At 44.1% G+C, this 144,179-nt stretch overlaps 2 protein-coding genes and 2 long non-coding RNA genes across 11 annotated transcripts; 1 reads left to right on the top strand and 3 right to left on the bottom strand.

Annotated features, from left to right (window-relative positions):
* Positions 1–19,604: 19,604 nt before the first annotated feature.
* Positions 19,605–20,072, bottom strand: LOC128753318 (uncharacterized). Its single transcript, XR_008413839.1, has 3 exons — positions 19,944–20,072; positions 19,746–19,823; positions 19,605–19,668 (listed from the first exon to the last, which is right to left on the bottom strand). It is a non-coding gene; the product is annotated as an uncharacterized LOC128753318 (long non-coding RNA).
* Positions 20,073–35,717: 15,645 nt separating this feature from the next.
* On the top strand, positions 35,718–41,587 carry LOC128755018 (uncharacterized). 8 transcript variants are annotated; one of them, XR_008414007.1, is made up of 12 exons: positions 35,718–35,907; positions 36,618–36,756; positions 37,745–38,280; positions 38,424–38,519; positions 38,589–39,194; positions 39,263–39,952; positions 40,031–40,145; positions 40,219–40,311; positions 40,396–40,557; positions 40,632–40,794; positions 40,877–41,056; positions 41,128–41,587. XR_008414007.1 is itself a non-coding variant. In XM_053858146.1 (10 exons), the coding sequence occupies exons 4-10, from the start codon at positions 39,755–39,757 to the stop codon at positions 41,271–41,273; spliced, it is 801 nt and encodes a 266-aa protein (XP_053714121.1). In that variant the 5' UTR covers positions 37,642–38,280; positions 38,424–38,519; positions 38,589–39,194; positions 39,263–39,754; the 3' UTR covers positions 41,274–41,587. The 8 variants fall into 8 exon arrangements, 3 of the variants coding, with proteins under 3 accessions (XP_053714121.1, XP_053714122.1, XP_053714123.1); XR_008414009.1 differs by having other exon boundaries at positions 38,589–39,031; positions 39,107–39,194; positions 40,632–41,056; XR_008414008.1 differs by having other exon boundaries at positions 38,589–38,783; positions 38,850–39,194; positions 40,632–41,056.
* A 15,138-nt stretch (positions 41,588–56,725) lies between these two features.
* LOC128755015 (uncharacterized) lies at positions 56,726–58,560 on the bottom strand. The gene is made up of 7 exons (XM_053858143.1): positions 58,548–58,560; positions 58,361–58,452; positions 58,168–58,282; positions 58,002–58,094; positions 57,756–57,917; positions 57,257–57,436; positions 56,726–57,185 (listed from the first exon to the last, which is right to left on the bottom strand). The coding sequence occupies exons 1-7, from the start codon at positions 58,558–58,560 to the stop codon at positions 57,040–57,042; spliced, it is 801 nt and encodes a 266-aa protein (XP_053714118.1). The 3' UTR covers positions 56,726–57,039.
* Positions 58,561–59,461: 901 nt separating this feature from the next.
* LOC128754541 (uncharacterized) lies at positions 59,462–60,385 on the bottom strand. The gene is made up of 3 exons (XR_008413931.1): positions 60,069–60,385; positions 59,836–59,931; positions 59,462–59,766 (listed from the first exon to the last, which is right to left on the bottom strand). It is a non-coding gene; the product is annotated as an uncharacterized LOC128754541 (long non-coding RNA).
* Positions 60,386–144,179: the final 83,794 nt, after the last annotated feature.

Here is a 144,179-nt window from a genome sequence, read left to right on the forward strand (position 1 = left end):
ATTTGAATCTATTTTATGGTGTCATCACTGTAAATTAACTTTTGGATTTTCTTTTGTTGTACAACTGAATTATTTGACATTCAGAGTTGTTTGAAACTGACAGACTGTAGAATGTAACAAGTTAATTGAAATTTTGCACATCTTCTGGCCTGCTTAGGTCAGGTTTTTTTGGAGTTCGGATCAAAGGATTCCTGATACGTCGGGTTGGATCGACATCCTACCATCCTACCACAGAGACAGCAGTGTGTCAAGACTGCACCACGTGAGGAATTCCCAGTGTGCACTGGGTGGCGAGCCACAGGAACCAGAGGAAAAGAAGATTCATCCACAAGATTGGAGTCGACGACCACATTCCCACTTGGCAAGTGGTGGGATAGGACCAAGCACATTTGTTCATATATGGGCCCCAATGTTACAAACTTTGGGGAGGGAAACAAGGGTTTTTTTTTCTTTTTTTTGGCGCCTTTTGTTTTGGTAATTTTCCATATATTTTTCCTTATACAATTATGTTCTATTGCTATGTTGAATTCACCAAAGCTCTGTGAAAGTTTGTTTTCTTTCTGATTTGTTCACTAAAAGATTGACAAACATTGTTGTTGTTTTTTATTGAGGTGTACCACTGGCTATAACAAGCTGAGGTTTTCTTATCTGGTCCATTATCATTATTATGCAAGAGTTTAACTGTTTCCCACTTCAAAAAGGGTAAGAAGGGTTACAACCCCATCTGAACCCAGTTAAGATTGAAATTGGAATTTGCCCCTGCAGCCAAAAAAATAATTCAAACTAAAAATCTACCTGAGGAAAGAAAATTCTGTTGATCAACACCCGCGATAGGACTGTAAGCCACGGAGGAGGCTTTCATGTTTCATGAGGAGGAGCCCAGTCACATAGGGACTGTAATGTAAAGGGAATAATATATGACAGAACCTAAGCCTAGAATTCTGTCACTCATCAGGCCTGCTCATGTGTTTTGAGCGGCTCCCCTGCTGCAGCAGGGAAAAATGTCTCACATGGTTAGCAGAGGTGTTCACTGCCAAGACACACGGAACAGTGGAGAGTGTGTGTTTAAGGTGGAGCTCTCGTGGAGGTGTGTCGCTCTTTCCAAAATCCCTCAGGGCGGAATGTGACACAACTGTACTTGCTAACTGAAGAGAAACACAAACTCGACGGTGAAGAAAGGGATCCGCCGTGCTCAGCGACACATTCCAGGAAGAAACATTAGGGAGTTCCACTACCTGGAGCCGTTTTAAAGGAGATAACTACTGTGTTTAACAGACACACGTTCAGGTGTTTTGACGGGGTGGCTGCCTTATACTTTACTTTACGATATTTGCCATATTTGACGAGAAACCTGGTCTTATAACCACAGTTAGGATCAGTCCTCAATCCTCATCTGCCCTGCTTTACTCTCAAATAAAGCTTTGATGGCACCAACTTGACAACTCTTCAGTCCTAAACTGAAGTCACAGAGAGCAGAGAAGTATGGTAAGGTAAGGTAACTTTATTGTCAAATATGCTACAGTACGAGACATATAGCATGGATGAAATATCTGTTCTCACAGACCTGGACACGACATACAATCACAGACGAACATAAAGATCACAGACACCACATAAAGATCACAGACAGCAGGATACATGCAACAAAATCGTCACATCAGTCCATCAACCACCGGGAGGAGCACCTAGCTCATGGCAGCATGGCAACATCCTCTGCCCCTGTGGATGGAGCCAAAAGTGCCTGGTGCAGACCCGGGGGCAGAGTAGGAAGGGAGTTCAGCATCATGACAGCCTGGTGGATGAAGCTGTCTCTCAGTCTGCTAGTTCGTGCCCGGTGACTCTGGAACCTTCCCCCTGATGGTAGCAGCGTGAAGAGGCGGTGCGACGGGTGGGTGGGGTCTCCTGCGATCCTCAGGGCTCTCCGAGTGAGGCGAGCCTTGTAGATGTCCAGGAGGGATGGAAGAGGGACCCCGATGATCTTCTCAGCAGTCTTCACCACGCGCGGCAGGGTCTTGCGGCAGGCGATGGTACAAGAGACGAACCACACTGTGATGCAGCTGGTCAGAACACTCTCAATCGTGCCTCTGTAGAAGGTGCACATGATGGGGGACGGAACTCCGGCTCTCTTCAGCTTCCGCAGGAAGTACAGGCGCTGCTGGGCTTTCTTGGCCAGTGCCGTGGTGTTGGTGTTCCAGGTCAGGTCCTGGGAAATGTGAACACCCAGGAACTTGGTGCTGGTGACCTGCTCCACTGCAGCACCAGCGATGAGAAGCGGGGGATGCAGGACAGGTCGTCTCCTGAAGTCCACCACCATCTCCTTGGTCTTCTCCACGTTCAGGCGAAGGTTGTTGTCATCGCACCACTGGACCAGGCGGCACACCTCGCTCCGGTAGTTGGATTCGTCGTCGTTCCTGATGAGGCCCACCACGGTTGTGTCATCAGCAAACTTAATGAAGAGGATTGAGTCAGACACAGGTGCACAATCATGCGTTAGCAGAGTGAATAAGAGAGGACCCGGAGGTATTCCTGCCAACTCGAAGAAAGATGAAACTAGAGATGAAACTAAAGATGAACTAGAAAGATGTCTTTATATTGATCAAGGGTAAAAAAAAATGACGAAATAATATGGAGTTTAAAACTAACACAAATAAAGTGTGACGAAAGAAGCTGTACAGTATGTTTCCAAATAAACATGTTTGACAGTAAACTCACTTCCAAACAATCACATTCCTAGCAGCAATGAATGAGTGAAAGACAAATACCAGCTGAAGTCTTCTTCCATTTCTTAAGGTGCACATCAAAGAATAACATCCCTGAAAATGAGTGAACTGACCTGAGACACTTCTACGAACCACACAGCAGAACTAGCTCTTCCTACCTGGCCTTCAGCTCCTTGTGCTCCTCCCTCAGCTTGCTGAGATCCAGCTGCAGGCGGGCCCGCTCACTGCGGGCATTGGCCAGCTCAGTCTCGTAGGCGGACTTGATCCCGCTCAGGTCGCGGCTGACCAGAGACTCGGACTCTGTGATGCGCAGTCGTAGCCCGGGGTTCTCTGCCTCCCGGGAGCGCACCTTATCAATATCGATGGCCAGCCGGTCGTTGAGGTTGCCAAGGTTCTCCTTCTCCTGCTGTCTGGTGATGCAAGTAGGGGAAGTGGCACCGCGTTTTTTTTGGCCCGGCGTTTCCACTTTTTTCCACTTTTAGAGAGGGTGACTCACTGTCTGCGGGAAAAGAATGAAAAGGGGTCAGGGTTGGCACTGGACAGTATTGAAATCTTCACAACCGTATTGCTAACTAAACACCCGTACAAGCTAACGTGAGACACAATTTGTTTTTAGTCTCTGTCCTCCGGATGTTTTAACAGCTCAGCATGTTGTCCAGCAGGTCTCAGGTGGCTTTCTCCAAAAACTACAGCCTACATATACATGTACATTGTCTGGCCCATTATCACTCTGGAAAATACGAAATATTTTGCTGTGTCATCTCAGGTCGATGCTATGCTAACTACTCACTAGCTAATGTTCACCAACAGTATTGACTCAGTGATACTGCATCAATATCGTACAGTTCTGTTGTAGTAGATCAAGTACGTGTTTAAGTCGCTTAGCAACTGTCAACAATCACACGCTGAGCTATACTTGAATAACTGCACCTGAATATAAAGTCTATGATCAGCCACTCCTCTCGTAACAGCCAGGTTGTTGCTTGAATAGCTTCAGCTCACTGGCATCACGCTTGCCCGCGATCTACAAATACCCATCTCGCCAGCCTACATCAAAAAAAGTCTGCGCATCTATTTCTGCCGTTACGGTAGCGACTTCGTAAGCTCCAGCAAATTGTAGTTGTGTGTTAAGGAGATGATAAATATTATTAAATATTATATAAATTATATTTTATAAATAAATATTATTAAGAATACATATTACAAAAACCACAAGAGCTTAGTGAAATCTTCCACTGGATTCCTGTTCAGGGAGCTCTGCTCTACTATCCCTGTGAGTTTGCAGTGTTTTTGCTGTAGAATTGTAAAATAAATTGACTTTATGTACTGTAATAACATGTGTATTATAAAATTATATATATATATATATATATATATATATATATATATATATATATATATATATATATATATATATATATATATATATATATATATAAACTGAAAGAGGTTAGTGAAAACTTCCACTGGATTCCTGTTCAGGGAGCTCTCCTATCCCTGTGAGTTTGGAGTGTTTTTACAGTAGAATTATGAAATAAATTGACTTTATGTACTGTAATAACATGTGTATTATAAAAAATATATATATTAGAAAAAAAACTAAAAGAGGATAGTGAAATCTTTCACTGGAATCCTGTTCAGGGAGCTCTGCTCTACTATCCCTGTGAGTCTGAAGAGTTTTTACTGTAGAATTGTAAAATAAATTGACTTTATGTATTGTAATAACATGTATATTATTTAAAAAATATGGAAAAAAAAAACAACAAAGGTTAGTGAAATCTTTCATTGGATTCCTGTTCAAGGTGCTCTTGGCTACCATCCCTGTGAGTTTGGAGTGTTTTTCCTGTAGTATTATAAAATAAATTGACTTTATGTACTGACTGTAAGACTGTTGAATTTGTGATCAGCCTTTGTTGTTTATTTTATTTTATTTTATTGACAGCACTTTAATCCAAAGCACTTTCCTAGTTGGTGGGATCCCCACACTGACCATGGCAATAAATTTGATTCTGATTCTGAAAACAACCTTAATAAAGTTATTTTTCATTGGAAGTTGATCTATATTACTTTCTATTTTTCTTGTCTTTATTGTTAACAAGGATACAATGTTATGCAGAACTGTACTTATAATAATTTTATAGACAAATGACACCATTTACAGTGGCGGCGGAGAGTTGGGGGATCGCAAAACATTTTCTTCATTTACTTTAGTTATTTACTTTTCCCTACACATATCAGCTAAAAACCTAAATATTTCCTATTTAAGTTATTATATCTCTGGCAATATTGTGTTTACTTCTTTATACTTCATCACATTTTCGTACAACATGATAAAATAGCATTCATTGTGGCAGATTTTATGATTGTTCCTGCTCCTTTGCCTATATGACACAATCAGTTTAAGTTTTTTGCATCTATAGTTCTGACCGTATCCAGAATGAGGCTTTGTCATACATTTCAGTACGTCTCATTTTATATGTCTATAGAGAGATGAAGGAGACCACTATATGTCAAATCTGTATGATTGATGGTCCCCCGGGAGTAATAAAACCCTCCCCTTCCGGAAGTAATAAACCCCACCCCTTTTTATATCAAAAAGAAATTAAAATAATTACCCTCCCCATTTTCATATCAACAGGAAATTAAAATAATAACCCTCCCCCCTTGTTTTTGACAGGAAGGAAAATAATTAACGCTACCAGGGGGTGGAGGGTCGGACAGCTGTATAAACATCACCCCTGTGTGTGTGTGTGTGCGTGTGTGTGTATATATATGTACCCTTCAGACTGTTGCCGGGAACAAGGCCCCGTCGAGCACAACCAACAAGCAATGGCTGTCCCTACATCGATGCGCGGATCACCGGTGATCAGCGAGACGGCTGTGACTGTTATTGAGGACCCATGGATGGGTGCAGGGGCTCCCCGTAAATCCGTAATGTACCTACGGCGTACGCAGGCACCACCCGGGGAATCTTTGCAGGACGAGTGGTCTCTAGAGCCTTACGGACGTCGTGGAAGATGGGGGTACGTGTTTAAGTGCGAAACAGCTGAATTGTGCATTTACCAGCTGGAGGATGGCGAAACCTTGAGTGCCTGTACGGAGACGGCTGTGTTATCATCTAACGACTGGGGCGTGCTGAGAGAGGTGAAGCCGGAAAATCTTCCCAGGGTTGAAGAAGAAGAACAGCGTCAGAAGGCTGGAGCCGTGTCCAACAAACCTGATAGAACGGAGAGGAAGCCGGCCATCATGGCTATTTGGCTGGCTAAAATGTCAGGATCAGGACGTTGGTCCTTCAGGGCCATCCATAAAGTATCAACAGGAGTCACGGGTGAAGAAGAAGAAGATTTCGTCCTGGAATATTTTAATTCTGATTGTGGTGTATTTCGTACTCTGTTAACCATACCGATGGATGCTTGGAGTGAGAAAATCCAGGAGATTTCTCCAAAAATCGACGGTCTCTTCTACCATAGCCGCTTATGGGATGATGTCATTGTGTTGAAAAAAGCACTGACCTTTTAGACCCACCCCACTTTGGACCACCTACTTGTTAACGGTTGCTATAAAGAGGGCTTTTTCCAGAGCAACACCCTGCAGACGTGCCCGTCGGGACAAGAGAGAGACAACGATGAGGCCAGAAGGTGTTCCCAGACGTATTGGCACTATCTTCCTCGGAGCTGCTACAGGCGGTATCGGGTACGGAATGAACAACTCATCGTCGCTCCCTCTACTACCTGTGGCAGAACACGGGGTGGGTGACGGTCATAAGTACGACGGTTCTAACAACGACACGCCAGACAGAGAATGTCCTTCATCGGCCATCAAAGACGACGCAAATGACTCTGATGCAGCTGAAATGGAAGATGTGGATGGTGACGAGGAACCTGTAGGGAGAGCAACAACCTCCTACACCGAGAACATCCGCCTGCTTCATCCTCAGCTTCTCAAGACCAAGAACCAGCAGCTAATGATGAAACGGATGGATGGATAAGCGGTTTCTTCCTGAAAGCTGTAAAGACAGTTGTATTTCATCTACTAGGTAAAACCATGCGCATGTACTGGAGGGAGATCTGCTACGGTTGCCAAGTAGACCATCCCAGCCAACTACAACACAGCTGTCTTGAAGAGATGGAGGATGATTTCTACAGCCTTAACTTCCATCCGTTGATGAAGAGACTCTGTAACAAGAACTTTCTGCCTGCTGTACAACACTACTTGACCATGAATGACGTACAACCGGAGAAAATGAGAATCAAGGCTACGGCTGAGGCAGTCTTGCTTGAAATGAGGTCTCCGAAATCAACTGTCTGGAATGAATACATCAAACTGCCTGAGGATCTTTTAATTGAACGTCTGGAATCAGCAAGTAGAATCTGGAATAGAACGCCGGTCCTGGGTGATGCCACAAACACGAGATTCCCTCGTATGTGATTTACTTTTTTTCTTTACTCTCTTTGTATAACATTACACTCGAATCCTGACATAAGCTGTTTAATAAAAAACATTAAGAAGCATATTCTGATCTCAGCTCATTCATTTCTCGTTTAGCATGTCGGTGAAACACATCATTAAAAGAGTTTATTACAATCCTCTTCACCCTGGGAGCTATGGAGGTGTGGATCGCCTTCGCCGAGGGGTGCAGGTTGAGACTGGAAAACCAGTCAGTTCTAAATCTATTAAAGATTTTTTTTATCAAAACAAGATGCTTACGCCCTGCATAAACCAGCCAGAGTAAACTTTCCGAGAAACAGAGTATTTGTTCACAGGCCTCTTCAACAATTCCAGGCCGACCTATGCGACATGCAGGCACTGGCTAGATATAACGACGATCAAAATTACTTGTTGACTGTTATAGATGTATTTTCAAAGAAGGCCTATGTACGCGTTTTAAAAAGAAAGACTGCGATTGAGACAACGAAGGCGTTTGAATCAGTGCTGGAGGAGAGCGGGACGCCTGCAAAGCTACAGACGGACGACGGGAAAGAATTTTTTAACAAGAGTTTCCGGGCTTTGATGGAAAGGAAGGGTGTTAATCATTTTTCAACAGCGAGTGACGTTAAGGCCTCTGTGGTTGAGAGATTTAACCGCACTCTTAAAAATCGGATGTGGAGATATTTTACAGCTAAAAACACTCTGCGTTACATCGAGGTTTTACAGGATCTAGTAAAGAGTTATAATCACAGCTATCACAGTAGTATAAAAATGACACCGATGGAAGTAACTAAAGAAAATACTCTGCAAGTGTTTGACAATCTTTACATTAGACCGTCGAAAGGTCTCCAGAAGCCGAAATTTAAGGAGGGCGATCATGTTCGGATATCAAAACTGCGAGGTGTATTTGACAAAAAGTATGAGCAGAGTTTTACAGACGAGATATTTACGATAACTGAATGTATTCACCGCAACCCGCCTGTGTATAAATTGAAAGATTTCGACGGTGAGCCCATCCAGGGGTCATTTTATGATCAAGAATTACAAAAAGTACAACTCGTAAAGGATAAAGTATTTCACGTGGAAAAGATTCTCAAGGAACGCCGCGTTAAAGGAGAGAGACAAGTCTTTGTCCAGTGGAAAAACTGGCCTGAAAAATTCAACAGCTGGGTAAAAGCTTCAGATATAAAAAATATATAAGACGATCCTCCTTTACACAGGGAATCATATCATCATGTGCAGCTCAAACAACGCAGGCTTCTATGTGACTTTACCATCAAACGCCAGTGCAAAAGTTTTACAAGACAACTCGATTGGTACTTTCCGCGTTGATTTAGCACAACATATCGATTTAAACAGAAAATGGGAGGTTGCTTTGACGGAGATTACATACCCTCACACGTGGCATAATATTCCGGAGGATGCGGCGTCATTTTACTGGAAACCGAACCCTAGAGGACCTGATTCCAGCGCAAACACGGCTCCCTCGAGAGGATCAGATACAGATGCTAACACGCCGCGACGGCATAAAGATGAATTTCATAGAGCCTTGGCGAGACTTAGGGCTCCGGATCCTGACGCTGGCTCCTCAACTCAGAGGAAAAAAGACGAACCGCGAGGGGTTGATCGACATTTCAAAACCGCGGGGACAGATATTTCCAAACTGAAGTTCAAGGGTGGATATTACAACTCTATTAATCAGATTACCACTGAGTTGGCGCAAACCTTTAAAAAAACCAATAACGATATACGCTTCCTGTTTGACAGTGCACGGCAAAAAATTGATCTTCAAGGAGACGGTCAGAGCCTAGTGCTTTTTAACTCGCCTTTGGCTTACATGTTAGGTGTAGAGCCTGGTAATTGGATCAATTTTTGCGACTACAGAGCGCCCCATCCAGTTGATTTAAAAGCAGGGTTTTACCATCTCTACTGTTACAGCGACGTTGTAAGATCGCAGCTTGTAGGGCATGCATATGCACCGCTTTTAAGAACGGTGGAAATCAAGGGTAGTTACTCAGATATAATCACACAGCATTTTAACCCTGCTTACTATTTACCGGTTGCCAAGAACCATATTGAAAATATTCAGATCCAAATTAAATCAGATCTTAACAAACCAGTCAATTTTACCTTTGGAAAGGTGGTGGTGACTCTACACTTTAGACCTGTTACTTGAGAGGATATTATATAGCCCTTGCATCATCGTCTGGAAATTCATTCATCACCACAACACCAGAGAGATAACCAGCCTTTGCAGACCGAGGCATAAACAAGCACAATGGTTCACGCGGGCTTAAGAGACGACCCGCACAGATTTGTACAATATTATGAAAAACAGGTGGGTGGAGATCTACCTGGTTTCTACGGTGCCCCGGTTATGTACGGACGAGGCATCGGTTCCCTCTTCTCAAAAATGTTTCGGTTTGTATCACCTCTGTTGAAAAGAGGTATTGCCATAGCGAAACCCCATCTCAAATCAGCGGTGGGTAACATAGCCGCGGATATGTTCACCCGTACCGTGAGAGGAATGAGCGATCAACAGAGACAGGAAGGGTCTGGCGGTATAGCCGTCTTATCACGAAGGACAAAGAGACGCCCTCCAGGTCGCCGTGTAACACAGAGCTCTAATAAACGCGCAAACAAAAAAAGAAAGAAGTCAGTTGACAGAAGCAAACGGGCCAAGAGGAAGTCCAGAGGGAGCTCTGATATATTTTAAAAAACCTTATATACAGTAACATGGCGCTCCTACATCAGAAATCTGCAGAATGCACATTGGCAGAACTGGATTTATTCACGCCGCCGATGACGCAGCTTTCCATCGAGGACAAAATTTACACTGAAATTGCTCCAGTAGCCACTATCAGGGAAGGAGGCCCGATTGAGTTTTTTATACCGGGAGATGGCGAAAAGTATCTAGACCTAAACGACACCCTTCTACACGTGCGTGCAAGAATTACTAACGCCGATGGCACCCCGCTGGCTAACGACGCCGCTGTCGGTCTCATCAATTATCCTCTAAACACAATCTTTGATCAGTGCGATGTGGTTCTGGGGGATCGGATGATTTCGCAGTCCAGTTCCACACACCCGTACAGAGCTATGATCGAAACACTTCTCAACTTTTCAGGCGACACTCTTAAAACACAGTTTAGCGCCGGTCTTTTTTACCGAGACACACCTGGGTCAGTTGACTCGATCGTCACTGTAAACGGTCCTAACGCAGGCCTTAACAAAAGGGCCGAGTTCACGAGCAGATCCAGAGAAGTACATCTTCTCGGTCCTCTCCACAGCGACATATTTTTCTGCGAGAGACTGTTATTAAACTCGGTCGATTTAAAAATTAAACTCACCAGGGCGAATGACGCCTTCTGCCTGACCGGACCCCGCGACTCCACCTTTCGTCTGAAAATCCTCGGTGCCTCTCTGTTTGTGAAGAAAGTCACTGTTTCGCCAGCTGTGAGAATAGGTCATGCAGCGGGTTTGTTAAAAGGAAATGCTCTCTACCCACTCTCACGAGTCAATGTAAAAACATACTCCATTCCAGAAAACTCAAGAATATGTACCCAGGAGAATTTATTTCTGGGTTCAATACCTAAATACGTGGTTTTAGGGTTGGTACATCATGAGGCATTTACCGGTAGGAGAGATCTCTCCCCGTTCAATTTTCATCATTACAACACCGAATATCTCGCCCTCTGTCAGGATGGTCGACAGATCCCCGCTAAAGCTTTTCAACCTCAGTTTAATAACGGTATGGCGGTCAGAGAGTTTTATAACATGATTCTAGCTACAGGAAGACATTTGAAGGACCTACCTCTAAGCATTGACCGCGAAGGTTTTAACAGCGGTTATTCGTTGTTTGCATTTAATCTCAATCCAGCCGACGACAACGACGCTCTCTCCCCTGTCTCAAATGGGAATTTAAGACTGGAGATGAGATTCAGAGTACCCTTACCAAACACCGTAACACTGATTGTGTACGCTTGTTATGATTCCATTCTGGAGATTGATGCGAAAAGACAAGTGCTGGTGGACTATTATTAAAAAGTTATGGATAGTCTCCAGTTACAGAGGCTGCTGAGAGGTCTCTTGGGCGACACATTTTACGGTGTATGGCCGTCGGATAAGTTGCCTCAATTGACACAACCCCTCAGACCGCCTGCATATTTCATCGTCAACACACATCCAGCACATAAACCAGGAGAGCACTGGTTGGCTTTAACTCTCGAAGAAGACGGTAGAACAACTTTCTTTGACTCATTTGGAATGGGGCCCTACTTTACACATTACCCCGAAAATATTTTAAAGTTTCTCAAGAAACATTCAGGCAACATCGAGTACAACAATGGCCAACTACAGAACCCTCTATCGTTTGTATGCGGACATCATTGCGTCTTCTACCTCTGTCATCGCGCTAGAGGGTTGTCTATGGGAGAAGTATTAAGTCTATACAGTGACGATACCTTAAAAAACAACCTCATGGTATACAACTTTGTGAAAGGACATCAGCAATGTCTAAAAAGATGTGCACACTGTCCGTGGAAACAACAAAACTGTTCTCTTCTGTATTTTAAAGACTATTGTAACGCGTGACTAATCTTATTTTGTTTGTGCGTGTGTTTTAAAAAAAATCTGTAATCTCATAGTAATTCAATAAAACATTTTATTGATGAAAAGACAATAATTGTGTACAAGACAATTATTCAGGAAACCCATCGAGGCGTTAGAGACAATTTCTTCCCTTTGGTCACTACATGCGTCAAGCGTCGTCGAGGTGTCACTTTAGGGTCCTTTGGGTCGGGAGACCAGCTCTCAGCTATACTTTTCTTTCGCGAGATAGAATTCGATTTAAGTCTCTGATATTGAGCCCGTGCTTCAGGATTGGACAGCAGGGTGAGAGGGATGTTTAGCTTTAATAATGTGACGAGAAACTCGGACCATCCCTCAGGTAATGAAGAACTTGTTTTCTTATACGGTAGAGAAAGGTACTTGAATATATCGATCACATGAGAGCCTTTTACAGCATTTCCTTCATACATAAATTCGCCGTTCGTATTCCAACCGTCGACGTTTTTGGATATCCTCCGGATAATGTATTCAGCATTTCTTCGAGCTTTTGACAGAAGGCTATTTAGAATATCCTTACCCAGGTCATCTGTTACAGAGGGTGTTTTTAGAACACTTTCGACACGTCTGTCAGAGTCGAGGGGATGATCGCTGACCCCGTCTCGTTGTAAAGTCAGAGTTACTCTCTTTTGGTCTCTCTGATCCTGTTTAGTAAAGGTTAAATATCTCTGCAATAGAGCATCATACTTTTTAATCTTCTCATACGAGTTTAACTGAGAATCATTTAGAATGGTCCTCATCTTCTCATTCAATTCATCTTCGGCAGTTTCACGGATGTCAGAGGTTGGACGTGATAACTGGTTAATTTGCCGAGGAGAGACGAGATACATTTTCTGGACAGTCTTCATAGCGTTTTACTTCTTTAAAAGCCCCCCTATTAGATTTCCAATGATTGGAACGGCAGCCGCTAGCAACGGCAACAGGAATCCACCCGATTGCTTTTTAAGAATCCTTCGTTTACGCTTCAAGCACGCTTTTTTATTAGCCAAGAGTCTGATGTTTTTCTTCTGTTTTTTCAGTTTTTTGAACTGAGCCTGCGAGAATGGTACATTCCCCTTCAAAACATTCAGGGCGATCTCACCGAGAGCTTGAATAAAGTCCCGGGAACTACGTGTCAAAATGTCTTTACGTTTCTTTGACGGAGCTTGGTATAGTTCCTTAAGTAAACCAGCGTTTCTTTTTATACGCGCTGACATAACTCAAGCAGACGTTTTTGGTATGTACACAGTGTGACGCTGATGAGGTAGTATCCCAGTCCTTAGTCTGTAGCGTTCTGGACAGGAGGGTGTTAGATCAACGATTAAGTACCCGTGAACGCCAGCTGTAGCATCTTCAAAGCTTTCTAGAAAGAAAGCTCTTTGAGACGGGTAAACCTGTTGAGCAAGAACTTTTATCTGCATTTTATCACGAGGATTCTTAAACAATACAAAGTAATTGCTGTTCAGACTAATAGTACGACTATATTTACCGCGATGAAATAAGTTTTGCGTCAGCATTATAACACTCATATTTTTATGATGCCTGTACTGCGTAAAAATGCGAACAACCTCTGGGTTTTCAGAAGCTTCAAAAATAACGTCGTCAAGAATAATCAAATGTTTTCTATCAGAAGGAAATACATCTTCATTTTCAAAAGATTCAGGTAAACCTTCAATGAATTTGATATTTTTATTCATCTTTTGCAATTCACTGTACATAGGTTGAAAAGAAGTATAAATCCATACAATATTTACATTGACATCATCCATAACATGTTCACAATTTTCAAGTATACATTTTACAAAATGGGTCTTTCCCGACCCCGACGGTCCCACCACTAGACATGAAAATGGTGTTTTCAAACGCGGATCGAAATTAATTCCTTCCATAGTGACCCCTCATCCACTCAAAACTCAGAACCCGAAAGGTTTGGTTGTGCCGTCCGAAAACAAGCGCCTCTTATCGTACACGACCCGGAGTTTTTTCGTAACTGATCTGTTTTTTAAAGTGATGTTCTTTTTATCCCTGACAATGTTGCGTTGCTGGGTCTCAAGCACCCCATCAGGTGAATTCTGCAAATAGCCCTCTACAAGATCTCTGACGGAGTCAAAGTTTATCCGCTGACAAGATTCTTTTGTTTGCGTGATACCTTTAACTTTCATCACAACCTTCTTCTGTCCTTTGGTCCTATAAGCATACGTCTTAGGACCCGCCGAAACAAAGTCCTCGATGCTATCCCCATCGAGTTCATCAGTCAGATCACCGAGATAGTTACCTAATTTTAAAGGTGTCTCGCCGTCTTTCACCACATATATCAAGCTGTCTGTGTCAACATCGAGAACACTCTCCTGCAATTTCTCCATGTAACTGTACAACTTCAGACGAGCATAAGCAGTGGTGAAAGCTCCGATAAAAACATTGCTGCTTTTCCAGGAGGGTAGAGACCCTTGTAACGCCACTGGATCACAACTTTTTTCTCATCCAACACGTTAAAGTAGCTGACCTCGTATTTCCCTGAAAACAAGAAACTGAAAAACTCGTTGGGGTCTGACACTACAGAAACCTGAGACATGTTCTCCCTCTGACAGAACTTGCCCCACAGGCTGTTAAGACAAGCCTTAGCCACCTGTCTCTTTGCTGGGTTGTGACAAACCTTATCAGCACAAAGCAAAATCCCCTGATGGGCTTGATAATCCCGAATGTATTTGTCGCGGCTTTCCTGATCAACGGCCTCGGCAGGGTAACCAGAAGCCTCCTGCTTGCCCTTCAGGAATGTACGGATGTAACCTGCGAAAATACAATCGCTAGATCTATCAAAATGCCATACTTCAATAATCTTGGCCACCTTGTATCCCTTGACCAGAGCCTTGTTGAACTCAACCGAGACCCAGACCCCCATCAAAGCACGCTCGTCATCGCTATGCGTACAGTCACTGTCTTGAGCATTACGACTTGAACAGATACTGCATAACGTGAAGTGTAATTTACCCCCTGGTCCTCTATAGGGTAAAACAGGTACATATAAACCTCTAGGAGGATAGACAACCGCCTTGATCAGACCAAAGTACTGTCTGGGATCGCCAAAGTCCTTGTGGATTATGCGGGGATGACCTAGGGGGTACGAACACGTGCTGTTGACGTAAGGATACACAGAGGTGACATCGGCGTAAAAAACTTTTTCACCAGGCTTTGTCGTGTAACGCAACTTTAAAGCACTGGTTCTACCTCCGTAGAGGGCATTACGAGGGTTGAGAGGCTCAGGGGTGTCAAAATCTAAGAGAAAATCTCTGAGATCATCACACGATTGTCGAAGAGAACGCCATTCGTGTTCCCAGATGGTAATAAGACGCACCTCGTGATTAGACTTTAACGTCTGCGCTCTCTCCATTATAGCAGAGTAGAATTCGCCATATGGTCTACCTCTTAATGGGCAGACGGCTTGAGGGTCAACACATGAAGGACAGCCGTGGAAGAAACAGCCGTAAAACTCCCAGACCTGCTTAACACCGTCAACTTCAGCATAACCGTCAACAAAACACTGGCCAAACGCCATCTCCCCATGGTTCAAGGCATGTTGTATGAAAATGCCCTGTCTGTGTGATTCCCATTGCAACCACTGGATGGAAGCATCTGAGAACCTCTTGTTACCGCTTGTTACATAATTGTTGGGACAGGGTATGGCTAATGTGTCTGGTTTTAAAAAGTTGGTCCTGAAAACAGCCATACACGCAGAGGCGATTGTTACGGATGAGAGCGCATCAACACCTGTTTCTTTAAAAAACTCCTCTCTAAATATCATGCATCCTCTGGCTAGAATGTCAACATCGTTTTTGCAATAGTGAATAGCTTCACTCCTGAAATTGAAAGAATTCCTACACACAGATTCATACCAGCTGTAAAAATCTCTCTGTTCAGGGTCTGACATGTCCTCAACGCCGTAGTCTGACGGAGGAGGATAGGCCCCAATGTAATGCAGATGATCTTTTGAGCTAAACTTGTGTGGAAAAAAACCCTTGCATTGGTCGGTGAAACCGAGAGCTTTAGGCATGGAGCTGAGTCGCATGGTTAGGAATGAGAGAGAGTCGATGAATTTTAGCTTGTAGTGAGGATCCTCAAGACAAAGTATCTTACTACCAGTCATGATTATTCTCTTAGGTATTAACCCTTCATCAAGCATACCTCTCAAGACAATGACGCTGTCAAAACCCCTGGCGTTATGCGCAACAAAAACACAGCCTCTAAACCGGTTCTTTCTGAAATATAAAAGAAACGCTCTAACACAGTCGAGACCATAAAACACCCGTTCTTCACCTCTCTGCGTCTTTACACACACTAAAAAAGGGACATGTCTACCTTGGTCGTCTGTAAACGTTTCAAAATCATAAAAAACCAGATCAGGATGCTCAGTCTTCCTGGCGACGGTTTGAATGTAGCACTGATGGACCTCGTTAGTCGACGATAATTTTACACCGCAGATGTTACATTTAAGCACAACGCAACAATGGTTGGGTTTACCCCTTTTTAACGGCATATACCGACACCTTCCGCATTTTTCACATTTTTTGTATCTCTGGCAGAGACTTGACCCATTAGCGCCAATCTCTTTGTGTCTCGCAACGCAGGAAGGTGTTCTACAAACCCTGCGACAGTCGTCACAAGTTACAGGGTCTGGGACCTCTGTAGGGCAAACAGGATCGTGACAAACGCTACAGTGACCTTTGCATATGTGTTTTGATTTATCTTCATACCCTTTATGACAGCTGACACAAAAGTAATGTGTTCCTAAAAAACCTTTTGGGTTCTTCACCCCATAATAGTGTCCCTGAAGTAGAAACAAGTATAAGGGCTCCGAACCATCAGCAAAACCGGTGGCATAATGCGCTAATGGCTGGTTTGCTGTCGTTTTATGAAACACAACAACTTTACGCCTCACTATCCGTTCAAACAGTGGTATATCTGTGAATGTGATAGGTGTTTGAGAATCTAAACCAGCTTTGTTTTGTAATTTCCTCCCCAACTCAACACAATCTTGATACGCACGGTTAGGATTAAGGAGACAAGAAAGGCTGATTGCGAAGCAAAGCTGCTCGGTTCCGTCACCACCAACTACATAGAGATGTCGTCTTTTTTTACCAATAATTTCGGCATCCAGCATCTTCTCGAGCTTGCGTTTAGCGCCTCCTCGAGGGTTATGTACAATTTGGACCGTTAATTCAATTCTCTTACCCATAGCGATGACTCTGTCAGATTGCACTGTGTTGCTAAGGAGGTCCTCAAAAGCAGGGAAGATATTCCCGCCGTCGCCTTCAACCACAACATTAACGTGTTCTTGAACATCTTCGCCTACCACTTCAAGCTGAACCACATCCTCTCGATCTGCCAGTCTCTGCGCTTCATCAGCCAACTCCCTGACCTGTTGCATCAAACCTCTGTAGAAAGTAGCTAAATCAGGAGTGTCCGGTACAACAGGTCGTTTTAGCACCCTTCTTATCCTATCGGTGTTAAAAGGCTCTATGACTTCGGATTCAATACCGGTACCTCCAACACAACTTCCTTCCTGAACCGAATCACCGCCATCATCAACATTGTCATCGCTACAGTTAGAGTCAGACACATCTACCAGCGGGTCAAGAGCAGGTGTCCCTGAATCAGTCGTCTGCAGATTATCAACAAACCTTTCTAACCAATCCTCGTTGTCTAAAGAGGTATCGGCCCTACCCTTGCGGGATGATGCAGGAACCATATTTAAAATTCGGTTACCCTCTCTCTCACCGAAAAAAATTGACTCCATGTTTTCGTTTATACACGGATCATAGACCTGCACTACATCCTCCTCAGACATGTCGTCAAACAAGTCAGACAGAAACATACGTGTTGACGAGGCACTCTGGTCAATGAGGTGTGGTGTAGTGTGCTGGTTATAAAATATTTAATAAACAAAACAACAGTCTCAAAACACAAACCCCGTGGTGTAACAACAATCTCAAAACACAATCACCCACGGTGTAACAGCAACCTCAAAACACAAACCCCGTGGTGTAACAACAATCTCAAAACACAATCACCCGCGGTGCAACAGCAACCTCAAACCCCAATCACCCAGCACTGCTTTTAAATAATGAGGCTCCAAATGGACCTTACTGTGGTTGAACTTCAGTCAGATCAGTCCACGACGTCTGTTACCACCAGGTCCTTGACGTTTTAGGAGCCTCAGAACTTCAGACACCAGAGCTTTATTTGTGACGTCCTTAACGATGAGTTCTGTAACAACGGTAATAATATATAAGACATATGCACCCCAGCTGATTACTCATTGAAATAGTTGTTAATCTTACCTTCACGTAGATTTCTCACCAAATGACGGTATCTACGTGCTTGACGTGCTTGCCGGGCTAGACGACGACACTGTATTTCACTTTGATGAAGACGTCGTTCAAGCGTACGTACTCTGCATTCGAGCTGTTGTTTTACAGCCGTTGCATCATAGAACGCTAATAGGGTCGGCGACGCTGGAGAGCGGGGTCTGTCTTGGGTAGCTGCGACAGAGCGGTCGGGGTCTGGGGGTAGAGGCGGGGTTTGGTCAGGGGGTGATGCGGGGCAAGTCGACGTTGGTATCCGGGGCGATGTCCGCGGCTTGTCTGTGGTTGCTGGCGGTGCTGATGGTGTCGGCGACGGTGGCTGTGGAGGTGCGGATAGCCCAGATGCCGACGTCGAGTCTTCAGCAGGGAACAGTCCGGATAGTAGATCCAGAGGTACTGAGGAAACCGACGTTGATGTCTCCCACAAAGGCCAAGAACCAGAGGGGAGAGCTGAAACAGAATACCGACAACAATACAAATGTAAATACAATCTAGAAGCAAGACCTCGGATAGCAGTTAATATGATATTAATATAAACAGAGTAGTATGAAAATAACCCTAGTACAATATGAAAAAATACGACCTGCGGAAAAACAAAATTACGTAATCATATAACCGGTGTAGAGCCGTGTTGTTTTCTAGCGATGGCTATAATAAGACAACAACACGTGTAGCATCCATATCGATACTCATGGGCAGAACCATCATCACAACAGAAGCAAATAGTGAAGAGCAGTAAAAAAAAAAAAAAAAAAAAAAAAAAAAAAAAATTAAAAAAAAAATCAAAAAATAGTAAATAAATAAATAATAATAATAAAATAAAATAATAAATAAATTAATTAATAAATGTAGGGATCTACTAAGATCAACATTTAAAGCGTAAAAACAAATAGTAAATCACTAGTGTATACTGTCATTAAACCACATTACAATTCGTAAAATCACGACCTCTAGTGGACGCCGTCGTTAAACCACATTACAGTTAGTAAAATCACGACCTCTAGTGGCCGCCGTCGTTAAAGCACATTACAATTAGTAAAATCACGACCTCTAGCGGCCGCCGTCGTTAAACCACATTACAGTTAGTAAAATCACGACCTCTAGTGGCCGCCGTCGTTAAAGCATAGTGTGAAATAGTAATCACGACCTCACGTGCCCGCCGTCGTTAAAGCATAGTGTGAAATAGTAATCGCGACCTCTAGTGTCCGTCGTCGTTAAAGCATAGTAGTAAAATCACAATGACGCTTAGCAGCAACAGTTACTCAAACACCTTCAATAGTAAAATGACACCGTCTAAAAGCACATAGCCGGAACATAGACAAACCGCATTACAGATAAAACACACACACACGGACACACACACGCACGCACGCACGCACGCACGTACGCACACACACACACACACACACACAATAGCGAACATACAACCATTCAACTGATACTGAACGGTAGAGATGTGTTGAAAAAAATTGAGATTCGTATCTTACCAAACGTTGGTGTTGGTGTTGGTGTTGAAGCGACAGGTAGAAGGTGTGGCGTGCTCGTTGTCTTTGTATCTGTTTTCATGTGAAAAAATAAATAAATAAATACAGCAGTGAAACGTAAACTATCACTCCAAAATGTTTTTTCCCACCTCCTATCAGCTGAGGTGTCTGGTGAGTTAAAGAATCAACGAGCGGGTGCCCTACTCCTTCGACCTCTGACTGATCGTCTGTTTTCATACGCACAGGCGTTGAATAAAACAAAAAACATAGGTAGTTAAATATAAAATACATCGACAGACTGTGGTTAAAATACTTTTTTTTTATTGAACTGAATGTTTTGCTCTCACCGTTGAACAGTTGGAGCGACCCGTTCAATGAATGATCAGCATCCACAGGGTCCGGATGACTTCCCGGTCGTGTCTGATTTCCGGGTTCCGGGTGATCTTTTCATGCACACACACACACACACACACAAGGATTTCTTTCTTTTTGTTTTGGTATCCGGGGCGATGTCCGCGGCTTGTCTGTGGTTGCTGGCTGTGCTGATGGTGTCGGCGACGGTGGCTGTGGAGGTGCGGATAGCCCAGATGCCGACGTCGAGTCTTCAGCAGGGAACGGTCCGAATAGTAGATCCAGAGGTACTGAGGAAACCGGCGTCGATGTCTCCCACAAAGGCCAAGACCCAGAGGGGAGAGCTGAAACAGAATACCGACAACAATACAAATGTAAATACAATCTAGAAGCAAGACCTCAGATAGCAGTTAATATGATATTATTATATAAACAGAGTGTAAATGTAGGGATCTACTAAGGATCAACATTTAAAGCGTGAAAACAAATAGTAAATCACTGGTGTATAATGTCATTAAACCACATTACAATTAGTAAAATCACGACCTCTAGTGGACGCCGTCGTTTAACCACATTACAGTTAGTAAAATCACGACCTCTAGTGGCCGCCGTCGTTAAAGCACATTACAATTAGTAAAATCACGACCTCTAGCGGCCGCCGTCGTTAAACCACATAACAGTTAGTAAAATCACGACCTCTAGTGGCCGCCGTCGTTAAAGCACATTACAATTAGTAAAATCACGACCTCTAGCGGCCGCCGTCGTTAAAGCACATAACAGTTAGTAAAATCACGACCTCTAGCGGCCGCCGTCGTTAAAGCACATTACAATTAGTAAAATCACGACCTCTAGCGGCCGCCGTCGTTAAAGCACATTACAGTTAGTAAAATCACGACCTCTAGCGGCCGCCGTCGTTAAAGCACATTACAGTTAGTAAAATCACGACCTCTAGCGGCCGCCGTCGTTAAAGCACATTACAGTTAGTAAAATCACGACCTCTAGTGGCCGCCGTCGTTAAAGCACATTACAGTTAGTAAAATCACGACCTCTAGTGGCCGCCGTCGTTAAAGCACAATAGAGTTTGCAAAATCCCGACCTCTAGTGGCCGCCGTCGTTAAACCACATTACAGTTTGTAAAATCACGACCTCTAGTGGCCGTCGTCGTTAAAGCACATTACAGTTAGTAAAATCACGTCCTCTAGTGGCCGCCGTCGTTAAAGCACATTACAATTAGTAAAATCACGACCACTAGCGGCCGCCGTCGTTAAAGCACATTACAGTTAGTAAAATCACGACCTCTAGTGGCCGCCGTCGTTAAAGCACATTACAGTTAGTAAAATCACGACCTCTAGTGGCCGCCGTCGTTAAAGCCCATTACAGTTAGTAAAATCACGACCTCTAGTGGTCACCGTCGTTAAACCACATTACATTTAGTAAAATCACGACCTCTAGTGGCCGCCGTCGTTAAAGCACATTACAGTTAGTAAAATCATGACCTCTAGTGGCCGCCGTCGTTAAAGCACATTAGAGTTTGTAAAATCACGACCTCTAGTGGCCGCCGTCGTTAAACCACATTACAGTTTGTAAAGTCACGACCTCTAGTGGCCGCCGTCGTTAAAGCACATTACAGTTTGTAAAATCACGACCTCTAGTGGCCGCCGTCGTTAAAGCACATTACAGTTAGTAAAATCACGACCTCTAGTGGCCGCCGTCGTTAAAGCACATTACAATGAGTAAAATCACGACCTCTAGCGGCCGTCGTCGTTAAAGCATAGTAGTAAAATCACAATGACGCTTAGCAGCAACAGTTACTCAAACACCTTCAATAGTAAAATGACACCGTCTAAAAGCACATAGCCGGAACATAGACAAACCGCATTACAGATAAAACACACACACACGTACACACACACGCACGCACGCACGCATGTACGCACGCACGCACACACACACACACACACACACACACAGAGACACACACACACACACACAATAGCGAACATACAACCATTCCACTGATACTGAACGGTAGAGATGTGTTGAAAAAAATTGAGATTCGTATCTTACCAAACGTTGGTGTTGGTGTTGGTGTTGAAGCGACAGGTAGAAGGTGTGGCGTGCTCGTTGTCTTTGTATCTGTTTTCATGTGACAAAATAAATAAATAAATACAGCAGTGAAACGTAAACTATCACTCCAAAATGTTTTTTCCCACCTCCTATCAGCTGAGGCGTCTGGTGAGTTAAAGAATCAACGAGCGGGTGCCCTACTCCTTCGACCTCTGACTGATCGTCTGTTTTCATACGCACAGGCGTTGAATAAAACAAAAAACATAGGTAGTTAAATATAAAATACATCGACAGACTGTGGTTAAAATACTTTTTATTTATTGAACTGAATGTTTTGCTCTCACCGTTGAACAGTTGGAGCGACCCGTTCAATGAATGATCAGCATCCACAGGGTCCGGATGACTTCCCGGTCGTGTCTGATTTCCGGGTTCCGGGTGATCTTTTCATGCACACACACACACAAGTATTTCTTTCTTTTTGTTTTGGTATCCGGGGCGATGTCCGCGGCTTGTCTGTGGTTGCTGGCTGTGCTGATGGTGTCGGCGACGGTGGCTGTGGAGGTGCGGATAGCCCAGATGCCGACGTCGAGTCTTCAGCAGGGAACGGTCCGAATAGTAGATCCAGAGGTACTGAGGAAACCGGCGTCGATGTCTCCCACAAAGGCCAAGACCCAGAGGGGAGAGCTGAAACAGAATACCGACAACAATACAAATGTAAATACAATCTAGAAGCAAGACCTCGGATAGCAGTTAATATGATATTAATATAAACAGAGTGTACATGTAGGGATCTACTAAGGATCAACATTTAAAGCGTAAAAACAAATAGTAAATCACTGGTGTATACTGTCATTAAACCACATTACAATTAGTAAAATCACGACCTCTAGTGGACGCCGTCGTTTAACCACATTACAGTTAGTAAAATCACGGCCTCTAGTGGCCGCCGTCGTTAAACCACATTACAATTAGTAAAATCACGACCTCTATTGGCCGCCGTCGTTAAAGCACATTACACTTAGTAAAATCACGACCTCTAGTGGCCGCCGTCGTGAAAGCACATTACAATTAGTAAAATCACGCCCTCTAGCGGCCGCCGTCGTTAAAGCACATTACAGTTAGTAAAATCACGTCCTCTAGTGGCCGCCGTCGTTAAAGCACATTACAGTTAGTAAAATCACGACCTCTAGTGGCCGCCGTCGTTAAAGCACATTACAGTTAGTAAAATCACGACCTCTAGTGGCCGCCGTCGTTAAAGCACATTACAGTTAGTAAAATCACGACCTCTAGTGGTCGCCGTCGTTAAACCACATTACAGTTAGTAAAATCCCGACCTCTAGTGGTCGCCGTCGCTAAAGCACATTACAGTTAGTAAAATCACGACCTCTAGTGGCCGCCGTCGTTAAAGCACATTACAGTTAGTAAAATCACGACCTCTAGTGGCCGCCGTCGTTAAAGCACATTAGAGTTTGTAAAATCACGACCTCTAGTGGCCGCCGTCGTTAAACCACATTACAGTTTGTAAAATCACGACCTCTAGTGGTCGCCGTCGTTTAAGCACATTACAGTTAGTAAAATCACGACCTCTAGTGGCCGCCGTCGTTAAAGCACATTACAGTTAGTAAAATCACGACCTCTAGTGGTCGCCGTCGTTAAACCACATTAAAGTTAGTAAAATCACGACCTCTAGTGGCCGCCGTCGTTAAAGCACATTAGAGTTTGTAAAATCACGACCTCTAGTGGCCGCCGTCGTTAAACCACATTACAGTTTGTAAAATCACGACCTCTAGTGGCCGCCGTCGTTAAAGCACATTACAATTAGTAAAATCACGACCTCTAGCGGCCGCCGTCGTTAAAGCACATTACAGTTAGTAAAATCACGACCTCTAGTGGCCGCCGTCGTTAAAGCATAGTGTAAAATAGTAATCACGACCTCTAGTGGTCGCCGTCGTTAAAGCATAGTGTGAAATAGTAATCGCGACCTCTAGTGTCCGTCGTCGTTAAGCATAGTAGTAAAATCACAATGACGCTTAGCAGCAACAGTTACTCAAACACCTTCAATAGTAAAATGACACCGTCTAAAAGCACATAGCCGGAACATAGACAAACCGCATTACAGATAAAACACACACACACGCACACACACACGCACGCACGCATGTACGCACGCACGCACACACACACACACACACACACACACACACACACAATAGCGAACATACAACCATTCAACTGATACTGAACGGTAGAGATGTGTTGAAAAAAATTGAGATTCGTATCTTACCAAACGTTGGTGTTGGTGTTGAAGCGACAGGTAGAAGGTGTGGCGTGCTCGTTGTCTTTGTATCTGTTTTCATGTGAAAAAATAAATAAATAAATACAGCAGTGAAACGTAAACTATCACTCCAAAATGTTTTTTCCCACCACCTATCAGCTGAGGCGTCTGGTGAGTTAAAGAATCAACGAGCGGGTGCCCTACTCCTTCGACCTCTGACTGATCGTCTGTTTTCATACGCACAGGCGTTGAATAAAACAAAAAACATAGGTAGTTAAATATAAAATACATCGACAGACTGTGGTTAAAATACTTTTTTTTTATTGAACTGAATGTTTTGCTCTCACCATTGAACAGTTGGAGCGACCCGTTCAATGAATGATCAGCATCCACAGGGTCCGGATGACTTCCCGGTCGTGTCTGATTTCCGGGTTCCGGGTGATCTTTTCATGCACACACACACACACACACACAAGTATTTCTTTCTTTTTGTTTTGGTATCCGGGGCGATGTCCGCGGCTTGTCTGTGGTTGCTGGCTGTGCTGATGGTGTCGGCGACGGTGGCTGTGGAGGTGCGGATAGCCCAGATGCCGACGTCGAGTCTTCAGCAGGGAACGGTCCGAATAGTAGATCCAGAGGTACTGAGGAAACCGGCGTCGATGTCTCCCACAAAGGCCAAGACCCAGAGGGGAGAGCTGAAACAGAATACCGACAACAATACAAATGTAAATAAAATCTAGATGCAAGACCTCGGATAGCAGTTAATATGATATTAATATAAACAGAGTGTAAATGTAGGGATCTACTAAGGATCAACATTTAAAGCGTGAAAACAAATAGTAAATCACTGGTGTATACTGTCATTAAACCACATTACAGTTAGTAAAATCACGACCTCTAGTGGCCGCCGTCGTTAAAGCACATTACAGTTAGTAAAATCACGACCTCTAGTGGCCGCCGTCGTTAAAGCACATTACAGTTAGTAAAATCACGACCTCTAGTGGCCGCCGTCGTTAAACCACATTACAATTAGTAAAATCACGACCTCTAGTGGCCGCCGTCGTTAAAGCACATTACAGTTAGTAAAATCACGACCTCTAGTGGCCGCCGTCGTTAAAGCACATTACAGTTAGTAAAATCACGACCTCTAGTGGCCGCCGTCGTTAAAGCACATTACAGTTAGTAAAATCACGACCTCTAGTGGTCGCCGTCGTTAAAGCACATTACAGTTAGTAAAATCACGACCTCTAGTGGCCGCCGTCGTTAAAGCACATTACAGTCAGTAAAATCACGACCTCTAGTGGCCGCCGTCGTTAAAGTATAGTGTAAAATAGTAATCACGACCTCTAGTGGTCGCAGTCGTTAAAGCATAGTGTGAAATAGTAATCGCGACCTCTAGTGTCCGTCGTCGTTAAAGCATAGTAGTAAAATCACAATGACGCTTAGCAGCAACAGTTACTCAAACACCTTCAATAGTAAAATGACACCGTCTAAAAGCACATAGCCGGAACATAGACAAACCGCATTACAGATAAAACACACACACACGCACAAACACACACACGCACGCACGCATGTACGCACGCACGCACACACACACACACACACACACACACACACACACACACACACACAATAGCGAACATACAACCATTCAACTGATACTGAACGGTAGAGATGTGTTGAAAAAAATTGAGATTCATATCTTACCAAACGTTGGTGTTGGTGTTGGTGTTGAAGCGACAGGTAGAAGGTGTGGCGTGCTCGTTGTCTTTGTATCTGTTTTCATGTGAAAAAATAAATAAATACAGCAGTGAAACGTAAACTATCACTCCAAAATGTTTTTTCCCACCTCCTATCAGCTGAGGCGTCTGGTGAGTTAAAGAATCAACGAGCGGGTGCCCTACTCCTTCGACCTCTGACTGATCGTCTGTTTTCATACGCACAGGCGTTGAATAAAACAAAAAACATAGGTAGTTAAATATAAAATACATCGACAGACTGTGGTTAAAATACTTTTTTTTTTATTGAACTGAATGTTTTGCTCTCACCGTTGAACAGTTGGAGCGACCCGTTCAATGAATGATCAGCATCCACAGGGTCCGGATGACTTCCCGGTCGTGTCTGATTTCCGGGTTCCGGGTGATCTTTTCATGCACACACACACACAAGTATTTCTTTCTTTTTGTTTTGGTATCCGGGACGATGTCCGCGGCTTGTCTGTGGTTGCTGGCTGTGCTGATGGTGTCGGCGACGGTGGCTGTGGAGGTGCGGATAGCCCAGATGCCGACGTCGAGTCTTCAGCAGGGAACGGTCCGAATAGTAGATCCAGAGGTACTGAGGAAACCGGCGTCGATGTCTCCCACAAAGGCCAAGACCCAGAGGGGAGAGCTGAAACAGAATACCGACAACAATACAAATGTAAATACAATCTAGAAGCAAGACCTCGGATAGCAGTTAATATGATATTAATATAAACAGAGTGTACATGTAGGGATCTACTAAGGATCAACATTTAAAGCGTAAAAACAAATAGTAAATCACTGGTGTATACTGTCATTAAACCACATTACAATTAGTAAAATCACGACCTCTAGTGGACGCCGTCGTTTAACCACATTACAGTTAGTAAAATCACGCCCTCTAGTGGCCGCCGTCGTTAAACCACATTACAATTAGTAAAATCACGACCTCTCGTGGCCGCCGTCGTTAAAGCACAATTACAATTAGTACAATTACGACCTCTAGCGGCCGCCGTCGTTAAACCACATAACTGTTAGTAAAATCACGACCTCTAGTGGCCGCCGTCGTTAAAGCACATTACAGTTAGTAAAATCACGACCTCTAGTGGCCGCCGTCGTTAAACCACATTACAATTAGTAAAATCACGACCTCTAGTGGCCGCCGTCGTTAAAGCACATTACACTTAGTAAAATCACGACCTCTAGTGGCCGCCGTCGTTAAAGCACATTACACTTAGTAAAATCACGACCTCTAGCGGCCGCCGTCGTTAAAGCACATTACAGTTAGTAAAATCCCGACCTCTAGCGGCCGCCGTCGTTAAAGCACATTACAGTTAGTAAAATCACGCCCTCTAGTGGCCGCCGTCGTTAAAGCACATTACAGTTAGTAAAATCACGACCTCTAGTGGCCGCCGTCGTTAAAGCACATTACAGTTAGTAAAATCACGACCTCCAGTGGTCGCCGTCGTTAAACCACATTACAGTTAGTAAAATCACGACCTCTAGTGGCCGCCGTCGTTAAAGCACATTACAGTCAGTAAAATCACGACCTCTAGTGGCCGCCGTCGTTAAAGCACATTACACTTAGTAAAATCACGACCTCTAGTGGCCGCCGTCGTTAAAGCACATTAGAGTTTGTAAAATCACGACCTCTAGTGGCCGCCGTCGTTAAACCACATTACAGTTTGTAAAATCACGACCTCTAGTGGCCGCCGTCGTTAAACCACATTACAGTTAGTAAAATCACGACCTCTAGTGGCCACCGTCGTTAAAGCACATTAGAGTTTGTAAAATCACGACCTCTAGTGGCCGCCGTCGTTAAACCACATTACAGTTTGTAAAATCACGACCTCTAGTGGCCGCCGTCGTTAAAGCACATTACAGTTAGTAAAATCACGACCTCTAGTGGCCGCCGTCGTTAAAGCACATTACAGTTAGTAAAATCACGACCTCTAGCGGCCGCCGTCGTTAAACCACATTACAATTAGTAAAATCACGACCTCTAGTGGACGCCGTCGTTAAAGCACATTACACTTAGTAAAATCACGACCTCTAGTGGCCGCCGTCGTGAAAGCACATTACAGTTAGTAAAATCACGACCTCTAGTGGCCGCCGTCGTTAAAGCACATTACAGTTAGTAAAATCACGACCTCCAGCGGCCGCCGTCGTTAAAGCACATTACAGTTAGTAAAATCACGACCTCTAGTGGCCGCCGTCGTTAAAGCACATTACAGTTAGTAAAATCACGACCTCTAGTGGTCGCCGTCGTTAAACCACATTAAAGTTAGTAAAATCACGACCTCTAGTGGCCGCCGTCGTTAAAGCACATTACAGTTAGTAAAATCACGACCTCTAGTGGCCGCCGTCGTTAAAGCACATTAGAGTTTGTAAAATCACGACCTCTAGTGGCCGCCGTCGTTAAACCACATTACAATTAGTAAAATCACGACCTCTAGTGGCCGCCGTCGTTAAAGCACATTACAGTTAGTAAAATCACGACCTCTAGTGGCCGCCGTCGTTAAAGCACATTACAGTTAGTAAAATCACGACCTCTAGTGGCCGCCGTCGTTAAAGCACATTACAGTTAGTAAAATCACGACCTCTAGTGGTCGCCGTCGTTAAAGCACATTACAGTTAGTAAAATCACGACCTCTAGTGGCCGCCGTCGTTAAAGCACATTACAGTCAGTAAAATCACGACCTCTAGTGGCCGCCGTCGTTAAAGTATAGTGTAAAATAGTAATCACGACCTCTAGTGGTCGCAGTCGTTAAAGCATAGTGTGAAATAGTAATCGCGACCTCTAGTGTCCGTCGTCGTTAAAGCATAGTAGTAAAATCACAATGACGCTTAGCAGCAACAGTTACTCAAACACCTTCAATAGTAAAATGACACCGTCTAAAAGCACATAGCCGGAACATAGACAAACCGCATTACAGATAAAACACACACACACGCACAAACACACACACGCACGCACGCATGTACGCACGCACGCACACACACACACACACACACACACACACACACACACACACACACAATAGCGAACATACAACCATTCAACTGATACTGAACGGTAGAGATGTGTTGAAAAAAATTGAGATTCATATCTTACCAAACGTTGGTGTTGGTGTTGGTGTTGAAGCGACAGGTAGAAGGTGTGGCGTGCTCGTTGTCTTTGTATCTGTTTTCATGTGAAAAAATAAATAAATACAGCAGTGAAACGTAAACTATCACTCCAAAATGTTTTTTCCCACCTCCTATCAGCTGAGGCGTCTGGTGAGTTAAAGAATCAACGAGCGGGTGCCCTACTCCTTCGACCTCTGACTGATCGTCTGTTTTCATACGCACAGGCGTTGAATAAAACAAAAAACATAGGTAGTTAAATATAAAATACATCGACAGACTGTGGTTAAAATACTTTTTTTTTTATTGAACTGAATGTTTTGCTCTCACCGTTGAACAGTTGGAGCGACCCGTTCAATGAATGATCAGCATCCACAGGGTCCGGATGACTTCCCGGTCGTGTCTGATTTCCGGGTTCCGGGTGATCTTTTCATGCACACACACACACAAGTATTTCTTTCTTTTTGTTTTGGTATCCGGGACGATGTCCGCGGCTTGTCTGTGGTTGCTGGCTGTGCTGATGGTGTCGGCGACGGTGGCTGTGGAGGTGCGGATAGCCCAGATGCCGACGTCGAGTCTTCAGCAGGGAACGGTCCGAATAGTAGATCCAGAGGTACTGAGGAAACCGGCGTCGATGTCTCCCACAAAGGCCAAGACCCAGAGGGGAGAGCTGAAACAGAATACCGACAACAATACAAATGTAAATACAATCTAGAAGCAAGACCTCGGATAGCAGTTAATATGATATTAATATAAACAGAGTGTACATGTAGGGATCTACTAAGGATCAACATTTAAAGCGTAAAAACAAATAGTAAATCACTGGTGTATACTGTCATTAAACCACATTACAATTAGTAAAATCACGACCTCTAGTGGACGCCGTCGTTTAACCACATTACAGTTAGTAAAATCACGCCCTCTAGTGGCCGCCGTCGTTAAACCACATTACAATTAGTAAAATCACGACCTCTCGTGGCCGCCGTCGTTAAAGCACAATTACAATTAGTACAATTACGACCTCTAGCGGCCGCCGTCGTTAAACCACATAACTGTTAGTAAAATCACGACCTCTAGTGGCCGCCGTCGTTAAAGCACATTACAGTTAGTAAAATCACGACCTCTAGTGGCCGCCGTCGTTAAACCACATTACAATTAGTAAAATCACGACCTCTAGTGGCCGCCGTCGTTAAAGCACATTACACTTAGTAAAATCACGACCTCTAGTGGCCGCCGTCGTTAAAGCACATTACACTTAGTAAAATCACGACCTCTAGCGGCCGCCGTCGTTAAAGCACATTACAGTTAGTAAAATCCCGACCTCTAGCGGCCGCCGTCGTTAAAGCACATTACAGTTAGTAAAATCACGCCCTCTAGTGGCCGCCGTCGTTAAAGCACATTACAGTTAGTAAAATCACGACCTCTAGTGGCCGCCGTCGTTAAAGCACATTACAGTTAGTAAAATCACGACCTCCAGTGGTCGCCGTCGTTAAACCACATTACAGTTAGTAAAATCACGACCTCTAGTGGCCGCCGTCGTTAAAGCACATTACAGTCAGTAAAATCACGACCTCTAGTGGCCGCCGTCGTTAAAGCACATTACACTTAGTAAAATCACGACCTCTAGTGGCCGCCGTCGTTAAAGCACATTAGAGTTTGTAAAATCACGACCTCTAGTGGCCGCCGTCGTTAAACCACATTACAGTTTGTAAAATCACGACCTCTAGTGGCCGCCGTCGTTAAACCACATTACAGTTAGTAAAATCACGACCTCTAGTGGCCACCGTCGTTAAAGCACATTAGAGTTTGTAAAATCACGACCTCTAGTGGCCGCCGTCGTTAAACCACATTACAGTTTGTAAAATCACGACCTCTAGTGGCCGCCGTCGTTAAAGCACATTACAGTTAGTAAAATCACGACCTCTAGTGGCCGCCGTCGTTAAAGCACATTACAGTTAGTAAAATCACGACCTCTAGCGGCCGCCGTCGTTAAACCACATTACAATTAGTAAAATCACGACCTCTAGTGGACGCCGTCGTTAAAGCACATTACACTTAGTAAAATCACGACCTCTAGTGGCCGCCGTCGTGAAAGCACATTACAGTTAGTAAAATCACGACCTCTAGTGGCCGCCGTCGTTAAAGCACATTACAGTTAGTAAAATCACGACCTCCAGCGGCCGCCGTCGTTAAAGCACATTACAGTTAGTAAAATCACGACCTCTAGTGGCCGCCGTCGTTAAAGCACATTACAGTTAGTAAAATCACGACCTCTAGTGGTCGCCGTCGTTAAACCACATTAAAGTTAGTAAAATCACGACCTCTAGTGGCCGCCGTCGTTAAAGCACATTACAGTTAGTAAAATCACGACCTCTAGTGGCCGCCGTCGTTAAAGCACATTAGAGTTTGTAAAATCACGACCTCTAGTGGCCGCCGTCGTTAAACCACATTACAGTTTGTAAAATCACGACCTCTAGTGGCCGCCGTCGTTAAAGCACATTACAATTAGTAAAATCACCCCCTCTAGCGGCCGCCGTCGTTAAAGCACATTACAGTTAGTAAAATCACGACCTCTAGTGGCCGCCGTCGTTAAAGCATAGTGTGAAATAGTAATCGCGACCTCTAGTGTCCGTCGTCGTTAAAGCATAGTAGTAAAATCACAATGACGCTTAGCAGCAACAGTTACTCAAACACCTTCAATAGTAAAATGACACCGTCTAAAAGCACATAGCCGGAACATAGACAAACCGCATTACAGATAAAACACACACACACGCACAAACACACACACGCACGCACGCACGCACACACACACACACACACACACACACACACACACACACACACACACACAATAGCGAACATACAACCATTCAACTGATACTGAACGGTAGAGATGTGTTGAAAAAAATTGAGATTCGTATCTTACCAAACGTTGGTGTTGGTGTTGGTGTTGAAGCGACAGGTAGAAGGTGTGGCGTGCTCGTTGTCTTTGTATCTGTTTTCATGTGAAAAAATAAATAAATACAGCAGTGAAACGTAAACTATCACTCCAAAATGTTTTTTCCCACCTCCTATCAGCTGAGGCGTCTGGTGAGTTAAAGAATCAACGAGCGGGTGCCCTACTCCTTCGACCTCTGACTGATCGCCTGTTTTCATACGCACAGGCGTTGAATAAAACAAAAAACATAGGTAGTTAAATATAAAATACATCGACAGACTGTGGTTAAAATACTTTTTTTTTATTGAACTGAATGTTTTGCTCTCAGCGTTGAACAGTTGGAGCGACCCGTTCAATGAATGATCAGCATCCACAGGGTCCGGATGACTTCCCGGTCGTGTCTGATTTCCGGGTTCCGGGTGATCTTTTCATGCACACACACACACACACACACACACACACACGCACACACACACATACGCATGTATATACACTTAATAAATACCGCTATTCTTTTCCTAGTTATCGTAATTATGATTAGAATCGCTGTCTCCTTCTCACCAATGACTCGCGCCGGTCCTGTCTTCCGTGCCGAATTATACCGTCGCTTACGGCTCAGAGAGCGTAGGTTACTCCCCTTCGCTCGATTTCCTGTACTCGGCCCCGGACGAACTCGTCCTCGCTGTCGATTATTATAATACACGGCGTGTTCTGAGCCTCGGTGCCGCTGTCTTGAAGACTCGCTCTCGGATTCACAGCCGACAGATCCGCACGGGCATCTCCGTCTTCAAAAGTTACACACATTAACCGCTCAAGCTCCTCAGCGCCGATCAGCGTCTCCGGGAAGTTATTCGCGGAGGCGATAATATCTGAAAAATAGAAGTGCGGCTGTTGTAACACATAATAGAGATATTAACAACGAATTATAAAACAATTCAATATTTTTACCAGTATCACTCTGCGTTAAATGAACGTCACACAGATGAGTGACGACGTCTGTCAATGAAAAGAGACATGGTACGTGATAAACATGGCGTAACGTTTTTATTATACTTATATATGTAAATGTAAATACATAGATACACATATATGTATATACTTATATGTATACTGTATAGATATAGATAGATGGATAGATAGACAGAAAAATATTCACCTACGACCTGCAGAGGAAGAGGCATCCATGGGTAGTCTGGAGTCCTTTTGGAAAGGAGGATGAAGTTCTGGAAGGTCTGGTCAACAGCGAAGGTTGTTACCCCTTCAGGTCATATGTGGGGTCCCCTTCAGCAAAGATAAAAATAAACATTTCAATATTACTATTAATAGCTATGGGAGAAGGAAAACACGCCTAAAATTTCCATTTATGCCTTTACCATCAATAAAATTTGTCAAACGCCTTGTTTTTCTGCGCTTAAATTGGCCGCAGATACAAAGATGGTGACGTGTGATCCAGTTACACCTGATTCAGCTGGACACTGGCAGTACATCTTCATTCACAGAAACACTGCTGTGACATCAAATATGAGCTGGACAGTGAGGCAGCTGCCAGGACAGCAACTCCAGCTGGACGGGTGAGATGTTTCTCCAAGGAAGTTATCGCTAAATTATTAATTATCCTGGCTCAGCATCGACCAAATGACCTGCTGATGATTGTCTAAATGCATCCACCAGTGCGGATGTTGGATGCGTTTATTCAGCAAGCTACAGTCAAGTTTAAAGGGCGTTTCTTTTCTCTTGTTTTTATTAAATGCAGTAATTTCAAGTGACGGTGCAAGCAAGCCGAGGTCAAGCACCAGCATGTTAGTGACGTGCAGGTGCAAAAGACGATGTGATTCATTCAATATATTTGAGGAGCAAAAAGGGAATCTTAAAAAGTGAACGTGATCGGTTGCAAAACAAATGGCAGGCATCCAAATATCCATGAGTCAATTCCAAGAAGTTGCTTAATTTTCCCAGGAATATTAACTCAGAATTCTGGCCCAAAAAGAGACAGATTCAAGACAGATTCAAACAGATTCAAACCCTTAATTCGGATGCAGAGCCATTTGAGTCTCTGATAACTTTGTGAGACACTTTGCTTTGTTAGACACGATCAAAGAAAGTGAAAGGTTATTTTTGCCATAGTTTAGTCATGGTTTATTTGTTGTATAACTTCTCTGTGAATTACTTCACTCAGTGATGCTGCAATAGTGGCATGTCCGTCCGGAGAAGAAGAATGATCTTGTTTAATAGCTTTACATTCCTTGGATGAATGCAGACACTAACAATGTTGGAACGTGGCAATGGCTGGTGCAGAAACACACCTTGTTTTCCTGTGTGGATGCTGCGCTTCCTTTCACCCTGGTGCTGAGCTCATCCTGGCCGATCTGGCTGTGGTTGTGTCTGCTGTAGAGCAGTCTGAGAGGCACCGTGTCCTCCTTCCCCACCGACCTGCTTTCATCGCGGATATCCTTCCAGCTCGCCGCTGCACAGAGAGAACCGGTAGTAACTGATTTAAAAAAAACATCGCCGTCTGAAAATCAATGCCGGTTGTTTTTCTCGCTGAACACCTATCATTTATCACGAAATGTATCACCAAGCTGTGAATAGTGACTCTGATACAAACAAAGGCCTGTTTATCTGTAGAGGCGAGTTCTTTTTCGAGAAATATCACATTAGCATTCCGGCAGATTTTGCCCTGCCGCCCATAAATCCACTCCAAATTGTGGGTTTTTTTAAATGACTTTATTGGCTTTTGATCACATTTCTAGCGACAAATATATCCCACATTGTAATATTATGTGCTTGTTTTATGTAAATAACGCTTATTTTCTTTCGTTTGGACCGAGATAGTTTTGTGATTCCCTGTTAAATCGTAGTATTGTGACGTTACCGTTTACGACAAATATATTCTATTTTGGGTCGGTTATCTGCGCGCACTGAAAAACGTGCAATAACTACGTTTGTTCACTTGGCATACCGTAATCCTTTGAATACTTTGCCTCAAAAATCCTTTCTCTCGTACGCGTCATTTCTCAATGGCTTTGTGAATGGCCTCTGGTCACGTGACTGATAGAACACAAAAACATGGCGGACACCCGTTCTAGTTTTGCTTTAAATTGTGAGATTTTAAAACAATTAAAAGCTATTGTTGCGTTTTGATCACATTTCTAGCGACAAATGTACGCCTTACTTTCATTTTTTCCGCTCGTTTCATGTATATGACGCTTCGTTTTTTTCGTTTTGACCCAGATTATCTCGTAGGTCTCAATTCAATGTATTATTGTACAGCTGGCCAGTAATTCCGCAGCCAATTGCGGGGTTTTGTTGAGTTGTAATCACATGTAATGTACCTTTAATTTTTAAATATTATGTCATGAAAATGATATAATATTTATTATCCGACTGGGGAAGGAAGTGGATGGCAGGAACTGACGTCACGGACCAAATACGTTTATTATTTATCATTGGTATCGAATACATTTCTACGCCAAATAGTATTATCGGATATTTAAAATCGTATCAACTGCATATAAAGTCTTTTGACAAGAAAGGAAGTTCCATGATTTATTCGTTTTGCTGAATCACGATTCGTTCTCCGTCACTGACGTCAGCGGAAGCGCAAGCGGACCATTTCAAACCTCCCAAGCCGTAGTTTCTATTTTTATTCTGTTTAAATATGTACACGTGATGTGGACGCCGACGTCTCTTTGGAGATGTGAATTTATGCTTTGGATGAATAATTCAATTATACAAACACGTTGGACTTTGACGTCATCAGTGGTCGACCAGAACAAAAACATGGCGGAAAGTCATTCGGCTTGACTTCGGTAAAAACTCCTCTTCTTTTTTGTTTATCATCCTTTCGTCTATTTAGAGTCTGTCAGAGATTTTGTAGAATTGCAATACTGCGTTCGCTGTTGGTACTGTAGAAGCTTATTTTGTTCTCCGGGAGTTGCCATAGTTGGCAGGGGGGTGTTATGTTGGACTGCGCGGGTTTTTGGGTCGTGTCTAACGGAGACTGAAGGCACGAATAATGCTGTTATCTTGCTGCACCAACGAACTTGGACCTTATTGACAGCTGTCCCCGCGGATTTACCAAATATAACCCTCGGCTACAATACTGCCGACACCAAAGACACGGAGCTGAATGATTTTGACGTGAGTTATGTATTTATTCTATTTCTTAATATTTGAATTTATTTAGTTTGTTTTTTGATAACCTTTCTCCGTGTCGATGGTTGTTAATATGGGGGTAACTTATCCGGTTTCCATTTCTTTTCTTTTCTTCTTGCTGATTTGCATAGTCACGCCCACTGTGTTTAAAATCAAGTGGCCACTGATAAATTGGTATTCAGGCTGTACTCACTCAACTGAGGAGCATCATGGATGACGATGATGCCTTATTTCTTGCTGATTTGCTGTTGGAGGAATGCAAGGTCGGCATTTAATGCTCTCATGATCTGTCCTGAGACTTTCTAACAATATGTAATATAGTGTATTAGGTGACGCTAACATTTTCCATTATCTTTATTTTAAGAATACTCAACCTAAAGAATCCTCAGAAGTGTCTGGACCGGACAAATTTACTTTTTTTTGGGTTGAGGAGGACGAGGAAGGGAGTCCTATCCCAAAGAGGAGGAGAACAGGGAAGAAGCGGGCAAAGAGTTCATCCTCAGGTGATTTTTGTTCACTAACTTTATGGTCTCTATTGCCTGAAGAACTAATGTCAGTCAACTGCTTCAGTATTTGATTGATTTGTCATGGTTGTGGGGCTAACTATTTGACACGACACTGTCCTAGTGAGGACATTTCGCTGAATATAGGACATAATGTTTACATGGTGGAGTAGTTAGTATAAGTGGTTTACTGTAATGCGGTTAACTGGTTTATTTAATTTCAGAGTCCTGCTTAATGTTAGTAATTTGTTTTGGATGTTTGTTGTTGTTGTTGTTGTTTAAGGTGAGAGACAATGGTCAATTGTCAATTGGGTCAATGAGTCCTCACAAAGTCCTCACAAAACACAATTATGTGTGTGAGTTACAAAACTCTACTGAAAACAATGGTGTCAAAATATTGGCTAAAGGGAGACGTGTCTTGAAATAGTTAAAGAAGCCACTTTGACCAGAGGGGAAATCCTTCTTTCAACATGAGGTCTTGACTTGGACCCTATCTTTCAGCTTCATACAATGATGTCCTGAACACCCCCCTCAGGTACATCAACATGTGAATAGAGCCTTTGTCTTTCATAACTAGCTGATGTTGATGGGCCATTGTGATTAACAACAATTGCTCCCTTGGACAGGGACTTATGGCATTCAAGTACACACACATTACCATATTGCACCCACCCAGTGAATACATCCTACTGGGTGGATCCTCTACTACACTTGGACGGGTGACTATTACAAATGAATACATCAGCAGTAACCATCAAGCAATCCATTGTTAGAAATGTGCATGTAACCCAGGAGTACCGGTTCTTGACAGTTGGAATGTTTGATTTGACTAGTACCTGCTCTGACTTTCTTCTTAGCCTCAGTAGTTTAATGTCGAACTGTCAACAGATCTATGGATTTATTTTCAACATACTACTATTTTCCTGCTTTTTATTGTGACGTTTCTAGTCCATTTGTCCATTTAAACAAATCTCCCTACTCTCAACAGTGACTTCTGGGAGCATGCACTCATTGCCATGTGCTCCATCTACAAGTGGACATCAGCACGTGACTGAGACCGTTCAAGATATATATTTTAGCAGCAGTTTATTTACCCTCTTCTTTCCATGTTTGTCTTATTGCTGCTATATTTGGTTACCTTACCCTGTTTTCTAGGATCCCTCATTCAAGAGGTGCAGGACCTTTTGGGACCTGCCATAGACCCAGCACCTTCACACTGGAAAGACAGGAAAGCTTCAACTCTGGAAAAGTGGACTGTGTTAAGGCCGTATATGGTTAATCAGATGTTACAGTCTGAGAAGCCTATAGAGGGAACTTGTCACCACTGCAGATCTAAGACTGCTGTTGTGAAATGTCAGGATTGTTTGCCTAGACCACTTCACTGTGCAGCCTGTGATGTTTCCATCCACAATTCCATGGTTTTCCATAATAGATCATCCATGATAGAGGGATTCTACAGGCCACTGCCACCAACCACTCACATCAGGGAAGAGAAGGGAGGAAAATTCTCCTTCCATGAAAGAGGTCTGTACTGAGATAATATATGCCACCAATATTGTGTGTATATATATATATATATATATATATATATATATATATATATATATATATATATATATATATACACACAACCTCTTTTAAATTATGTTCGTTTCCTATCTTCCCAGAGTGCATTTTGCCAGTAATGCATCCATGCTATGACTGCTGCTCTGGGCAAACAACCTTTTCTGCAGGAAAGCAAGTAATTCTGATTGGAATGAATGGTCAGTTCCTTGTGTATGAATTATATTTTCTATTTTCTGTTCGAAAATTTTGTTATGTACATATTTTAGGTCGATACAATGTGTCCCTCCCAACTGTCAGCTGCTCCTGTGGGAAAGCTTTGGATGTCGGTATTAGTGAGCTGATTGAAAGTGGCTACTGGCCAGCTACAGTCCATTTTGAGACGCTGTACACAGTGGATTTGTTCGCTACATACGAAGAGCTCAAGATTACTGCACCAGGAATGTAACGACAAGCTTTCGTTGGTATGCTTGAGCAGCGCACAAAACTCTTTGGTCGGGTTAGTACATCATTGGACTAATTGCCTGCAGAATTGAAAGAGTTTATGTGGCGACACCATACAAAAATCATTCCTGGAATGGTCGTACGCAAAATTTGAAGTTGAGAGGCTGTCTGAAGTCGATCAGTTTCGGTGCCCAGCCTGCACACCCTCAATGTTACCTGTCTCAGTGGATGGGAACCGCAAGCTTTATCGCTTTAAGAGCCATTCAGGGTATGTATAAGTTGTTTCTACGGCATGCAATACATGGAACCTTGATAAAGGTCACCCCTGCTTTATGTCTTTTAGACCAAATAGCTTTTTCGAAGGTGTCTTCTTGGCCAACGACACCGAAGTGACCTCCTTCGTCAACCACATCAGGGCATCAACAGGACATGTAAAGTTTATTTAAATTTCACTGCACGCTTTGCTCTGTCTACATCTGTTTTTCTTCATCTTGAACAGAATCCTGGGAAAGGCAGGTGTGGTGGAAGCGAATGGGTGGCTTCACGAGAGTCCTCCAACAAGTCTGCGAGTAAAGTAGATGAGGAACGGGTCGAGGTTGCAGTGTGTCGTCATGGCATTTTGCTGAAGGGACTGAACATGTTCCGTGGGGAGATATTTGCCTATCCTTTATATCTCCAGAAACAGCTTGTTTCACACAATGTTCAGTTTTTTTGCTCTGATGTGGTATGCAAATATTGACCATATTTGCAGAGGGTTGTTGGCCACTGTCCTGAGTTACAGGTCCTGTTGAACATGCAGCCCTTTCTCTCCATCATGCACGCTAAAGCACATTCATGGATGTGTGAGGTAATGATTGTCAGGGGCTTTAATGCATATTTCTTTCACTTGGAATGGGGTGGACGGAACCAAGAGGGAGCAGGAACAACAATAGGGGAGGAAGTTGAACAGGTGAACAGTTTCCTTTCTTGAGCAGCCCTATGTTCCAAGTACATGTCAAAAGCTGGTAAGTACATTTTTTTTTTGTGTGAAAAAAAAGTTACAGCTAAAGTTGTACAAATCAACTAGTAACATAAATGTGTGTCCATTGTGCATTCAGCCCGCACAGACATCCTTACCATCCAGGCCATTGGCTGGAACAAGCGGAAGACAGAAAATCTTGACCGGACTTTGGCCAAACGACACATCAAGGTAAAGACCACACTTGTGTGTTTCATGGTGCATTAGACTAGTTGCAATTGTTTGTTAATCCAACACGGGTTTTCACAGACTGTGCAGAGGATTGCTGAAGCGTCTGAGGAGCTCAAGAAATTGGCTGGAGAGTTGTCTATTCAGGAAGACACTGTTCAGCAATGGGTGTCTGATGTTCAACAGTGGACTGCAGGTGAATACCTCAGTGTTTTATGTACAATTCTGACGTAAAATAAATATTAATTATTTTTTCTATATTCAATCAGAAGGACCATGCAGTCAAAATGAACTTGAAAAAACCATTGAAGGACTGTATCTCAGCATTAAGCAGCGGAAATATCAGCTGTATCGTCAGGCTGGTAAGAACAGAACGAAAGAAAACAAGTTTTTGATAATAATGTGTGACTGAGCACATATTCAGTATTTTCTGTTTAATATTCTAGATGGCAACAAGAGAAGACATCTGCTTAGAAAAAAGATTTCAGTGGAAAAGAGATCCTTAGAAGATGCCATCACAAAATACAATGCTGTTGTGCCAGAAACTGGCAAACTCCCTTCTCCCAACAAGCTCCTGGCTGAGGAAAACTATTCCTGGCCTTGGGAATGTAAGTACATCTAGGATGTGTTCAGTTGTCTTCATATCTATAGGCTATTTTTAATTACATTGTAAAGGCTTTAGATGAAGCAATTACAGGTTTGACCGAGGTTGCTGTGATTGGATCAGACAAGCTCCAGAGACAACTTCCTTTTTACTTTTGAAAACTGAAAGAGACACTCTTCTATATAATTCTGTCCCATGGGAGAAATTGCCTGGTGTCATTAGGAGGAGATGAGTATGCAGTGTAATAGAACCCACCTCTGAAAGTACACAGACACTGTGGGCAGTAGTTCACCACTATAAAAAATGTATATGATGATTTGCAGGTCATGGTGATATGTTTAAGAAAAAAAAGGTCTTCGACAAGGTAATGCTGCTGAACCACCTGAAGGAAGAGGAGGTCATTGTTGTCCGTGAAGTCAAGCAGCACTGGGAGTACATGAGGAATATGGCTGGAAATATTGAAGAGATTTCCTCCCAGCTTTCAGAAGGGATCACTCAGCAAAGTACAGTTCTATTTGCTACTTGTACTGATATACTAGGTTAGTAGTCTAACTTATTGTAATGTCACTGTCAGGCGGCACAGATGCATTGACTGGGAGAGGACGTGAGGGGCTACTCTTGTCTGCTGAAGAGAAGACTGTCAGCAATTCAAGCTCAGCAGGGTGCAGCTCGCTCAACGTACCAACGTGTTTTTGGATCGCAAGCCTTGTCTCTCGATGATTCGTCCACTGGTGATGAAGAACCCCATGATAGCAGCTCCTCCACCGAAGATGAAGAACACTACGATTGTAGCTCCTCTTCTGAACTTTGACCTCCCTCATTAAAAAATTAGGAAAACTGTTGTTATTGTTGATTACCTGGCCTGCAGTATGAATGTGAAATGTTAAAATAAACTGTCCTGCAATTGACTCTTTTTCTGAGTTATGTACTATTACTATTTTGAAGTAGATGCTGATGCTTTTTATGTAAATTATGAATTATTAATTTGAGATTTGTTGGTAGGGCAGTGAAATACGGCTTTTCATGCAGCCTCAATAAAGTCAATTAACAGGCTATGTTCACTCACTTCACTGACTTTCTTTTGCCACTAAAATTGTCTGTACAATGCTTATGTATGTTATTCAATCATGTGCAAGTACACATAGGAACACACAGACTTGGTAAACCAAAGCAGTACGATGAATGAGACTGCTGTTTTGTTGCAGGAATAATGAGTCAAATGGTATGAGCAGGTGTTGCAATGCATTACCTTACTTATTTCTGAATGTTATTAGGGTTAGAATTAGGGGTTTCCATGGCCCCTGGCCACCTAAATGGGTAAGGTCATCAGTAAATGCTTCTCATCGAAGTTAGCTTAGAACAGGTAGAAATATCATAACCTGGATTACATCCTGAATACTGCTGACAAAGGCACTAAGAGTGCACAAGTCACAGATCCTACTTTTGAGTTAAAGGAAGAGTTCAATAATTTTAACCTGAGAAGACATCTTATTATTTATCATCTGGATGTGCCACCGTATCTTTCTGACTACTTCTGGATAGGAAGGGAAGTCATCTCATTTATCTCTGAGTTCATGTCTGAATGAAAAGGGCCAACAGGCTTCATGTATTTGTTAGGCCTCACTATGTTTGTTGAGCTTGTTGGCGCCCTTTTGATGGGAGGATCTGACAATTGCTGAGATGGGAATTCTCTTCTACTCTCCCCGACTTGGGAAGGCAACTGGGCATGGAGGGAAGGGCCAAAAAAAACAATTAAACAATGAAAGACAAACACAGTAGCAAGTTTGGTGACAAATTGACATGAAACAATGGTCTATCAGTGTTACCAATGTTGGCTGGTTTGGAAACGGTGGCACAGAGGAAAAGACAGGAGGCAGAGCTGGAGGTAGCAGAGATGAAGATGCTGAGCTTCTCTCTGGGAGTGAGCAGGATGGATAGGATCAGAGGGACAGCACATGTGCTCAGGTGTTTAGGAGACCAAGTCAGAGAGGCTAGATGGAGATGGTTTGGACATGTACAGAGGAGAGAGAGAGCCAGTACATTGGTAGGAAGATGTTGAGGTTGGAACTGCCAGGCAGAAGGTGGAGAGAAAGGCCACAGAGGAGATTGATGAAAGTGGTGAAGGAGGAGGTTTGTAGGTTTGAGAGAAGAGGAAGCAGAGGACAGGGGGAGATGGAGGAAGATGATCCACCAGTGAAGGGAGAAAACCAAAGAGAAAGAAGAAGAAGACGTAATCGCATATTGTATCTCTCTAATTTGGTTATATTTGTTAAGCTTTAAAACAACAGAAAGCCACACCAAAGAAGATAGCTGGAATATCTCCTTTGCATAGCACATACACAATTGACACACAAATTCCTTTCTCACCTATCTTTGAAATATGGTCCTTGATAACACTGGCACCTTCTCACTAAATGTAATTTTCACAAGTCTGACAATTTATCTATTGATCTTCCAGTCTTGAGGTTTTCAACCAATATAGAAGACAACATTTGCATCTTTCATAGGATGTGCCAAGGGTCAGGGCATTGGCTGTATCAGCCCATCAGACTCATTTGAAGATGATTATTGTATGAATGAATATTAAGACATTCATGTTTCAAGCTTAGTGTCAAATTATACTCATAATATTTAATATATTTGAAAAGACATAATACTTCATTTGCTCATGTGCAAAAAAACGCATGAGAACGAGCTATTGATGACAGAGAACCTATACATCATTATTATACAACATTTATTTGAGTGTGATTCCCTCGTTTAAGGTGTTGACACTATGCATTTTGAAAATGTAAAGGTATGTTACGTTTTAAGGTGATATGTCTTTTTTTTTTTTTTTTTTATTTTACATTTCGAACAGTAGAAATGAAGGAATTGTGGGTAAAAGCCCATCGTGTGCGCGCGTAGACTGCTGGGAGGAAGAAGTTTCAAGCGACGAACTTGCTCTAAATATTGAAAGGTAAGAAATTATCACGCAAGGGGTCATATATGGCGAAATATATGAAGTGTTTGCCATCATTTTGGGCAACCATCGCTTCCATGTTTGTAACTGTCAAATTCGCGGTTTACAGTGGATGCTGTAACTGCAATACTCCGCGGTAACATAAAGAAGAACAAACGTCGTCATTGCAGTACTCTACAAGTGATTGCTTACATTACATTATGGCTAAACAACTTCATTTTAAATTATTAAATGAATTGATTATGTCACCTGAAAGGGATTAGGTCTAATATATGTACGTGTGTGTGTGGCAAAATGATATGTGGATCATACATGGTACAAATGTTTTGTTTTTTTTCCAGTTCAAGATGCCACACGGATCCACTAATTTGCAAGAGCTGCAAAATTTGCCAAGCAGAGCAACCCAGGCGACAGAGGCTGGCAAAACGACCAAAACGACCGCCTCACTTGTGATGGACGAGGCACAAATGCTGGTATGTTTGACATCAGTAATTGCATTTTTCAAATTTATGGCATAACATATGGCGATTTCATTTTTTTTTTCAGCTGGAGAAACTGCACACTTTGGGCCACAGAGCTGTGGTGTTTCTAGCTCGGCCAGGCAAGAAACCTGGCACTTGGTCCAGTCAGGTGGTCCACTCCAAGTGGCATCTGACTGACCATGCCAGCAAGTGCCTGGACCGGATGAAGGACCTATGTCTGGCGGTTATTAGAGGTAAGCTTGTTAATGTATTTGTATCTTCAGGCACATGTAATAATGGGCCGGATTCAGATCAGGCCATCATTCATTATTAGCCCTTTTTTTGACTTCATTAGTCACCAGCAACCTCTTTCCCTCATATAACTGCATATAAATGTTTTTATATATAGTGGAACAATACACCACATTAGCATCTGCTCCACAGTCTAACCACAGTTCTGTGGTGGGAGGATTGTTGGTCCCTGCAAAGCTTTCTGACCATTTTACATTGTTGTCTCACTGTTATTTCCCTGCTCAGCCACATCTTTTCCACAGTGCCAGTAGCTGTAGAATGTTCCTCAGGGTAGACAAAAACAGCTGAAAGCAGCAAGATCATTTCTTATAACCTTCTCCAAAGTTGTGCTTTAGAATTATACACAATTTTAATTTATCTGAGAGCTTTTTTGATGTTGAACTCCGGAAAATAATTTTAACGTTTATGTGGTGTAAATCAGTCTTTTAAGGCTGAGTATCTCTGGAAGATTAGAAATTTCTGTGTACGTCCACAACCTCTGCTAGCCAGCCGTCAACCTCCTCCAAAAGAGCCTCCACAGGCCCTCTGAGTATGTAGTAATTAGATCTTTGAGACATGTCTGCAATCCAATTACCAGAATATCTGTTTTGGTTCATAAATTATTTGTAGACATTATAATATTTAGGTGAAAGATTTTTTATAGTTCAGGTTGCTATGACAAAGTCTGACATGTCAGAGATTAGCATGTTATGACATGGTTTATTTGCATGAGATGCGTCATTGGTTTTTGATCGTTAGTCTATTGGATTGTGGGAATTATTCTGTACAAACAGTTATATTTATCCTCAACAGGCTTACCTCCAAGAAAAAGCACCAGAAGGAAGACAGAAGATGGATCGAAAGGTTCTTCCATATTATACATCATACATTGCCTGGCAAAGATGTAAAAAGTGATGTTATAAAACCATAAGACTTGAAATACAAATATGAAATTAGACACAAAACAAAGAAATTAGAATTATGACCACACAAACTAAAAATTATTTTAATATCCCTACATCAAAGTGTTGCCATTCTTAAAGCCAATGCACACAGTCCACTGTTGCTGACATAAGTCTAGTGACTGCCTCTAAACATCAGAATCGGAATCAAAATCTAATTTATTGCCATGGTCAGTGGGGAGCCCACTGACTAGGAAAGTGCCTTGGAATAAAGTGCAACAAAGAACAAATAAAATAAAATAAATAGAATAACATTACAACAAGGCTGTTCATGAATTTAACAGTCTGACGGCCGAGGGAAAGAAGCTGTTCCTGTGACGGGAGGTTCTGGTCTGGATGGACCGTAGCCTCCTGCCAGAGTGAAGAGGAACAAACAGACTATGTCCAGGGTGAGAAGGGTCGGCTCTGATCCGACCTGCACGTCTCTGGGTCTTGGATACATACAGGTCATGAAGAGGTGGCAGGCTGCAACCGATCACCTTCTCAGCAGAACGTACGATGCGCTGCAGTCTGCTCTTGTCCCTGGAGGTGGCACTGTTGTACAAGACGGCGATAGAGGAGGTGAGGATGGACTGGATGATGGCCGTGTAGAACTCCACCAGCAACTTCGTCGGCAGTCGTAGTTTTCGTAGCTGCCTCAGAAAGAACATTCTCTGCTGGGCCTTCCTGATGAGGGACCTGATGGTTGGCTCCCATTTGAGGTCCTCAGTGATGGTGGTTCCCAGGAAGCAGAAGGAGTCCACAATAGGAATAGGTAAACCAGCCAACATGAGAGGGGACAGAGGAGCTGTTACTCTCCTGAAGTCTATGACCATCTCCACTGTCTTCTGAGCGTTGAGCTCCAGGTTGTTGTGGCTGCACCAGGACACCAGCCGCTCCACCTCCCTCCTGTAAGCCAACTCATCTCCATCTGAGATGAGCCCGATGATGGTGGTGTCGTCCGCAAACTTGATCAGCTTCACGGACTGGTGACTGGAGGTGCAGCAGTTAGTGTACAGGGAGAAGAGCCATGGAGAGAGAACACAGCCCTGAGGAGACCCAATGTTGAGGGTCCGAGTGTCAGAGACAGTCGTCCCCAGCCGCACACGCTGACTTCGACTGGTCAGGAAGTCTGTAATCCATCTGCAGAGGGAGTCAGGCACATCCAGCTGGCGAAGCTTGTCTTCAAGCAGAGCTGGAAGAATTGTATTAAAGGCAGAGCTGAAGTCCACAAACAGGATCCTGGCATAGGTTCCTGGGCAGTCCAGATGCTCCAGAACAAAATGAAGGGCCTGGTTCACTGCATCGTCCACAGATCTGTTGGCTCTGTAGGCAAACTGCAATGAGTCCAGGTGAGAAGCAGTGATGGACTTCAGATGAGAGAGAACCAGGCGCTCAAAGGACTTCATGACCACAGACGTCAGTGCCACCGGTCTGTAGTCATTCAGTCCTGTGATCCTGGCCTTCTTGGGAACAGGGATGATAGTGGAGGACTTAAAGCAGGCAGGTACATGACAGGACACCAAGGAAGCATTGAAGATGTCAGTGAACACTGGAGCCAGCTCAGCAGCACAATGATTCAGGATGGCAGGGGAAACTCTGTCCGGACCTGCCGCCTTCCGAAGGTTCAGCCTCCTGAACTGAGTGCGCACGTCTTGCTCCATGATGTCAAGAGGAAGAGGGGGGAGGTGAGGGGGTGGCTCATCAAAAGTGACTGTGATCTTTGCTGTCTCAGTGACATCATTGGTCTTAGTTGTGTCACTAAGAGACAGCATAGTCCTTTGTTGTAAAGTGTAGCATGGGGCTGGAGAGACCACAGAGGTGTTGGTGCAAAATGGCTGCTCAAAGCGACAATAGAAGTTGTTCAGGTCCTGTGCAAGAGCGAGGTTGTCCAGACTGTGGGGGGCACGTGGCTTGTAGTTAGTGACCACCTTGAGCCCTCTCCACACCGCAGCCGAGTCATTGGCTGAGAACTGCTGCGTGAGTTTGTCAGAGTATGCGGCCTTAGCTTTCTTCAGCTCCCTCTGAAACCGATACTTCATCTCTTTGTAGCAGCTCCTGTCCCCACTCTTGCGAGCTGCCTCCTTCTCCCGTCTAATCTGGCTGAGTTTAGTTGTGAACCAAGGTTTGTCATTTGCATAACTCACCTTGGTGCGTGTTGGAACTATGCACTCTTCACAGTAGCTGATCCATGAAGTCACAGTGTCTGTATACTCATCCAGATTATTGGTCGCAGCCCTGAACACCTCCCAGTCTGTGGTCTCCATGCAAGACTGCAGCTCCTCTTTAGCTTCACTTGTCCAGATCTTCATGCTCCTCACAACAGGCTTTGCCAGCTTCAGCTTCTGCTTGTATGTAGGAACAAGATGAACCATCAAGTGGTCAGAGAGTCCCAGTGCAGCTCGAGGGAGGGCGGTATAAGAGTTGCGGAGCGATGAGTAACAGTGATCCAGCACGCTCTGCTCTCTGGTGGGACATTTTACAACCTGCCTGTACCTGGGAAGCTCCTCACTCAGATTTGCCTTGTTGAAGTCTCCAAGCACAATCACAGGAGATTGTGATCTCATAAAGATCACAAAAATCATAAAGATCTCATAAAGGCAATACAATGCAAGATTGTTCAGTGCCTTAAAACTATTACATACAGAAATATCACATGCAGCTGTAAATGATTTTATTTGTACTTTCTTAATATTTTAGTGAATGTTCATTGCAGTATGTATTTTTGCCTGAAGACGTAGTGGGCACATCTGATGGTAATTTTTCACCCCAAACACCACACCTTGCTCACTTGTGCAGAACCTATGTATAATCTGGAAAAGCAAGAAGAAACCATATATAGTATCTATTTTGAATGATGAATTTGTCAGTGCACTGTATATGCCTTGATGTTTTTTCACTCAACGCTTAAACAATTTAAACGTACACTTTTTGCTCTTTCAGAATGCAGCCATATGGTTGGCGATGACGGGTATTACCCAGTGAAACGGGTAGTAAAAACATAAAAACAAAAGGTTCTGTTTTGTCATTACTTGATGTAGATATGTAATGTAAATATACACATTAACTGTGGATGTGTTGTTAATTTCAATGGCATTTTTTTGTTTCAGGGGAAAATAATGGAACTAATCGAGTGGGAGCCCTGCTCCATGTGGTATGGACATTTTCGCTCTTCTTTGTGATGAAATTTGAGGTTTGACTCAGGCAGCCAGAGAAGGTATGAGTCACATTCCAACATAGAACATTCCAACTTCTGTCGAGAAGTTGAGATAGTCTGGGGTGCATGCACCTTTCGAACAGTGAATAGTGCTGGATGGTTACTGCAGATGTATTCATTTGTAATAGTCACCCATCCAAGTGTAGTAGAGGATCAACCCAATAGGATGCATTCACTGGGTGGGTGCAATATGGTAATGTGTGTGTACTTGAAGTCCCTGTCCAAGGGAGAAAGGTATTGATGGGCCATTATGTTAATGTATGAGTTAAAGAGATGACAGTGGGTGCTACAATTCAGGCTTATGACCACATCAGCTAGTTATGAAAGACAAAGGCTCTATTCACATGTTGATGTACCTGAGGGGGGTGTTCAGGACATCATTGTATGAAGCTGAAAGATAGGGTCCAAATCAAGACCTCATGTTGAAAGAAGGATTTCCCCTCTGGTCAAAGTGGCTTCTTTAACTCCTGTTTCAAAACATGTCTGCATTCTCCCTTTACATGCTGTTTTAGTGTTAACATTCTGGGCCTGATACTGCAAAGGTCTGAGATCAAGTTTGTGTTCCAATGGCAATGCCTCAGTCAAACATTCCTATAGACGAAAGATATACAAATGTACATGTTCATGTATGTGTTACAAACTGAAGACCACCAAGGATCATTGTTCTTTACCCTGCTGTGATTAAATCTTTTTTTTTCTTTTTCTTGCAGTGGAAAGATATTCCAACTTGAGCGGGTACGGATGGAAGAAACCAAAAAAAAAAACAATTTGTAAATAATAATAAATACATCTGCAAAAGTGTGATCTTGATGTTGTTGTTGCAATTCATGGAGATGAATATAATGAATAAATAATTTGACCTTGAAGTAGAATAAAATTGTCATAACAGAACTGAAATCCTTTATTTCAATTTCCTCTGACCCATTAAAATATTAAAAAAGAGATGTACATGCTGGATGTGACGCCATCATCCCGCGGCAGGCAGGACATCCCGCTATGTTTTCGTGCTGGTCGACCACTGATGATGACGTCAAAGTCCGACGTGTTTGTACAATTTAATTATTCATCCAAAGCTTAAATTCACGTCTCCGAAGAAACGTCGGCGTCCACAACACGTGTACATATTTAAACAGAATGAAAAATAGAAACTACGGCTTGGGAGGTTTGGAATGGTCCGCCTGCGTTTCAGCTGACGTCAGTGATGGAGAACGAAGCGTGATTCAGCAAAACGAATAAATCACGGAACTTCCTTTCTTGCCAAAAGACTTTATATGCAGTTGACACGATTTTAAATATCCGATAATACTATTATGCGTAGAAATGAATTCGATACAAATGATAAATAAATAACGTATTCGGTCCGTGACGCCACTCCCTTCCCCAGTCGGATAATAAATATTATATCATTTCATGACATAATATTTAAAAATTAAAGAGTACATTGCATGTGATTACAACTCTGCTTACAACAGCTTTTAATTATTTTAAAATCCCGCAATTAGCTGTGGAATTACTGGCCAGCTGTACATTAATACATTGAATTGAGACCTACGAGAGAATCTGGGTCAAAACGAAAAAACGAAGCGTCAAATGCATGAAACGAGCGGAAAAAATGAAAGTAAGGCGTACATTTGTCGCTAGAAATGTGATCAAAACGCAACAAAAGCTTTTAATTGTTTTAAAATCTCAGAATTTAAAGCAAAACTAGAACGGGTGTCCGCCATGCTTTGTGTTCTATCAGTCACGTGACCAGAGGCCATTCACAAAGCCATTGAGAAATGACGCGTACGAGAGAAAGGATTTTTGAGGCAAAGTCGTCAAATATTACGGTATGCCAAGTGGACAAACGTAGTTATTGCACGTTTTTCAGTGCGCGCAGATAAAGTCTCACAAAAAAACGTGCAATAACAACGTTTGTCTACTTCATGAAAACGTAATGTTTTGACGAATTTGCCTTAAAAAACGTATCCCAGGTACATTTAATTTCTCAATGGCATAGTGAAAGGCGTTCCTCTGGTCACGTGACTGACAGCGTTCTCTCCCGTCTGAACATAAAACATGGCGGACATCCGTTCTATTTTTGCTCTAAATTGCGAGATTTTAAAACAATTAAATGCTTTTGTTGAGTTTTGATCACATTTCTAGCTACAAATGTACACTTTATTTTCATATTTTCCGCTCGATGTATGTTTATGGCCCTTCGTTTTATCGTTTTGACCCAGGTTCTTTAGTGGTGCTCACTGAAATCGTAGTATTGTGACGTTTGCCCTGCTGGCCATAAATACGCTCCAAAATGCGGGGTTTTAAATGACTTAATTGGCTTTTGATCGCATTTCTAGACACAAATACATCCTACATTATAATATTATGTGCTCCTTTTATGTAAATAACGCTTATTTTCTTTCGTTTGGACCGAGATAGTTTTGTGATTCCCTGTTAAATCGTAGTATTGTAACGTTTACCCTGCTGGCCATAAATACGCTCCAAATTGCGGAGTTTTTAAATAACTTTATTGGCTTTTGATCGCATTTCTAGCAACAAATATATTCTATCTTGTAATATTATGTGCTCGTTTTATGTAAATGATGCTTAGTTTCTTTCGTTTGGACTGAGATTGTTTTGTGATTCCCCATTAAAATGAATTATTATGGTGGTTATCTGCTCGCACTGAAAAACGTGCAATAACGACGTTTGTCCACTTGGCATACCGTAATGATTTTACGAATTTGCCTCAAAAATTGTTTCACTCTTTTGTTTTGATCACATTTCTAGCGACAAATGTACGACTTACTTTCATTTTTTCCGCTCGTTTCATGCATATGACGCTTCGTTTTTTTCGTTTTGACCCAGATTCTCTCGTAGGTCTCAATTCAATGTATTATTGTACAGCTGGCCAGCAATTCCACAGCTAATTGCGGGATTTTAAAATAATTAAAAGCTTTTGTTGAGTTGTAATCACATGCAATGTACTCTTTAATTTTTAAATATTATGTCATGAAATGATATAATATTTATTATCCAACTGGGGAAGGGAGTGGCTTCACGGACCGAATACGTTATTTATTTATCATTTGTATTGAATACATTTTTACGCATAATAGTATTATCGGATATTTAAAATCGTGTCAACTGCATATAAAGTCTTTTGGCAAGAAAGGAAGTTCCGTGATTTATTCGTTTTGCTGACTCACGCTTCGTTCTCCGTCACTGACGTCAGCTCCTCCCAAGCCATAGTTTCTATTTTTCATTCTGTTTAAATATGTACACGTGTTGTGGACGCCAACGTTTCTTCGGAGACGTGAATTTAAGCTTTGGATGAATAATTAAATTGTACAAACACGTCGGACTTTGACGTCATCATCAGAGGTCGACCAGAACGAAAACATAGCGGGATGTCCTGCCTGGCGCGGGATGATGGCGTCACATCCGGCATGTACATCTCTTTTTTAATATTTTAATGGGTCAGAGGAAATTGAAATAAAGGATTTCAGTTCTGTTATGACAATTTTATTCTACTTCAGGGTCAAATTATTTATTCATTATATTCATCTCCTTGTACGCATGTACGAATTGCATGACAACATCGAGATCACACTTTTGCAGATGTATATAGTGTTATGAACAAATTGTTATTTTTTTGTTTCTTCCATCCGTACCCACTCAAGTTGGAATATCTTTCCACTGCAAGAGAAAGAAAAAAAAGATTTAATCACAGCAGGGTAAAGAACAATGATCCTTGGTGGTCTTCAGTTTGTAACACATACATGAACATGTACATTTGTATTTGTTTTATTACATATAACATCCACTAGACTAATGATCAAAAATCAATGGCTCATCTGGTGCAAATAAACCATGTCATAACATGCAAATCTCTGACATGTCAGACTTTGTCATCGCAACCTGAACTATAAAAGGTCTTTCACCTAAATATTATAATGTCAACAAATAATTTATGAACCAAAACAGATATTCTGGTAATTGGATTGCAGACACATCTCAAAGATGTAGCTACTACATACTCAGAGGGCCTGTGGAGGCTCTTTTGGAGGTTGTGGACGGATGGATGGTGGAGGAGGTTGGCGGCTGGCTGGCAGAGGTTGTGGACGGATGGATGGTGGAGGAGGTTGATGGCTGGCTGGCAGAGGTTGTGGACGGATGGATGGTGGAGGAGGTTGACGGCTGGCTGGCAGAGGTTGTGGACGGATGGATGGTGGAGGAAGTTGGCGGCTGGCTGGCAGAGGTTGTGGACGGATGGATGGTGGAGGAGGTTGATGGCTGGCTGGCAGAGGTTGTGGACGGATGGATGGTGGAGGAGGTTGATGGCTGGCTGGCAGAGGTTGTGGACGGATGGATGGTGGAGGAGGTTGGTGGTGGGTTGGCAGAGGTTGTGGACGGATGGATGGTGGAGGAGGTTGACGGCTGGCTGCCGGAGGTTGTGGACGGATGGATGGTGGAGGAGGTTGATGGCTGGCTGGCAGAGGTTGTGGACGGATGGATGGTGGAGGAGGTCGATGGCTGGCTGGCAGAGGTTGTGGACGGATGGATGGTGGAGGAGTTTGACGGCTGGCTGGCAGAGGTTGTGGACGGATGGATTGTGGAGGAGGTTGATGGCTGGCTGGCAGAGGTTGTGGACGGATGGATGGTGGAGGAGGTTGACGGCTGGCTGGCAGAGGTTGTGGACGGATGGATGTTGGAGGAGGTTGGCGGCTGGCTGGCAGAGGTTGTGGACGGATGGATGGTGGAGGAGGTTGGTGGTGGGTTGGCAGAGGTTGTGGTCGGATGGATGGTGGACGAGGTTGATGGCTGGCTGGCAGAGGTTGTGGACGGATGGATGGTGGAGGAGGTTGACGGCTGGCTGGCAGAGGTTGTGGACGGATGGATTGTGGAGGAGGTTGATGGCTGTATACCTGTCCAACCTTCGTGGAACACATAGACAATATGACAATAGAGTGAGATTTTTGTATATACACACACAGAACTTTCTAATCTTCCAGTGATACTCAGCCTTAAAAGACTGATTTACACCACATAAACTTTAAAATTACTTTCCTGAACTTTTCAGAGCAAATTCACAAACAACAACAGACTTAGAAGTTAAATTTGAGCAAGTGATGATCTATAATATGGATGGCAACATCAAAAAAGCTCTCAGAATAATTTAAATTGTGTATAATTCTAAAGCACAACTTTGGAGAAGGTTATAAGAAATGATCTTGCTGCTTTCAGCTGTTTTTGTCTACACTGAGGAACATTCTACAGCTACTGGCACTGTGGAAAAGATGTGTCAGAGCAGGGAAATAACAGTGAGACAACAATGTAAAATGGTCAGAAAGCTTTGCAGGGACCAACAATCCTCCACCACAGAACTGTGGTTAGACTTTGGAGCAGATGCTAATGTGGTGTATTGTTCCACTATATATAAAAACATTTATATGCAGTTATATGAGGGAAAGAGGTTGCTGGTGACTAATGAAGTCAAAAAAAGGGCTAATAATGAATGATGGCCTGATCTGAATCCCATTATTACATGTGCCTGAAGATATAAATACAATAACAGGCTTACCTCAAACAACCGCCAGACATAGGTCCTTCATCCGGTCCAGGCACTTGCTGGCATGGTCAGTCAGATGCCACTTGGAGTGGACCACCTGACTGGACCAAGTGCCAGGTTTCTTGCCTGGCCGAGCTAGAAACACCACAGCTCTGTGGCCCAAAGTGTGCAGTTTCTCCAGCTGAAAAAAAAAATGAAATCGCCATATGTTATGCCATAAATTTGAAAAATGCAATTACTGATGTCAAACATACCAGCATTTGTGCCTCGTCCATCACACGTGAGGCGGTGTTGTTTTTTCTTTGGTTTTTCAACCATTCCTCTTTTTTTTTCTCAAAATTTTTCAGTCGTTTTGCCAGCCTCTGTCGCCTGGGTTGCTCTGCTTGGCAAATTTTGCAGCTCTTGCAAGCTACTGCAATAACTGCAATGCAGTTATTGCAGTGCTTATTAGTGGATCCGTGTGGCATCTTGAACTGGAAAAAAAACAAAACATTTGTACCATGTATGATCCACATATCATTTTGCCACACACACACGTACATATATTAGACCTAATCCCTTTCAGGTGACATAATCAATTCATTTAATAATTTAAAATGAAGTTGTTTAGCCATAATGTAATGTAAGCAATCACTTGTAGAGTACTGCAATGACGACGTTTGTTCTTCTTTATGTTACCGCGGAGTATTGCGGTTACAGCATCCACTGTAAACCGCGAATTTGACAGTTACAAACATGGAAGCGATGGTTGCCCAAAATGATGGCAAACACTTCATATATTTCGCCATATATGACCCCTTGCGTGATAATTTCTTACCTTTCAATATTTAGAGCAAGTTCGTCGCTTGAAACTTCTTCCTCCCAGCAGTCTACGCGCGCACACGATGGGCTTTTACCCACAATTCCTTCATTTCTACTGTTCGAAATGTAAAATAAAAAAAAAAAAAAAAAAAAAAGACATATCACCTTAAAACGTAACATACCTTTACATTTTCAAAATGCATAGTGTCAACACCTTAAACGAGGGAATCACACTCAAATAAATGTTGTATAATAATGATGTATAGGTTCTCTGTCATCAATAGCTCGTTCTCATGCGTTTTTTTGCACATGAGCAAATGAAGTATTATGTCTTTTCAAATATATTAAATATTATGAGTATAATTTGACACTAAGCTTGAAACTTGAATGTCTTAATATTCATTCATACAATAATCATCTTCAAATGAGTCTGATGGGCTGATACAGCCAATGCCCTGACCCTTGGCACATCCTATGAAAGATGCAAATGTTGTCTTCTATATTGGTTGAAAACCTCAAGACTGGAAGATCAATAGATAAATTGTCAGACTTGTGAAAATTACATTTAGTGAGAAGGTGCCAGTGTTATCAAGGACCATATTTCAAAGATAGGTGAGAAAGGAATTTGTGTGTCAATTGTGTATGTGCTATGCAAAGGAGATATTCCAGCTATCTTCTTTGGTGTGGCTTTCTGTTGTTTTAAAGCTTAACAAATATAACCAAATTAGAGAGATACAATATGCGATTACGTCTTCTTCTTCTTTCTCTTTGGTTTTCTCCCTTCACTGGTGGATCATCTTCCTCCATCTCCCCCTGTCCTCTGTTTCCTCTTCTCTCAAACCTACAAACCTCCTCCTTCACCACTTTCATCAATCTCCTCTGTGGCCTTTCTCTCCACCTTCTGCCTGGCAGTTCCAACCTCAACATCTTCCTACCAATGTACTGGCTCTCTCTCTCCTCTGTACATGTCCAAACCATCTCCATCTAGCCTCTCTGACTTGGTCTCCTAAACACCTGAGCACATGTGCTGTCCCTCTGATCCTATCCATCCTGCTCACTCCCAGAGAGAAGCTCAGCATCTTCATCTCTGCTACCTCCAGCTCTGCCTCCTGTCTTTTCCTCTGTGCCACCGTTTCCAAACCAGCCAACAGTGGTAACACTGATAGACCATTGTTTCATGTCAATTTGTCACCAAACTTGCTACTGTGTTTGTCTTTCATTGTTTAATTGTTTTTTTTGCCCCTTCCCTCCATGCCCAGTTGCCTTCCCAAGTCGGGGAGAGTAGAAGAGAATTCCCATCTCAGCAATTGTCAGATCCTCCCATCAAAAGGGCGCCAACAAGCTCAACAAACATAGTGAGGCCTAACAAATACATGAAGCCTGTTGGCCCTTTTCATTCAGACATGAACTCAGAGATAAATGAGATGACTTCCCTTCCTATCCAGAAGTAGTCAGAAAGATACGGTGGCACATCCAGATGATAAATAATAAGATGTCTTCTCGGGTTAAAATTATTGAACTCTTCCTTTAACTCAAAAGTAGGATCTGTGACTTGTGCACTCTTAGTGCCTTTGTCAGCAGTATTCAGGATGTAATCCAGGTTATGATATTTCTACCTGTTCTAAGCTAACTTCGATGAGAAGCATTTACTGATGACCTTACCCATTTAGGTGGCCAGGGGCCATGGAAACCCCTAATTCTAACCCTAATAACATTCAGAAATAAGTAAGGTAATGCATTGCAACACCTGCTCATACCATTTGACTCATTATTCCTGCAACAAAACAGCAGTCTCATTCATCGTACTGCTTTGGTTTACCAAGTCTGTGTGTTCCTATGTGTACTTGCACATGATTGAATAACATACATAAGCATTGTACAGACAATTTTAGTGGCAAAAGAAAGTCAGTGAAGTGAGTGAACATAGCCTGTTAATTGACTTTATTGAGGCTGCATGAAAAGCCGTATTTCACTGCCCTACCAACAAATCTCAAATTAATAATTCATAATTTACATAAAAAGCATCAGCATCTACTTCAAAATAGTAATAGTACATAACTCAGAAAAAGAGTCAATTGCAGGACAGTTTATTTTAACATTTCACATTCATACTGCAGGCCAGGTAATCAACAATAACAACAGTTTTCCTAATTTTTTAATGAGGGAGGTCAAAGTTCAGAAGAGGAGCTACAATCGTAGTGTTCTTCATCTTCGGTGGAGGAGCTGCTATCATGGGGTTCTTCATCACCAGTGGACGAATCATCGAGAGACAAGGCTTGCGATCCAAAAACACGTTGGTACGTTGAGCGAGCTGCACCCTGCTGAGCTTGAATTGCTGACAGTCTTCTCTTCAGCAGACAAGAGTAGCCCCTCACGTCCTCTCCCAGTCAATGCATCTGTGCCGCCTGACAGTGACATTACAATAAGTTAGACTACTAACCTAGTATATCAGTACAAGTAGCAAATAGAACTGTACTTTGCTGAGTGATCCCTTCTGAAAGCTGGGAGGAAATCTCTTCAATATTTCCAGCCATATTCCTCATGTACTCCCAGTGCTGCTTGACTTCACGGACAACAATGACCTCCTCTTCCTTCAGGTGGTTCAGCAGCATTACCTTGTCGAAGACCTTTTTTTTCTTAAACATATCACCATGACCTGCAAATCATCATATACATTTTTTATAGTGGTGAACTACTGCCCACAGTGTCTGTGTACTTTCAGAGGTGGGTTCTATTACACTGCATACTCATCTCCTCCTAATGACACCAGGCAATTTCTCCCATGGGACAGAATTATATAGAAGAGTGTCTCTTTCAGTTTTCAAAAGTAAAAAGGAAGTTGTCTCTGGAGCTTGTCTGATCCAATCACAGCAACCTCGGTCAAACCTGTAATTGCTTCATCTAAAGCCTTTACAATGTAATTAAAAATAGCCTATAGATATGAAGACAACTGAACACATCCTAGATGTACTTACATTCCCAAGGCCAGGAATAGTTTTCCTCAGCCAGGAGCTTGTTGGGAGAAGGGAGTTTGCCAGTTTCTGGCACAACAGCATTGTATTTTGTGATGGCATCTTCTAAGGATCTCTTTTCCACTGAAATCTTTTTTCTAAGCAGATGTCTTCTCTTGTTGCCATCTAGAATATTAAACAGAAAATACTGAATATGTGCTCAGTCACACATTATTATCAAAAACTTGTTTTCTTTCGTTCTGTTCTTACCAGCCTGACGATACAGCTGATATTTCCGCTGCTTAATGCTGAGATACAGTCCTTCAATGGTTTTTTCAAGTTCATTTTGACTGCATGGTCCTTCTGATTGAATATAGAAAAAATAATTAATATTTATTTTACGTCAGAATTGTACATAAAACACTGAGGTATTCACCTGCAGTCCACTGTTGAACATCAGACACCCATTGCTGAACAGTGTCTTCCTGAATAGACAACTCTCCAGCCAATTTCTTGAGCTCCTCAGACGCTTCAGCAATCCTCTGCACAGTCTGTGAAAACCCGTGTTGGATTAACAAACAATTGCAACTAGTCTAATGCACCATGAAACACACAAGTGTGGTCTTTACCTTGATGTGTCGTTTCGCCAAAGTCCGGTCAAGATTTTCTGTCTTCCGCTTGTTCCAGCCAATGGCCTGGATGGTAAGGATGTCTGTGCGGGCTGAATGCACAATGGACACACATTTATGTTACTAGTTGATTTGTACAACTTTAGCTGTAACTTTTTTTTCACACAAAAAAAAAAAATGTACTTACCAGCTTTTGACATGTACTTGGAACATAGGGCTGCTCAAGAAAGGAAACTGTTCACCTGTTCAACTTCCTCCCCTATTGTTGTTCCTGCTCCCTCTTGGTTCCGTCCACCCCATTCCAAGTGAAAGAAATATGCATGTTACCATTTGGACGAGGACGGAGGGAAATAATGTGAAATTAAAGCCCCTGACAATCATTACCTCACACATCCATGAATGTGCTTTAGCGTGCATGATGGAGAGAAAGGGCTGCATGTTCAACAGGACCTGTAACTCAGGACAGTGGCCAACAACCCTCTGCAAATATGGCCAATATTTGCATACCACATCAGAGCAAAAAAACTGAACATTGTGTGAAACAAGCTGTTTCTGGAGATATAAAGGATAGGCAAATATCTCCCCACGGAACATGTTCAGTCCCTTCAGCAAAATGCCATGACGACACACTGCAACCTCGACCCGTTCCTCATCTACTTTACTCGCAGACTTGTTGGAGGACTCTCGTGCAGCCACCCATTCGCTTCCACCACACCTGCCTTTCCCAGGATTCTGTTCAAGATGAAGAAAAACAGATGTAGACAGAGCAAAGCGTGCAGTGAAATTTAAATAAACTTTACGTGTCCTGTGGATGCCCTGATGTGGTTGACGAAGGAGGTCACCTCGGTGTCGTTGGCCAAGAAGACACCTTCGAAAAAGCCATTTGGTCTAAAAGACATAAAGCAGGGGTGACCTTTATCAAGGTTCCATGTATTGCATGCCGTAGAAACAACTTATACATACCCTGAATGGCTCTTAAAGTGATAAAGCTTGCGGTTCCCATCCACTGAGACAGCTAACATTGAGGGTGTGCAGGCTGGGCACCGAAACTGATCAACTTCAGACAGCCTCTCAACTTCAAATTTTGCGTACGACCATTCCAGGAATGATTTTTGTATGGTGTCGCCACATAAACTCTTTCAATTCTGCAGGCAATTAGTCCAATGATGTACTAACCCGACCAAAGAGTTTTGTGCGCTGCTCAAGCATACCAACGAAAGCTTGTCGTTACATTCCTGGTGCAGTAATCTTGAGCTCTTCGTATGTAGCGAACAAATCCACTGTGTACAGCGTCTCAAAATGGACTGTAGCTGGCCAGTAGCCACTTTCAATCAGCTCACTAATACCGACATCCAAAGCTTTCCCACAGGAGCAGCTGACAGTTGGGAGGGACACATTGTATCGACCTAAAATATGTACATAACAAAATTTTCGAACAGAAAATAGAAAATATAATTCATACACAAGGAACTGACCATTCATTCCAATCAGAATTACTTGCTTTCCTGCAGAAAAGGTTGTTTGCCCAGAGCAGCAGTCATAGCATGGATGCATTACTGGCAAAATGCACTCTGGGAAGATAGGAAACGAACATAATTTAAAAGAGGTTGTGTGTATATATATATATATATATATATATATATATATATATATATATATATATATATACACACACAATATTGGTGGCATATATTATCTCAGTACAGACCTCTTTCATGGAAGGAGAATTTTCCTCCCTTCTCTTCCCTGATGTGAGTGGTTGGTGGCAGTGGCCTGTAGAATCCCTCTATCATGGATGATCTATTATGGAAAACCATGGAATTGTGGATGGAAACATCACAGGCTGCACAGTGAAGTGGTCTAGGCAAACAATCCTGACATTTCACAACAGCAGTCTTAGATCTGCAGTGGTGACAAGTTCCCTCTATAGGCTTCTCAGACTGTAACATCTGATTAACCATATACGGCCTTAACACAGTCCACTTTTCCAGAGTTGAAGCTTTCCTGTCTTTCCAGTGTGAAGGTGCTGGGTCTATGGCAGGTCCCAAAAGGTCCTGCACCTCTTGAATGAGGGATCCTCGAAAACAGGGTAAGGTAACCAAATGTAGCAGCAATAAGACAAACATGGAAAGAAGAGGGTAAATAAACTGCTGCTAAAATATATATCTTGAACGGTCTCAGTCACGTGCTGATGTCCACTTGTAGATGGAGCACATGGCAATGAGTGCATGCTCCCAGAAGTCACTGTTGAGAGTAGGGAGATTTGTTTAAATGGACAAATGGACTCGAAACGTCACAATAAAAAGCAGGAAAATAGTAGTATGTTGAAAATAAATCCATAGATCTGTTGACAGTTCGACATTAAACTACTGAGGCTAAGAAGAAAGTCAGAGCAGGTACTAGTCAAATCAAACATTCCAACTGTCAAGAACCGGTACTCCTGGGTTACATGCACATTTCTAACAATGGATTGCTTGATGGTTACTGCTGATGTATTCATTTGTAATAGTCACCCGTCCAAGTGTAGTAGAGGATCCACCCAGTAGGATGTATTCACTGGGTGGGTGCAATATGGTAATGTTTGTGTACTTGAATGCCATAAGTCCCTGTCCAAGGGAGCAATTGTTGTTAATCATAATGGCCCATCAACATCAGCTAGTTATGAAAGACAAAGGCTCTATTCACATGTTGATGTACCTGAGGGGGGTGTTCAGGACATCATTGTATGAAGCTGAAAGATAGGGTCCAAGTCAAGACCTCATGTTGAAAGAAGGATTTCCCCTCTGGTCAAAGTGGCTTCTTTAACTATTTCAAGACACGTCTCCCTTTAGCCAATATTTTGACACCATTGTTTTCAGTAGAGTTTTGTAACTCACACACATAATTGTGTTTTGTGAGGACTTTGTGAGGACTCATTGACCCAATTGACAATTGACCATTGTCTCTCACCTTAAACAACAACAACAACAACAAACATCCAAAACAAATTACTAACATTAAGCAGGACTCTGAAATTAAATAAACCAGTTAACCGCATTACAGTAAACCACTTATACTAACTACTCCACCATGTAAACATTATGTCCTGTATTCAGCGAAATGTCCTCACTAGGACAGTGTCGTGTCAAATAGTTAGCCCCACAACCATGACAAATCAATCAAATACTGAAGCAGTTGACTGACATTAGTTCTTCAGGCAATAGAGACCATAAAGTTAGTGAACAAAAATCACCTGAGGATGAACTCTTTGCCCGCTTCTTCCCTGTTCTCCTCCTCTTTGGGATAGGACTCCCTTCCTCGTCCTCCTCAACCCAAACAAATGTAAATTTGTCCGGTCCAGACACTTCTGAGGATTCTTTAGGTTGAGTATTCTTAAAATAAAGATAATGGAAAATGTTAGCGTCACCTAATACACAATATTACATATTGTTAGAAAGTCTCAGGACAGATCATGTAAGCATTAAATGCCGACCTTGCATTCCTCCAACAGCAAATCAGCAAGAAATAAGGCATCATCGTCATCCATGATGCTCCTCAGTTGAGTGAGTACAGCCTGAATACCAATTTATCAGTGGCCACTTGATTTTAAACACAGTGGGCGTGACTATGCAAATCAGCAAGAAGAACAGAAAAGAAATGGAAACCGGATAAGTTACCCCCATATTAACAACCATCGACACGGAGAAAGGTTATCAAAAAACAAACTAAATAAATTCAAATATTAAGAAATAGAATAAATACATAACTCACGTCAAAATCATTCAGCTCCGTGTCTTTGGTGTCCGCAGTATTGTAGCCGAGGGTTACATTTGGTAAATCCGCGGGGACAGCTGTCAATAAGGTCCAAGTTCGTTTGTGCAGCAAGATAACAACATTATTCGTGCCTTCAGTCTCCGTTAGACGCGACCCAAAAACCCGCGCAGTCCAACATAACACCCCCCTGCCAACTATGGCAACTCCCGGAGAACAAAATAAGCTTCTACAGTACCAACAGCGAACGCAGTATTGCAATTCTACAAAATCTCTGACAGACTCTAAATAGACGAAAGGATGATAAACAAAAAAGAAGAGGAGTTTTTACCGAAGTCAAGCCGAATGACTTTCCGCCATGTTTCTGTTCTGGTCGACCACTGATGACGTCAAAGTCCAACGTGTTTGTATAATTGAATTATTCATCCAAAGCATAAATTCACATCTCCAAAGAGACGTCGGCGTACACATCACGTGTACATATTTAAACAGAATGAAAAACAGAAACTACGGCTTGGGAGGTTTGAAATGGTCCGCTTGCGCTTCCGCTGACGTCAGTGACGGAGAACGAAGCGTGATTCAGCAAAACGAATAAATCATGGAACTTCCTTTCTTGTCAAAAGACTTTATATGCAGTTGATACGATTTTAAATATCCGATAATACTATTTGGCCTAGAAATGTATTCGATACCAATGATAAATAAATAACGTATTTGGTCCGTGACGTCAGTTCCTGCCATCCACTTCCTTACCCAGTCGGATAATAAATATTATATCATTTTCATGACATAATATTTAAAAATTAAAGGTACATTACATGTGATTACAACTCAACAAAACCCCGCAATTGGCTGCGGAATTACTGGCCAGCTGTACAATAATACATTGAATTGAGACCTACGAGATAATCTGGGTCAAAACGAAAAAAACGAAGCATCATATACATGAAACGAGCGGAAAAAATGAAAGTAAGGCGTACATTTGTCGCTAGAAATGTGATCAAAACGCAACAATAGCTTTTAATTGTTTTAAAATCTCACAATTTAAAGCAAAACTAGAACGGGTGTCCGCCATGTTTTTGTGTTCTATCAGTCACGTGACCAGAGGCCATTCACAAAGCCATTGAGAAATGACGCGTACGAGAGAAAGGATTTTTGAGGCAAAGTATTCAAAGGATTACGGTATGCCAAGTGAACAAACGTAGTTATTGCACGTTTTTCAGTGCGCGCAGATAACCGACCCAAAATAGAATATATTTGTCGCTAGAAATGCGATCAAAAGTCAACAAAAGGTTTTGTTTTAAAATCTCACAATTTAGAGCGAAATAGAACGGATGTCGACCATGTTTCGGTCCAAACGAAAGAAAATAAGCGTTATTTGCATAAAACAAGCACATAAAATTACAACGTGGGATACATTTGTCGCTAGAAATGTGATCAAAAGCCAATAAAGTCATTTAAAAAATCAGCAATTTGGAGTGGATTTATGGCCAGCAGGGTAAACGTCACAATACTACGATTTAACAGGGAATCACAAAACTATCTCGGTCCAAACGAAAGAAAATAAGCGTTATTTACATAAAACAAGCACATAATATTACAATGTGGGATATATTTGTCGCTAGAAATGTGATCAAAAGCCAATAAAGTCATTTAAAAAAACCCACAATTTGGAGTGGATTTATGGGCGGCAGGGCAAAATCTGCCAGAATGCTAATGTGATATTTCTCGAAAAAGAACTCGCCTCTACAGATAAACAGGCCTTTGTTTGTATCAGAGTCACTATTCACAGCTTGGTGATACATTTCGTGATAAATGATAGGTGTTCGGCGAGAAAAACAACCGGCATTGATTTTCAGACGGCGATGTTTTTTTTTAATCAGTTACTACCGGTTCTCTCTGTGCAGCGGCGAGCTGGAAGGATATCCGCGATGAAAGCAGGTCGGTGGGGAAGGAGGACACGGTGCCTCTCAGACTGCTCTACAGCAGACACAACCATAGCCAGATCGGCCAGGATGAGCTCAGCACCAGGGTGAAAGGAAGCGCAGCATCCACACAGGTAAACAAGGTGTGTTTCCGCACCAGCCATTGCCACGTTCCAACATTGTTAGTGTCTGCATTCATCCAAGGAATGTAAAGCTATTAAACAAGATCATTCTTCTTCTCCGGACGGACATGCCACTATTGCAGCATCACTGAGTGAAGTAATTCACAGAGAAGTTATACAACAAATAAACCATGACTAAACTATGGCAAAAATAACCTTTCACTTTCTTTGATCGTGTCTAACAAAGCAAAGTGTCTCACAAAGTTATAAGAGACTCACATGGCTCTGCATCCGAATTAAGGGTTTGAATCTGTTTGAATCTGTCTTGAATCTGTCTCTTTTTGGGCCAGAATTCTGAGTAAATATTCCTGGGAAAATTAAGCAACTTCTTGGAATTGACTCATGGATATTTGGATGCCTGCCATTTGTTTTGCAACCGATCACGTTCACTTTTTAAGATTCCCTTTTTGCTCCTCAAATATATTGAATGAATCACATCGTCTTTTGCACCTGCACGTCACTAACATGCTGGTGCTTGACCTCGGCTTGCTTGCACCGTCACTTGAAATTACTGCATTTAATAAAAACAAGAGAAAAGAAACGCCCTTTAAACTTGACTGTAGCTTGCTGAATAAACGCATCCAACATCCGCACTGGTGGATGCATTTAGACAATCATCAGCAGGTCATTTGGTCGATGCTGAGCCAGGATAATTAATAATTTAGCGATAACTTCCTTGGAGAAACATCTCACCCGTCCAGCTGGAGTTGCTGTCCTGGCAGCTGCCTCACTGTCCAGCTCATATTTGATGTCACAGCAGTGTTTCTGTGAATGAAGATGTACTGCCAGTGTCCAGCTGAATCAGGTGTAACTGGATCACACGTCACCATCTTTGTATCTGCGGCCAATTTAAGCGCAGAAAAACAAGGCGTTTGACAAATTTTATTGATGGTAAAGGCATAAATGGAAATTTTAGGCGTGTTTTCCTTCTCCCATAGCTATTAATAGTAATATTGAAATGTTTATTTTTATCTTTGCTGAAGGGGACCCCACATATGACCTTGAAATGAATAAGGATCGGGCATGCGCATGATGTAACTTACTGAAATTCAGTGACCGTTTTCTCCCACCAACTTTCATCTATTTGAAAACCTGATTCCCTGTTGTATGCTCCTCTCGTTTTTGACCTCAATCTCATTAATATATTTCAGAAACAATTCTCTTCTAGGGCTGAGTAGATTGTTGCTGAGTCAGGAGGTAGAGAAGGAAACCTGTGAAAGTTTTTATTTTTTTATTTATTTTAGACAAAATATATGATTTGATATTGTTTTGAGAGACTATTGTACGAGCGTGACAAGCATTTCTCCAAGTAAGAGGGAGGAAACACACGATTCTCTTTTTGGGCCAGAATTCTGAGTAAATATTCCTGAGAAAATTAAGCAAGTGGCTGAATTATATTTACAGCGCTTCTGAAATTGGGAGCAAACTTTAATAGCATGGAACGTAACCTTGGGATTCTTGACATTGGTAGGTCTTTTCATAGGCAGTGAGGAATATACCGGAGCATTAATAGAGGATGAGCATGAAAACATTTCCAGTTTGGACTAAGGTAAACATCAGTAAGACAGCAGATTTTATGAATATAAGAGGCTCAATAATAAAACTGTTTTGAATTTACACTTATGGAGTAACGATCTGCTGACCCGAGGAGACTTCCCACTCCAAACAAAATCACTTGCTGTAGTTTATCAATGATTTTTTTTTTTTTCTTTTTAAATTTCTCCACCTCTGAAGGTCAGATTTGATTAGAGTCATGCGTGAAGGTAAAGGTAGATTTATTGTCAATTCTGCCATATGCATTACATATCAAGGATTGAAATGTGCAGTCACATGAACGCAGAGAGATTTAAAACAAGATTCTTTAAATCAAAGTGCAGGTTCTTGAAGCCTACCCCTTTTAATTGGATGACATATGCTTTTCTCATTTTTGACCCTATATCCTGAAAACATGAATAATAATTCACTATTGTTATGCATGATGCCTTTAAACCCTAGAGATGAGCTCTGTGTGACTCTGCTAAAGACTTAATGCCCAAGTGGTTTCCATAATACCTCTTATGAAGACCCTCCAATATTTATAACGTACAGAACATTAAGAATCACCCGTTATAATGTACTTAAAATTAAATAATGTATAATCAAAAAACATGTTTTATTAGTGCATAATTTACATTTTCCCTTTGGTTTCCTTGTTTATACATTCTGTTTATAATATGCTAATGATAATGCTAATAACAGACATATGTAGATCATAGTTATGAGAACACAGAAGTGTAAGAGCTGTTGCCACGAAAGAGCAATACAAGGGTACTGTGCTATAAAACGGTTATTATTCATGATGCTAATGTCGAATCAGCGTAGCATTTTTGTGTGGTCATCTTTGCTAAGTATGGAAGTCAAAAGTCGTGGGACAACCTGGGAGTAAGTTCAGGTGGTCATGGAAAAGTGGACAGGAAGTTAATATACTGTAGGATTTCACAGCTTCTATTGACTGAATTGACTGATCTGCATCTTGTGACATTTATGAGACATTTATCTGAGAAGCTTAAGGGAAATCAAACATATGCAGTGGCAGGAAGTAGCAATGAAAGCAATCGTGAAGCTATTTAGTGAAATCTCGCAGAAAAGCATTTCCCCCTGTGCTGTTTTGTTGGTGTAATGTTGAGAAGAGGACAGCATGTTCCTGGAGGCTTCAAAAGCTCCCAGAGGCTCTTTGACTGTGTGTGTGATTGCAATGGCAACGATCTTGAATCCACTTCGTGGGGACTGTCTTTCCTTATTTTATACTGAACAACAAGCACGGCTCTATTTACTGTTTCGTTCAAATGAAACACAACATACCAGGGCCCATCACTGTGTTCTGAAACCTCCTTTGAGTTGGGTCTGTTTCAAGCACTGAGTCAATAAGCGTCATGCAATCTTGAGCTGCGTTTTTAATGTGTGCAGTTTTGGCGCGTGTTGCTCGCTCGGTGCCCAGAGAGTACAGAGAGCTGCAGATGGTAACAGGCAGGGAGGTGGGAAACCTTTGTCTCTCTTGCACCTCAGACTGTGCTGAAACCTGATTTGTAAACATGCTCACAGGAACCATCTGCCGCTGAGTTCATGTTTTCCTCTGCATTTTTTGATTTGGGATTCTATAAATAGACATATAAAATGAGACGTACTGAAATGTATGATAAAGCCTCATTCTGGATACGGTCAGAACTATAGATGCAAAAAACTTAAACTGATTGTGTCATATCGGCAAAGGAGCAGGAACAATCATAAAATCTGCCACAATGAATGCTATTTTATCATGTTGTACGAAAATGTGATGAAGTATAAAGAAGTAAACACAATATTGCCAGAGATATAATGACTTAAATAGGAAATATTTAGGTTTTTAGCTGATACGTGTAGGGAAAAGTAAATAACTAAAGTAAATGAAGAAAATGTTTTGCGATCCCCCAACTCTCCGCCTCCACTGTAAATGGTGTCATTTGTCTATAAAATTATTATAAGTACAGTTCTGCATAACATTGTATCCTTGTTAACAATAAAGACAAGAAAAATAGAAAGTAATATAGATCAACTTCCAATGAAAAATAACTTTATTAAGGTTGTTTTCAGAATCAGAATCAAATTTATTGCCATGGTCAGTGTGGGGATCCCACCAACTAGGAAAGTGCTTTGGATTAAAGTGCTGTCAATAAAATAAAATAAAATAAAATAAACAACAAAGGCTGATCACAAATTCAACAGTCTTACAGTCAGTACATAAAGTCAATTTATTTTATAATACTACAGGAAAAACACTCCAAACTCACAGGGATGGTAGCCAAGAGCACCTTGAACAGGAATCCAATGAAAGATTTCACTAACCTCTTGTTGTTTCTTTTTCTCCATATTTTTTAAATAATATACATGTTATTACAATACATAAAGTCAATTTATTTTACAATTCTACAGTAAAAACTCTTCAGACTCACAGGGATAGTAGAGCAGAGCTCCCTGAACAGGAATCCAGTGAAAGATTTCACTATCCTCTTTTAGTTTTTTTTCTAATATATATTTTTTTTATAATACACATGTTATTACAGTACATAAAGTCAATTTATTTCATAATTCTACTGTAAAAACACTCCAAACTCACAGGGATAGTAGAGCAGAGCTCCCTGAACAGGAATCCAGTGGAAGATTTCACTAAGCTCTTGTGGTTTTTGTAATATGTATTCTTAATAATATTTATTTATAAAATATACTTTATATAATATTTAATAATATTTATCATCTCCTTAACACACAACTACAATTTACTGGAGCTTACGAAGTCGCTACCGTAACGGCAGAAATAGATGCGCAGACTTTTTTTGATGTAGGCTGGCGAGATGGGTATTTGTAGATCGCGGGCAAGCGTGATGCCAGTGAGCTGAAGCTATTCAAGCAACAACCTGGCTGTTACGAGAGGAGTGGCTGATCATAGACTTTATATTCAGGTGCAGTTATTCAAGTATAGCTCAGCGTGTGATTGTTGACAGTTGCTAAGCGACTTAAACACGTACTTGATCCACTACAACAGAACTGTACGATATTGATGCAGTATCACTGAGTCAATACTGTTGGTGAACATTAGCTAGTGAGTAGTTAGCATAGCATCGACCTGAGATGACACAGCAGAATATTTCGTATTTTCCAGAGTGATAATGGGCCAGACAATGTACATGTATATGTAGGCTGTAGTTTTTGGAGAAAGCCACCTGAGACCTGCTGGACAACATGCTGAGCTGTTAAAACATCCGGAGGACAGAGACTAAAAACAAATTGTGTCTCACGTTAGCTTGTACGGGTGTTTAGTTAGCAATACGGTTGTGAAGATTTCAATACTGTCCAGTGCCAACCCTGACCCCTTTTCATTCTTTTCCCGCAGACAGTGAGTCACCCTCTCTAAAAGTGGAAAAAAATGGAAACGCCGGGCCAAAAAAAACGTGGTGCCACTTCCCCTACTTGCATCACCAGACAGCAGGAGAAGGAGAACCGTGGCAACCTCAACAACCGGCTGGCCATCGATATTGATAAGGTGCGCTCCCGGGAGGCAGAGAACCCCGGGCTACGACTGCGCATCACAGAGTCCGAGTCTCTGGTCAGCCGCGACCTGAGCGGGATCAAGTCCGCCTACGAGACTGAGCTGGCCAATGCCCGCAGTGAGCGGGCCCGCCTGCAGCTGGATCTCAGCAAGCTGAGGGAGGAGCACAAGGAGCTGAAGGCCAGGTAGGAAGAGCTAGTTCTGCTGTGTGGTTCGTAGAAGTGTCTCAGGTCAGTTCACTCATTTTCAGGGATGTTATTCTTTGATGTGCACCTTAAGAAATGGAAGCAGACTTCAGCTGGTATTTGTCTTTCACTCATTCATTGCTGCTAGGAATGTGATTGTTTGGAAGTGAGTTTACTGTCAAACATGTTTATTTGGAAACATACTGTACAGCTTCTTTCGTCACACTTTACTTGTGTTAGTTTTAAACTCCATATTATTTCGTCATTTTTTTTTAACCCTTGATCAATATAAAGACATCTTTCTAGTTCATCTTTAGTTTCATCTCTAGTTTCATCTTTCTTCGAGTTGGCAGGAATACCTCCGGGTCCTCTCTTATTCACTCTGCTAACGCATGATTGTGCACCTGTGTCTGACTCAAACCTCTTCATTAAGTTTGCAGATGACACAACCGTGGTGGGCCTTATCAGGAACGACGACGAATCCAACTACCGGAGCGAGGTGTGCCGCCTGGTCCAGTGGTGCGATGACAACAACCTTCGCCTGAACGTGGAGAAGACCAAGGAGATGGTGGTGGACTTCAGGAGACGACCTGTCCTGCATCCCCCGCTTCTCATCGCTGGTGCTGCAGTGGAGCAGGTCACCAGCACCAAGTTCCTGGGTGTTCACATTTCCCAGGACCTGACCTGGAACACCAACACCACGGCACTGGCCAAGAAAGCCCAGCAGCGCCTGTACTTCCTGCGGAAGCTGAAGAGAGCAGGAGTTCCGTCCCCCATCATGTGCACCTTCTACAGAGGCACGATTGAGAGCGTTCTGACCAGCTGCATCACAGTGTGGTTCGTCTCTTGTACCATCGCCTGCCGCAAGACCCTGCAGCGCGTGGTGAAGACTGCTGAGAAGATCATCGGGGTCCCTCTTCCATCCCTCCTGGACATCTACAAGGCTCGCCTCACTCGGAGAGCCCTGAGGATCGCAGGAGACCCCACCCACCCGTCGCACCGCCTCTTCACGCTGCTACCATCAGGGCGAAGGTTCCAGAGTCACCAGGCACGAACTAGCAGACTGAGAGACAGCTTCATCCACCAGGCTGTCATGATGCTGAACTCCCTTCCTACTCTGCCCCCGGGTCTGCACCAGGCACTTTTGGCTCCATCCACAGGGGCAGAGGATGTTGCCATGCTGCCATGAGCTAGGTGCTCCTCCCGGTGGTTGATGGACTGATGTGACGATTTTGTTGCATGTATCCTGCTGTCTGTGATCTTTATGTGGCGTCTGTGATCTTTATGTTCGTCTGTGATTGTATGTCGTGTCCAGGTCTGTGAGAACAGATATTTCATCCATGCTATATGTCTCGTACTGTAGCATATTTGACAATAAAGTTACCTTACCTTCCCATACTTCTCTGCTCTCTGTGACTTCAGTTTAGGACTGAAGAGTTGTCAAGTTGGTGCCATCAAAGCTTTATTTGAGAGTAAAGCAGGGCAGATGAGGATTGAGGACTGATCCTAACTGTGGTTATAAGCCCAGGTTTCTCGTCAAATATGGCAAATATAGTAAAGTAAAGTATAAGGCAGCCACCCCGTCAAAACACCTGAACGTGTGTCTGTTAAACACAGTAGTTATCTCCTTTAAAACGGCTCCAGGTAGTGGAACTCCCTAATGTTTCTTCCTGGAATGTGTCGCTGAGCACGGCGGATCCCTTTCTTCACCGTCGAGTTTGTGTTTCTCTTCAGTTAGCAAGTACAGTTGTGTCACATTCCGCCCTGAGGGATTTTGGAAAGAGCGACACACCTCCACGAGAGCTCCACCTTAAACACACACTCTCCACTGTTCCGTGTGTCTTGGCAGTGAACACCTCTGCTAACCATGTGAGACATTTTTCCCTGCTGCAGCAGGGGAGCCGCTCAAAACACATGAGCAGGCCTGATGAGTGACAGAATTCTAGGCTTAGGTTCTGTCATATATTATTCCCTTTACATTACAGTCCCTATGTGACTGGGCTCCTCCTCATGAAACATGAAAGCCTCCTCCGTGGCTTACAGTCCTATCGCGGGTGTTGATCAACAGAATTTTCTTTCCTCAGGTAGATTTTTAGTTTGAATTATTTTTTTGGCTGCAGGGGCAAATTCCAATTTCAATCTTAACTGGGTTCAGATGGGGTTGTAACCCTTCTTACCCTTTTTTGAAGTGGGAAACAGTTAAACGCTTGCATAATAATGATAATGGACCAGATAAGAAAACCTCAGCTTGTTATAGCCAGTGGTACACCTCAATAAAAAACAACAACGTTTGTCAATCTTTTAGTGAACAAATCGGAAAGAAAACAAACTTTCACAGAGCTTTGGTGAATTCAACATAGCAATAGAACATAATTGTATAAGGAAAAATATATGGAAAATTACCAAAACAAAAGGCGCCAAAAAAAAGAAAAAAAAACCCTTGTTTCCCTCCCCAAAGTTTGTAACATTGGGGCCCATATATGAACAAATGTGCTTCGTCCTATCCCACCACTTGCCAAGTGGGAATGTGGTCGTCGACTCCAATCTTGTGGATGAATCTTCTTTTCCTCTGGTTCCTGTGGCTCGCCACCCAGTGCACACTGGGAATTCCTCACGTGGTGCAGTCTTGACACACTGCTGTCTCTGTGGTAGGATGGTAGGATGTCGATCCAACCCGACCTATCAGGAATCCTTTGATCCGAACTCCAAAAAAACCTGACCTAAGCAGGCCAGAAGATGTGCAAAATTTCAATTAACTTGTTACATTCTACAGTCTGTCAGTTTCAAACAACGCTGAATGTCAAATAATTCAGTTGTACAACAAAAGAAAATCCAAAAGTTAATTTACAGTGATGACACCATAAAATAGATTCAAATAAGTTTCACACATATATCAAATGACTGAGTAAATCATTCTAATAACATTATAAAACACACAGTTACATACAGTCCTCTCACTGCTCCAGATCAGCAAGAGAAACATCAACAAGTATACTTACTAACAACACTCATCAGTCATGCACGTCAACATATAACACAAGTTCACAAAACAACATTCACGGCACTCATTAAATCACTCGGTTCACACGGCGCACCTGCTATCACTCGTTCGCTTCACGGCAGGCTGGTTAGCATTTCTTTCAGATCGTGACTTCGAGCTAATGATTAGCATCACCACACCACTAAACTCAACCCCACCAATATCTGCCGACCGCGGAGTTGGTGGTCTCACTCACCGTTGAGTCAAGGTGTTAACCACTCAAGTCACTGCCTTTGGTGCGCTTCTAGAGGTGATTCCGCTGTAGAATCACTCCGATGGCAGGCGATTTCCTCGCAACCAGGTGGTAACTTTGTTGCGGTCCCGAGACTCGAGCGTGCTGTGCTGAACCGGAATATGAACCTGCTGCTGAACCGGAATATGAACCTGCAAACTCGCGATACTCTAGACGGGATTGGGTGATCAACCTGTCAATCAAATGACTATTTTTTCTTTAATAAAGCCCTTTTTTTCCCCAAATAAAAAGAAATGAGAAAAATAAATATATGAAGAATTTAACAAAAAGCTCTCCAAAGTAGAATAGCAACAAGGAAAAAAAAGTAATAACTTCAACTTCCAATAAAAATCATAATTCATTTGTGTAATTGGTGCCGGGGCTACAAGATCACTTGGAGTTTGTTGGTGGTTGGGGTTGAATGCTGGCTACATGCTAAAGTTAAATGCTAGCAACTTTGAAGTTCTTTAAACAAAAATAATCAAAATGTTCATTGTTTTTTCATTTTTTTCTTCAACTGTTAGCGACATTGTTGGTGTCTGTCATCGTACTGCTACTGTTGATGATCTTGGCTGTAGTTAGCCGACATTTAGACAACATCAGTTATGCTCTCAAGACACTCAATATAGGTGCTGATGAGGTGTTGCTTCAAGACAGGTGTCATGTTATATTTTACCCAACATTGGTGCAATACATTTGAATTTATGGTGAATGTCCTAACCTGTGCCTATGCAGCAGTGAGGCCATACATGTGAATGATAAATCTCTCCAGCTTGTTCTCGGTCTGCCCCATGGCTTCCTCCCAATTGCACACGCCCGGACACCTCACGACAGAGGTAACCTGACTAGACAAATATGACTCCAGCTACCTGCCTGGGGAGAAGCATGGTATCTGATGTGTCAGTTTTTGGGGGGGCATGAACCAAATTTACAGACTGAAACTAAGCAATTGAAAATTTTGTTCAACTCTGACCCAAATCACCGTTCAAGTGTGAAGGTCCGCACCGGTACTTAGCATGAACTGAGATTATTTTTGGTCAGAGACTAGAGTTTTTAGTATGGCAACCTTACGTGTTTTCAACACAAGAGTCACCGCTCTAAGGTGCAGAACCCTCTCCTGTCAGTCAGTGGTCTGTAAATTTGCCTTTGGTGGAGGCAGGTGAGCATGTGGCCTGTGAGAGGATCAGTTCTGTTGCTGAGAGAAGAGTGTTGTCCAGCCGAGGTCACTCTCTTTACAAGCCAGGAGCAAGAATAGACATCAGAGAATATAAAGTGAACTTGAAGCAAACTGTATTTTCTTTGTCTCTTTGATGTTGAGTGCTAGTTCAGCACATCAGTCCCTGCTAATAATCAATAATCTGGACAAACACACTCAAGAATGTAGTTGCTAATTTGCTATTTTTGATACAGCAATATTCACTTTAAAATTACATTTCTGGTATTGAAATGTTTTTTTTTTTTTTTTATGTTTCAGCTCTTGCACTTCAACAACATTCCTGTTTTAGTGAGTCTTTTCAGAAGGCCACCCAGCATGTTGGGTGCAGAGACTCTGGAACACTCTGGTGGAGAGACAAGACTGTGACTTTAAGTTATTGAGACTAATACTATAAGGTCAGATCGAGACTTTTATCAGTTGATTCAGGTAATGCGGGTTGTTCTTTTGATTGGGAGAACCAAAATGCAAACAGTTCTTAGCAATGAATTACGGAACGGATACCAAGAAGAAACCAATGGTGTTTCTTTTAAAGCTCTGACGGAATGGTCCCGAGCAAGAGCTGAAATTTTGTTTGTCAAAAAAAAAAAATCAAGTTGATGATCAGGTTTTAAACCAAGCTTCTCAAGGTCAGAATGAAGATGAGGTGTTCAGGCTGAAACAAACTGAACTCTATCGAGATTAAAACCTCGTGACCAAGAACTTGAGGAGCCCCAGATTTCCAGGGGCCTAGCTAAAGAGTTAGATGAAAAAGTTTATAACATAAGTCAGTGCCCAAAACTACACCTCAGTCATGCACCAACTGAAAGAAAGTCACCAGGATTTTTCAGGTCCTAACTAAGTTGGGTCCAGAGCTCTAGGAGTGGTTCCCTGAGTTGACAGTTTCTATCACATGCCTAACTTAATTTGTTTAAACTAATAATAATAATCAGTATAAACATTTTATTTAATTAATGTTTTTGATGTTACATTGTTTTCTTTGGAGAGTCCAATTGTACCAGGCCAAACATTGTTGTTGAAGGGACTATGTTTTCCAGATCGAACAATGAATAACTGGAAACAAGTGATTTTGTTGTGAGGAACCGAACCATCTGCCTTAGTCATTTACGGTTGTAGTAGGGAGAATCTTTTGATGCAAGTGTGAAGCAGAGAATGAGTCACTTCTGTCACTTTAGGAATTTGTTAAATTATCATGTTTGTTCGGTTGCCATGGAGGCGTGTGATTCAGGAGTGGTCCGAGGAACGGGCTGAGTCCAGACTCTGTAACCAGAAGTGGGTTTATAAATATCTATTGACGGAGGAGTGTGGGAGGGTCTCACCGTCTATGATGCTGCTTTCATCATTTTCTGCTCAACTATAAAGCACACAGCAACAAGTGGAGCTTGTTCAACGGACTGGACAGACCTTAGCCTGAGGGCATGATGGTGCAGCTCCTAGCACACCAAACTGGCATACATGACTAGCCACCGCCACACAAACTGCCTCCTCCTCTAACTGTTACACCGATGTGCAAGGTACTTTTCCTACTGCGATATTTCCCACATATGCAGCTGCAATGAAGCTCAAAAGACAGTCAAGCAAAGCAGGTGATGGGAACTGACCAGCACAATTGCTGGCATTGCTTTGTTTTTACTATTAAATTTCGGTCTCACGGTCTTGTGCCCAAGCTGGCCTCCAGCTAGCTCTCCTGCCAGCTGTGATGATCAGTGGAAGAACCGGTTCTCTATCGCTTGTTAATCCCCAACCTTTTCATAAGAATAAAAATCTGAAAACGTGCCATGAGATGAAATGGCAGTCCACTGTAACCAGCCTGTCCAACCAATAGCCCCCGAGCATGTGATATAATTGAAACATTTAGTCATGTTTAGTCATATTGTTAGTGGCCTTTCAATATCACCACCCATGCAAGGCTCATAATTTTTTTGGGCCCCATTTGTGATTGAGTTTCATACTTGCTCGATCACCAAAGTGAAAGTACAACCTGAGTCACAGAACAGGATTAACATCTATTTGTGTTATTCATCTGCATTCTTCTATTTGTTGTTTTGACTGGTACAACCCTGTGCTTGTGAGTTCCAGAGCATTCCATTACAAAAAAATTACAAAAGTGAAAAGAATACCAACATCCAAATTCTTTTTTGTTTTTAATTCTTGCTAAATCACCAAAAGGTTAAATAACTTTAAGAAACCCTCATCTGCTTTAGAGCTGAGATTTGGCATCACTCCAACTATCATTTGAACATGCGCCGTCATCCCAAATGTAAACGGTGTGGACATTGTCAATGGCTGTTGACTGGATGAGTTGAAAGTCAAAAGACTGCTGGTTCATGGGTGAATTCACCACAGGTGACTTAACCACACCTCTGAGTTTGGGTGTGGCACTTGTTGGCTCAGACAGTCCATCTCTGTGAACAATGTGTTGACATAATCCACCTTTAATGCTGCAGACTACAACTGTGCGCCCCAAACAAATGAATACTCTGACAAAGATCCAGTGATATAAAAACTACAGACACACTCGCGCTGGTGAAAACAGGAAATTATGGTTGTGGTTTGAGTCATTTTTGAGTCAAATTCATGAAGGTCATTAAATATTTCGAAAGGGAAGTTGTGTGTGATCTATTCGTCATTGCTTGGTTTCACTGCTGAAGTTTGTAGCCACGGAGACTGTAAACACACCACCTGTTTTTAAATGCATTCCACTCCCAGTGAGCAGTATGGATAACTTGGAATGCTGCCGGTTTGGATGTGTCGAGATAAAACTATTGTCTGGAGTTTTCTTCCTAAAAAGGAGAGGATATCAGCGCCGGCTTTCTGAGGATTCAAGCGCATTTAATGGTCTTTACTTGACGAATGAGAAGCAGTCTACTAAAAGTGCGAGTAGTATGTACAAAACAATTGGTGTTACTTCAATCTCAACCCTTAAATATGTGTAAATATGACTGGATTCATCATTGCAATCTAAACAAACTCCTTCCTTCTATCAGCATGCTTTTTCATTTGGGAGTGGTGTGGTAGTAAGGAGGGTGTTACTCTGGTTGTGTGTCTTAAATGTAGCTGATCTTTTTTGGAATTGCGGTTGTGGGTCTGGGCCTGGACATTTTTTATATTTGTGATTTTTTTTTTCTGTTTTTTTGTGATTTATTTATTTCAATAATAAAAAAAAACAAAATTATAAATAAATGTAATTATATATATACATTATTATATAAATTATATTTTATGGTTGTTACCACACAGACTTTCTTTTTTTTTGTGCTATTTTTCCTGCAGCTATTGAGTCTCACGTACTTGCATCATACTCAAATTTTAAATGTCGATCAAGTCACAAAATGGCCGCCATACTGGAAGGTGTTTTAAATAGGAAGGGCTGGTGACTATTTGTTCTGCAAGCCTGTTACAAAGTCTCACAATGAGGAACAGATGTGTAAAGCCTGTAAATATGTGAGATGGCGCTGTCTTGTGCTGTTTATTGCTATGAAAATAACAACAGACTTGGTTCAAAATGGAGAGTGAGCTTGGCAGGTCTCTCTGTCTTTATGTTAGTTTATAGAGTTTCCACGAGCCTTCGGCCGGAGTGACTCACTCGCTCGTGTTTGGGAGGAAAATCACTTAAAGATGGTGGGACTCTGCTGAGTCTTCTCCCTCTAGCGAAGTGGGCAAAGTTGGTGCACTCCATCTCCCATTTCCATTCCATCTGGTTTGTTATGTAACTCATTTCCAGCTCTGGAGGCCCGTCCCAGCTCAGATGGGATGTTTGGAGTTCTGCTGCAGAATCTTGAAGAGTCTTGTTGATATTCCACCTGAGCATTTACCAACGTACTACTGTGTACTACTATCAAGTAACATACAAGCTTTGACCTCCTCCCTTCTTGCCTACTGTTGACATCTCACTGGCGTTGTTGAAGACAAGGTTCCTCGGTAGAAAATGTGATGGTACTGAACAAGGAGTTGTTTTTTTTGGGATGAATAGTAGTGATGAGGTGTCATGAAACAGTGTCCATGTTTCCTAGTCCACTAGATGGCACTCTCTCCTCTAAATATTGTCAGCTGTGATTTATTTCAAATAAACCTGTTCTCTGAAAATGATGTTTCAGAGGTTGTGTATTTTATGTTTTACGTCTCTCCAGTGCAACATTTTACGGAACAGAGCATCAACTCTTCCTCTTTGTGCTTTTGATTTGATGGTCCTTGTTTCCTATGTCTGCAGCCAGCCTATTGTGGTGTTGTGTGAGAGCAACACCCGTCCCACAACCACCGCCTGGTGCTCCTCCAAGCAACAAATCCTTTCTCCTCTTTACAGCCCGAACATGCAAAACTTGTCTCTGTCTCATTGACTCCACATGGAGTTCTGTCTAACGTCGGCTTCCCTCTCAGGTTTCTACTTGTGGAGCACTCATGGTGGCTGTGTGCAGCTGTGAGGAGGTTTTGGGAAAAGCTGCTAGAACAATCTGTTTCTCTGGGAACTGATGCAGGGGGCAGGGCACCGGAGAGTTTTCTCGTTAGAGCAAATTATAATTAAACTTTCTCAGCAGCAGGTCACACATCCACACTGTTAAATCTGGAATAATTGGGATCTGCTACTCGCAGCTATTTCTGTTATGTTAAGTGATCGTGCGATAGTGGAGCTGAGCTTTGCAAGATGTGCTCTTTAGTACCTGCGTGTGGGAGAGTTTTCCCAACTGCATGTTAACAGCCAAAGAACTAGTTAGTTCAAGCATTTTATCAAAGGAACCACTTCTCTAGTCTCGTGGTTCTACCTAAATATTAGTTATTCATAGTAATGTTCATCACGTAGCTGCTATTCCTGATGGTTAGTTTTGAGGTCACGAGAGGACGTCTTTCCCGACTTAGCTCATCCGTGCCTCTGCAGCCTGAGTCACTGTCAGTCCCTAAAGAATTGTGCTACAGTTTTAATGCTGTGATAAAAGATCAATTTTAATTTATGTTCAGCCTCTAATATAGTTTGCATACACTTAAAATGTACAGTAAAACAAGAAATAAAATAAAATAAAATTTTTTCATGAAAAATAATCCTGTCGTGGCTGTGACCTGCTACGGTTCAGTCATATTTGACCCTCTCAGCTCAGGTGGATGTGATGACTTGTGAATGAGCATGAATTATGTTTTATGTTTTGGAGCCCAGCCAGCACATTCCTCCTCCCTCTATCTCTCCGACGCTCTACTGCCCTCCTCACTTCCTCCCGGTTATGTCTGGTACACCTTCACCCAGCCGTCTTTTTAAAGCAATATCGGCAAGGTTATTTGATAGAATCATTTTCTTGAACGAAAACAGTCTTTAATTTCATGGAAACTTCTTAGTTCTTAACTTTCTGCAAGTTAAGGAACTAAGAAATATACATGTATTTATTTATTTGATTTCAATTTGAAATCGAAAGTGATTTACACCAACTTTTGGACATAACTTTTCCGTACTCATTCTGCTCTTGCTCACCACCCTGCACTGACTTCAGTCACCTCTATCACTGCAAAACTATAATCTTTTAAAATGGATTCATCTGTGCTTGGATAAGAGCCTTTCGTTTGTATTTTCTCATTTGATCCCAAATTATTTCACAATATTGACACCAGAAGCCTCTGCAATATTCTTTCTAATTGTGACATGCAGACTTCAATTCTTCAAATACTGTCTCTCCAAAACAAACACAGTCCGTGGACGGCGACCACACACCGTCTCTGCCACAAACACTGACACCCTGTGACACCCTAGTGTCCCTGACACTATTTCTCACTTAAGGCCACTCATGTTTTCTCTTTCTCTCGTGCTCACTTAAAGGCACTTTTCAACGACCAAACACAGGGTTTCTCTCACTGACACACTCTCCATCCTCCAGTCTGTCTCCTCTCCCCAGGTTCTATCTAAACAGAGTGCAGTGATATTTACACTGAAGCTTCGATGACCCGCTCATGATGAAGGGCTGGATCAGCGTCTGGTGGCAGCTCTTGGTGAATGTGATGATGTCATTGGAACCAACACTTGATGTATTTGAAGCAAGCGCACTCCTCTTTAAACATGCATAAACACACCCACACATGTGTGGACCATGTGCTTGACTTACTGTGATTATTCTCTTCATTTCTTTACCACACACATGTCAGCACTCTGGCAGAGTCACCGCAGACAATAAGTTTTACCTTCAAAAATGTTAATTTTAACTGGAAAAATTGAGCAAAATTGAAATGGATCAATCAAGTTTTTGTCTGACGTAGAAGGTATGATCCGTAATTTCTTTCAGTGCTCTTTTGTAAAAAGGTGCCAAATCGTCTCCATGATGCTGAAAGGACCATCAGTACTTTCCATGAATTAGCTGAATTAGCATGGACCATTAGTCCCGCAATCCATCATCTGGAGACAAACAAGTGTGTGTACAACCCATCTAAACAAAAAGATCTGTTGTTGCAGCTTATATTCAATGTTCATGTTCATTCATTTTTGGTACATTTGTATGACTTTAGGTGAAAGATGTTGCTACCCAGTGGTGGGCATATCTTGTGTTTTACGTCAAAGAATGTTGAGAATTTGTAGTTTTTATAGTGTATTGCACAAATCTGCACTTATCACTCTAGGGTGTGTGGCTGGCTCGTAAATAGTAACTCTAGAGGGTCTTAAACAAAACTGTTATTTTATTCTCGCAGAGGAATGCTGACACAGCTGGTTTTAAGATCTGCTGTGAAATGTCAGAGGTCATAGTTTGTGCTCTCCTGTTTGTATAACATAACTGATCAGCACCTTTGTCAGATCGGAGAGATATCAGAGGTTGTTTCTTCCTGCAGAGTTGTGTACTTGCACACGATCATAGCCTGCTTTCACACGCAAGTGGCAGGTGTTTTTAACCACAGGTCATAATCTATGCGTAATACATTGTTTACTCTAGATATTTTCTGATTTATATATATTTTTTGCTTTGCATTTTAGCTGCGCTTTAAAAGAAAACGTACACTTCTGCTGCACATTTCTTGATGATACACAGCCTGATGTTCATTGCTTAGTATTTATTTTTTAAATGTATTAAGACACTAAAAGGAAAACAATTTCATTAAAATATGTCTGAAAGTCCTGAAGGTAGTGTACAGTATAGAATTTGCCATGAGAAATCCGAGCTGACATGCCTGAAATCACTCATCCTCACTGTGAGTATCTTAACTTTTAGAGCAGTCTGTTAATCTTCAATTGGATAAAGCACGTTGTGCTCCCTGCCGTCACATTTTCAGGTTTCTCTGTGATGTTGATCACTACTCAAAATGAACATGACTTCCTGACCAAATAAATCCGATTAAACCATGTGTAGGTTGGTTGTGAAGTCATCTCTGACGTGGCAAAGTTACTTCCAAATGACTGTTTACTGTAGTGTCATAAACATGAGCTAGCCATGCAATATGCTGTATATGAAAATATGAACTTCACTTTCCTTCTTTTCTCTATGCTCCTAAAATATGGAGTGATTTCCAGTATGGTTTGTTACATGTGAGAGAGATGAAGGAGACCACTATATGTCAAACCTGTATGATTGATGGCCCCCGGAAGTAATAAAACCCTCCCCTTCCGGAAGTAATAAACCCCACCCCTGTTTATATCAAAAAGAAATTAAAATAATTACCCTCCCCATTTTTATATCAACAGGAAATTAAAATAATAACCCTCCCCCTTGTTTTTGACAGGAAGGAAAATAATGAAGGTCCAAGGGGTAGCTTCACCCTTGTGTGATGCAGGGGTGGGGGTCAGCTACATCCTCACAGACGCAAGGGTCAGGCAGGGTCAGCGGGAGGGTGGGTGTGTGATGAGACACCGGGAGGATTACCTTAGGGGTGTGGGTAAAAAAAAAAGGGGTAAAACAAAAAGAAAGAAATACTTTTAGTTTTCAGCATTAGTCAATGTTTGAACTGTTTCTGCATTGTAGGCTGAATAATCAAAACACGTTAGTAGCGACAATATTATTTCGGGTTTAAACATTTTAGAAGTTATTTAACATCTTATGAAGAAGTTTTTCATTCTTGAAATATTTCTTCAAGATAAAACAGTAGAAAGAAAACACTTTTTAGTCTTCACTAATAGTTCAAACGACACAGCTACCCAACTCATGCACCATTTTTTCAAAATGCGTTTAAACAGATAATTTGTACTTGTTTGAGAAATACTTTTAGTTTTCAGAAAATAAGGTTGAGTGAACAAGGATAAAACAAAAAAGAAAGAAATACTTTAGTTTTCAGCATTAGTTCAAATGACACAGCTATTCAACTCATATGAGTTTCTGTTGAATCAGTCTATTTAATTTTACACCCTGTGTGAGTTTGAAACGATGCATTTTCTGTGATAGTCTGTGATAACCAGTTAATTTGCTGCTGAGACGCGAGTTCTTTCCTGGACGGTTGAATCTTCAAAAGAGACAGTCTGAAGGCGGACCTCATTGTCTTCAGACAACATTGTTTAGGCTGTAGGAAATACACTTCTGTACCTTCCACGTGTTCGTTTTCTCGTGAGAATGACAACCAAAAACACCCCAACTTAAAATCCAAAAGAATTTACACCCTAACAGAGCTCTGGGCCCGCAACTACACCTGGCTTTGCCTCAGCTCCGATGGTGTAGAGTGACAAAGACTATCTCAGGCCCTGACCCCTTTTATTACACATTTCAGTTCATTTTGGGGGTGCAGTCTCCACTGATTGATCCCGGTCTTCTTACGGTCCAGGTCGTCATGGCTCAAATTCCAGATCTTGTGCCGTCTCCACCACATCTGGAAACACCTTTAGAATATTTATGCATCTGTCTTTAATTGGCGACAATGGCAGAGTGGGTGACCCGATCCAAATCAACAAAGACGTCACCGAGGACCTACCCACATGGACGGAGTATTTAGGTGACCCGATTCAGACCACATTTTACATCAGTTCCGGGGTAACCTTCGCTGTTGACCAGACCTTCCAGAACTTCATCCTCCTTTCCAAAAGGACTCCAGACTACCCATGGATGCCTCTTCCTCTGCACGTCGTAGGTGAATATTTATCTATCTATCCATCTATCTATATCTATACAGTATACATATAAGTATATACATATATGTGTATCTATGTATTTACATTTACATATATAAGTATAATAAAAACGTTACGCCATGTTTATCACGTACCATGTCTCTTTTCATTGACAGACGTCGTCACTCATCTGTGTGACGTTCATTTAACGCAGAGTGATACTGGTAAAAATATTGAATTATTTTATAATTCGTTGTTAATATCTCTATTATGTGTTACAACAGCCGCACTTCTATTTTTCAGATATTATCGCCTCCGCGAATAACTTCCCGGAGACGCTGATCGGCGCTGAGGAGCTTGAGCGGTTAATGTGTGTAACTTTTGAAGACGGAGATGCCCGTGCGGATCTGTCGGCTGTGAATCCGAGAGCGAGTCTTCAAGACAGCGGCACCGAGGCTCAGAACACGCCGTGTATTATAATAATCGACAGCGAGGACGAGTTCGTCCGGGGCCGAGTACAGGAAATGGAGCGAAGGGGAGTGACCAACGCTCTCTGAGCCGTAAGCGACGGTATAATTCGGCACGGAAGACAGGACCGGCGCGAGTCATTGGTGAGAAGGAGACAGCGATTCTAATCATAATTACGATAACTAGGTAAAGAATAGCGGTATTTATTAAGTGTATATGCATGCGTATGTGTGTGTGTGTGTGCGTGTGTGTGTGTGTGTGTGTGTGTGTGTGTGTGTGTGTGTGCATGAAAAGATCACCCGGAACCCGGAAATCAGACACGACCGGGAAGTCATCCAGACCCTGTGGATGCTGATCATTCATTGAACGGGTCGCTCCAACTGTTCAACAGTGAGAGCAAAACATTCAGTTCAATAAAAAAAAAGTATTTTAACCACAGTCTGTCGATGTATTTTATATTTAACTACCTATGTTTTTTGTTTTATTCAACGCCTGTGCGTATGAAAACAGACGATCAGTCAGAGGTCGAAGGAGTAGGGCACCCGCTCGTTGATTCTTTAACTCACCAGACGCCTCAGCTGATAGGAGGTGGGAAAAAACATTTTGGAGTGATAGTTTACGTTTCACTGCTGTATTTATGTATTTTTTTTTTCACATGAAAACAGATACAAAGACAACGAGCACGCCACACCTTCTACCTGTCGCTTCAACACCAACACCAACACCAACACCAACGTTTGGTAAGATACGAATCTCAATTTTTTTCAACACATCTCTACCGTTCAGTATCAGTTGAATGGTTGTATGTTCGCTATTGTGTGTGTGTGTGTGTGTGTGTGTGTGTGCGTACGTGTGTGCGTGTGTGTGTGTGTGTGTGCGTGTGTGTGTGTTTTATCTGTAATTTGTCTATGTTCCGGCTATGTGCTTTTAGACGGTGTCATTTTACTATTGAAGGTGTCTGAGTAACTGTTGCTGCTAAGCGTCATTGTGATTTTACTACTATGCTTTAACGACGACGGACACTAGAGGTCGCGATTACTATTTCACACTATGCTTTAACGACGGCGGCCACGTGAGGTCGTGATTACTATTTTACACTATGCTTTAACGACGGCGGCCGCTAGAGGTCGTGATTTTACTAACTGCAATGTGCTTTAACGACGGCGGCCGCTAGAGGTCGTGATTTTACTAATTGTAATGTGCTTTAACGACGGCGGCCACTAGAGGTCGTGATTTTACTAACTGTAATGTGGTTTAACGACGGCGTCCACTAGAGGTCGTGATTTTACTAATTGTAATGTGGTTTAATGACAGTGATACACTATTGATTTACTATTTGTTTTTACGCTTTAAATGTTGATCCTTAGTAGATCCCTACATTTATTTATCAATTTATTTATTATTTTATTTTATTATTATTATTTATTTATTTACTATTTTTTAATTTTTATTTTTTTTTATTATTATTATTATTATTTTTTTACTGCTCTTCACTATTTGCCTTATTATAGCCATCGCTAGAAAACAACACGGCTCTACACCGGTTATATGATTACGTAATTTTGTTTTTCCGCAGGTCGTATTTTTTCATATTGTACTAGGGTTATTTTCATACTACTCTGTTTATATTAATATCATATTAACTGCTATCCGAGGTCTTGCTTCTAGATTGTATTTACATTTGTATTGTTGTCGGTATTCTGTTTCAGCTCTCCCCTCTGGGTCTTGGCCTTTGTGGGAGACATCGACGCCGGTTTCCTCAGTACCTCTGCATCTACTATCCGGACCGTTCCCTGCTGAAGACTCGACGTCGGCATCTGGGCTATCCGCACCTCCACAGCCACCGTCGCCGACACCATCAGCACCGCCAGCAACCACAGACAAGCCGCGGACATCGCCCCGGATACCAACGTCGACTTGCCCCGCATCACCCCCTGACCAAACCCCGCCTCTACCCCCAGACCCCGACCGCTCTGTCGCAGCTACCCAAGACAGACCCCGCTCTCCAGCGTCGCCGACCCTATTAGCGTTCTATGATGCAACGGCTGTAAAACAACAGCTCGAATGCAGAGTACGTACGCTTGAACGACGTCTTCATCAAAGTGAAATACAGTGTCGTCGTCTAGCCCGGCAAGCACGTCAAGCACGTAGATACCGTCATTTGGTGAGAAATCTACGTGAAGGTAAGATTAACAACTATTTCAATGAGTAATCAGCTGGGGTGCATATGTCTTATATATTATTACCGTTGTTACAGAACTCATCGTTAAGGACGTCACAAATAAAGCTCTGGTGTCTGAAGTTCTGAGGCTCCTAAAACGTCAAGGACCTGGTGGTAACAGACGTCGTGGACTGATCTGACTGAAGTTCAACCACAGTAAGGTCCATTTGGAGCCTCATTATTTAAAAGCAGTGCTGGGTGATTGGGGTTTGAGGTTGCTGTTGCACCGCGGGTGATTGTGTTTTGAGATTGTTGTTACACCACGGGGTTTGTGTTTTGAGGTTGCTGTTACACCGTGGGTGATTGTGTTTTGAGATTGTTGTTACACCACGGGGTTTGTGTTTTGAGACTGTTGTTTTGTTTATTAAATATTTTATAACCAGCACACTACACCACACCTCATTGACCAGAGTGCCTCGTCAACACGTATGTTTCTGTCTGACTTGTTTGACGACATGTCTGAGGAGGATGTAGTGCAGGTCTATGATCCGTGTATAAACGAAAACATGGAGTCAATTTTTTTCGGTGAGAGAGAGGGTAACCGAATTTTAAATATGGTTCCTGCATCATCCCGCAAGGGTAGGGCCGATACCTCTTTAGACAACGAGGATTGGTTAGAAAGGTTTGTTGATAATCTGCAGACGACTGATTCAGGGACACCTGCTCTTGACCCGCTGGTAGATGTGTCTGACTCTAACTGTAGCGATGACAATGTTGATGTTGGCGGTGATTCGGTTCAGGAAGGAAGTTGTGTTGGAGGTACCGGTATTGAATCCGAAGTCATAGAGCCTTTTAACACCGATAGGATAAGAAGGGTGCTAAAACGACCTGTTGTACCGGACACTCCTGATTTAGCTACTTTCTACAGAGGTTTGATGCAACAGGTCAGGGAGTTGGCTGATGAAGCGCAGAGACTGGCAGATCGAGAGGATGTGGTTCAGCTTGAAGTGGTAGGCGAAGATGTTCAAGAACACGTTGTGTCAACGTCATGTTGTGGTTGAAGGCGACGGCGGGAATATCTTCCCTGCTTTTGAGGACCTCCTTAGCAACACAGTGCAATCTGACAGAGTCATCGCTATGGGTAAGAGAATTGAATTAACGGTCCAAATTGTACATAACCCTCGAGGAGGCGCTAAACGCAAGTTTGAGAAGACGCTGGATGCCGAAATTATTGGTAAAAAAAGACGACATCTCTATGTAGTTGGTGGTGACGGAACCGAGCAGCTTTGCATCGCAAACAGCCTTTCTTGTCTCCTTAATCCTAACCGCGCGTATCAAGATTGTGTTGAGTTGGGGAGGAAATTACAAAACAAAGCTGGTTTAGATTCTCAAACACCTACCACGTTCACAGATATACCACTGTTTGAACGGATAGTGAGGCGTAAAATTGTTGTGTTTCATAAAACGACAGCAAACCAGCCATTAGCGCATTATGCCACCGGTTTTGCTGATGGTTCGGAGCCCTTATACTTGTTTCTACTTCAGGGACACTATTATGGGGTGAAGAACCCAAAAGGTTTTTTAGGAACACGTTACTTTTGTGTCAGCTGTCATGAGGGGTATGAAGATAAATCAAAACACATATGCAAAGGTCACTGTAGCGTTTGTCACGATCCTGTTTGCCCTACAGAGGTCCCAGACCCTGTAACTTGTGACGACTGTCGCAGGGTTTGTAGAACACCTTCCTGCGTTGCGAGACACAAAGAGATCGGCGCTAACGGCTCGAGTCTCTGCCAGATATACAAAAAATGTGAAAAATGCGGAAGGTGCCGGTATATCCCATTGCTGCGTTGTGCTTAAATGTAACATCTGCGGTGTAAAATTATCGTCGACTAATGAGGTCCATCAGTGCTACATTCAAACCGTCGCCAGGAAGACTGAGCATCCTGATCTGGTTTTTTATGATTTTGAAACGTTTACAGACGACCAAGGTAGACATGTCCCTATTTTAGTGTGTGTAAAGACGCAGAGAGGTGAAGAACGGGTGTTTTATGGTCTCGACTGTGTTAGAGCGTTTCTTTTATATTTCAGAAAGAACCGGTTTAGAGGCTGTGTTTTTGTTGTGCATAACGCCAGGGGTTTTGACAGCGTCATTGTCTTGAGAGGTATGCTTGATGAAGGGTTAATACCTAAGAGGATAATCATGACTGGTAGTAAGATACTTTGTCTTGAGGATCCTCACTACAAGCTAAAATTCATCGACTCTCTCTCATTCCTAACCATGCGACTCAGCTCCATGCCTAAAGCTCTCGGTTTCACCGACCAATGCAAGGGTTTTTTTCCACACAAGTTTAGCTCAAAAGATCATCTGCATTACATAGGGACCTATCCTCCTCCCTCAGACTACGGCTTTACAGCTGGTATGAATCTGTGTGTAGGAATTCTTTCAATTTCAGGAGTGAAGCTATTCACTATTGCAAAAACGATGTTGACATTCTGGCCAGAGGATGCATGATATTTAGAGAGGAGTTTTTTAAAGAAACAGGTGTTGATGCGCTCTCATCCGTAACAATCGCCTCTGCGTGTATGGCTGTTTTCAGGACCAACTTTTTAAAACCAGACACATTAGCCATACCCTGTCCCAACAATTATGTAACAAGCGGTAACAAGAGGTTCTCAGATGCTTCCATCCAGTGGTTGCAATGGGAATCACACAGACAGGGCATTTTCATACAAGCATGCCTTGAACCATGGGGAGATGGCGTTTGGCCAGTGTTTTGTTGACGGTTATGCTGAAGTTGACGGTGTTAAGCAGGTCTGGGAGTTTTACGGCTGTTTCTTCCACGGCTGTCCTTCATGTGTTGACCCTCAAGCCGTCTGCCCATTAAGAGGTAGACCATATGGCGAATTCTACTCTGCTATAATGGAGAGAGCGCAGACGTTAAAGTCTAATCACGAGGTGCGTCTTATTACCATCTGGGAACACGAATGGCGTTCTCTTCGACAATCGTGTGATGATCTCAGAGATTTTCTCTTAGATTTTGACACCCCTGAGCCTCTCAACCCTCGTAATGCCCTCTACGGAGGTAGAACCAGTGCTTTAAAGTTGCGTTACACGACAAAGCCTGGTGAAAAAGTTTTTTACGCCGATGTCACCTCTGTGTATCCTTACGTCAACAGCACGTGTTCGTACCCCCTAGGTCATCCCCGCATAATCCACAAGGACTTTGGCGATCCCAGACAGTACTTTGGTCTGATCAAGGCGGTTGTCTATCCTCCTAGAGGTTTATATGTACCTGTTTTACCCTATAGAGGACCAGGGGGTAAATTACACTTCACGTTATGCAGTATCTGTTCAAGTCGTAATGCTCAAGACAGTGACTGTACGCATAGCGATGACGAGCGTGCTTTGATGGGGGTCTGGGTCTCGGTTGAGTTCAACAAGGCTCTGGTCAAGGGATACAAGGTGGCCAAGATTATTGAAGTATGGCATTTTGATAGATCTAGCGATTGTATTTTCGCAGGTTACATCCGTACATTCCTGAAGGGCAAGCAGGAGGCTTCTGGTTACCCTGCCGAGGCCGTTGATCAGGAAAGCCGCGACAAATACATTCGGGATTATCAAGCCCATCAGGGGATTTTGCTTTGTGCTGATAAGGTTTGTCACAACCCAGCAAAGAGACAGGTGGCTAAGGCTTGTCTTAACAGCCTGTGGGGCAAGTTCTGTCAGAGGGAGAACATGTCTCAGGTTTCTGTAGTGTCAGACCCCAACGAGTTTTTCAGTTTCTTGTTTTCAGGGAAATACGAGGTCAGCTACTTTAACGTGTTGGATGAGAAAAAAGTTGTGATCCAGTGGCGTTACAAGGGTCTCTACCCTCCTGGTAAAAGCAGCAATGTTTTTATCGGAGCTTTCACCACTGCTTATGCTCGTCTGAAGTTGTACAGTTACATGGAGAAATTGCAGGAGAATGTTCTCTACGTTGACACAGACAGCTTGATATATGTGGTGAAAGACGGCGAGACACCTTTAAAATTAGGTAACTATCTCGGTGATCTGACTGATGAACTCGATGGGGATAGCATTGAGGACTTTGTTTCGGCGGGTCCTAAGACGTATGCTTATAGGACCAAAGGACAGAAGAAGGTTGTGATGAAAGTTAAAGGTATCACGCAAACAAAAGAATCTTGTCAGCGGATAAACTTTGACTCCGTCAGAGATCTTGTAGAGGGCTATTTGCAGAATTCACCTGATGGGGTGCTTGAGACCCAGCAACGCAACATTGTCAGGGATAAAAAGAACATCACTTTAAAAAACAGATCAGTTACGAAAAAACTCCGGGTCGTGTACGATAAGAGGCGCTTGTTTTCGGACGGCACAACCAAACCTTTCGGGTTCTGAGTTTTGAATGGATGAGGGGTCACTATGGAAGGAATTAATTTCGATCCGCGTTTGAAAACACCATTTTCATGTCTAGTGGTGGGACCGTCGGGGTCGGGAAAGACCCATTTTGTAAAATGTATACTTGAAAATTGTGAACATGTTATGGATGATGTCAATGTAAATATTGTATGGATTGATACTTCTTTTCAACCTATGTACAGTGAATTGCAAAAGATGAATAAAAATATCAAATTCATTGAAGGTTTACCTGAATCTTTTGAAAACGAAGATGTATTTCCTTCTGATAGAAAACATTTGATTATTCTTGACGACGTTATTTTTGAAGCTTCTGAAAACCCAGAGGTTGTTCGCATTTTTACGCAGTACAGGCATCATAAAAATATGAGTGTTGTAATGCTGACGCAAAACTTATTTCATCGCGGTAAATATAGTCGTACTATTAGTCTGAACAGCAATTACTTTGTATTGTTTAAGAATCCTCGTGATAAAATGCAGATAAAAGTTCTTGCTCAACAGGTTTACCCGTCTCAAAGAGCTTTCTTTCCAGAAAGCTTTGAAGATGCTACAGCTGGCGTTCACGGGTACTTAATCGTTGATCTAACACCCTCCTGTCCAGAACGCTACAGACTAAGGACTGGGATACTACCTCATCAGCGTCACACTGTGTACATACCAAAAACGTCTGCTTGAGTTATGTCAGCGCGTATAAAAAGAAACGCTGGTTTACTTAAGGAACGATACCATGCTCTGTCAAAGAAACGTAAAGACATTTTGACACGTAGTTCCCGGGACTTTATTCAAGCTCTCGGTGAGATCGCCCTGAATGTTTTGAAGGGGAATGTACCATTGTCGCAGGCTCAGTTCAAAAAACTGAAAAAACAGAAGAAAAACATCAGACTCTTGGCTAATAAAAAAGCGTGCTTGAAGCGTAAACGAAGGATTCTTAAAAAGCAATCGGGTGGATTCCTGTTGCCGTTGCTAGTGGCTGCCGTTCCAATCATTGGAAATCTAATAGGGGGGCTTGTAAAGAAGTAAAACGCTGTGAAGACTGTCCAGAAAATGTATCTCGTCTCTCCTCGGCAAATTAACCAGTTATCACGTCCAACCTCTGACATCCGTGAAACTGCCGAAGATGAATTGAATGAGAAGATGAGGACCATTCTAAATGATTCTCAGTTAAACTCGTATGAGAAGATTAAAAAGTACGATGCTCTATTGCAGAGATATTTAACCTTTACTAAACAGGATCAGAGAGACCACAGGAGAGTAACTCTGACTTTACAACGAGACGGAGTCAGCGATCATGTCGAAAGTGTTCTAAAAACACCCTCTGTAACAGATGACCTGGGTAAGGATATTCTAAATAGCCTTCCGTCAAAAGCTCGAAGAAATGCTGAATACATTATCTGGAGGATATCCAAAAACGGCGACGGTTGGAATACGAACGGCGAATTTATGTATGAAGGAAATGCTATAAAAGGCTCTCATGTGATCGATATATTCAAGTACCTTTCCCTACCGTATAAGAAAACAAGTTCTTCATTACCTGAGGGATGGTCCGAGTTTCTCGTCACATTATTAAAGCTAAACATCCCTCTCACCCTGCTGTCCAATCCTGAAGCACGGGCTCAATATCAGAGACTTAAATCGAATTCTATCTCGCGAAAGAAAAGTATAGCTGAGAGCTGGTCTCCCGACCCAAAGGACCCTAAAGTGACGCGTGTAGTGACCAAAGGGAAGAAATTGTCTCTAACACCTCGATGGGTTTCCTGAATAATTGGCATGTACACAGTTAGTCTTTTCATCAATAAAATGTTTTATTGAATTACTATGAGATTACAGATTTTTCTTTTAAACACACGCACAAAAAATAAGATTAGTCACACGTTACAATAGTCTTTAAAATACAGAAGAGAACAGTTTTGTTGTTTCCACGGACTTAACTTTTTAATAATAGTCCACCAGCACTTGTCTTTTCGCATCAATCTCCAGAATGGAATCATAACAAGCGTACGCAGTCAGGGTTACGGTGTTTGGTGAAGCAACTCTGAATCTCAACTCCAGTCTTAAATTCCGATTTGAGACAGGGAAGAGAGCGTCGTTGTCGTCGGCTGGATTGAGATTAAATGCAAACAGCGAATAACCCCTGTTAAAACCTTCGCGGTCAATACTCAGAGGTAGATCCTTTAAATGTCTTCCTGTAGCTAGAATCATGTTATAAAACCCTTTGACTGCCATACTGTTATTAGACTGACAGAGGGCTAGATATTCAGTGTCGTATTGATGAAAATTGAACGGGGAGAGATCTCTCCTACCAGAAAATATTTCATGATGCACCATCCCTAAAACCACGTATTTAGGTATTGAACCCAGAAATATATTCTCCTGGTTGCATATTCTCGAGTTTCTAGAATGGAGTATGATTTTACATTGACTCGTGAGAGGGGGTAGAGAGCATTTCCATTTGACAAACCCGCTGCATGACCTATTCTCACAGCTAGTGAAACAGTGACTTTCTTCACAAACAGAGAGGCGCCGAGGATTTTCAGACGAAAGGTGGAGTCGCGGGGTCCGGTCAGGCAGAAGGCATCATTCGCCCTGGTGAGTTTAATTCTTAAATCGACCGAGTTTAATAACAGTCTCTCACAAAAAAATATGTCGCTGTGGAGAGGACCGAGAAGATTTACTTCTCTGGTTCTGCTCGTGAACTCTGCCCGTTTATTAAGGCCTATTAAGTGTTTCAATCATAGCTCTGTAGGGGTGAGTGGAACTGGACTGCGAAATCATTCGATCCTCCAGAACCACATCGCACTGATCAAAGATTGTGTTTAGAGGATAATTGATGAGACTGACGGCGTTAGTAATTCTTGCACACACGTGTAGAAGGGTGTGGTTTAGGTCTAGATACTTTTCGCCGTCTCCTGGTATAAAAAACTCAATCGGTCCTCCTTCGCTGATAGCGGCTACTGGAGCAATTTCAGTGTAAATTTTGTCCTCGATGGAAAGCTGCGTCATTGGCGGTGTGAATAAATCCAGTTCTGCCAATGTGCATTCTGCAGATTTCTGGTGTAGAAGTGCCATGTTACTGTATATAAGTTTTTTTTAAATATATCAGAGCTCCCTCTGGACTTCCTCTTGGCCCGTTTGCTTCTGTCAACTGAATTCTTTCTTTTTTTGTTTGTACGTTTATTTGAGCTCTGTGTTACACATCGTCCTGGAGGGCGTCTCTTTGTTCTTCGTGATAAGACGGCTATACCGCCTGACCCTTCCTGTCTGTTGATCGCTCATTCCTCTCACGGTACGGGTGAACATATCCGAGGCTATGTTACCCACTGCTGATTTGAGATGGGGTTTCGCTATGGCAATACCTCTTTTCAACAGAAGTGATACAAACCGAAACATTTTTGAGAGGAGGGAACCGATGCCTCGTCCGTACATAACCGGGGCACCGTAGAAACCGGGTAGATCTCCGCCCACCTATTTTTCATAATATTGTACAAATCTGTGCGGGTCGTCTCTTAAGCCTGCGTGGACCATTGTGTTTGTTTTTGACTTGGTCTGCAAAGGTGGGTTATCTCTCTAGTGTTGTGGTGATGAATGAATTTCCAGACGACGATGCAAGGGCTATATAATATCCTCTCAAGTAACAGGTCTAAAGTGTAGAGTCACCACCACCTTTCCAAAGGTAAAATTGACTGGTTTGTTAAGATCTTAAATTTGTATCTGAATATTTTCAATATGATTCTTGGCAACCGGTAAACAGTAAGCCGGGTTAAAATGTTGTGTGATTATAATTGAGTAACTACCCTTGATTTCCACCGTTCTTAAAAGTGGTGCATGTGCGTCCCCTACATGCTGCGGTCTTACAATGTCGCTTAACAGTAGAGATGGTAAAACCCCGCTTTTAAATCAACTGGATGGGGCGCTCTGAACTGTTGTTCAGGGGTTGTTAACAGCACCTTCTATTTTAGCTTACGGTGGCAAAGGCGAGGCGGCAGCTCCTGCCACCCAGAGTGTACAATTACACTCTATGTATGAGGGGTTGTTAATGCTACATCTTCACCACCCATTCATTCATTCATTCATGCTGGATAAACCCCGGACGTGGCGGTGGCGTAGGAACTCTCATAGGCAGGTCCGGAGTGAGGCCCTGGCGATCCGAGATATCGACAGGACTCACCTCCTTCCGTCATACCGAAGCAACATCGCCGGTGACATTGCAAGCGGTTTAGTGCAGCAAAACGTGCATCTCCTTGACGGCCGTCTGGTAAAGGAGCCAGCGGTGCCAGTCAGACGTCCGGTGTGGATGGCCATGGTAATTGCCCATGGTTCTCAGGTCAGGCCACATTGCAAGGCTGGGGGTTAGACTTTGTGGTCAAGATGAACTCATAGGTGTTCAGGAGTCCTGGGAGATGGTCCGGACTGCGCGACTCTGCCTCCTGTGCACACACACACACTCACATGAGGGTGCGCTGCAACCTGTTCAAGCTAGGGGTTTGTTGGTCACAGTGCTATCCAGTTTCACATACTGCTGGTGCCTTGGCATGTTTTTGCAAGCGAATTAAGTGCAACAAAATGCGCAGTACCTTGACGGCCGTCCGGCAAAGAAGCCAGAGGTGCCAGTCAGGATGTCCGTTGGACCGCCATGGTTTTTTCCCATGGTTTCCAGGTCAGGCCGCATTGCCACGCTAGGGGTCAAGCCTTGTGGTCAAGATGACCTCATGGGTGATTCAGAGTTCAGGGTTCCGGATTGCTCACCTGTGCTCCCCCTTCATGCTGGATACACTCGGGGATTCCTTTCATCGCCCCCTTGGCCCTGGAGTGGCCAAGGACTGCGTTGTTCTTGCACAGTTTGTGTCAAGCTGCGCTTTAGTATTTGGATCACTTGTCTCCTTCGGTTCATCCAAACAAAGACAACGTTAATAAGCATATTGTTAGGTTGTTGTACTATCTCAAATCCAGCACAGTTATGCGGCTAACTTCTTCTGAAATTATGGAAGTTACTTGTCGAGCCATGACAACACTTCTCTCTGACAGTGTGAATCGTGCCACCCCCGAACCACAGTATGGCCGGGGGTGGTCACTGTTCTGTTATGAAAATATCAACTGCAACTATAGTCTGGCTGCATATGTGACCGGTTAGAATTTACAGGCAGACGCTGACCCTGCAGTTTACTTAGTCCGACATGCCTCGGTAGCTCGGCTGAAGCTAAACGGCGTTGCTCCCATGACTAGGAGGATGTCGGCATGATTAGCTATGAAAGACTGGCGCGTCAGGCCGCGCGGCAGTCATTCTCCCCTGACTGAGACCTCAGTCCTGCCTGAAGTTTCCGTGGTCCAACTGAGGCGCTCTGCTCGTCTTCATTTCTCAAGCTTCCTCGCTTGATGTGTCAGATGCATCGGCTCCGGCGGCGCATTTGACGGGTAAGAAGAAAGTGCCGCCTCCCTCAGACGTAATGAGAGCCACGCTGATGGCGGGGTTCGGCCAAAACCTGTCTGGGACGGAGCCGTCTCAGCGTCCGAAGATCGTACGACGCCTCCCCTCTACTACCAGACCTGCATGGGGGGAAGGGGCCAGATCAGAGCTATTGTCAACAGTTTGTCCTTTTTTTGCGGCGCTCTGGATCAGCTCTCCGCAGACAAGACAACTCTGTCCGGGGGATGAGGTGATGCAGGTACAGCTGACTGCCAACATCGGACCATCCTCTGCTCCAGGGTCCAGTGCGCCTCTCGGAGGAGTTTAAGGCCCCCCAGGAGTCAGCGCATGAGACCTCAAAATGCATTGGGCCTTATATTCAGCCTGCAAGCCACCACAGCAAATCGGAGAAGAAATTCTTCAATGGGCGTGTCTCCTCAACCCACATGGGAGAACGAATCAAATGTCCGACATGCCTCGGTGCTCGGCTGATGCTAAGCAGCATTGATCACATGACAAGGAGGATGTCTGCATCACTATCTATTAAAGACCAGTGCGTCAGGGTGCACGGCAATCGTTCTCCCCTGACTGCGATGACACCTCAGTCCTGCCTGAAGTTTCCGTGGTCCAGACGAGGCGGTCCGCTCGTCTTCAGGTCTCAAGATTCTTCGCTTGATGTTCCAGATGCGCCAGCTCCAGCTATAATTTCACAATTGTAATTTCACAATTATAGAGTCACACACACACTCTTTAATTTCACAATCTCATTTTGAGCAGTGGCCTGGCGCTTCCAGTGAAATAGAAAGGCTGGTGTAATATTCCTGGAATATGTTTGTGTTCGTCAAGCGTGTGAGGAGTGGGGTTTGTCATCGGACATGGTGGGCCTCCTTCACACCTTCCCTCCACCTCGCGTCCTGCTTTTTTTGATGAGGAGGATTCGCAGACAGAAGAGTGATTCCAGTGGCGCCTTATAGCCCCAGCCCGAACATAGAACCCCTAGATGTCGCAGATGCGGGTGCGGGTCCCTGGAGCCTGATTCCCTCCCAAACAGCCCTGCAGCAGGCGGCAGAAATTATGAGGGGTCCACCGATCCTGGGGCGTGCTGTCAAAGCATGGCTACATTAAGGCTAGCAGGCAGTCCTCTGCCCCGCCAGGTGCAGTTCAGTATTCAAAATGCTAAAGCACAACACTCCTGGCATGTAATGCTAAATGGGTGTGGGTAAACATCCACTGCTAGTCCAGTTCATGCAGGGATCTCGAAGACGAAGACCCACCTTGCATATGCCCCTATTGAGGTCTTCAGTTGGTATTAAAGTCTCTCTCTGAAGCTCCCTTCCCCACTTGATCAGGCTCCTTTGGAGCTGGTGGCTTACAAAGCAGATCTTCTCCTGGCTCTGACCTCCATCAGGAGGGTTTGGAGAACTATGTGCCTTCTCGATTAGTCCTGACTGTATTTCATGTATTCCCGTGAGGGCACTGAGAGCTTCTCTGACTGGAGTCAAGGCCTTCAGGAAAACAGATAAGCTGTGGGTGACGTTGGCAAGTGGTAATAAGGGTCAACATTCAGAGGAGTTTCTTGGCAAATGTCTGCCAAGCAGCCTCCTGGGCTTCCGTTTCAACTTTTGCAGATTTGTCTGACGTAGGCTGCTTCTACTTTACCTCACGTTGTCCTGTCTGCAGGTGCTTCCAGCAGCTCTGGCCAATAAATGAGAATCGTTAGCTGACCGAGGAAGGTTATCTTCATCTATATCCAACTTTTTCCTTCGGTCTAGTGGTGCAGCGCCCTTCCACCAGAGCTGAGCGAACTTCAGGAGCGCTGATGCTTTTGTATTGTTGGTGCAATAATGTGTTTCTCTTCCGCAGTGCTTCGTCATGGGCCAAACGTGTCTCCGCTGGTGAGTTCTCCCTCCAAATATGGACGGTTATTAATGCCAATTGTGGTCTTCCACATTGGGCTCAAACTAGTGCTGTGGCTGTGGGATGGCATCAGGTTCCCCAGTGTAGTTGCCAGAGCAGGCAAACACCTGATTTGGCACCGAGCGGGCCCCAGGGGGACGCCCAGACCCACTGTATGGAGGGTTATTGCTGCCACTTCACTACATTCGGACGAACAACATTTTGTGCGACCTTTGGGGTGATGTATAGCAGCAGGTCTCTTGGCCCACTGGGTCAGGCGAGGTGCCTGGCGGGGATGCATCCATCGGAATATGCCGATTTTTGTCTGTCTGAAAACCAACTTATCTTTGGCTAAAAAAAATAAAGTTTTCTGCTCTGTTCACTCACTGATCAGAAAAGCCTCTGAGCATGAAAATATCAGCTACAACTATAGGAAAAATACCCTTTCTAGTGTATTCAACACTAAATCTACCTATCTGAACTGTATTTCAGGGAGTATTGACTTTTTTTCAGAGAGTTATCAACATTTTTATGTTTATCGGTCTGAAAAACATATTCTCACGGGCTGAAAACGCAATTTCTGCACTGTTCTCTCACTGATTAGAAAAGCCTTAGAACATGAAAATATCAACAGCAACTATAGGAAAAAGACTCATTGTTGAATATTCAGCAGTAAATGTACATTTCTGAAATGTTTTTAGAGGGTTATCAACAAGTTTATTTTTGGCGGTCAGAAACCCACCTTCTCTTGGGCTGAAAACGCGTTTCCTGCACTGTTCACTCACTGCTCAGCGATGCCTCAGAACATGAAATTTTCAACTGAATTTACAGTGGTAGCGGTCTTGGTGATATCAGAGGAATAACAACATTTTTATGTTGGTGGATTCTGAAAACCACCGTCACTCGGGCTGAAAACGCGTTTTCTGCACTGTTCACACACTAATCAGAATAGACTCAGAACATCAAAATATCACCTGCAACTATGGGAAAAAAAAACTTTCTTGTATATTCAACAACAAACCTACATTTCTGAACTGTTTCTAGAGGGTTATCAACTATTTTATTTTTGCGGGTCCGAAACCCACTTTCTCGTTGGCCGAAAACGGGTTTTACGCACTGTTCACTCACTTCTCAGTGATTCCTCAGAAGGTGAAAATTTCACCTGCCACTATCGCAGAAAAGGTATTTCTACTGGGTGCTGAACTAATTCAACATGTCTAAAGTGATTTAAGAGAGTTATCAACATTTTTATTTTTGTCGATCTCTAAACTGCCTTTTCTTTGGCTGAAAACATGTTTTATGCACTGTTCACTCACTGCTTAGCGATGCCAGAGAACCTGAAAATTTCTCCCGCAGCAATATGAAAAATAATCTTACTAGTATAATTGACACTAAATCTACATTTCTGAACTGTATTTCAGGGGGTAAACACCCTTTTTTTTATTTCCTGGTCAGAAACCGAGCTTCTCTCTGGCTGAATCACCGTTTTCTGCGCTGTTCACTCACGACTCATGGATGCCTGAGACCATGAAAATTGCAACTATAGGAAATACACTCTTTCTAATATATTTCACACTAAACCTACATTTCCGAACTGTTTTCAGAGGGTTGTCAACAATTTTATTTTAGCCTGTCCGAAACCCACTTTCTCTCTGGCTGAAAACGCATTTTATGGACAGTTCACTCACTCATCAGAATAGCCTTAGAACATGACAATATCGCCTGCAACTATAGGAAAAATACTCTTTCGATTATATTTAGCACTAAATCTACCTTTCTGAACAGTTTTAAGAGGGTTAACAACAATTGTATTTTTGACAGCTCGAAATCCACCTTCGCTCGGGCTGAAAATGCGTTTTCTTTCACTGTTCTCTCACTGATCAGAACAGCATCTGAACATTAAATTATCACCTACAACTACAATTATCAACGACAGGAAAACACTCTTTCTAGTATATTCAGCACAAAATATACCTTTCTGAACTGTATTTGATGGGGTTATCAACTATTTATTATTCCTGATGTGAAACCGATCTTCTCTCCGGCTGAAAACTCGTTTTCTACACTGTTCACTCCCTCATCAGAATATCACCTACAGCTATAGGAAAAACACTCTTTCTCGTATATTCAACACTAATCCTCTACGAACAGGACACTGCGAATGGCCTACGAGCAGCCGAACCGTTCCACATTTCCCTCATCCTAGCCATGGGATGAGTTTGACGAGAGCCGGGCGCTGCTATGAGGTGGATCTGTAGACTGTGTTCCCAGAGTTGGCTGAGTTCCGTGTGGTGGAATCAGGCAGGTTCCCGCTTGATCTTCACCCGCGCCTCATGGCATGCGCCCCCCCTCGTATCGAAGTTGAGCTCTCTCTCCATCGCCAGCTCAAGAATCATCCCACTTCATTAACGGCCTGCTGGCGTTGGATGGCGAGACTACACACAGGTCACGACCTCATGTTGTTTGCCCACAACTGGAAGAAATCTGGACTATTCCCGTCGCAATTCTGACACTCCACTGGCACTAACACCGCACTTGGTCAGGTAGGGAGCTTACTGCCAGGTTCAGGGTTTGGATTGGCGGCGCGGCATTCCCTCTCACTCAGCCGTCATGCGCAATGCGTGGTGCGGTCGCCCCAGGAGTTCGACCTCACCCCTGAGGAGTGACCATCCCACCCAGCGCAGTGGAATGGTGTCTCCGCCGTCGGCAACCAGCTCATGGCGCTTGAGAACATCATTGCACTCTTTAGGATCACGGTGGACAGGCTCCTCCATCGCAGAACCTCTCTCACTCCACCAGATTTATTTGAGATTCAACAATCTGTCGGCGTGGTGGTCTGCTCACAGCGCCTCCTCCACACACAGCCGCCGCCCGGGTGGAACACCGTCGCTGGTCGAAGGGGCCAGCCGTCCGGATCATAGCTGCGCTGATCATCGCTGGTCCTCTTGGAGAGACCACTCGGCTGCTCTCACCTCTGCTCCCTCCAAAAGCGCAGGAAGAAAACTTTGTATCTAAAATTATGCATCTAAAGCAAAGTCTAATTTAAATAAAAAATAAGATGCATTACTTTGGTATCGGGTGTCTGTCTTCTCTGCCCAAAATTAGGGTTTGTCACCCGTGAAGTTCTCTTCCGGGTTCCAATCAGTGCGAACTCTGACTTCAAAAATTTGTTTTTGTTTGACATCTTCTCAGGAGGCCGAGCAGTATAGCCATGGTCTCTGTGCCTCCTTATCCCTGACGCCAGAACTATCCCTGGGGAAGTTTCTCGAGCCTGGAGTTTTTCCTCAGATTCGCCACAATAAGGAGCACAGGCGTCAAATAACTGTTTCCCGTCTCTCAACAGATCCCGGTTCCAGCCAAAAATCAGGAGAGTTTCAATTCTGCTATTAACTCTTCTTATTAGTCAGACTCGCCAGTTTCCAGCAGGTGTCGCCACAGGACCGTGAAAGCCACCACTTCAGAGGATCTCAGAGGATCAGTAGGCGGTGTGTGCCAGACCTACCTGTTCTCTCGCGCGATGTCTGATGCAATGTCTGTCTGTGATTCTCTTCTCTGCAGACCTCCAAACCTCTCAGAGGCAAGCAGGACATCGTCATCTAGAGAGTCATCTCTTTCTGAGGATGATTGGACCGGTCCCGCGGTGTCCATCTTAGGAGAATTGCAGTGTCAGATCAAGGTACACTGCAAGTTTGGGGGCCCTACTGCCTCTGACGGCTCAGCTGAAAAAAGTGAGTCTGTCTTTGAAGAACCAGCGGGACTTGAAGTCCCCAGAGGAGTGGGGGCTGAGCAACGACGGCCCTTTCGTCCTGGACCTGCACCGGAGGGCGGGTCCTCTCCAGTGCTCCGTCGCCTGTCTTGACAGAGTATCTTCCAAATTCAAAGCGCCTGTCTCCTCACCTGCCCATATGGATCGAGAAGAAACTCTGTCATTGACACACCCTTCACTTTCACAGTCAACCCCGAGATTCTGCGACACCACGTGGACCTGGGTGAACTCAGAGAACCAGCGCTCATGTCTGATGGAGGAGGACCGCGCTCTCCTGTCAAAGGAAATAATCAAACTTGTGCCAAAGCGATCCTCCTACACTGGGTTTTACTACAGGTACTTCTGGAACCCAAGAAGACAATAGATTGGAGACCTGCTCTGGACCTCAGTCTCCTCAACCAATTCATGACCAGACAGTGGTTCCGGACTACCAGGAGACTCCTGGAGTGCGTCAGAGTGTGAGAGTGGATGACCTCCGTCGATCATGCAGACGCCTACTTCCACAACACGGTTTGGCCCAGTCAAAAGAAGTTTCTCCGGTTTGGGCTCGAGGGTCAGGTGTACATACAGCACACTAGTGCCTCGCACCTTCGCCAAGTGCGTGGAAGCGGGGCTCGATCCCCTAAAGAGACAAGGTCTGCGGATTCTGACGTACTTGGACTACTGGTTGATTCTAGCCAGGTACAAACAGGAGTCATGAGCGCACACCAGCTTGATGTTGGAGCACATCCTGCTATTGAGGCTCAGAGTAAACCTCCTGAAAAGTGCGCTGAGTCCCAGTCAGAGCACGACCTTCCTGGGGGTCATGCTGGACTCAGTCTCGGGTGAGGCTGACATCGTTGGTTTAGAAGTCCAGGCCATGCCACAGCTGACATCGTTGGTTTTGAAGGAGATGGCAAACATGATCTGGGAATTTTTCGATTGCTGATCTTTTTGCTACGCAGAGAGAACTCTTTGGTTCGCAGAGAGAACTTCAAATGTCCTCTCTTGTTCTCTCTCTGTTGATCCAACGACCCTCCACTGGGACTGGACACCCTGGCTCATCCAAGGTGGCCAGAAGGCCTCCCGTATGCCCTTCCTCCTCCTTGACTTCTTCTTTCTCTGATGAGGAGAATCCAGCTGCAGAGAGTGAGAATGATTCTCGTAGCTCCAGAGAGTCCCAGGTCCAGCTGGTATCCGGAGATGTGTCAGATGTGGATCAAAGGCCCCTGGGAGTTCCCTCCATCGAGGTCAGCGCTTCTGCAAGCATCAGGAACCCTGAGGTCTCCCCCAATACTAGGACGACCCCTCAACGTTTGGCTTCTCCAGGGTTAACAATCAGTCTCTTGGCCCCTGATGTCCAATTGACTCTTCAGAACGCTTAAGCTCAGTCAACCCTCAGATCATGCAATGCTAATTGGTGGTGTGGAACCCAGACAGCCTCCCCAAATAGTAGCTTACAAGGCGGAGAGCTGAGATCTTTTTCCATCAGCCCTGATTGCATCTCTTTTGGTGTCGATGACTCGGCGGTGTCACTAAGACCCAACCCTTAGCACTTAAATGTCTCTGTTCTTCTTCACAAGTCAGCACCTTGTCAGTAAAGGCTTTCTGTCCTCCTCCGCATTCAGACGAGGAGCATGAGCGTTTACACAAAATGTGTCCAGTTAGAGAGCTAAAAGCTTAATAGGATCGAGTCCCACCCTTCAGAAAGACGGACAGTCTGTGGGTGGCTCTCCCTGGTGGAAAGAAGCAGCAGGCACTGTGCCCTCACAGGTTGTCACATTGGCTTAGAATTGCCATCATGAAAGCCTATGAGACAGTGGGAAAACAGGCGGCAGAATCCCTGAGACCACATCTGTGGCTGCTTTCAAGGGAGTATCTCCAGCCAGGCAGCTTCTTGGTCATCAATCTCTACTTTTGCTGACCACTATTTGTCTAATGTGTCTGCATCCTCCTACCATCTTGACTTTCTGTCTTCAGGAGCAGCCCAACCCTTCGACCAGTAGGCCCTCATTCACAGCACTGGCTCTGGGACACTGGTATCTGCATCATTACAGTGCTGTGCAGTGTGCAGCGTCCTGAGATCCACCGGATTCCTGTCTATTCATTTGTGAATAAACGCCCTCTTTCTTGCTTAGCTCAGAATAGAACCCTGACTGTTTCTGGTCAGGAAATGTTTTCTTTCCAGGTATGTAGGATTATTCATGCCACTTTCTATTTCAGCCATGTAATGGCTAAAAGAGGGCAACGCAGTTGTGTAGTGTAAAATTACACTTTGTATGAGGAGTTGTTAAAGCTCCATCTTCACAACACATTCATTCATTCATTCATGCTGGATAGACCCTGGGAGTGGCGGTGAGGTAGGAACTCTCATAGGCCGGTCCTGTGTGAGGCCCTGGCCATCCGAGATAGCGACAGGACCATGGGCACACCTCCTTCCGTCATACCAAAAGCAACATCGCCTGTGACATTGCAGGCGGTTTAAGTGCAGCAAAATGCGCATCTCCTTGACGGCTGTCTGGCAAAGGAGCCAGCGGTGCGAGTTAGACCATGGTTCTCAGGTCAGGCCACATTGCAAGGCTGGGCGTTAAGATTAGTGGTCAAGATGACCTCATAGGTGTTCCAGAGTCCCGGGAGGTGTTCTGGACTGTGAGAGTTTGCCATCACACACTCACACGAGGTTGAGCTGCAACCTGTTCAAGCTCAGGGTTTGTTGGTCACAGTGGTTTGTTGGTCACACAGTTGAGACTGTGAATCGTGCCACCCCCGAACCACATTATGGCCGGGGTTGGCCACTGTTCTGTGATGAAAATATCAACTGCAGTTATATTCTGGCGGTGCATGTGACTGGTTAGACCTGCAATCGTTCTCCCCTGACTGCGATGACACCTCAGTCCTGCCTGAAGTTCCCGTGGTCCAGACGAGGCGCTCCGCTCATCCTCAGGTCTCAAGATTCTTCGCTTGATGTGCCAGATGAGCCAGCTATAATTTTACAATTGTAATTTCACGATTACAGAGTCACACAGTCACTCTGTAATTTTACAATCACATTTTGCGGAGTGACCTGGCACTTCGAGTGAAGTAGAAAGGCTGGTGTAATATTCCTGGAATATGTTTGTGTTTGTCCATTGTGTGACAAGTGTGGTTTGTCATAGGACATGGTAGACATGATTTTTATTTTTTTTTTGTCTTTGTTTTTTGTTTTTGATTATTCCATTGTTGTCGTGTTGTATATCTACAGATATGTATTTTAATCTGGGGTTAGTCAGCTGTATAATCACATTTGCTTGAACATCTGGCTTTTTTGGCGACCACACGCGAGAGAATTGTATACTGCAATGTGGTTTGTGTTTTCTACTATGCAAAATGTAAAATAAAATATTACAAAAACAAAACTAAACAAAAAAAGAAATGCTAAATCACCCGCAGCACTCGAAGCATATAATGCTAAATGGGTGTGGACTGGTGTCCGTTGGGTAAACATCCACTGCTATTCCAGTTCATGCAGGGATTTCGAAGACTCAGACCCACCTCCAGACGCATCTGCCCCTATTGGGATCTTCAATTGGTATTAAAGTCTCTCTCTGAAGCTCCCTTCGAACCTTGATCAGGCTCCTTTGGGGCTGGAGGCTTACAAAGCAGCTCTCCTCCTAGTCCGGGCCTCCATCAGGAGGGTTTGGAGAACGATGTGACTCCATTAGTCCTGACTGTATTTCATGTATTCCCATGAGTGCACTGAGAGCTTATCTGAATGCATTCAAGGCCTTCAGGAAAACATAGAAGCTGTGGGTGGCTCTGGCAGGTGGTAAAATGGGGCAACATCCAGAGCTGCCTTCAGTGGAGTTTCTTTGTCAGAAACCTGCCAAGCAGCCTCCTGGGCTTCCGTTTCAACTTTTGCAGATTTCATTTTGTCTGACGCAGCAGGTTCTTCTTTGCCTCACGTTGTCCTGTTTACAGGTGCTTCCAACAGCTCTGGCCAATAGATGAGAGAATCGTTAGCGGACCGAGGGGAGGCTCTCTTCATCTATATCCAACTGTTTCCTTTAGTCAAGTGGTCCAGCACCCTTCCACCAGAGCTGAGCGAACTTCAGGAGTGCTGATGCTTTTGTATTTTTGGTGCAATAAAGTGCTTCTCTTCCGCAGTGCTTCGTCATGGGCCAAACGTGTCTCCGCTGGTGAGTTCTCCCTCCAAATATGGACGGTTGTTAGTGCCTAGTTCTTCCACGTTGGGCTCAAACTAGTGCTGTGGCTATGGGATGGCGTCAGGTTCCCTCTCTGTAGTCGCCGGTGCAGGGAAGCACCTGATTTGGCAACGAGAGGGAACCCAGGGGGACGCCCAGACCCACTGTATGGAGGGTTATTGGTGCCACTTACATTTGGACTAACAACATTTTGCACGACCTTGGGGGTGAGGTCGTTGGCGCAAGACGTTGAGTAGGCCGGACTGGCGTGAGACCTGGCGTTTGGAGATAGCAGTAGGTCTCTTGGCTCGCCTCCCCTCTGTGATTAGAGACAGGCCACTGGTGAATCTTCACCTAGTTTGGTGACCCTTATCCCACGCACTTATCCGCAGTGGTGGCCACCACGCATGGTCCGGATGCAATCTTTAAGGCATGAGGTAACCCACTCCGCTGGTGCTTCGTCACATGTTTGCAAGCAATTAAGTGCAGCGAAACGCACACTCTCCTTTGGACCTCCGCTATACTTTTCGGGCAGCGAGTCCGTCCCACGTTTGTCATGGCGGCCATGCTTCATGTCACCTGTTATTTTTCAGGTCAGACTATTTGGTGAGGATTCTCTCTCCAACTAGTGAAGTTGACCTGCCTGGCAAACGTGGAGTTCCGGGCAGAGCCCCGGCTAGTGCATCTCCACATTAGCCAGCGGTTCTCCCATCTCTGCGACACCCGGACTTCGGTCATTGATGGATGGGAGAAGCGACGGAGCAATCCAGCTGGGTCACACAAGGTTCCTGGCGGGGGTGCATCCATCGCCATGTGGTCTCCTCTTCTACACAGAATATACAGAACTTGACCGTGTAGAAGGTCAAGTTCTTGGACAGTGGGAGAGACCAGCAGGCGAAGCGAGGGCTTTGCCTCATGATCTCAATATTCCTCCCATTTCTGCTTCACTCGCACGACGGTCAAAGAGAGATGGAAGAAAGGAACGATTGAAAACTCCCTGGATAGGTCATAGGGAGTGGACCGGTGGAGGTATATCCATGACCATCACGTCATCGATCAACATTATGTTTTCTGTCGGAAACCCACCTTCTCTCAGTCTGATCACGCGTTGTGCACTGTTCACTCACTGACCAGAAAAGTTTCAGAACATGAAAATCTCGAACTATAGCAGAAAGACACTTTCTAATAAATTTAGCACTAAGTCTACTGTCTGAACTTTTTTTCAGAGTTCATCAAAATTTTCATGTCTTCATTGCAAAACCCACCTTCACTCAGTCTGAAAATGCGTTTTCTGTACTGTTCACACACTGATCAAAATAGCGTCAGATGATGTAAATTTCACATGCCACTATCGCAGAAGGGGTCTATCAAAAGTAGGTGCAGCACAAGTTCAACCTGTCTGAACTGGTTTACAGATAGTTATCAACTTTTTTATGTTTTTCGGTCTAAAAAACACTATCTCTTCGGCTGAAAACGAATTTTCGGCACTGTTCACTCACTGATCAGAATAGCCTCAGGACATGGAAAATATAAACTGTAACTATAGGAAAAAAAAACTTTTTAGTATATTCAGCACTAAATCTGCCTTTCTGAACCTTATTTCAGGGGGTTATGGACATATCATTTTTCACATATTCACATACAATATTTCACCTGCCACTATAGCAGAAGGGGTGTTTCCAGTAGTTGCATATAAAATCTAAGCAGTCTGAAGTGTTTTCGAAAGTTATCAACATTTTTATGTTTGGCGTTCCGAAACCCACCTTATCTCAGGCTGAAAACGCATTTTGTGCATTGTGCCATAACTTCTCAGGAAAGCTACAGAACATGAAATGTACACCTCCCACTATAGCAGAAAGGGTCTTTCTAGTAGTTGCACATCAAATCTAAGCTGTCTCAAGTGTTTTTCGAAAGTTATAAACATTTTTATGTTTAGCGTTCCGAAACCGACCTTATCTCAGGCTGAAAACGCATTTTGTGCATTGTGCCATAACTTCTCAGGGAAGCCTCAGAACATGAAATTTTCACCTCCCACTATAGCAGAAAGGGTCTTTCTAGTAGTTGCACATCAAATCTAAGTTGTCTGAAGTGTTTTTCGAAAGTTATCAACATTTTTATGTTTGGCGTTCCGAAACCCACCTTATCTCAGGCTGAAAACGCATTTTTGTGCATTGTGCCAAAACTTCTCAGGGCAGATTCAGAACATGAAATTTTCACTTCCCACTATAGCAGAAAGGGTCTATCTCGTACTTGTACATCAAATCTAAGCTGTCTGAAGTGTTTTTTGAAAGTTATCACCATTTTTATGTCTGGCGTTCCGTAACCCACGTTATCTCTGGCCGAAAAGACATTTGTGCATTGTGCCATAACTTCTCAGGGAAGCTTCAGAACAAGAAATTTTCACCTCCCATAATAGCAGAAAGGGTCTTTCTAGTAGTTGTTCATCAAATCTAAGATGTCTGAAGTGTTTTTCGAAAGTTGTCAATACTTTTATGTTTGGCGTTCCGAAACCCACCTTATCTCAGGCTGAAAACGCGTTTTGTGCATTGTGCCATAACTTCTCAGGGAAACTTCAGAACATGAAATTTTCACCTCCCACTATAGCAGAAATGGTCTTTCTAGTAGTTGTACATCTAATCTGAGCTTTCTGAAGTGTTTTTCGAAAGTTATCAACACTTTTATGTTTAGCGTTCCGAAACCCACCATATCACAGGCTGACAACGCGTTTTGTGCTTTGTGCCATAACTACTCAGGGAAGCTTCAAAACATGAAATTTTCACCTCCCACTATAGCAGAAAGTGTCACAACCTCTTCCGCTGATGTCACCGCCCAACCCACCTTGCAACATTCACACCTGCCTCCAATCTTCTGACGGTATAAAGACCGGACCAACCTGCCAGTCCTTGCCTCTTCGTCAACCCTTCATGGTTGGTCTCAGAGCGGGATAGTTAGCTATTTATCTCTTCCTGCACATCGCATTGTCAGAGTCATTTCCGTTTGTTTCTTCTGCCTCAGAGCTTCTGCCTGCCTGCACCTCCTGAACCCCTACTCCACTGCCTGCACCTCCTGCACCATCACCGCACGACCAGCCGGATTCCTTGATCCTCAACAACCACTAGTCCAGGATCTCCTCCACAGAATCAGAAGAACCTTCCTACCCAGCACGATTAAAATAACAATCTTCTGATCTCCAAACCTGCATTTGAGTCTCCTGCTTCAGTACACGTTACAGAAAGGGTCTTTCTAGTAGTTGCACATGAAATCTAAGCTGTCTGAAGTGTTTTTCGAAAGTTATCAACATTTTTATGTTTGGCGTTCCGAAACCCACCTTATCTAAGGCTGAAAATGCCTTTTGTGCATTGTGCCATAACTTCTAAGGAAAGCTTCCGAACAAGACATTTTTAGGTCCCACTAAAGCAGAAAGGGTCTTTCTAGTCGTTGCACATGAAATCTAAGCTGTCTGAAGTGTTTTTCGAAAGTTATCAACATTTTTTATGTTTGCCGTGTCGAAACCCACCTAATCTCTGGCTGAAAACGTGTATTCTGCATTGTGCCATAACTTCTCAGGGAAGCTGCAAAACATGAAATTTTCACCTCTCACTATAGCAGAAAAGGTCTTTCTAGTAGTTGCACATCAAATCTAAGCATTCTGAAGTGTTTTTCGAAAGTTGTCACCATTTCTATGTTTGGCGTTCCGAAACCCACCTTATCTCTGGCTGAAAACGCGTTCTCTGCATTGTGCCATAACTACTCAGGGAAGCTTCAGAACATGAAATTTTCACCTACCAATGTAGCAGAAAGGGTCTTTCTAGTCGTTGCACATCAAATCTAAGCTGTAGGAACTATTTTTCGAAAGTTATCAATATTTTTATGTTTGGCGTTCCGAAACCCACCTTATTTCAGGCCGAAAACGCGTTTTGTGCATTGTACCATAACTTCTCAGGGAAGCTTCAGAACATGAAATTTTCACCTCCCACTATAGCAGAAAGGGTCTTTCCAGTAGTTGCACATCAAATCTCAGCTGTCTGAGGTGTTTTTGAAAGTTATCAACATTTTTATGTTTGGCGTTCCGAAACCCACCTTATCTCATGCTGAAAACGCGTTTTGTGCATTGTGCCATAACTCCTCATCCAAGCTTCAGAACATGAAATTTTTACGTCCCACGACAGCAGAAACGGTCTTACTAGTAGTTGCACATCAAATCTAAGCTGTCTGAAGTGTTTTTTCGAAAGTTATCAACATTTTTATGGTTGGCGTTCCGAAACCCTCCTTATCTCAGGCTGAAAAGCGTTTTTACGCATTGTGCCATAACTTCTCAGGGAAGCTTCAGAACATGAATTTTTTACCTCCCACTATAGCAGAAAGGGTCTTTCTAGTAGTTGCACATCAAATCTCACCCGTCTGAAGTGTTTTTCGAAAGTTATCAACATTTTTATGGTCGGCGGTCCGAAACCCACCTTATCTCAGGCTGAAAACGCGTGTTGTGCATTGTGCCATAACTTCTCATCGAAGCTTGACAACATGAAATTTTCACCTCCCACTATGGCAGAAAAGGTCTTCCTTGTAGTTGGACATCAAATCTAAACTGTCTGAAGTGTTTTTCGAAAGTTATCAACATTTTTATGTCTGGCGTTCCGAAACCCACGTTATCTCTGGCCGAAAAGAAATTTGTGCATTGTGCCATAACTTCTCAGGGAAGCTTCAGAACAAGAAATTTTCACCTCCCATAATAGCAGAAAGGGTCTTTCTAGTAGTTGTTCATCAAATCTAAGATGTCTGAAGTGTTTTTCGAAAGTTGTCAATACTTTTATGTTTGGCGTTCCGAAACCCACCTTATCTCAGGCTGAAAACGCGTTTTGTGCATTGTGCCATAACTTCTCAGGGAAGCTTCAGAACATGAAATTTTCGCGTCCCACTATAGCAGAAAGGGTCTTTCTAGTAGTTGTTCATCAAATCTAAACTGTCTGAAGTGTTTTTCGAAAGTTGTCAATACTTTTATGTTTGGCGTTCCGAAACCCTCCTTATCTCAGGCTGAAAAGTCTTTTTACGCATTGTGCCATAACTTCTCAGGGAAGCTTCAGGACATGAAATTTTCACGTCCCACTATAGCAGAAAGGTTTTTTCTCGTATTTGCCGAACAAATCTAAGCTGTCTGAAGTGTTTTTAGAGGTTTTTCAACAATTTTATTTTTGTCGGTCTGTAAACTACCTTTCATTTGGCTGAAAACGCGTTTTATGCACTGTTTACTCACTGTTCAGGGATGCCTGAGAACAGGAAAATTTCTCATGCAACTATAGGAGAAACACTCTTTCTAGTATAATAAACACTAAACCTACATTTCGGAACTGTATTTCAGGGGGTTATCAACTTTTTTTTTTTCCTGGTCAGAAACTCAGCTTCTCCTGGGCTGAATACACGTTTTCTGCTATCTTCACTCACTGCTCAGGGATTACTCACAACATGAAAATTGCACCTGCAACTATAGGACAAACCCTCTTTCTAGTACACTCAGCACTAAATAAAACTTTCTGAACTGTTTTCAAAGCGTTGGCAACAATTTTATATTTTCAAAACGCGTTCACTGCACTGTTCAAACAGTGCTTAGGCGTGACTCAGAACATGAAAATTTCAACTGCAGCAATAGGAAAAACACTCCTTCTAGTATTTTCAGCTCTAAATGTACCTTTCTGAACTGTTTATCAATGGGTTATCAACTTCTTTCTTCCTGGTCGGAAACTGAGCTTCTCTCAGCCTGAAAACGCGTTTTCTGCACTGTTCACTCACTGCTCAGCGACGGCCTCAGAACATGACAATTTTACCTGCCAATATTAGCAGAAAAGGTGTTTTGAGAGGGTGCAGAACTAATTCAACCTGTCTAAGGTTTCAGATAGTTATCAAGATTTTTATTTTTGTCGGTCAGAAAACCACCTTTTCTTGAGCTGAATACGCATTTTCTGCTCTCTTCACTCACTGCTCGGGGATTTTTCACAACATGAAAATTTCACCTGCAACTCTCGGATAAACACTCTTTCTAGTATATTCAACACTAAACCTACATTTCTGAACGATATTGCAGGCGGTTAACGTTTTTTTTCTGGTCTGAAACCCAGCTTTTGACGGGTTGAAAAGGCGTTTTCTGCAGTGTTCACTGACTGATCGGAATAGCCTCTGAACATGAAAATATCACGTACAACTATAGGAAAAACAGCCTTTCTAGTGTGACACCCACTTATGTGTGGTCACAGGGTGTGTGTTAGATGTCATTTAATTGTTCAGCATGGAGTTGATTCACCGGCAGGTTTATAATTAGGTCAGTAGAGGGCAGGATAGGACAGAGGTTGGGCATTGAAGATGTGCGGGTAAATAGGAAGTGACAATTTTTTCATTACTTTTCAGTGTTCAGTTCAAGAATCAAGTGTTTATATTGTACAAAAACTGTATCATTTAAATGTAAACTTTTATTTGAATTGTTTCATAAAAACAGATGGAAATGTGAAGTGCAAACCTTATTGACATGATTTAGAAAGACAGCTTGTTAAGCAGATGTGATCTGCAGCAGCAGGGTCATTAGCACGTCTTGTTTTCTTCTCACTCCCTCTACAGCAGCATTTCCTGCCTATGGGACTGTGGATTTCCTGTCAGCAGACCCCACGCCCAAATGAAGCTCCATCCATCAACATGTACAAACGCCGGAGGGAAATAAGTGCAGATGAAAACTGCTCCGACAAACTACTGCTTCATGTTTTCCATTGCCAATATGCCAACGTCGCTGTGATGCAAGCTAGGTCGGCTGCTCCAGGGTCCTCATCACCGGAGGCCCAAAAACGCAGTTTATCTCGATGCTGCCTCGCAAGTCATGAGACTAGAGACGCTTAAAAGGGCCACTGTGGAGCAGCCAGTAAATGATGTGTTTCATGGGTGGTTTTTGAAGAGTTGATTAACCGGCAGGTATATAATTCGGTCAATAGAGGGCAGGAGAGGACAGAGGTTGGGCATTGAAGATGTGTGGGTAAATAGGAAGTGACACTTTTTTTTATCTTACTTTTCTCACCATCGACAAATGTGGAAGCCTCGTGTGACTCTGTCCACATTTAGTTTCAGGTTAGTCAAATCCATTTGTTTATAATGTTTGTTCCACTTGGGATTGACTGATTTGGGGTCTGAGTGTGTGGATGGTGACGTGGTTTTTAAGTATATGGTTTTTCCTTCGTACTTTGAGTTCGCTCTGTGTGGGTGTGGCGCTTGTAAGCTAATACTGACAACCTACGTTGACATGGCACGGGTGATTGAGTTGTGTGGAGTTCGGTTTGCTTGTGGTGAATAACGGTGTTTGGTGAAAAGTAAAGTTTTATTATTTCTCAACACTAGCCAAAAGGTTTAATGGCAGCATTATACATTCAGATGAAAATCAATTCTGAATGTGGTTCATGATGTCTGACAGTTGTTGTATGACAAAGTGAGATGTTTGTGAGTGATGTTTCAGAAAGCCATCTAATTGTGGTGTGGGTTACCACAATGAAAAAAAAGAATCCCTTGGATTACTTTTCTCACCATCGACACATGTAGAAGCCTTGTGTGACTCTGTCCGCATTTTGTTTCAGACGGCGTTCTACTGACCACATTGAGACACCACTTTTTAACTGTAGACAAGGTCACAGTATTCAGACCTGTTTCAGATGCATAGTTATGTATACAAAGTTTTCTTCCTAAGCTTTTGGAGGGAGCAGAGGTGAGAGCAGCCGACTGGTCTCTCCAAGAGGGGCAGCCATGATCAGCACGGCTATGATTTGGATGGCAGGGGTCACCCCGCCCCTTCGACCAGCGACGGTCTTCCCTCCCGGGCAGCGAATGTGTGTGGAGTAGGCGCCACGACCGGAGCACCACACTGACGGACTGTTGAAACTCCAAAATTTCTGGTCGAGTGAGAGAGGTTCTGCGATGGATGAGCCGGTCCACGGAGGTCATGAAGAGCGCGATAATGTTCTCAAGCGCTGTGAGCTGGTTGCCGACGGCGTAAACACCATTCCACTGCGTGATGGTGGCTCTGTCAGAGGTGGGTGGGATGGTCACTCCTCAAGGGGGAGGTTGAGATTCCGGGGCGAACGCATCAGGCATCGGGCATGATGGCTGAGTAAGCGTGAATGCCGCACCGCCAATCCAAACCCTCCACGTGACAGTAAGCTCCGTACCTGACCAAGTGTGGTCCTAGTGCCAGTGGAGTTTCAGAATCGCGTCGGGAATAGTCCAGATTTCTTCCAGTTGTGGGCAGACAACATGCGGTCGTGATCTGTGTGTAGTCTCGCCATCCAACGCCAGCAGGCCGTTAGTGAAGAGGGATGATTCTTGAGCTTCCGGTGGAGAGAGAGCTCAACTTCGATACGACGGCGGCGGATGACATGAGGCGCAGGAGAAGATCAAGCGGGAACCTGACTCCACCATACGGAACGCAGCCAACTCTGGGAACACAGTCTCCAGATCCACCTCATAGCAGCGCCTGGCTCTCCTCAAACTCATCCCATGGCTTGGAAGAAGGAAAATTGGAACGGTTTGACTGCTTGTAGGCCAGTCGTAGCGTCCTATTCGCTGAGGTTTAGTGTTGAATATACTAGAAATTGTTTTTTCGCTCTCGTTGCAGGTGAAACTTTCATGTTCTGAGGCATCGCTGAGCAGTGAGTGAACAGTGCAGAAAACAGGTTTTCAGCCCGAGGGACCTGTAGCTTTGAGACCATCAAACATAAAAATGTTGATCAGTCTCTGAAACCACTTCGGAGACATTGAATTTGTTCTGCAGCTACTAGAAAGACCCCTTCTGCTAAGCTGGTGTGTGGTCATGACTCCTGTTTGGACTCTGGCAAGAATCAACCAGTAGTCCAAGTACGTCATAATCCGCAGACTCTGTCTCCTTAGTAGTTCGAGCCACTCCTCCATGCACTTGGCGAAAAAACGAGGCCCTAGACACTAGAGACCGTGTTGTGGAAGTAGGCGTCTGCAAGATCTATGGAGGTCATCCACTCTGACACTCTGACACACTCCAGGAGTCTGCTGGTAGTCCATAAACGCTGTCTGGTCATGAATTGGTTGAGGAGACTGAGATCTAGAACAGGTTTCCACTCTCCTGTCTTCTTGGGTTCCTGAAAGAACCCGAAGTAAATCCCAGTGTAGGAGGATCGCTTTGGCACTAGCTCGATTATTTCCTTTGACAGGAGATCGCGGTCCTCCTCCATCAGACATGACCGCTTGTTCTCTGAGTTCACTCAGGTCCATGTGGTGACCGAGAACCTGGGGGTTGACTGTGAAGCTGAAGGGCATGTCAATCACCGTTTATTTTCTCGATCCATATGGGGAGGTGAGGAGACAGGTGCCCTGAGCACAGGAGCGGACCGGGCCTCCAGGGCGGGTCTAGGACGAAAGGGTCGTCGGTGCTCAGCGCCCACTCCTCTGGGGACTTCAAGTCCCTCTGGTTCTTCAAAAACAGACTCGCTTTTGTCATCTGAGCCGTCAGAGGAATTCGGTTCCCCAAACTTGCAGTGTACCTTGATCTGACACTGCAATTCTCCTAAGATGGAGACCCGAGGGACTGGCCCAATCATCTTGAGAAAGAGATGACTCTGGAGATGACGATGTCCTGCTTGCCTCTGAGAGGTTTGGAGGGCTGCAGAGAACAGAATCACAGACAGACATCGCATCAGACATCGCATCAGACATAGCGTGAGGGAGCTGAGAACAGAGCAGGTCTGGCACGCAGCGCCTACTGAGTGATCCTCTGAAGAGGTGGCTTTCGCGGTCCTGTGGTGACCCCTGCTGGAAACTGGCGAGTCTGAGGAATTAGAAGAGTTAATGGCAGAATTGAAACTCTCCTGACTTTTGGCTGCAACCAGGATCTGTTGAGAGATGGAAAAGTGTTATTTGATGCCTCTGCTTCTTATTGTGGCGAATCTGAAGAAAACTCCAGGCTCCAGAAACTTCCCCAGGTACAGTTCTGACGTCAGGGATAAGGTGGCAGAGAGACTGTTACTATACTGCTCGGTCTCATGAGACGATGTCAAACAAAAACACATTTTTCAGCGAGGCTATTATACGGTGTTCCCCCCGGGCGGCGGCTGTGTGTGTAGGAGGCGCCGCGAGCAGAGCACCACGCCGACAGACAGTTGAATCTCCAAAATCTGAGGTGGACTGAGAGAGGTTCTGCGATGGATGAGCCTGTCCACGGAGCTCATAAGGAGTGCGATGATGTTCTCAAGCGCTAAGAGACGGTTGCCGACGGCGTAGACACCATTCTACTGCGCGATGGTGGCTCTGTCACCGCCGGGTGGGATGGTCACTCCTCAGGGGGGAGGTCAAGCTCCAGGGGCGAGGGCGCGCATCGTGCATTACGGCTGAGTGAGAGGGAACGCCGTTCCGCAAATCCAAACCCTCCACCTATTAAGCTCCGTACCTGGCCACGTGCGGTCCGAGTGCCAGTGGAGTGTCAGAACTGCGCCGGGAATAGTCCGGAATGAATTGCACGAGCAGTTGATGTTTACCCAACAGACGGCAGTCCACACTCATTTGGGATTATATACTTTGAGTGTTGCGGTTGCTTTAGCATTTCGAATAGTGAACTGCACTTCGGGGGGCAGAGGACCACCTGCTAGCCTTGAAGTAGCCATGCTTTGAGGGGACGCCCCAGGATCGGAGGTCCGCTCATAATTTCTGCCCCCTGCTGCAGGACTGTTTGGGAGGGAGGCAGACTCCACAGACAGCTGGACACAAACATATTCTAGGAATATTACACCAGCCTTTCTACTTCACTGGAAGTGCCAGTGCACTCCGCAAAATGTGATTGTGAAATTACAGAGGCGTGAGTGAGTGACTCTGTAATTATGAAATTACAGCCGGAGCTGGCGCATCTGGCACATCAAGAGAAGAAGCTTGAGACTTGAAGAGGTGCGGAGCGGCTCATCTGGACCACGGAAACTTCATGCTGGTCTCATCGCAGTCAGGGGAGAACGATTGCTGCGTGTCCTGGCAAACCAGTCCACACAAATATTTGTGAAAGTACTGCACCCCAAAAATGACTGCTAAGCCCTCTTTATCCCACTGCGAATAGTTTTTTTCTGCTGCTGTGAGTCATAACCAATAGGCTTTTCTGCTCCCCCTTCCAGCCTGTGTGCCAAGACTGCCCCCATCCCATAAGGTGAGGTATCATATGACAGCAGTAAGTTTTTGTTCATCATAATGAACCAACACTTGACTGCTTTATAGTAACTTCTTTGCCTGCTTAAAAGCCTCTTCTTGCTCAACCGCCCACCTCCATTTCTCATCTTTCCTCAGTAACTTGTGTAGTGGAACCAACAAAGCAGACAAGTTCGGCAAGAATTTGTTATAAAAGTTTATCAGACCAAGAAAAGCTTTAACCCTCATATTATGCTTAGGGTCAATTTGACCAATATCCGTTTTTGTGTTCATAAAAATAGTGGTTCTCCTGAGTTTTTCTTCATGAAATTTTGTGACTTTTCCTCATCAAGGGTCTTGAACAGGTGTGAAAAATCTGGACACTTTGATGTCAAGTGACATGTCTGTGCAGAGTTTGTATACAAAGATGATGTCGCGGGTCATCTTGACCCGGATTCTTTAATGTGGGTAAGTGGCTGTTCAGATCCAAAATAAACATGTCTCTTTGATACACCTATTTAGACTGCCCAGCTATGTGTATTTTGATTGATTTGATTGTCTGAATAGCCATTCAGACCCCGCTGGCGTTGGATGGCGAGACTACACACAGGTCACGACCGCATGTTGTCTGCCCACAACTGGAAGATATCCGGACTATTACCGGCGCAGTTCTGACACTCCGGTGGCACTGGCACCACACGTGGTCAGGTACGGAGCTTACTGCTGAGGTGGAGGGTTTGGATTTGTCGCACTGTGTTCCCTCTCACTCAGAAGTCGTGCGCGATTTACGATTTGCGATGCCCTCGCCCCTGGAGCACGACTTCTCCCCTGAGGAGTGACCATCCTAGCATCGCGCAGTGGAATGGTGTCTGGTGACGCTGTCCGCAACCAGCACATAGCGCTTGAGAACATCATTGCGCTCTTTATGAGCTCCGTGGACAGACTCATCCATCGCAGAACCTCTCTCACTCCACCAGAGATTTTGGAGATTTAACAGTCTGTCGGCGTGGTGCTCTGCTTGCGGTGCCTCCTCCACACACAGCCGCCGCCCGGGTGGAACACTGTCGCTGGTCGAAGGGGCGGGGTGAGCCCAGCCATCAGGATCATAGCCGCACTGATCCTCGCAGCTCCTCTTGAAGAAACCAGTCGGCTGCTCTCACCTCTGCTCCCTCCAAACACGTACGAATAAATCTTTCTATGTAAAAGAATGCATCTGTACCAAAGTCTAACTTGAATAAAAAATAAGATGCATTACATTGGTATCAGGTCTGTTTCCTCTCTGCCCAAAATTAGGGTTTATCACCGCCAAGTTCACCTCCAGTTCCACTCCGTGCGAACTCCGGCTTCAAAAATGTTTTTTTGTTTGACATCGTCTCAGGAGACGGGGAAGTTTCTGGAGCAAAGAAGTTAGGTTTTTCCTTAGCTTCTCCACAATAAGAAGCATAGGCGTCAAATAACTCTTTCCCGTCTCTCCCGTCTCGTTCTCGACAAAACTCAGGGGAGTTTCAATTCTGCCATTAACTCTTCTTATTCCTCAGACTCAGCAGTTTTTAGCAGGGGCCGCCACAGGACCGTGAAAGCCATCACTTCAGAGGATCACACAGTAGGCGCTGCGTGCCAGACCTGCTCTGTTCTCAGCTCCCTCCCGCGAAGTCTGATGCGATGTCTGTGTGTGATTCTTTTCTCTGCAGCCCTCCAAACCTCTCAGAAGCAAGCAGGACATCGTCCTACCTAGTCATCTCTTTCTGAGATTCGGCCGGTCCCTCGGGTGTCCATCTCAGAAGAATTGCAGCGTCAGATCAAGGTACACTGCAAGTTTGGTGGCCCTACTTCCTCTGATGGCTCAGCTGACAAAAGCAAGTCTGTTTTTGAAAAACCAGCAGGACTTGAAGTGCCCAGAGGAGTGGGCGCTGAGCACCGAAGACCCTTTCATCGTAGGCCCTCCCTGGAAGCCGGGTCCGCTCCTGTGCTCAGGGCACCTGTCTCCTCACGAGCCCATATGGATCGAGAAAATACACGGTCATTGACACGCCTCCGCGACACTATGTGGACCTGAGTGAACTCAGAGCTCCAGCGGTCATGTCTGATGGAGGAGGACCGCTGTTAAAGGGGTGACTGAGAACATGAAAATTTCACCTCCAGCAATAGGAAAAACACTCTTTCTAGTGTGATCAACACTAAACCTCTACGAATAGGGCGCTGCGACTTGCCTACAAGCAGTCGAACCGTTCCACATTTCCTGCTTCCAAGCCATGGGATAAGTTTGACGAGAGCCAGGCGCTGCTATGAGGTGGATCTGTAGACTGTGTTCCCAGACTTCGCTGAGTTCCGTATGGTGGAGTCAGGCAGGTTCCCGCTTGATCTTCATCTGTCCCTCATGGCATCCGCCGGCCGTCGTATCGAGGTTGAGCTCTCTCTCCACCTCCTGCTCAAGAATCATCCCACTTCACTGATGGCCCGCTGGCGATGGATGGCGAGACTACACACAGGGCGCGACCGCATGTTGTCTGCCCACAACTGGAAGAAATCCGGACTATTCCCGTCGCAGTTACGACACTCCACTGGCACTCGCACCGCACGTGATCAGGTATGGAGCTTACTGCCAGGTGGAGTGTTTGATTTGCAGCGCTGTGTTCCCTCTCACTCAGAAGTCATGCGCGATTTGCGATGCGCGATGCCCTCGCCGCTGGAGCTCGACTTCTACCCTGAGGAGTGACCATCCCACCATCACGCAGTGGAATGGTGTATACGCCATCGGCAACCAGCTCATAGCGCTTGCGGACATCATTGTGCTCTTTATGAGCTCCGTGGACAGACTCATCCATCGCAGAACCTCTCTCACTCCACCAGAGATTTTGGAGATTCAACAGTCCGTCGGTGTGGTGCTCTGCTTGCGGCGCCTCCTCCACAGACAGCCGCCGCCCGGGTCGAACACCGTCGCTGGTCGAATGGGCAAGGAGAGCGCAGCCGTCTGGATCATGGCCGCTCTGATCATCGCTGCTCCTATTGGAGAAACAAGTCGGCTGCTCTCACCACTGCTCCCTCCAACAGTGTACGAAGAACATTTTGTATCTAAAAGTATGCATCTAAACCAAAGTCTAACTTGAATAAAAACGGTTTACGGTTTCGCGTCTGTTTATTCTCTGCCCAAAATTAGGGTTCTAGTCAGTGCGAACTCTGGGCTCAAAAATGTGTTTTTGTCAGATCAAGATACACTGCAAGTTTGGGGGCCCTGCTTCCACTGACGGCTCAGCTGACAAAAGCAAGTCTGTTTTTGAAGAACCACCGGAGTTGAAGTGACCTGAGGAGTGGGCGCTGAGAACCGACGACCCTTTTAACCTTGACCCGCCCCGGAAGCCGGGTGCGCTCCTGTGCTTAGGTCGCCTGTCTTGACAGTGTATCTTCCGAATTGAAAGTGCCTGTCTCCTCACCTGCCCATATGGATCGAGAAGATATTCGGTCATTGACACGTCCTTCAGTTTCACAGTCAACCCCGAGGTTCTGCGACACCACGTGGACCAGGGTGAACTCAGAGAACCAGCGGTCATCTCTGATGGAGGAGGACCGCGCTCTCCTGTCAAAGGAAGTAAACGAGCTCGTGCCAAAGCGATCCTCCTACGCTGGGTTTTATTCTAGGTACTTTCTGGCACCCAATAAGACAGGAGAGTGGAGACCTGTTCTGGACCTCAGTCTCCTCAACCAATTCATGACCAGACAGCGGTTCCGGACTACCAGGAGACTCGTGGAGTGCGTCTTGAGTGTGAGAGTGGAAGACCTCCATAGATCTTGCAGACGCCTACTTCCACAACATGGTCTCTAGTGTCATGTGCCTCGCACCTTCGCCAAGTGCGTGGAGGCGGAGCTCAAACCACTAAGGAGACCGGGTCTGTGGATTCTGAGGTACTTGGACTACTGGTTGATTCTAGCCAGGTCCAAACAGGAGTCATGAGTGCACACCAGCTTTGTGTTGGACCACATCGCGCTAATGAGGCAGCGGGCCACGCCTTGGTCCGGCTGGGTCTGCCCCACATCCGAAGTCTTCAGAAGTGGTTTGGCGGCCTGCACCCTCACCCGACTCGGGATCAGAGACCAGAACACAAATCTCGAGTCACGGGAATCGGGCCTGACCCGAGACTGAGTCCAGCATGAATCCCAGGAAGGTCGTGCTCTGACTGGGACTCAGCGCGCTTTTCTGGATCCAGCAAGTCCTACAAGTCTTTGCAGATGCATCTCTGTGAGGCTGGGGAGGCCACCTGGTTCTGATCAGCGTCAGCGGGATCTGGAGCAGTTCCGAAGGTCGTCAAATTAACCTGCTGGAAATGTTGGCAGTTTTTAAAGTGTTGGTGGCTCTTTCTCCCTATCAAATTGGGAACCACGTTATGGTGAGATCAGACAGCTTTGTCAACCGCCAGGGTAGGGTGAGGTCGTCTGCGTTACACAACCTAGCCAGAAATAATTGGCTCTGGGCTGATGTACATTTAGCCTCATTGAGGGCTCTGCATGTGCCAGGTGTAGACAATGTGGCAGCAGATGGATTATCTCGGAGACCTCTGCCAGATAAGTGGAGTTTATCTCAGGAGATGGCAAACATAATCAGGGAGTTATTCGGCCACAATGTCGCTGATGTCTTTGCCAGCAGAGATAACTTCAAATGTCCTCTCTGGTTCTCTTCCCGTAGATCAGCACCTTGGCAGTAAAGTCTTTCTGCCCTCCTCCACTTTCAGACGAGGAGCATGACAGTTTACACAAAATGTGTCTGGTTAGAAAGCTAAAAGTTTATTTGGATCGAGTCCCACCCTCCAGAAAGTCGGACACTCTGTGGGTGTCTCTCCCCTGTGGAAAGAAGCGTCAGGCACTGTCCCCTCACAGGTTGTAAAATTGGTTTAGAATTTCCATCATGAACGCCTATGAGGCAGCGGGAAAACAGGCACCGGACTCCCTGAGAGCACACTCGACCAGAGGCCTGGCAACATCTGTGGCTGCTTTCAAGGAAGTGTCTCTTAAAGATAACTGCCAGGCAGCTTCTTGGTCATCAATGTCTACGTTTGCTGACCACTATGTGTCTAATGTGTCTGCATCCTCCTTCCCTCATGTCATTCTGTCTTCAGGTGCAGCCGAACCCTGCGACCAGGAGGCCCTCATTCACAGCCCTGGCCCTGGGACACCGGTATCTGCTTCATTTCAGTGCAGTGGAGTGTGCAGCGTCCCAAGATCCACCGAATTCCTGCATAGCTGTTTTTTCATTTGTGAATAAACTCCCTCTTTCTTGCTCAGCTCAGACTAGAACCCTGACTGTAGCTGCTCAGTAAATGTTTTCTCTCCAAGTATGGAGGATTGTTACTGCCCCTTTCTATTTCAGCGGCATAGTGGCTAAAAGAGAGCAACGCAGTTCCTGCTGATCCAGAGTGTAAGTTACACTCCATATATGAGGGGTTGTTAACGGCACCTTCAGTTTCAGCTTACGGTGGCAAAGTTGAGGCGGCAGTCCTGCCACCCGGGGTGTAAAATTACACTCTATTTATGAGGGGTTGTTAAAGCTACATCTTCACAACCCATTCATTCATTCAGGCTGGATAGACCCTGGGAGTGGCGGTGAGGTAGGAACTCTCATAGGCAGGTCCCGTGTGAGGCCCTGGCCATCCGAGATAGCGACAGGACACTGGGCACACCACCTTCCGTCATACCAAAGCAACATCGTCGGTGACATTGCAGGCACTTTAGTGCAGTAAAACGTGCATCTCCTTGACGGCCGTCTGGCAAAGGAGCCAGCGGTGCAAGTTAGACGTCCGGTATGGAAAAACATGGTAATTGACCATGGTTCTCAGGTCAGGCCACATTGCAAGGCTGGGGGTTAAGCTTTGTGGTCAAGATGACCTCATAGGTGTTCCAGAGTCCCGGGAGGTGTTTTGGACTGCGCGACTCTGCCACCTGTGTTCACACACACACTCACACAGGGGTGTGCTGCAAACTGCAAACAGTCCTGCAGCAGGGGCCAGAAATGATGAGGGGACCGCATGTCCTGGGTCGTCCCCTCAAAGCATGGCTACTTCAAGGCTAGCAGGTGGTCCTCTGCCCACGAGGTGCAGTTCACTATTCGAAATGCTAAATCACCACTCAAAGCATATAATGCTCAATGGGTTTGGACTGGTGTCTGTTGGGCAAACATCCACTGCTATTCCAGTTCACGCAGGGATCTCGAAGACTCAGGTCGGTCTGAGTCTTCGAGATCCCTGCATGAAGGAGTCTTCAATTGGTGTCAGGCTCCTTTAGAGCTGGAGGCTTCCATAGCAGCTCTCCTCCTAGTCCTAGCCCCCATCAGGAGGGTTTGGAGAACAATGTGTCTTCTCGATTAGTCTTTTTTCCCAAATTTATTTGTGCCTCTTCTGAGGTCAGGAATTTTTCAGTGAAGGCTTTCTGTCCTTCCCCCCACCTGGATGAGAACCACTGGCGCTTGCACAAGGTGTGTCCTGTGAGTCCACTGAGAGCATATCTGAATGGAGTCAAGGCCTTCACGAAAACATAGAAGCTGTGGGTGGCTCTGGCAGGTGGTAAAAAGGGGCACCATCCATAGCTGCCTTCAGTGGAGTTTCTTTGGCAGAAACCTGCCAAGCAGCCTCCTGGGCTTCTGTCTCAACTTTTGCAGATTTCTATTTGTCTGACGTAGCAGCTTCTTCTTTGCCTCACGTTGTCCTGTTTGCAGGTGCTTCCAGCAGCTCTGGCCAATAGATGAGAGAATGGCTAGCTGACCGAGGGGAGGCTCTCTTCATCTAAATGCACCTTTTTCCTTCGGTCAGGCGGTGCAACGACCTCCCTCCTGAGCGGAGTGAACTTTAAGAGGGCTGCTGCTTTGTGTTTTTGGTGCAATAAAGTGTTTCTCTTCGGCAGCGCTTCTTCATGGGCCAAACGTCTCTCCGCTGCCGAGTTCTCCCTCCAAATATGGACGGTTATTAGTGCCAAGTGTGTTCTTCCACGTTGGGCTCAAACTAGTGCTGTGACTATGGGATGGCATCAGGTTCCCCTGTGTAGTCGCCGGAGCAGGGAAGCACCTGATTTGGCAACGAGGGGCCCCAGGGGGACGCCCAGACCCACTGTAAGGAGGGTTATTGGTGCCACTACACTACATTCGGACTAACAATATTTTGCTCGACCTTAGAGGTGAGGTCATTGCCGCAAGATGTCTAGGAGGCCGGTAGGCCTGTGTGACACAAAATGTGTGATCACAGTTTTTGTTATTAAAAATATATATTATAGTATTCATATATATTTTTAATGTAGATAAGTTGGTGCTTGCTTTTATTGGGGGCCTGGTTTCGGTGCACGGGAAACACTTATAGTTACATTTATTCAAGTATTTTAAGAATTTAGATATTCTTGTCCTTTCCGTTGTTACGGGCCCATGGCCATCAGGAGGCGAAGTGGCCCTGTTTGCATCCGGGGACGCTCTTTATTAACACTGTCGTCAGCACTGATCTTTCTGCTGAGCTGCGCTGTACGAAGTGGAAGCAGGTGTCGCCCCTGATCATTTCTACTGTTTTAAAACAGGTTTGTGAGAGTTCAGAGCTCATCTGGGTGTTATTGAACCTCATGGGTGAATGGTGGAATACAAATATAGTTAATTAAGATGTGTATGAGCGAATATTTAAGTTTTCCCTTTCACGGACGATCCAAGATGGCGCTCCCTATGCGAGTTCAGTGAACATGTGCATGAGGAAACGTAGTTGTTTAAACTTTGTGGATTTGTTGTTTTGCCTGATGTGATTAGTTATGTTTATATGCAGAATGTTATCCCGTCTTTTGCTCAGACACTTTTGTTTAATTGGTGTGACGTCGAGTATCATGAACAAGGTAGAAGGATCAACATTAAACCTCATTGATTTTCAGGAGATTATGAACCTGTTGTATTATGATGAATGCTTAATGAGTAATTATTATATGACGAGAGGACATCATTATTTTTGTTGTAGTATGTGTGTTGTGTATGATGGTAAGAACAGAGAAATTAATGTTTTGTTGTAATGTAAATAAAGTCTGCTGAGCTGCGCTGTACCACAGTGAGCGAAGGACATCGTCGATCCAGTGATTCCTGAATCCGTGGACCAGGGTGTTACACGTTGTTGGGCTGCGAGGACCAGAGCGTCTGCTGTCATCAGAGCGAGGGACTTCAAGAGGCCATCCAACAAGTGTTCATCATGACTGACGTCGAGAGGAAGAAGCTGGAGTGGGAAATCAAGCGAGAGCTGTTTCGTCTTCCTGCTGAAGAACTGTTCCAGCTTGCCACAGATCTTCCATCAGCACCAGGACTTGAACAAGATAAGTTGTCTCGACACGACGATGACGGATGTATCAATCATATCTGTTCATACATGGACAGTACATGTTTACTGGAGTTAGAGGATGAGGGGATGTCACAGTTACTCAATCTGAACGAGGTGATCACCAACATGACTTTCAGAGATGAAAATCACAAGTTTTCGATCAAGGGTGGGGTTGAGACAACAGAGAAGAATGCGTTAGTGGCCACTACAGCTAATATTGTCCATACAGACCGACAGGAAGAACACATTCACACTGAACTAAGGTCTGAGGAGTTAAGCCCTCAAATCAATACAGTCGAGTCAAAGTTTAATCAGCTCCTCCTGAATTATGAAGCACTACGCACTCAGCTGAAACAGAGTAATGCTCCACCCAATCTATCCCAAGCCAACATCCATGACACAATGGATCAATGCTGCAGTCTCCCCATGATCCAAAGTTGATGCGTTCCCCACTTCCAAACACGGATCAGCATTCCGTTAACATCAATGAAAGTAGGGTTTCCCTGAGGGACTTTTCCCTGCTCCAGAGGAGAGAATTTCAAATTCACGGTGGACAAGTTGGAGATAATACCTCCGACATAACCTACAGCAACATCAGCAAGCAAATTGATCAGGGACTTCAAGAGAACTATTCAGAAGTCGAAGTTGTGAGAGCAGTGTTCCGCATCATAAAGCCTGGGAATTTCAAAGACATGCTCATTGGCAAAGATGAAATGACAGTTCATGAGCTAAAGAGGTTACTACAATCACACCTGGGCGAAAGGAGTAGCACCGAACTATTTCAGGAGCTGATGAACACTAAGCAGTTTGAGCATGAGACCCCACAACAGTTTCTTGGGCTGAAGCAGAAAGTCAACTTCACCTCCAAACAGACAGATTGCGACATTAAGTATGAGCCGACGACTGCCCAGAATGTTTTCCTACGAACAGTCTATCAGGGTTTGAGTGAAAAGCATGATGACATTAGACGTGAACTTTGGCCCCTCCTCTCTGACCCTACAGTTACGGATGAAGCACTCTTACGACAAGTCACAAAAACCACAAATGAAGAGAGTGAAAGGAAGCGACGGTTAGGGCACAGCACTCGTTCAAAAATTACGCATGTACAGAGTAATGAAGTCAACGTGAGTAACTCGAACAAAGACAAGTGCAGCAATGACTCCGATACGAGGGACCAGATAATCCATCAACTGAACGCCCAAGTCCAGGCTCTAACTCAAGCAGTTAATTCTCTTCAATCAAATGCAGCAGCAGCAAAGCCGTCAACTCCTGAGTCTCAAGCTAAGTGTACCTGCCAATGCATTCCTAAACAGAGTAGACAACCAAGGCGAGAGAGACCATATGGCTGCTCTACTTGTATCGCAAGGAATCACACAGATTGCAATCACTGTTTCTTCTGTGGGGACGATGCACACTAGGCTGTATGATGTCTGAAGACAAACACAATGTCGGGAAACGCATCTCGGTTACAGTCGGGGGACAACCTGTGACCGACAGTGAGATTCAGTCCCACGCATGCTCCATTGAGCCAGCGATAACACCAAGAAGCAACGACTCTGTAGTTTCTCCACCACCACAAACAAATGAAGAGGCAACATCACAACGAATAGCTAACTTAATTGGAGGAAAATGTTTATTGAAATGCAACTTAAGTTGATATGCCGTGACTGCACTTTTGGATTCTGGGGCACAAGTGAGTATTATTGAGTATTATTGCCGCAAACGGGGCACCGATGCCATATGAGGGTTGGGTTGAACTCACCTTTAATCTGCCAAAAAATGAAGACCCAAGTCTCACTATTCGGGTGCCATTCCTGGTCAGCTGTGTGGACTTAACAAGACCGATAGTCGGCTTCAACGTCATCCAAGAACTCATTCAGTTACAGACAAGTAGAATTGAAGTGGTGACTGTCATTACCAAGCTGCTTGGAGAAGCCATGCAGATTGAGGACGAGAAAGCGAAAGCTATTGTGAACCATGTCCAGACCTTTGTGCCTACCTGTGACCATGCACTAGTGAAAGTTGGTCGGGAAGATATCGTCATGCACCTTGGACAGGTTTTCCACCTCAAATGTAAAGTGCCAGTTGAGTTCAGCCACCCTCTTGCTTTGTTCGAAGTCACTCACCCAGATGTGAAGCTGGACCAGTTGGATCTGGGTGACGGATTGGTTGAAATTCATAACACCAGAGTGCCCTACGTTGAGATTCCAATCTCGAACCATAACAACCATGAAGTGACTTTATACAGTTTGACTGTGTTGGGTAGCATACAGTCAGTCGAGAAGATTTTGGAAGAGAGTATTAAAGTCAATGACAAGACCGCATCTTTCCTAGAGGGAGATAAACATGACTCAAGACAACGATCTAATCTCTGGCACCCTCCTGTTGATGTGAGCCACTTGAAGGAGGAACAACAAGAGATTGTGAGAAAAATGCTCTTCGAGGAGTCGAATGCATTTGCACGGGATAACAATGACATTGGATGCATTCACAACTTACAAATGAGCATAAATTTGAAGGATGACACACCGGTGCAAAGGTCCTACTCACCACTTCCCAAGCCACTGTATAACTGTGATCGGGTCTGTGTGACCCGTTTTCATTATTTATTAAAATAAAAATGACACAATGAATTAATTTTTCAAACTGAAACTCACTGGCATTGGCTCATAGGAACATCTATCAGAATACATATTTAAGAATCACACACCGTTCACCCCCCCTACACATTTCTATTACATATAAGATGTCCGGGTCCCCTGGACCCGGGGCCAATAGAAGTGTGGAAATTGATGTTCTGTGTACCATACACACACACAGAGCATGGCTAGATTGGGGGAAGACAGAGTGTAGGTACACAGGACATCAAAGGGTCAAATGTGCCAGAAAATGAGACCTTCTGCCCTTGTGTGGGAACCGCAGGTACAGAAACACAAAAGCGCAGTTGCCACAATTTTCTCACAAATTTGACCCTTTGACTTACGAGAATGTTTATTTTGTCACTCTATTTGCTACAAATTGGAGGTGGACACTATAATTACAGCTTTGCCAGTGTGGTTTCTTATCATAACTAATCAAGATGGCCAAAAGGTACTCTGCGCAGGTACTCTGCGAGGGTCCTGGGATTGATTTTGGAAGAGAGAGAAGTTTCTGATAATGATGTAGAGGGAGAGGATTCAGAAGAAGAGGTTTCAGAATTTGAGGATCACAATTCTGAAAATTCAGAATCTGACAGTGACTCTGAAGAAGATGATGAGATTGAGCATCAGCCAGTTCCAAAAAAAAGATGCCATACAAATGCCTTTGTCATTTGGATGGCACTTGAACCCAGGGTGGAACCGAGTGAAGCTCCAGAGAAGACGGCTGTTTCTTGAGGATGTGGGAAAGGCATTGGTGAGACCAGAAATTGAAAGAAGAAAGCATATCCCCAGAATCCCAGCCTCTTCAGCCATGGTGAGGAGGATACAGGAGGAGATGCTGGTGTCCTGTCCACCCAACCTACAGAACCACAATCTGCAGAGCCTGAAGTAAGTGTATGATGCTGTTGCAGTACATGTCTGGCACTCATGTCTTGTGTGCTCTCGTGTGTGTGTTTGTGTGTGTGTGTGTGTGAGTGTGTGTGTGTGTGAGAGAGAGAGAGATGTTAGTAAAATTCCTGCTCTTTTCATTCTAGGTTGTGAACACCAGCAACAAGAGGAAGCGGTGAAAAGTGTGCGGACCCAAGATGGACAGGAAAACACAATATACATCCATCAAGTGCAAAAATTATATCTGCAACACACAGAGTAAAGCTCTGCCCCTCATGTGTTGTATAGGCTCGTGGCTAAAGGCCATGTGTTCAATTGGGCTTGTGTGTTATCTTGACTGATATGTTTACTTTGTTCATGTGTTCTGCTTGTGTTGTGCAATGGTTACATTTTCAAGTTCAAAGAAATAAAAGTGAATAGTTTTGAAAAACCTTGCTTCACTTGTAAATTTGTTTCCACTCATATCTTCAATGTAATTGATTTTCGTCATTACGTTTTAAATAATAACTTATACATTTGACCTAACTAAGGTAAAGGGCAAATATTAACAATATATATTGTTTATACTGCTTGTAATTGGGATAAGGTAAACATCTGATCAGCATTTTAACATAAAGTGTTTGATTGTGATGCATTAAAAGCCACAGAATGCAACGGGTCCATCAGACGCACAAACACTGGCTGAGTAACAACAACATGAACATTACACAAGGGTTAAACAGAAGAAGCCTGTCTCACAAATTAGAGCACCCATGGGGAGCATTACCACCAACTCACCCCTAGATCTAGTATCGATTGACTACCTGCATCTAGAATCCAGCAAGGGAGGGTTTGAATATATTTTGGTCGTTGTAGACCATTTCACTAGGTTTGTCCAGGCATATGCTACGAGGGACAAGTCCGGGAAAACTGCTGCCAAGAGACTCTTTGATGATTTCATTCCAAGATTTGGCTAGCCTTTGAGACTCCACCATGACCAGGGGAAAGAATTTGCGAATGAGCTCTTCAAAACATTCCAACAGTTGAGCGGAGTGGGTCGCTCTAGAACAACTCCTTACCATCTTCAGGGGAACCCAGCAGAGCGATTTAATCGTACCCTGTTACAAATGCTGAGGACCATGAAAGAGAAGGAAAAAGAAAGATGGCGAGACCACCTTCCACAAGTCATCCATGCCTACAACTGTACAAGACACGAGGCAACTGGCTTTTCACCATTCTATTTGATGTATGGACGACACCCTCGTCTGCCTGTGGACATCATACTTAGCTTGTCGGTTGATGAAGATGCCACCACCCCTAAAGGGTACGCTAACAAGTGGGCTGTGAGGATGAAAGAAGCGTACAGGTTGGTGTCTGAGAATAGCCAACAATCAAGTTCTCGTGGTAAAAAGTACTATGATCGTCACATGAAAGGTGTGGTGCTTGCGCTGGTGACAGGGTTTTAGTACGAAATCTGAGTCAAAGAGGGGGGCCTGGTAAGTTACGATCATCCTGGGAAGATACAGTCCATGTGGTGAGAGAGTGAATGGGGGATGGACCAGTGTATAAAGTTGCCCCTGAGACCGGCGGAAGCACAGTACAAACACTACACCGCAATCTACTTCATTTGGTTAATGAACTGCCCGTACTTCTACCTCAACTGTCCCTGGACTCGCGAGAGGGTCGAAAGAGAGGTCCAAAACAAAACACCAATGTTCATGTAAACAAACCCCTTAATGTAGATAAGATGCTGGTTGCTTTCATTGGGGGCCTGGTTTCGGTGCACGGGAAACACTTATAGTTACATTTATTCAAGTATTTTAAGAATTTAGATATTCTTGTCCTTTCCGTTGTTACGGTCCCATGGCCAGCAGGAGGCGAAGTGGTGCTGTTTGCATCCGGGGACCCTCTTGATTAACAGCGTCGTCAGCACTGATCATTCTGCTGAGCTGCGCTGTACGGAGTGGAAGCAGGTGTCGCCCCTGATCATTTCTACTGTTTTAAAACAGGTTTGTGAGAGTTCAGAGCTCATCTGGGTGTTATTGAACCTCATGGGTGAATGGTGGAATACAAATATAGTTAATTAAGATGTGTATCAGCGAATATAAGGTAATAATATTTTTCCCTTTTACGGACGATCCAAGATGGCGCTCCCTATGTGAGTTCAGTGAACATGTGCATGAGGAAACATAGTTGTTTAAACTTTGTGGATTTGTTGTTTTGCCTGATGTGATTAGTTATGTTTATATGCAGAATGTTATTCCGTCTTTTCCTCAGACACTTTTCTTTAATTGGTGTGACGTAGAGTATCGTGAACAAGGTAGAAGGATCAACATTAAACCTCACTTATTTTCAGGAGAATATGAACCTGTTGTATTATGATGAATGCTTAATGAGTAATTATTATATGACGAGAGGACATCATTATTTTTGTTGTAGTATGTGTGTTGTGTATGATGGTAAGAACAGAGACATGAATGTTTTGTTGTAATGTAAATAATGTCTGCTGACCTGCGCTGTACGGAGTGGAAGCAGGTGTCGCCTCTGATCATTTCTACTGTTTTAAAACAGGCAACTCATCTGTTGCTGGGCCTGGTAACTGAGACCTGTAACATATGCACTGATCACTCTCTGCTCAGGGATGCCTGAGAACATGAATATTTCTCCTGCAACTAACATTCTTACCAGTATAATTAACACTTTACCGAGATTTCTGAAATGTATTTCAGGGGTTTATGAACTATTTTTTTTTCCTGTTCAGAAACCGAGCCTCTCTCGGCCTGAAAACGCGTTTTCTTGTACTGTTCTCTCACTGCTCAGGGATGCCTGAGAACATGAAAATTTAACCTGACTTCACAGCAGAAGCCGTCATTCTCGTAGCTGCAGAACTAATTCAACCTCAGAACGATTTGCGATTTGCGATGCCCTCGCCCCTGGAGCTCGACTTCTCCCCTGAGGAGTGACCATCCGAGCATCGCGCAGTGGAATTGTGTCAACGCTGTCCGCAACCAGCACATAGCGCTTGAGAACATCATTGCGCTCTTTATGAGCTCCGTGGACAGACTCGTCCATCGCAGAACCTCTCTCACTCCACCAGAGATTTTGGAGATTCAACAGTCCGTCGGCGTGGTGCTCTGCTCGTGGCGCCTCCTCCACACACACGCCCGGGGGAACACGTTGCTGGTCGAAGGGGCGGGGTGAGCTCAGCCATCTGGATCATAGCCGCACTGATCCTCGCAGCTCCTCTTGGAGAAACCAGTCGGCTGCCTCACCTCTGCTCCCTCCAAACACGTACGAATAAATCTTTGAATATAAAAGAATGCATCTGTACCAAAGTCTAACTTGAATAAAAAAGAAGATGCATTACATTGGTATCGGGTCTGTTTCCTCTCTGCCCAAAATTAGGGTTTATCACCGCCAAGTTCACCTCCAGTTCCAGTCAGTGCAAACTCCGGCTTCAAAAATGTGTTTTTGTTTGACATCGTCTCAGGAGACGGGGAAGTTTCTGGAGCCAAGAAGTTATGTTTTTCCTTAGCTTCTCCACAATAAGAAGCATAGGCGTCAAATAACTATTTCCCGTCTCTCCCGTCTCGTTCTAGCCAAAAGTCAGGGGAGTTTCAATTCATGCCATTAACTCTTCTTATTCCTCAGACTCACCAGTATTTAGCAGGGGTCGCCACAGGACCGTGAAAGCCACCACTTCAGAGGATCTCACAGTAGGCGCTGCGTGCCAGACCTACTCTGTTCTCAGCTGCCTCACGCGATTTCTGATGCGATGTCTGTGTGTGATTCTGTTCTCTGCAGCCCTCCAAACCTCTCAGAGGCAAGCAGGACATCGTCCTACCTAGTCATCTCTTTCTGAGAATGGGCCGGTCCCTCGGGTGTCCATCTCAGAAGAATTGCAGTGTCAGATCAAGGTACACTGCAAGTTTGGTGGCCCTACTTCCTCTGATGGCTTAGCTGACAAAAGCAAGTCTGTTTTTGAACAACCAGCAGGACTTGAAGTGCCCAGAGGAGTGGGCGCTGTGCACCGACGACCCTGTCATCCTTGACCCTCCCGCGAGGCCGGGTCCTCTCCTGTGCTCAGGTCGCCTGTCTTGAAAGAGTATCTTCTGAATTGAAAGCGCCTGTCTCCTCACCTGCCCATATGGATCGAGAAGATATTCGGTCATTGACACGTCCTTAAATTTCACAGTCAACCCCGAGGTTCTGCGACACCACGTGGACCTGGGTGAACTCAGAGAACCAGCAGTCATGTCTGATGGAGGAGGACTGCGCTCTCCTGTCAAAGGAAGTAATTGAACGAGTGGCAAAGCGATCCAGATACGCTGGGTTTTACTCCAGGTACTTTCTGCCACCCAAAAAGTGGAGACCTGTTCTGCACCTCAGTCTCCTCAACCAATGACCAGACAGCGGTTCCGGAGTACCAGGAGACTCCTGGAGTGCGTCAGAGTGTGAGAGTGGATGACCTCCATAGATCTTGCAGACGCCTACTTCCACAACGCGGTCTCTAGTGTCTTGTGCCTTGCACCTTCGCCAAGTGCGTGAAAGCGGGGCTCGAACCACTAAGGAGACAGGGTCTGCGGATTCTGACGTACTTGGACTACTGGTTGATTCTAGCCAGGTCCAAACAGGAGTCATGAGCACACACCAATTTGATGTTGGACCACATCGCGCTATTGAGGCAGCGGCCCACGCCTTGGTCTGCCTGGGTCTGCTCAACATGCGGGGTCTACAGAAGTGGTTTGGCGGTCTGCACCCTCACCCGACTCGAGACCACAGACCAGAAGACATTCTTGAGTGTCGGACCTGTCCCGAGAATGAGTCCAGCATGACCCCCAGGAAAATCATGCTCTGACTGGCTTTTCCGGATCCTGCAAGTCCTACAAGTCTTTACAGATGCATCTCTGTCAGGCGGGGGAGGCCACCTGGATCAGATCTGCGTCAGCGGGATCTGGAGCAGTACCGAAGGTCGTCATATGAAGCTGCTGGAACTGTTGGCAGTTTTTAGAGTGTTGGTGGCCCTTTCTCTCCATCTAGTTGGGAATGACGTTATGGTGAGATCAGACAGCTCCACCACAGTGGCCTACATCAACCACCAGGGTGGCGTGAGGTCGTCTGTGCTACACAACCTCGTCACAAAGGTTGATGTACATTTAGCCTCATTGAGGGCTCTGCATGTGCCAGGTGGAGACAATGTGGCAGCAGATGGATTATCTCGGAGACCACTGCCAGATGAGTGGAGTTTATCTCAGGAGATGGCAAACATGATCAGCGAGTTTTTCGGCCACCCAGTGGCTGATGTCTTTGCCAGCAGATAGAGCTTCAAATGTCCTCTCTGGTTCTCTCCTCGTAGATCTGACGACCCTCCACTGGGAGCTGACGCCCTGGCTCATCCAAGGTGGCCAAAAGGCCTCCTGTATGCCTTTCCTCCTCCTTCCCTTAATCTAAAGAGCCCCAGCTCCAGCTGCTATCCGGAGATGTGTCAGATGTGGATCAAAGGCCACTGGGAGTACTCACCATCGAGGTCAGCACTTCTGCAAGCATCAGGAGCCCTGAGGTCTCCCCCAATAATAGAACGACCCCTCAAGGTTTGGCTTCTCCAAGGTTAAAAATCAGTCACTTGCCCCCTGATGTCCAATTGACTCTACAGAACGCTAAAGCTTCGTCAACCCTCAGAGTATACAATGCTAATTGTACATTTTTCCCCGGTGGTGTGGAACCCAGTCAGCCTGCCCAGAATCGGCAACTATTTCTCTCATCCTCTCTTTTCTCCAGCATCTGGTTAACCAAGGTCGGAGCAGCCCTTTCCATGCTACACAATGGTCTGGACTGCCACCCCTTCGGCGAGCATCGTCTCGTGAGCCGTTTCATGAGAGGACTGAAAAGGCTTAGACCAACCTCAAGACCTTTATGTCACTACTCGGACCTGCAGCTGGTACTCAATTCACTCTCCGAAGCCCCTTTTGAGCCACTTGATCAGGCCTCCAAGGAGCGAGTAGCTCTTTTTCGATCAGCCCTGATTGCATCTCTTTTGGAGACGATGACTCGGCGGTATCACTTAGACCCAACCCTGGCACCCAAACGTTCGCACCGAGGATTGAGGAACGTCTGACTCGATGCCCGCAGCACAAGGCGCCCTGAGGTAAGATACCGTTTTCTTACTCAATGTGCTGCTGGGTGAGAGCTGGATGCAGAATTGACCTCACGGTGAAAGAACCAGAGAGTGGGGAGACGGAAATCCACAGAAGTAGTGCCAGCCGACGTGTACACAAAAAAACACCAACAAAAAGGCTATTTGATTCTGAGAAGCACTTGCATACCGAGAAGTGCTTGTGTGTTCTCTGAAAGCGCTGTAAATTGAGATGCGCTTGTGAGGTGCAACAAGTTTTAGAAACGTGTATTGTTTGTTTACTGCGCAGGCCTTGATGCCCGAGGTTGGTTTTTCCGGTGAATAACGACGCGGGAGTGTGACTATTTGGATAAGGGACGAAATGAGCCCGTGGCCTCCAGTTTTTGATAAAAACTGGACACCCACTCGTTGCCATGAGCGATGCTCTCAAGGGCTAGCTGATTAACGTTTAAGGCTTCCATACCGACAAGCTAGGCGTGGCCTATAATGTATATACGAAAATATTTTATATTTTCTAGTTTCCTTTAGAGATCTTCACTCTTCCACGTCAAGATCTCTAAAAGAATACCACAGATGAGAATCTGGTGGAGACAACCTGTGACAAGTTGTAGAAAAATACAAGCGCCCAGTCATTGTGAAACCAGGTCGTGAGATCCTGAATAAACGACAGCACACTCACTAGGGGCTCATAATCAATGATGCTATTATTACTATGAACAAATGCTGCATATAAAGAGCAGGACAGAGACCTCCACTTAGACTAAGGACAGACGAACTGTGTGTGTATGTGTGTGCAGTCATGACGTGTGTGACAGTGTGTGTACCTGCGTGAAGTTTAAAACGTTTATCTACCTCAACTGCGTAGAACTCTCATGCCACAGAACGGAGAGAGCTGTGTGGGTATATGTGTATGGCCATGATGTGTGGGTGATATTGTTTTTTGATATTATTGACATTGGGTGTTGTGGATTGAAGTGTCGAAGTCTACCTTTTAGACTAGGTTGAAAGTAAGATCAGACGCAATTAGATTTGTGCAGTTGTTGCAGACATCTGGAGGGAACGCACTGCCTCCGCTATTCGACCCACATATGTGTGAAATCATGGAGGTGAGGATCGAAGACTACAAGGCAAAAGATCACAGCAAGAAACGTGAGGAAAAGAGAAAATATGAACACAACATTATAAACATGTTCAAAATGGAAGGACAACGCTACAGAAGAAACATCAGAGAAGGATTGATGGAACAAAAAAAGACGCAAGCAACATCTGTTAAGAGCAACAACAACAACAAAGGCTGCCCAGACACCCCTGGATTATATCCATCACTCGTGGGAACAGTGAAGATTAATGGAGACTTCAAGTACGATGACACAGATGATGAAGACGCATGTGATGACAAAACTGGAATGTCAGCATCCAAACACAGAGATACCCCGAATCAATTTCCACCGGAAGAGGGCAGAGTGCTGAGTCCTGAACACCAGCCCATCCCAAAGCACTGCAGTACCCAGAGGAAAACAGATGGGGAAGTGAAATCATCAATCCTGGACTGCTACGCCGAACGAAATGAAACACTGAGAGGGAAGATCGGTGGCGAGTCATACTGGACTCAGCTAGACCATGTGGGTGTCGACCCTGAACGCAGAACAAACCAAACAATAATCGAAGAAATCGAGATGGAGTTGGATGAGAAACATGACAAGCTGGGTGAAACAAAGACAAGACAGCAGGGGGCGAGTGGAGCTGGAAGGGTTGACCTGAGATACCGACCAAACAACAAGCCGCCGGACAGATACACAGACCCTGGTCAGTTTCCTATTCTGATCAAGGGTAACAAAGGTCACTATATCCCGTGGCAAACGCTCAACCTTGCAGGACTGATTGCCCGACTGCCAGATATCCACGAAGGAGCTGGAAAATGGATCAGGAAGTTTGAGGACGAGACTGTTGGCAAGATGTTGGCCCTTGGCGACATCAAGGCTGTGTTGGCTAACAGTTTGGGTGCAAGCGCGATGGAGAACCTCCTACGTCACAGTGGAAATGTCTGGATGATAGACATGATGGCCGACGGGACCGAGTTCAATCCATACCGGCCAATGCTGTGGAGAGTGTTGAGAGGTGAATTCCCATCCAAGATTGACCCAAAGGCACTGAAAGGAGAACCACTTGGAGAGAACAAGAACCCAGCTGCGTACATAAGCAGGCAACTGAAGAGATGGAAACAAGAGACAGAGGAGGAAGCCGAAAACAGTCCTCTGCTATCAACTCTGTTCCGCACCTATGTCATTGAAGCCCTGCCACAACAAGTACAGAGCAAGCTGGAAGACGTCGTGGGGTTGACATCCATGCCTCACAGAGAATTCCGCGACCACGTTGTACACGCCATCGAGAGACACCGGAGAGATGAGCAAAGACAAGATGAACAAGAGAGGGCTCAACAAAGAAAGCTCACTCAACTGCAGCTCACAGATCTCCAGAGCAGATTGAAGACAAAGACTCAAGCCGTCGTGATGGATCAAGGTGCCACCATTGGGTCAACACCACCGCCACAGCCACCAACACCAGCAACACAGCCAACAGCGCCACCCATCCAACAGCCACCGGTTGCAAATGCCTATCAACAACAGCCGTTCGGGCGACGACCCACACAAATGAGACAGTCTCAATTTCGAACTTGGGGAAGAGGCATGACAAGGCCATCAAAAATGCAAGGCCCCCCAGGACTATGTTGGAGCTGTGGTGAACCTGGTCACCTAGCCCGCAACTGCCAAATGACCGGCCCCGGAATGCCAGAGGCACAGACGCAGCCCATACAACAAAGAGGACCAGCATACCCCTGGGCAGGTGCAAATTATGGATATTAGCGGGGCCCAGAGAATCCTACCGGGGAGGGCCAGCTTTCAAGCCAAACAGGAGAAGCTGGCAGAGAACCAATCATTCAAGTGAAATTGGAGGACAGGCAAGTTCCAATGTTAATCGATACTGGAGCCACTTACACCTGCGTGAGTCCAAAGCATGCCACCCACCTCCCCATGTCCGACAAGTATGTCCAAACAGTAGGATTCTCGGGATTAAAACAAACCATTCCAATGACAGTTCCAGTGAGACTTGCCACCGATGTGGGTGAAGTCCAAATACCCAGTTCTAGTATAAGACAAAACCCCTGTCAATCTGCTGGGAAGAGATGCACTGTGCAAATTGAAAATCAACATCTGGTGCACACCAGAGGGAGTGTACATTGACAAGAGTGGAGTAGACCACCAAATGCTCCAACAGACAAAAGGTGCAAAAGTGTACTGGTTAGGGGATGTCCAGGAACCAACAACACACACGTTCAAAACTTGGGAACTGTACATCCAAGCACAGATTCCAAAAGCCAGAAAACCTGCCTCGGACTATCACTGCACAATGTATTATGATCCGCAGAAAACAATGTACGAAAAAACATCAAGACATCAATAGGGCATATTCCAGTCCCAGAAGGTCCATTTAAACATCTTGTGATTGATTACGTTGACATGATAAAAATGGTTCAAGGGAAACGTTACATGTTGGTGGTAATTGATCGGTTTAGCCGCTGGGTTGAAGCAGCACCATCTAAAGACTTGAGTGCTGAAACAGTAATCAAATTCCTGACCAGAGAAATCATTCCTCGATTTGGCATTCCGTCAGAAATAAGCTCAGACAACGGTGCTGCATTTGTACAAAAGGTTGTGAAGGGCATCTTGCAGCAACTTCGAATCAAACAACGATTGGGTGCCGTTTGTCACCCCCAGAGTCAGGGAATGGTGGAGAGGATAAATGGAACTCTGAAAGCGAAACTGAACAAGATCTGTGCAAGCACGAAGCTAAACTGGGTTGATGCGTTACCATTAGCACTGATGAGTTATCGCATGCAAACTCATCGAAGCACACATTTGACACCACATGAGATGTTGACGGGACGGCCGATGCCAGCACCATATTTGAGGGGACCCTACAAGGGGCCTCCACTTGAGCAACTACAATCTGAACTTAGAAGTTATATGAAGCAATTAACTTCTATCCATAAGACTATCTATCTGCAGGAGAGAAAATGGGAGCTTGAGGCCGATCGTGAGGTCGGGCATTTGGTGGTTCCCGGCGACCAGGTGTATATCAAGGTCTTCCGAAGGAAGTGGCACCAGCCGAGACGTGAAGGTCCATACACCGTGGTCCGAGCAACACCAACAGCTGTCCAAGTCGAAGGCAGCGCCACTTGGTACCATCTGAGCCATTGTACAAAGGCACAAGGCCCCACAACCAAACATCAAAGAAAACAGGGCAGTGAAGTCAATGATTTAGATAGTCAAAATGTTGATGACAAGGCTTGCTGTGATAATAAGTTGTCTGATTTGGTTGTCACCAGGAGACGAGCTCGCGCAGCGACGGACGGGAACCGCGAGACCGGAGCAGCCGACCAAAGTCCAGACCGTGACACCGAAGTTCCAGCTAAAAAACTCCAGCAGAACAGCGACTCAGCTAAGTACGATGCGATCACCTGTTGTGTGAAACATGCCCAGAAACACCAACCAAGCGTATTGGTGCAGGACAGGCGGAGTAAAAGTGGGATCCAGGTCAGAGGTCAGGGAGCTCTAGGTAAAACACTGTTTGCCAAACTTGGAACCACACCACAGTCAAAAAAAGGAAAAGAAGATGACCGTCCAGTTTTGACCACCACTAGTCCTATCTGTAATAAAACCACATGTCCAGTCTCAGACTCAACCAATCGTTACGTCCTGAATGTAACCACTAGTTTAACTCTGTCCCAAAAAGTCAAGATCCAAATTCCAGAACAATCTATGTATGGTGGGATGGTTGGAAGAGGAATTAACATCATTGAAAAAACAGCATCTGGCAGCCCAAATATGATCTGTGGTTGGGAAGTAATAAGGTCTAAGGAACGGGTAATGGGTGACCCAGAGTGTGATCTGTCGTTGGAGAAAAATCTCACAAAATGGACATTGGGGATTAGGGCAAATAGATTGAAGCCAGGGAAAATATACAAAGTTGAATTTATTATGTATTTTCCACATGGGAAGGTATTGGACACAGTCATGACAACTCCTTTTGAGGGGTTTCCGAGAGAACTGACAGAGATACCCGAGGTTATAAAACCACGCAGTTCTGATGCGCAAGATCCTGATTTTTATGATTCATATGATGAGTGGGACTCCGTCAACATGTCAGAGGACGAGGAACTCAAGACAGTGAAATTCAAACCACAGCAAAGAAGCTTTAGACTCACAGAAGATCGACTATGGGATCTAGCCCAGAAAAATGAGTGGTACAAATGGGTTAGTTATACTGCTAAAGAAATGACGCAGGTTGAATGTTTAATTTGTACACCAACACCAATGGAACTTCTTACTGTAATTCCTAAAAAGTACACAGCAGAAGAATGTGCTCGAACTCAAAGGGAGCAATGCAAACAGGGAAATTTTGCAATCATGACACAAGACAACTCATTACTCAAACTTCCCATGTGTGGTTTAAACTGCAGATTTTTATATGGATCAAAAGAAGGGCGTAAGATGTTGGACAACCAGGACAGTATAGTGCGTGAAAGATGTGAAGATTTTGAGATACAAACAACTCAAAAGGAGCCGCCAGTAGATTATAAGGTAAATGAACTTCTAGAATATGAATGTTTTGCTAGTGGAGGATACCAGCATTTTCCTCTAGCAAGACATGTGGGCAACACAACAGTTAATTGTAATGTGACATGGGTCATGTCATGGTTCCCGCAAGTAAGAATGAATCCTAAATTCCCCACTAAACCAGTGTGGTTTGAAAATCCAATTGAATTAAGTCAAACCTGTGAAAACATAACAATGAGCATTCCGCTGGTTCATTTGTATGAAGCGCAGACCGTTGCTATTGCTGATAGCTATTGGATGTGTGGAGACAATATCTTACTCAATGCGCTGCCATCCGACTGGGTGGGGTTATGTGCATTGGTTCGACTCAGGATGCCAACAACATTCATATATGGAGATGTAAGTTCAATGTTAAGGATGAGAGGTGAGTTGAACTCAGACAGGCAAAAAAGAGGAATCAGTCTTCACAAAGACATCTATATAAATTTCGCAGACTCACCTCGAGGTGTTCCACAGGAGTTTAAAGCATTAGATGAAGCTAGAGCAGGATTAGAATCAATACTCCCTTGGGTACAAATTAATAAGAATGTGGATTGGATTAATTATATTTACTATGATGCGCAGAGATACACAAACCATACTTATGAAATACTTAAACTACTGGGAGAACAACTGCATGAAACTGGTAAAATGGTGTTACAAAATCATCAGGTGTTAGATTGGTTATTAGCAGAAAAAGGTGGTGTGTGTCACATGTTTGGAGATCAGTGTTGCACTTACATTCCTAACAACACCGCGCCTGATGGAACATTTGCCATTGCAATGGATAAACTTAGAGATTTAAAAAATGAGATAAAAGAGCATGCAGGGGCTAAAAGTTGGGCCTGGGATTGGTTAGATGGACATCTAGTTAAATGGGGAGCATTTTTTGCAGAAGTGGGGACTACTGCTGCATTCATACTAATTGTCATTTTCCTTCTGGCATGTTGCATCGTACCCATGATGAGGAAACTGTGTCTGCGAATGATCGAGAAGCAGTTAGCAGTCACGACGGGACTTTGGAACGCACAGATGCTGAACATGATGCCTGCTGAACAACTGGCTCTCGTGGTGACTGAGAGACCACATCTGTACCCATCACCTGATTAATTGGAGGACTCTCATCATACTCCAGACGTGACTGAAGAAGGAGGTGTTGTTATGATTACATTACAAATGTGTTTAAATCATGATCTTATGTTTCTTTGCTGGTATAATTACTTGATTATTGTTTAAAAAAAAAAAAAAAAAAGGGGGGGAAGTCTCACCTATGACAAGAAGCAACAAAAGCGAAAATAGACTTCCAGAAAAAAAGAGAATACCATTTAGGTAGTAACATTTTTTATTGTTTGGTGTTCATTATGTTTCATTGTCCTGTAATATGATTGCATAACCATGTGTTCTAATTCATCATATTGTTTATGTTCACACATTGTTTTTGGTTAATTTTGTGTTCAATCTATGTGTTCGGGTTTTACAAATTCAAAATGATTTCAAGAAAGTTCAAATTAGTTCAGCATGCATCATGTTAGCAAGTAAGAGTACAATTCGGGAAAACTTTTGACGCTTCCGGAAGCGAACTGACTAACATTTTCCATGCGCGCGGTTGAGATTTTTATTTAACCAGACAGCAGTAAACCTATTGAACTAACTTCAGCTATATTAATCATGTAGTTAACATTTTCTACATTCTTATATCCAGTATATTGTCACTGCTCTGTTACAGTAATAAATAATCTTCAGCAAAATAAAATGGGATAGCTTGCTAAATTCGGTGTGTGGGTCTGAGACCCACAAAGGGGGGATATGTTGTGGAATAATTTGACCTTGAACAATTTCATGCTGAGCGATGTCAAGCGAAGAGATGATGTTACGCTGATGTGGAATAAAACAAAGCTTGTATCCCGCTACTTCTGTGGTTTCTTCCGCTCCCAACTCGACGCCCTGAGAAGTGTATACCCGCTGGCCGGACCACACCTTCGCACCTAAATGTCTCTCTTTTTCTTCACAGGTCAGCACCTTGTCAGTAAAGACTTTCTGCCCTCCTCACCATTCATACGAGCAGCGCTAAAAGCTTAACTGGATCGAGTCCCACCCTTCAGAAAGACGGACAGTCTGTGGGTGGCTCTCCCTGGTGGTAAGAAGGGGCAGGCACTGTCCCCTCACAGGGTGTCACATTGGCTTAGAATTGCCATCATGAAAGCCTATGAGACTGCAAAAAAACAGGCACCGGACTCCCTGAGAGCACACTCGACGAGATGCCTGGCAACATCTGTGGCTGCTTTCAAGGGAGTATCTCATGTCTCATGTCATTCTGTCTTCAGGAGCAGCCGAACCCTGCAAACAGTCGGCCCTCATTCACTGCACTGGCTCTGGGACACTAGCATCTGCTTCATTACAGTGCTGTGCAGTGAGCAGCGTCCCGAGATCCACCGGATTCCTGCACAACTGTTTATTCATTTGTGAATAAACTCCCTCTTTCTTGCTCAGCTCAGACTAGAAACCTGACTGTAGCTGCTCAGTAAATGTTTTCTCTATATGTTTGGAGGATTGTTAATGCCACTTTCTATTTCAGCCGTATAGTGGCTAAAAGAGGGCAACGCAGTTCCTGCTGATCCAGAGTGTAGGGTACACACCATATATGAGGGGTTGTTAACGCCACCTTCTATATCAGCTTAAGGTAGCAAAGGCGAGGCAGCAGCTCCTGCCACCCAGAGTGTAAAATTACACTCTATGTATGAGCGGTTGTTAAAGCTACATCTTCACAACCCATTCATTAATTAATTCATTCACGCTGGATAGACCCTGGGATTGGCGGTTGCATAGGAAGTCTCATAGGCCGGTCCTGTGTGAGGCCCTGGCGATCCGAGATATCGACAGGTAGCTGGGCACACCACCTTCCGTCATACCAAAGCAACATCGCCGGTGACATCGCAGGCGGTTCAGTGCAGTAAAATGTGCATCTCCTTGAAGGCCGTCTGGCAAAGGAGCCAGCGGTGCTAGTCAGACGTCCGGTGTGGATGGCCATGGTAATTGCCCATGGTTCTCAGGTCAGGCCACATTGCAAGGCTGGGGGTTAAGCTTTGTGGTCAAGATGACCTCATAGGTGTTCCAGAGTCCCGGGAGGTGTTCTGGACTGCGCAACTCTGCCACCTGTGCTCACACACACACACTCACACAAGGGTGTGCTGCAACCTGTTCATGTCCTGCAAACAGTCTTGCAGCAGGGGGCAGAAATGATGAGGGGACCGCCTATCCTGGGGCGTCCCCTCAAAGCATGGCTATTTCAAGGCTAGCAGGTGGTCCAAAATGCTAAATCACCCTCAACACTCAAAGCATGTAATGCTAAATGCGTGGGGACTGCTGTCCGTTGGGTAAACATTCACTGCTAGTCCAGTTCATGCAGGGATTTCGAAGACTCAGACCCACCTCCAGACGCATCTGCCATATTGGGCTCTTCAATTGGTATTAACGTCTCTCTGTGAAGCTCCCTTCGAACCACTTGATCAGGCTCCTTTGGAACTGGTGGCTTAGAAAGCAGCTCTCCTCCTGGGCCTGGCCTCCGTCAGGAGGCTTTGGAGAACTATGTGCCTTCTCGATTAGTCTTTTTTCGGATATTTCTTTGTGCCAAGGACAGCAATTTTTCAGTGAAGGCTTTCTGTCTTACCCCCCACCCGGATGAGAATCACTGGCGCTTGCACCAGGTGTGTCCTGTGAGTGCACTGAGAGCATATCTGAATGGAGTCAAGGCCTTGAGGAAAACAGAGAAGCTGTGGGTGGCTCTGGCAGGTGGTAAAAAGGGGCAACATCCATAGCTGCCTTCAGAGGGGTTTCTTTGGCAGAAACCTGCCAAGCAGCCTTCTCGGCTACTGCCTCATCTTTTGCAGATTTCTATTTGTCTGACGTAGCAACTTCTTCTTTGCCTCACGTTGTCCTGTTTACAGGTGCTTCCAGCAGCTCTGGACAATAAATGAGAGAATTGCTCTCTTCGGCAGCGCTTCTTCATGGGCCAAACGAGTCTACACTGGCGAGTTCTCCCTCCAAATATGGACGTTATTAGTGCCTAGTTCTTCCACGTTGGGCTCAAACTAGTGCTGTGGCCATGGGATGGCGTCAGGTACCCCTGTGTAGTCGCCGGAGCAGGGAAGCACCTGATTTGGCAACGAGAGGGCCCCAGAGGGACGCCCAGACCCACTGTATGGAG

The sequence above is a fragment of the Synchiropus splendidus genome, chromosome 2 (genome assembly GCF_027744825.2).
Source record: "Synchiropus splendidus isolate RoL2022-P1 chromosome 2, RoL_Sspl_1.0, whole genome shotgun sequence".
NCBI lineage: Eukaryota > Metazoa > Chordata > Actinopteri > Syngnathiformes > Callionymidae > Synchiropus > Synchiropus splendidus.

Excerpts from the sequence above, each read along its gene's own strand:
- LOC128755018 (XM_053858146.1), top strand. Across the intron at positions 40,312-40,395 it reads TCAGCTGTATCGTCAGGCTG|ATGGCAACAAGAGAAGACAT; the intron begins GTAAGAACAGAA and ends TTAATATTCTAG. Across the intron at positions 41,057-41,127 it reads AGAAGGGATCACTCAGCAAA|GCGGCACAGATGCATTGACT; the intron begins GTACAGTTCTAT and ends TGTCACTGTCAG.
- LOC128755015 (XM_053858143.1), bottom strand. Across the intron at positions 58,283-58,360 it reads TGGCGAAACGACACATCAAG|ACTGTGCAGAGGATTGCTGA; the intron begins GTAAAGACCACA and ends GGGTTTTCACAG. Across the intron at positions 57,437-57,755 it reads CTATTCCTGGCCTTGGGAAT|GTCATGGTGATATGTTTAAG; the intron begins GTAAGTACATCT and ends GATGATTTGCAG.